Source organism: Eretmochelys imbricata, chromosome 22, assembly GCF_965152235.1.
Source record: "Eretmochelys imbricata isolate rEreImb1 chromosome 22, rEreImb1.hap1, whole genome shotgun sequence".
Classification (NCBI taxonomy): Eukaryota; Metazoa; Chordata; order Testudines; family Cheloniidae; genus Eretmochelys; species Eretmochelys imbricata.
The window spans coordinates 7,876,249-8,020,427 of NC_135593.1; the positions used below are offsets into that span (position 1 = coordinate 7,876,249).

The 144,179-nt window shown below is 43.1% G+C and overlaps 2 protein-coding genes and 1 pseudogene across 5 annotated transcripts; 2 read left to right on the forward strand and 1 right to left on the reverse strand.

Annotated features, from left to right (window-relative positions):
- Positions 1 to 5,129: 5,129 nt before the first annotated feature.
- LOC144278537 (transmembrane protein 45B-like) lies at positions 5,130 to 9,457 on the forward strand. The gene is made up of 5 exons (XM_077839880.1): positions 5,130 to 5,313; positions 5,706 to 5,918; positions 7,143 to 7,327; positions 8,549 to 8,694; positions 9,328 to 9,457. The coding sequence occupies exons 1-5, from the start codon at positions 5,130 to 5,132 to the stop codon at positions 9,455 to 9,457; spliced, it is 858 nt and encodes a 285-aa protein (XP_077696006.1).
- Positions 9,458 to 20,901: 11,444 nt separating this feature from the next.
- Positions 20,902 to 30,319, forward strand: LOC144278378 (transmembrane protein 45B-like; annotated as a pseudogene).
- Positions 30,320 to 46,764: 16,445 nt separating this feature from the next.
- APLP2 (amyloid beta precursor like protein 2) lies at positions 46,765 to 120,528 on the reverse strand. 4 transcript variants are annotated; one of them, XM_077840031.1, is made up of 18 exons: positions 120,392 to 120,528; positions 74,622 to 74,795; positions 73,406 to 73,535; positions 70,643 to 70,755; positions 67,450 to 67,628; positions 66,554 to 66,765; positions 64,582 to 64,749; positions 62,377 to 62,507; positions 61,863 to 61,937; positions 60,406 to 60,564; positions 59,864 to 59,992; positions 57,328 to 57,427; positions 54,494 to 54,667; positions 53,809 to 53,844; positions 50,973 to 51,055; positions 49,959 to 50,033; positions 49,078 to 49,233; positions 46,765 to 48,307 (listed from the first exon to the last, which is right to left on the reverse strand). In XM_077840031.1, exons 1-18 carry the CDS (start codon positions 120,476 to 120,478, stop codon positions 48,206 to 48,208), a joined length of 2,283 nt encoding a protein of 760 aa, XP_077696157.1. In that variant the 5' UTR covers positions 120,479 to 120,528; the 3' UTR covers positions 46,765 to 48,205. The 4 variants fall into 4 exon arrangements, with proteins under 4 accessions (XP_077696157.1, XP_077696159.1, XP_077696158.1 ...); XM_077840033.1 differs by lacking the exon at positions 64,582 to 64,749; XM_077840032.1 differs by lacking the exon at positions 53,809 to 53,844.
- Positions 120,529 to 144,179: the final 23,651 nt, after the last annotated feature.

Here is a 144,179-nt window from a genome sequence, read left to right on the forward strand (position 1 = left end):
GGGCATTAATGTAACTGAGAATTCAGGCCCGAAAAGTTTTGCGAGCTTCCAACTTGTAAGGCTACTGAGTTCTCCCATCCCTTTGAACTGCAACAAACTTGACTAGTCAGAATACTGACCAGGCTATCTTCAGTCATCAAAACCTGAATATGATGTAACCTGAGTAAGCCAGGTTATCACAAGAACAAAAATTTAGTGTTGGGTTTGTTTGTTTTTTAATTTTATGGTGAAATGATAGAAGAACGTTAACTTTCCTTGGGAAATACAGCAGCAAACAGGTGTCAATCATTGTGAAAACTGGTTGACTCAGACCTTTTCTGATCTGGTTTGAAGATGTTTAGGGTGGAGCATCCGGATGGAGAGTCACCTCCCTGCTCTACTCCTCCCCTTATCTGGGACTTCCATCTCACTTCTTCTTACCGCTGCTGCTGCTCACATCTGGAGTGCGAGTGGGAACAGGTGCACCTCACCTCTGCAGCAGGAAGGAAGCAGGCAGTGCAGACAGCACAGGTAAATTCCCCTTCCTCCTCCCTTCCATGGGGAGATGCTGAATGGTCTGTGTGTGAACCTGGCTTTCTGAGTTTTCTAAGGTCTAGGGAGCTGGAAGGAAGGGTGATCTAGATGCAAGGGGGAACAAGCTGGGAATACGTTTCATGCTGTTGGGATGAAGAGATGCTCAGGAGGTCTTTTCAAGTTCCCATGGTTAACCCCTCTTTTTCCCCACCCCACCCCCCAAAAGAGTCACTGTCTGGCTCTTAAACTTAGTGATCTTTAGTGAAAAGGATCTTCCAGCGATTGGTTTTTGGAGGATGTTGGAAGGCTATGCTGAGCTGAAGGTCCCTCCTTCCTCAGGGATCCCCTCCACCAGCCTAACCACTGGGCAAGGTCAGCCAGCAGCTCAACATCCAGAAAGCAGATGCTTCCAGGTGTGTGTGCATGGCAGTCAACCAGCTGAGGAGCTCTCTTTCTCCTCTTGGCAAATTATCCACAAGCAGGCTCTGATTGTTTGCTTTTTCTTTTTATGAATGTATGTGAATTATTTACCATGGCGGTTCTCATTATAAGTGCTGTGATGGGTCACCAAAAATTCACATTGCCGCGTCCCCCGATGGGCTGACTGGAATCCTTCTGAGCAGAGAGCAGGCACTTGTGGAACCAAGAGTCATGGGTACGTGCACATCCAGCTATTCGCAGGGATAACAGCCGTGTCCCCTCCTCCCATGCAAATGAAACCCTGTTCTTGGGAAAGGGGACGTGAACCTTGCCAAATTGGAAAGGGATTTGCAATGCCCTGTGAATGTTCATGACTAAATGGGCCCACTTGAGCTCTAGAGCTTGGCCAAAGGGCTTTGTGGCTTAGGCTGGTATTTATCAACACAGCTGGGGCAGGTTCCAAGACACTGTCAGTATTTCAGGCCCCTTCCACAGATGAAGTTAAGGGCTGCTCAGATCTTAGGGGATTGGTCCAAACTCCTCTCTAGAAATAACTGCTGTTCATATTGTCCCGTCTATCGCTTCTCCTCCCACACAGGCACCTATCTTTCCCATTGGGGGAAGAGGTTGTAAAGCCCTGATTAATTTAAAATGCAACAAAGCACATTTCTCTGCACAGACTGTTGCACCAGTGCCCTGTTATGAAGTAAGCAATAAGCTGAACCCATCTCTGTTAGGTGAACGGGTCCTGGGGTATTTGAGATAGGGGAGAAGGCATATAAAAGAGATCAGGGTTTGGAGCTGAAGAGCTAAAAAACAGAACACGGGGAGACTGAACACAGCAGTCAATGCAACGATGAAATGCTCTTTAGGGTGATAATGCAGGTGTCTTATATGACTATCAGGCAAGTGACCTCAAAATCTCAAAAGCATTGCAGTCTGCCAGAACAGAGAGAAGGGAAACTCAGATAACGATACCTTCTGATCAAAGCCATATTCCCAGTCTATTGGAATGCAGATTAGTTCACTGTAAAATATGAGCCAAGTTTTTGATTCTTTGCAGCTGATCTGGGTTTGTTTCTAAACTACAACTTGCTTAGAATTTAGTCCATTTTCCCCATGGATCTATATCTAAATTACACAGCTGATAAAGCAGGAGATGTGATGAAGTAGGTTTCACAGTTAGTGCCATGGGGCTGGTTGAAAGATACTGTGTTTATTTGTTTTTAGTAATTTGAAAGTGTCTGACCTCGGTGCTAACCATAATAATTCTTAAAAAAAACAAACAAACAAAAAAAAAACCCTGTCTTTCCAACTGGTGTGCCTCTAAACTATTATTTGTCAAAATGGTGAGTTCAGAGTCCAGAAAGGGTTGTATTTATTATAGGTACAGTACCTAAAATTATGCAAAGTGTGTTAATGAACAAATAAGACGTAGTTCCTGCCCCCAAAGAGCTTACATATAATTTTACATATGACACACATTGTGTTTAATAGACTCTCTGCTTTCAGATCCCTCTCTAAAAGTCACTTCCTTTGTCTTAGCTTCTGCCACTTATCTCCCCTCAGGTGCAATCCATTTCCTCTCTGACCCCTAATTATATTTGGGGAAACACAAATGCAAAACAAACACCTACAGTGTACATGTCCTGCAAGAATGAAAATACAGTCTTCTCAAAAAAAGTGACTCTTTTTTTCTCCTCCCCTCTCCAGGTGTTTTCCCCTTCCCCACACTCCTGACCCATTGTCTATAATTATCTGTCTAATTTGGAATGTAAGCTCTTTGAGATGGAGACGTTGTCTTCCTATTACTCTGCAAAGCATCTTGTTCACTTATGGCAATACATAGATTGCTCAGTGCACAGAGTTGTTAAAAGACATGGCCATCTTCAATAACACCGCAATCCTCTGCATGCGAGATAATCTCATTCAGACCAACTACTCTGAGTGGCTTAAAACATTCCTTTCTGTGTCCATTAATTCACACTTACTATTTTACATTTTATTTTGCCATTCTGGCTGCCCATTAAGGTTTTTAAATTCATTTTGTCATTCTTCACAATCCTTCTCCAACCTAAATATTTCACAGCAGCTTTTGCTACCTCCCCATTCACTCCATATGCCAAGTTACTGATAAATGTGTCTACCGGGCTAGATCATCAACAGGCATAAATTAACACAGCTCCATTTGGGTCAAGGGAGCTATGACCATTTATGCCAGCTGGACCACAGAATACAATTAGTTCTAGTATTGATTTCCAAGATACCCTACTATTAACCTCTGTCCGTGATGAGAAATATATGGGTGTTCCTGTGCCGTGTCAATGGGGACTTTTTTAGGTGTTACTTTTTAAACTGAGACCCATCATAACTCATTGTACATAGATGTTCTAAGTAAGAATGAAAGGTAGGCCCTGGTGGCATAAAGGATAATGCTTTTATCTGAGCATATAGGTGTAAAGATGATCCAAAACCAGAATCACTTATTTTAATCAACTCCACTTGGAGAAAATGAGGCCAGAGCCAATCTGTCCTGACTTGGGTTTTGCAAAACACAAACCCAATCTTTTGAGGTTTTGTAAAGCCGTCCTCATCCCTAATCTCCAGTACCTATCCATACCACACCCTATCTTAATTTTGAATTGCACACCTAATTACTCCAAGCATGGGAGGACTTAGAAAATGTGCCAAGGTGTTGTCGATCTAGATTCTGACAGCCCATGTGCTCAGGACTCTACAAACATTCCATAAGGATAATCACTGCCCCAAGGGGTTCACAGTATAAACTGGACACTAACATATGATATAAACAGGAAAGGTTCAATATCATCAGAGTACAGTGTCTGTCTCTCTTTTTGGTAGGTTATTATTAGTCTTAGTGGAAGGAGAGTGATAAAGATCTGATGAAAGAGAGGAAGGTTTGTGTGGCACAAAAGGGGACGTGTTTCCCAGTGCAAGAATGACACAGGAGAATGCATGAAGAAGAATGGAAGGGTACAAAACGGCAAAAGGAAGGTTTAAGTAGCAGGAGGGTACTAAGAGGAAATGAGACTGTCCCAAGAGACTATTTATTTAAAGCACAGCATGAGAATTTTGTAGCAAGCATTTGAATGATAACTCCTTGTGCATTCCTGTGCTCGCTGCACGAGTTTCTTGGACCTCTTGCTAGATTTTGAGTGCCAGTTAATATTCATCAAAGTGTACAGTTTCCCATGGCCAGAAATGCTCATTGGATCTCAACTTCTTCTGTTTTGATTTTTGTTTGTTTTGCTTTATGTCAACTGGTTCCCACCTCTGGCCTTGCTCTGTGAGTCCAACACAGAAAACAATGCCCTCAGACATTAACTGACTCCTTGTTTCTGAAGATTCAATCTCTAAGTCTGGTGTCAATGCATCTCACATGCTTGATGTGAGAATCATGCATGGACGTGCCAATGTAGTCATTGTTACATTTTCCATATGTGCTCTGTGATCCTTGCATTTTTGTACGTGGGATTCTAGGCTGTTCCCCAAAACCTGGGATGTCTGGTCATCTTAACTTTATAGGAATCTCATTTGTTTATCTCGGTTGTTCAGTATTCAAGTTTTAATGAAGCCAAAGTTCTCTGGAGCGATTAAGAAATCACATCCAACCTGGCTGGCTGGACTCGCACCCTATTAATTACTTTGCCTGAAGGGAGTTAATGTTCCTAAAAATCTTACCTACTTGCTTTTTGCCAGCAATAACTTTGCTTCCTTCCCATTTAAAAAGCATCTGGCTGCCTTGCTCTTCTGTAAATATTATCAAGGGAATGGTCTAAATAATTAGTCCTGCCACGAGTGCAGGGGACTGGATTAGATGACCTCTTGAGGTCCCTTCCAGTACTATGATTTCCCATAGCATTAAAAAGCCCCTGCCATGGGCAATCCATTTATTATGCAAATCCTTCCCCCTTCTCCTCCAGTGGTATCGTGGCTCTTTCTGTATTTCTTTTCTAATCACTGTTGATTACCACTCTGTTATAAGGACAGAGATGTGCATTGGGATTTCACAGGAAGCCAAGTGCCTTGGTGTGACAACACTGCAGACTCCAAGACACTGCATCTAGAGAGGCAAGGCTCCTCTGAGTCATCCTGTTGTCAGGGTGATCAATGACAGGGTGACTTTGAACATTGTTATCCTTTCAGGCCCAGGTATCCAGCAAGTTGGCTCAGTGATGTCAAGCTTCAAAGGCAATGCCCTTAGGGGCACTTTCTTCCTGGTCTTTGGGCTCGGGTGGTCTGTGAAATACCCACTAAAATACTTGAGCCGGACGCTGAATGCAGACAGTCAGGCAAGCCGCTGGATCCAAAAACTGGATATCCTCGAAGGGGCAGCCAAAGCTTTCCTTGCTGTAGCAGGTAAGGATGGACTATTAGTCACTACTACTTTCCCAAGTAGCCCAATGGCCCATGAAAAACCTGCCATTCCCATTCTGCAAGTATTCTCTCATCAGAGATTCTGTGGACTTGCCCCGTGGCAGAAAATGGATGATTCTGTTTTCAGATGCCTTAGTGGCCTTCATTTTAGCATTTTATATAGAAGTCTTACAGCATCCTCAAAAACAACCAGGCAAACCCTACACCACCCTACAAGCATGCTTTATGAATTGCATACCAGGAAGTGTCTCCAATAGGTGATCCTAAACAAACTCCATTGGGACTTCTCATTCTCTTCAGCCTGGATGATATTCTGCATCCTATCCTCATTTAGAAGGAAAAAAACATCATCTGTATTTGCCTCTGCTGTCTAGGGATGCTGGCTGAGCAGTTTGTCCCCGATGGCCCCCACATGGGTCTCTACAGTGGGGAGACCCACAGCTGGGAGAAGCTGACTAACTGGCAGTACATGACCATGTACCTCTTTTATGGCCTCTCGGGCATTGTGGATGTTCTCTCCTATTCCCCGCTCAAGCTGTCTCTGGGACTGGATCGCCTCTTGCTGTCTGTGGCTATGTTTACTGAAGGTGAGTAGTAAGTAATGACAAAAGGGCTGAACTATTTGGCTGACTTGAACTTTTCAGATGACAGAAACTTGGTTGAGAGAACATAGCTGGAGATCTAATAAACTGCTTCATGAGTCACTGGATCGCATTTTGATGGGATTGGATATGAAACTGTGGGTGGTGCCCAGGTTCATGTGAAAAGTCTCAGAGCCTCAATTGAAGCTCTCAATGCACGTGCCCCAAGGTTTGAACCTGCAATGAATCCTGGCAAGTTCTGTGAGGTTTTGTGTTCTTGTTGTTGTGAGCATTTTTCCTGGTTCTAATTACATGCGTCCAGCAGGGCAGTGAAACAGTCCCAAGGCCCTTTGTTTTTGGTGGTGCAACATCCCAACTCAGCCATATTGTGCGGACAACAAAGGCAGCCATAGCAATTGTAGATGTCCGCTACGTGACCGCTAAAGAGGGGAACCAAACTTTGCTCTAATAACCAGAAAGGCAGAACCAGCTTTGGAGGCATGGGAAACAGGCGTGCATAGGGCCCTGCCTGCAGTGATGAGTTGGATATTTGGAGGCTATGCATATTTTACAGCCACTAGATGGCAGTGGTGGTTTAGGGAGAGGAAGCTCCTTCCCCTCTCCTATGGCCCTGTGTGATTATGGGGGAGGAGGTTGATTGTGTGTTAGGACCTGATCCTTCTCGTGGTGACTTATGGTGATGTGCAGTGACCGAAATGGAGCTTCTTTTCCTTGGCTTGATCCTTGGCAGGGAAGACATTTCAGTATAAAGCTCATTGTTCTGCTCCGAGACTTGGACTGACTCTTATTGCTGCTTCCTGTTTTGGACAGGGAGTGGGTACTGCAGACGCACCCATCTGATGCCCTATCGGGCAGACACTATAGACTAGGGCAAAAGAAGCTTTAAGCTCTGCCTTGCTGGAGGAAGCAGATAGTCTTGGGGTGCAATTTTTTAAGCTTGGTGCTATGGGGTGTAATGTTTTGTCCTCCTTGCCGCTCCCCATGATTGAAGATTATCAGAGTGGGGAGCTCTCACCTGATTTGTCCCATAAAATTCAAATATCCGTCTTTGCCTAATGGGCAGGTAGTTGCATATGCATAAAGCAGAAAAAAATGTATCTATCTATTGCATTAAATGCAACCCACGCTTCCTATGGTCACTGATGATCCTCTTCACTCACTGTCTTGATACAATTTAATTATTATGTAATGTGGTTTGATTTTTGGCAGGTTTCTTGTTCTGTTTCCATGACTACAGTAATACTGCTCTGGATCAGCACCTCCACTCCTTGCTGCTCATCGCTATATTTGGCGGAGCCTTTTGTGCCCTGATGGAAGTGTTCCTGCGGGATCACACCATCCTGGAGTTCTTCAGAACCAGTTTTTTCATTCTCCAGGGATCCTGGTTCTGGCAGGTCAGTTGTTCTGATCTGATACTTTCAGCTGAACTTTAGGTTTGGAGGGGACAGGGAAAGGAGAGAAGGCAGTGATGTTATTGTTTGTTTTGTGACGGCACCTAGGAGCCCCTGTCATGGAGCAGGACCCCATTCTGTTAGGTGCTGTACCAACACAGAACAAAAAGACAGCCCCAAAGAGCTAACATTACTCATTATAGACCAATGGTTAGTATCCTTTAATTATTGGTGATCTTGTTGGGTGTTTCTTAGTAAATACCATGTAACTATATAGCTGTTCATTCTTCCAGATAATATTTGGTAATGACACATTTGGGCCAAATTCTCTATTACCTTCAGTGGATTTACTCCAGGGGTGAATTTTGCCCATTGGATCTTTAAAAATCACTTAGCTCCTACTTTGGGAAGGAATGTCCATCTGTGTTTGTATTGCTTAGCAGCTCTTGTAGTACAGTTTCGCTTTGTGGGGAAAGGACATGGTAAGACCAATAAAAAATTCTTTAAGGCATTTTAGGTCATTGTCAAAAGGATTTAATCTCTGGATTCTGTAGATTGCCCTGAATATTTCACCACATAAGCCATAGGTTTTATGCTCTTCTCTTGCACTGCAGCTACTATATGGAGAATTGAGTATATATGCAATATTGACCACTGCAAGTATAACAAAATCTTGAATTGGGTGTCCCCGTCCCCCCCCCATGGTCGTAGCATTCACCTGCCTTTAAAACAGTGTTGTGAGGCTTTGCTAATGAGCTCAAACACAGAATCATGTCGTCTGACTCCAAAGCGTTTGTTTTAACCACTCTATATAATATTTCTTGTCTAGGAAACCTCTCTAATCTTCTTGTGTCCAGCACCGTGGACTAGACAAATTCTAGTGCTCAGGAGAAGGGTTTGGGGGAGGGGAGGGGTGGTGAGGTTGAGGTTTGCCCAGCGTCCGTCCTTCTGTTCAGAATTGTAAAGGTGAGCGTATTCATTTCTGGCATCTGAAGAGTTAGAGACTGATGTAACATTAACAAATCCCCCTGTTTAAAAAAGTTTGTCAAGTCAAGAGGTTGTTGCAAGCAGGGAGAACTGGTGCAGGCAGTGGTTTGATAGTGAGCCAAGAGCATTCTGCTTCTAGTCAATGGGTGGATGTTGCCATAATAACCGAGATGTGCTAGAGGGGCTGATACCTGTCTTTCTCTGTAAAATGGTTCCTTATTTTTTTCTTCTAACCAGATTGGGTTTGTGCTGTCCCCACCGCGGGGAGGGCCAGGCTGGGACCAGACTGACCATGGAAACTTCAAATTCCTCACCATGTGCTTCTTCTGGCATTACGCAGCTGCTCTTCTCGTCACAGCAGCCAATTCTGTTTTTTCTTCTTGGTATGTGGTGGGGCAGGGCAGTGGCATGCCAGGACTAGACAACAATTTGTGTCTACTTTACAGTAACTAGTCATTATTTGTCAGTGGCTGATAGTTTGTGCAATAATTAGAACTATTTTTAATAGCACTGCAGTGCTATGCTGATTAACCTGTTCACATTTCGCTGTGTGCACAGAATTCAGATTAGTACCAATGGGAGTGACCTGTACGTATCAAGTGCAGGAGAGAATCAGAACAAATAAGCACCTAAAGCTGCTGCTGTTTGATGGGTAACAACGTGTTTTTACGGTGGGTGCTTCCATAATAACTTAATTGTTGTTGCTTGAAAATATTTAATTGATTCTCTCATCGTTGACACTGGTAGCAGTGGGCTTTTAGGACACAAACAGTCTTCTAGCTGAATATACCAGGTTAACATAACCAGACTAAAAGCATATGCCTAAATTAAATGTTCTTATGGGAGAAATGATGGTGAAGGATCCCATGTTACAAAGAGTTGAACAGTTTTTAATGTAACAAAGATAACAAAAAGCCTAGTGACTTTACACAAATCAGTTACTAATTAGATCAATGTTTCATCATCAGGCCAGTGTGCACATTAATATTTTTATTTTCTTTTTTTTTTTAATGCAGGTACAGAAAGGCATGTCAGGCAAACTTCGGAAATATCGATGTCGAACTCGACTGTGGGTTTTGTTTACGGAAAACCAACCAAAGCCCTGAACCCGTCCTTCTCCCAGAGGATGGGTTGGATGAAAAGTGAGGACTTGGCTGACTTCTCTGCTTTCCTGAGGGTTGTCCACCTTGTTTAAAGCACTTAAGATGAGATTTTTATTTGCCATTTTAAATAAAGTTGAGACTTTACAATGGGGTATCTAAGGTGGGAGGAAAGTGTGCACAATGTTCCATTATGCAATATGTACAGAACTAAGGTGTAAGAATTTTCTCTCCCCGCCCCCCCATCCCTGCAGATGCCCTTTAGAGCTGAAAAGTGTGCTAATTTTTTTTTCCTTTTTAAAATAATACTATAGATACTGGGTGTAGACATTCTAATGTTATGACTACACTGCATGAGCAAGTTGGCATTTGGAATCTCATATCTACGTGGTTGGCTAAGCTACTTGCACCCCCTTCAGCTAATCCAATTTCCGAATCGAATTGAGATTTAGCATTGAACTGTAGAGTTCGAAACCGTAGACTGGCATTTCATGAACTACCCTGAAATGGGTTTGACCAAAACCCCTGGATTACAGCTAGAGTACTGGGAGATATACAGGAAGGTCATCATTCTCTTTCGTCTGTTAATATGGTATATTTCATTGTTTTTTGTGTACAGTATAATTTAATTATATAATTTTCAAGTACATGTGTCTACAAATAAAAGTAGTATTTTAAAAAGGCATGTTTACACACACCTTGAGCTAATGCACCAAGAAGGAAAAAAACTTGTCTTAATTTTTTTTTTCCATCCTAAACATTTCTGAAATTTAGCTCAGCACTCCTCTCCATCCCCTGCCACTCTAAATATCTGGGGAAATTTCCAGGCTGGGAGCTCTTGCTATGGAATAGTCTCATAAAGGAAGTGCCACTCATGCTGGAGGAATCACTGAAAATTGTGCTACAGGGCTCATTCCTGCACAAGCTCGGGTGCATGAACTCAATGTGCTGGGGCTAGGTAGGCCTTTTCTACCTCTGCTTTCCATGATTCTATACACTTCGGAGTGGGAACAGAGAGAAGAGAAAATGAACCAAGCAAGAAGATTCAATTAGGTGGTGCTTATCTGTCAGCCTATCCAGACTGCTAATTAATGTATGGAGCTGGGGGGATTTGTTAGAGGCATGTGACCCTCCTTGTGGCTATGGATACAGGCAGTATTTGCATGTTCCTACTACAAGACCTTTCTGCAGCGTTCAACACAAAGAGCTGTTGACCTGCCTACTATGCATGGCACAAGCCGCTTGAAGTCATACCACAGAAAAGAGTGAAACTACAATGCAAGCTGCGTATGTTTTACTCCCCTTCCCTGAAGGCATGCCTCTCCACCCACCACAACTGGGCAAAGTGATGCAAACAAAGCCCCAGGGTCTCGCTCAGCACGTGAGCAGTTAGCTGAGTTGACCTGCTTCCTTCTCTGGAAGATAATGTATCCCTTCATTCCAACCAGATTGGGTTTCTGCTGTACCCACCTTGGGGTGGGCCAGCCTGGGACAGCACTGACCATGGAAACATCATGTTCATCACCATGTGCTTCAGCTGGCACTATGTGGGTGCTCTCCTCCTCGTTGCCACAAACTACGCCATTGTTTACTGGTATGTGGTGAGGCTAGGCCGGGGAAGAATTGTTGGATGTGTGTATATTACAGAAACTAGCCAGGGTTTGTGACAGTGAGCCACAATAGGTAGAAAGCTCTCTAAATTCCCTTAGACCGGTACAGCGAGAGCGGTTAGCTGAGTTCCGTATCTTCGCTGGATGCAAGGCAACAAAATACGTAGATTTGGACATTATTTGAGGGTAGCTGCTTATTGAAAATCTGAGGGCAATCTGAAAAAGCAAGCCAGAAGATACAAAACTTGCAAGAAGAGCGGGGAATAGCATTGATTTACTGCTGCTGAAAGCATACATCCCAGTTGTTGTCTTCTCTAGGTCATCCAGTTATTTACAAATTGTACAAAACGTCCTGTTAACCTTGAACAGAGATGGACAAATCTGCACCTCGGCAGTTCCACATACAGAAATCACTGATTCTAATGTTATGGTCAAGAAACAGTTCCCTCCTCTTAGCCTTGCTCTCTGTATTTAGTCATTGCTCAAGCCTGTCTCAGAAGATCCCCCATCCCTATTTCAGATCCTTCTGGCCTACATTTACTGCTTCAAGGTAGCTTTGATGTCTTCAAGCACTTCAACTTCTTTTCCCGTCTTTTTTTCAATGGAAATACCAGTGCATTTTCTGTCCTTGAAAATCTTCTCCTTACTCCCGACTATAGCTGAGTGAAAAATTGTTTGTTTATTTTAGTTCAGTTGCTGAGCTGAAAAAAATACTGTTTAGCTTCTAACTGAAAGTGAAGGTTTTTAGTTTTTCTTGCCAAACGGAGAAAACAAAAACAAACAAATTGTTTGGTCAAATGAAATGTTTTGAATGTGAATTCAAATTGCCATTTCATTTTAAAGTCATTTTTTAAAAAATGACAAAATGGTTTATTTAAAAACTGGAGATGCTTTTTCCAGATTTTTTTTTCTAACCAAAACTATTTGCCAGATTTGACCTAAATTCACAGATAATTTTGGTGCCCTGAAAAATGCATTCTTTGGCAAATTTAGTATGCACTGAAATTTTTTTGCCTTTCTCTACTCCTGTTATTGGTGCTGCTGTTTAAGAAGTAGCTGATTTGGGGGCTTTCAGATACATCTGTAGCACCTCTTGCTGCATCTTGACATATTAGGCCACTTGGGTGCCTAAATATGCAATTCAGTGTCTAACTTGAAGCCTCTATGTGTGAAAATTTTGTCCAATATTCAGCATGAATTTAAGCCCCTTTTTTGAGGCTCAGTACTGCAAGGTGCTGAGCTCACTGGCTCCACCCAGTAAAACATTTAAGCACATGCTCAACATTAAGCATGTGAGAGTAATCTGATCAAAATCAATGGAATATTTATGGCCTTAAAGTTGGTCACATGCCTAAATGTTTCATTGGATGCAGCCAGAGTACTCAGCAGTTGGCAGGATCCAATCCCTGGTTAATGAATAATTCATGAACTAGGTGTGCTGTATTGAGGACTGTGCTGGAATTGCAAGCTATCCCTGTCGGAGCATCAGCGGTGAGGGGTGTTCTAGGCCCTGCTTGCAGGGTAGAAGATTCTATAGCAAAGCAGAACAGAAGAGTCAGTTTGAAAAGAGCTCACTTAAAGCAAGGTGGGGTGAGTTGTGCCTCCCTGTGGTAGGGAGCAGCCTGTTTTTCTTTCCTTCTGTTTTTAGATTCTTGCATGTTGTTGTTGTTGTTGTTGTTCTCAATTCTAGGAAATAAAGTAGTGTTATGTTGCAACCTTCCAGGAAGAGTATAACTGGGTTTTTTTAAATCTAATTCTCTGTGTGTGTGCCAAAACATAACACTGAGCCTCTTCTGTCAGAATATGTTTAGACTTGGAAGGATTAGATATTTATCAGTAAAAGTTGATTTCACTACACACATACAAACTGATGGGGGAAAAGCAGTTTCATGAAGGATGACTGAAGTTTACAGAGAGGTAAACTAAGAAAAATACTGCTTGAAAACGGATTAGAGTTTGATTTAAGGATATTTATTTTATATATTTTGACATGTCATGTTAATAGTGTGTTTTTAACGGTGATAAAGCTTTAACATTTTGAATCTCCATGTCTGCTGTTGTTAAATAATTGTCTGGCCTCCCCACCCAGTGTCTGGCATAATATTTCCCACAACTGTGAAAATTTAACTGCTAAAAATAATTTTTAAAAAGCTTAAAACACAATATTTTGTGCAACTGTGAAAATGTAAATAAAAATGCTTAAAATAAACATTGAAATTATTTGTCAGAATTATTTTTTAAAAATCAAATTTGGTTTTTAGTAAGTATTCACTGAGTAGTTTGGAAGATTAATTTTCAGTCTGTGATTTTGTTTCGGCTATTTGCTATTGTATGGTTGGTTGTCTTGGTTGCACAGTTTTGTTTCTGCTCCCTGACTTGATGACTGAAGCTTTTTAAACAAGAGAATAATCAATAACTAGTTGAACAGTAAATAATACATTTAAGGGGATGAATTTTGTGGACAAATACTCATTCCTGTTATAATTTTGGAAGATTTGGAGGGTTGTGAACGCATCACAAATACACAGTGGTTTCCTGAATACTTCACATTGAATAACATGATTCAACAGGAATCACAATTTTTTTATGACAGTATTTATTTGTGAGTCAGGGGGTTTGTTTTATGACTGGCACTACTGAATTGTGACTGTTTTAATATTCACCTCTGTAGATTGTTAGCCATAGAGCCAGCGTCTTTTAGCATCTCCTTACGTTGCCCTCAATTCAGTTCTGAAAAATGGACAGGTATTTGAAATTTTGACACAGCTTCTTTTTTGCTCTTGCCATTGCTCAGCAAGCAAGCAAAAGGGCGCAGCTGGCATTTTACATTAGTGTACTCTAAACTAATAGGTGCTATACGAATAAAAGCACTGAAATGCTTAACATTGCAAATTGTTCTCATTGGGAGCGCACCTGTCACTCAGGCACCAGGAAATGCTAGATTCGTGGGTGTTCAAGGAATCAGTGTTGTATAAATCACTGTTGTAGAATGCAGCGGCTCTCAACCTTTCCAGACGATTGTACCACTTTCAGGAGTCTGATTTGTCTTGCGTCCCCCAAGTTTCGCTTCCCTTAAAATCTACTTGCTTACAAAATCAGACATAAAAATGCAGAAGTGACACATACATTATTAATGAAAAACTGCTGACTTCCTCGTTTTTACCATATAATTATGAAATCAATTGGAATATAAATATTGTACTTACAATTCAGTATAGAGAGCAATATAAACAAGTCATTGTAGGAAATTTTAGTTTGTACTGACTTCGCTAGTGCTTTTTATGTAGCCTTTTGTAAAACTAGGCAAATATCTAGATGAGTTGATGTACCCCCTGGCAAACCTCTTGCATACCCCCAGTTGAGAATCACTAGTATAATGTGCTTCAGTACATTGTTCAGGTAGAAATGCAAAGGTTAGTTTGCACATACAGCAGGCAAGTCACAAAGTGGTTGTGTCCAGCGTAATGTGGACTACATCCCCAAATGACCTGTCAACACTACAGCTGCAGCTGAGTCAAGATCTGATTAAAATACAGTTGTCCAGTGACCCAGCTAGAAAGTGTTTCCAACTTGTCATTTTGATGGGAACTTATCTGTTTTATTAGCAAGGCTAAAGTTGGATCCATTCAAGCCTGGGTAAAGAATGTGTGGTCAAGGTCACATCTACGCAACAAATTTAAAAATTGTGTTTGTAAGCGTGTGCCCTGAGTGGTTATAATTGTGCCATAAATGGGGTCTGAGGAACATTCTTCAGATGAATATCTTCGTCTCTCTCTTTTTGTCACTAATCGGGATGTAGAGAAGGAAATGTGATGAGTGTAACTTATGGATGGTTTCACAACGTAACCTTGTGTGTTTTATAATAAAAATTATTGCACAAAGGTGGGAGCATGTTTTATGGTACCTGGCAAGATGGCTGCCTGATGTTGGATGTCCTTACTCCTCACCCACAAGTTTATTCTAAATTAATATCTTTTGGACAAATTGACAAAAAGTTTCTCTCTCAAAAGCTAAATCTTAACTGACCGGATAAAATATGGGTAATTAAAGAGAGATTCGTGAGTTTAAAAGGGCCAACAAATGATCCAGTCTGGCTCACTGACCTGCAGAGTCTAACTCAAGACATAGCAGCACTGAAAATATCTGACAGAGATTGGAGATGATTTCAAAGGTTATTTTTGTCCTTTCTAGAGAGGCCTTCAGTATTCAATCTCATCTGGCTTATATAGAAAACGAATAACAAACTGCTGTGTAAACTAATGAGTTTAGGGGTGAAATTTATCTCACTGAAAAAGAATGGACAAATATGAAGAGAAGCAGAATAACCTAGAAAATAGATCTCCTACCAGGCACCACTGAAGGGGAAAATATTATTTGTTTGCTTCAGAAATTCCTCCCTGAAGTGCTTAAATTGGGCCTTCAGCTGCCCCCACAGCGTCTGTCAGATCTGGCTGAAAAAGGCGGGAAAATGATAAACCTATGCCCATCATGTCTAAATTGCTAACTGTGAGTCATAATGAGATACTGAATGTTTCTAGGAAAGCCCAGGAAATATAACAAAATTGGCTATAAATTTTATAGCCTTATTTGGTTGGTTAGTTTAGTTGCCTTTATTTATTTATTTACTTTATTTAGTATGGACGGATGTGAAAAAGGGCTGCCTTTTATAGTCCCTCTTACAAGCTGTTTTGTTCTAACATTAGATATGAAATCATTACCCAGATATGTTAATATGAACCTGGCGGGTCTCTGCAGGATTTTACAAAATATCAGCAGAGATGTGGCAGTCTAAAATCAGATCTGATCAAAATAACAGTATAACTTTTTGACTTAAAAGCTCCTCCAACAGTTACATTTAATTCTTGTCCACTGCACTCTATTCCTAGGTGAATGCATTCTCGTTAAACTTCAGGTTCATCAGAGCTTGAGCAAATAATTTTATTCTAAATATACTTTCAGAATATGTGAAATAGAATATTATTTCAAAATGCATAAATTTACCACTATATCTGCCATTATAAACAAATAAAATATCTGGGTACAAAGTAGGGTGACCAGATGTCCCAATTTTATAGGGACAGTCCCGATTTTGGGGTCTTTTTTCTTATATAGGGTCCTATTGCCCCCCGCCCCGTCCTGATTTTTGTAACTGTCAGGTCACCCTAGTACCAAGGCAAAGTATTTACATGATATTTTATTGATTATATGGATCCTTTGAACGTTGATTTTTACTAATAAAAGATAAATTGTATTTATACTGATCAAATAATTTTCATATATTATGCCTATTTTTTTCATTGTATCTAAAATTTGGTTGGCTTACAATTAATGCCATTATACATTACTTTAGAAGGTAAATCTATGATGCTAGGTCTTAAAATGCAGTTCAATATTTCTATGCTGGTAGCATCTAGGAACCTCAGTCATGCACCAGGGCCCCATTGTGCTAGGTTCTGTGAGATGGGGGCACGTTCTGTAGAATCACCTCTGTAAAATCAGGATGGTAAATACCTTACAGGGTAATTAGATTCAAAACATAGAAAATCCATCTAGGCAAAACCTTAAGTTACAAAAAAGACAGACAGACAGGAATATTCATTCTATTCAGCACAGCTATTTTCTCAGCCATTTGAAGAAATCATAATCTAACACATACCTAGCTAGATTACTTACTAAGTTCTAAGACTCCATTCCTGTTCTGTCCCCGGCAAAAGCATCACACAGACAGACACAGACCCTTTGTTTTTCTCCCTCCTCCCAGCTTTTGAAAGTATCTTGTCTCCTCATTGGTCATTTTGGTCAGGTGCTAGCAAGGTTACCTTTAGCTTCTTAACCCTTTACAGGTGAAAGGATTTTTCCTCTGGCCAGGAGGGATTTTAAAGGTGTTTACCCTTCCCTTTATATTTATGACACTGCCCTTAAAATATTTGAAGACTGTTATCAGGTTCCCCCTTCAGTCTTCTTTTCTTAAGACTAAACATGCCCAGATTTTTTTTTAACCTTTCCTCATAGGTCAGGTTTTCTAAACCTTTTATCTTTTTTGTTACTCTCCTCTGGATGCTCTCCAATTTGTCCACATCTTTTCTGAAAGGTGGTACCCAGAACTCTACATAGTACTCGAGCTGAGGTCTTATCAATGCTAAGTAGAGCAGGACAATTACCTCCCATGTCAGACATACGACACTCCTGTTAACACACCTCAGAATTTTAGCCTTTTTTGCAATTGCATCACATTGTTGACGCATATTCAATTTGTGACCCACTGTAACCCCCAGATTCTTTTCAGCAATACAACCACCTAGCCAGTTATTCTCCATTTTGTAGTTGTGCATTTGATTTTTTTCCTTCTAAGTGAAGTACTTTGCAGTTGTCTTTATTGAATTTCATCTCGTTGATTTCAGATCAATTCTCCAATTTGCCAAGATGATTTTGAATTCTGATCCTGTCCTCCAAAATGCTTGCAACACTTCCCAGCGTGGTGTCATCCACAAATTTTATAAAAATTCTCTCCACTCCATTATCCAAGTCCATTAATGAAAATACTGAATAGTACCAGACCCAGGACAGTCCCCTGTGAGACCCCACTAGATACGCCCTCCCAGTCTGACAGCGTACCATTGATAACTATTTTTTGAGCACGGTTTTTCAACCAGTTGTGCACCTACCTTCTAGTAATTTCATCTGAACAACATTTCCTTAGTTTGCTTATAAGAATGTCATATGGAACTGTGTCAAAAACCTTACTAAAAACCAAGATACATCAATATGGTGTATTGAAAACCATGTTAAAATTGTGATCTTTCATTTCATATTCTCAAGCATTTTCCTGGTCCTGCTTGCAGGCAGGGGGCTCTGTACAGAAGCACGAAATCAGAGACCGACAGTTTGCAGCCAGCTATCTTAGATTAAGGTGAGGTGGGTTGTGCCTCTGTTTTAAGGAGCAGCCTGCTTTCTCCATATCTCCCATTGTTTCAAGAGGCTAAAGTGAGATGCAGTACCACTCGGGCTTGGAACATCCGCCCCTCCGTAGATGGAAGGATGGACTGACCAAATTTGATTGGCATTGCGACCTAGCACATGGGGATTGTGACCACCACTCAGATTTGGCCAAGCTGTCCCTCCATAGACAGAATGGAGGTCAGGCCAAACATGAGTGGCACTGAGACCCCATGCATCAGGTTGCAATGCCACTCATTTTGGGGGCCCTCTCTAAAGGGATGGTCTGAGACAAACTGCTCCTCCCCACCAGGCAGCCCTGTATGCAGAAAATGTTCTGCTTCAACTGGGACGGAGGGTTTTGGGGGTCAAAGTAGGTCTGTGCCATGAAACCCAAGACTGTTGGGAGGTCTCTCTCTGTGTTTTGGGTTCTTGTGAGTTGTTCTGAATTCTAAGAAATAAAGTCATGTTACATTGTAACCTTCTAGCAAGAGTATTTTATGTTTTTACCTAACCTATCTCTTCGCCGTGAAGTGTAACAATCAGAACGTCCTGAGTTTGGCAAATTCCATTGTCACTGCTGTGCCCATGTCCAGTGAACATGTGTTTCTGGCTTTGTCTTGATTCTTTAATTGTTTGGTCTTTCCAGAACCAGGCCTACCTGTGGTGTGATTCTCTCATTGTCATCGTTTCTCTTTTAATATAAACAAAACAACCAATCACTTTAAATTGCTACATTCCTGGATACTGAAGACCCTCCATGGTGGTTTCTCATGCCTCATGCTCGTTAATTTTCTTTGCAGCACCACGTTTACGTTTATCTGGAAGCTAAAAAAAAAAAAAAAATTACCACAAAGCAGCATTTCCCAAACACATGAACCCTGAGTGCCATTGGAAAAATGAAATGAATTGCACCTCTCTCTCCCTACACCTCATGGTGTTAAAGGTTTGGGCATAACACTTTATACATCTTCTGTACCCCACCCCACCCCGGGTACTCCTTTATGTCCCACCCCTAGGGGGAGACACCCCACACTTTGGGAAATGTTGTGATAAATAGTGTCACTCTTTGGTGTGGTTTAGGCCAGTGTGGAAGAGCAGTTGGAGGCCTCTGCGAAACTGGCAGCAGAGGACTACCTTTTTTTAAACTGGGAAAGAGGTTAGTAAAATGAGCCCCAAGCAACAGATCCCAACAACTGTGTGGGTTGAGTGGTGTGGGTGAGGTTGGGTGCAGTATGGAGTCTTTTTTTTGCGGTGTTCTTTCACAGCCTCACCTGCATGTGCTTCTGCTGCTGTTGCTCAAATCCAGATCGTTACAGACACGGCGGCACCTTGATCGCTGCAAGAGCTAGGCTAGGAAGTGAGCATCTGGCGCAGAAAGCATAGGAGAAATTTTCCCACCATTAACCTCCAACTCGAAAGGGGAATGTCCGTGTCTATTTAAAGGGCTAGGGCTATCAGCCTAGAAGTACTCACAAGAGCAAGGAGACATATGCTTTCTTTAAGGAGACTGGAGACCTCTCAGAAGCATCAGGGTTTGTGCTGTTGTCAGGATTATTTTTTGCCAGGAAAGGATCTGGAGAAAAGGAGACCCCTACGTAAGTCTGCATGAAGTGGTGGTAATTAGGTACAGTGAACCCAATAATTAAATCTCCCCACTCCCCTAGGAAATTTCAGTCCTTGTTTGTTCCCAACTCAGGATGTTATTTTAGGCTTGTAAAGCTAGTTTGAGTTCACAAACCTTTCCTTCCCCCCACCTTCTACTATTAAAAAACAAATGGGAAAATCCCACCTTTATTCCAAAGCTGATTCAATTTTTCATGGCTTTCTAGCTGACGGAAAACTTGGGCTGTGTGGAAAAGCGGACCGTCCCCACCATCAGCTGCCACTAGTGGGTGCTTTTTAGATAATGTGTCGTTTCCATTAGGATTTTGTCTTTCTCCCCGTTTGCTCTGTTTTCTCATGCATTTGTTGTTTGCATTTCTTTAATGTGGTCCGCAATCTGCTCTTTTCCCACCTTCTCCTTCACTGTATCTTTCTCTCTTAACTCATCCCTTCGCTTCTAGAGTGGATTTGAGATGGAGCTGACCTCTTGAACTCACGCCATTCAAGGTGTGTGTGAAATTAGATGGAACAACTTCACCCATTCCTAGTTTTGATCAAAGGTATTTGATTACAATACTCTTGTCTTTCTGCTTTCCTGTTTTGCTGGCTTTGGGAAGGCTTTAATTATGGACCCTGACTACATTTGAATTTAATTATTTTTAACTAAATTTCATCTGTGCCTACTGCCTTGGATTGGTACATTTTTGTTAAAAGTCAAGCCATGATCACATGTATCAGTTAAAGAACAAGAGTGTGATGGGTTTATGAATGTAGTCTTCCTATCTCTTGCAATTTTGTCATGAATCTTGTGATATTTCATGTTTTTCTTAAGGTTCCAGCTCTTGGAAGTATGTGACTATGGAAGAATCTCAGCTTTCATTTAAAAAACAAAAACAAAATAAGTTTCTAGTCCTTATGGTTGCAGAAAAAAGCATGAAAATGTGAACTGAATGCACCCTAAAGGATTTGGATACCAAAAGGCAAATAAAAATAACCCCAATTTATCACTTCTTTTAAAAAAAAAATCTATTTCTTGTTTAAAATAATCTCCTAATTTTTGGGCAGTCAGACTCATGACTTTCAATAGATTACATAGAGATTTTTTTAAGGATGGGAGGATGTGAATCATTTCACCCTGGAAAAATGTTGGAAGAGGAGTGAGGGGCTGCCAATGTTTTAACAAGATGCCTCATAAAACATTTTACCATTAGGAGCTCAGACGACTATGGCAATGGGCAGCAGTATAAAACCCAAATATAAATAGTCACTTCATGCTTCTAGGGTTCTTACATAAGCTGTTTGCCTCATAGATCCAGGTGTCCTGAGAGTTGTCTCTGTGATGGGAACTTTCCAAGGACACACCCTTCCAGGAACTTTCTTCCTGCTCTTGGGGCTCTGGTGGGCTGTGAAATGCCCGCTGAAATACTTCAATCAGAAGATGAAGCCCTCTGTCCGCACAAACCTGTGCTTCCAGAGACTGGAGCTCCTAGAGGGATGGCCAAAGCTTTCTGGGCTCTGCTGGGTAAGGACAATTATCATCTCGTTTGCAGCTTCTGGGATTACCTCGCTCTCAATGAATAATTCAAACGAATCCATGTGTCATACAGTTTAAAGCCAGAAGAAACCACAGTATCATCTAATCTGACCTCCTGTTTATCACAGTCCACCAACCCACACCCAGCAGCCGCTCACAAATCCAACAATAATTGCTGACAAGAGTTAGTTATTATATAAATCATCCAGACACACACACTTGCTTGGACTCAGACCGGGCTGTCGCTGGCGCATGAGTGATTTCAGCAAGATTCTTCTCTGTGGTTTCCCCCTTTTCCCCGGCATGGGAGGTTGTGTCCAGAGAAGTAACATTTTTAGGGAATGCAGGTGTCCTAAAATTTCTACATCATGCAAGGTTTTGGTCCTGCTGTGCCCTTGATCTTGTGTGACCACTGAATATAAATACTTTAATTTCTGAAAAAAGAAAAGGAGTACTTGTGGCACCTTAGAGACTAACAAATTTAGTCGCTAAGGTGCCACAAGTACTCCTTTTTCTTTTTGCGAATACAGACTAACACGGCTGCTACTCTGAAACCTTTAATTTCTAAGGCTGTAATTCCAGTGATATAGTTTGTCATCCCCACAATAACACCATAGCACATCCTCGCCAACCCAGGCAGGAGTGTTCTTAATTTAACTTGTTTCCTTATCCCTTGTGTGGGGCAGGAAAATGGCAGGATTATGTGGGCTCAAGAAGAGGCAGAGGAGTGAGTCAACTGTGAAGTAGCCAGAAATCAATACTCTTTAATACCCAATGAACAGGGGCATGATCCAAAACAAAACAGAGTGAGTGGGGAGTACAGGTAGGAGACTGGGTGGCTTAGAGATGGTTTAGTGTGAAATCTGTCATCTCTAGAATCCTGAGTCGTGTTCAAACAAGTTTGGTCTCATTCCAGTCTATAGTGAGCTGTTGAGCATATAATAGACAGACTGCCACTTGTGCCAGGTTTTATCTAGCAGATGTATATCTCACCCATCACAATAATATCTGGATTTATTTGGATGGATTTACCCTCACAGCATCAATTTGAAGTAGTTTCCCATTATACAGACAGGGCAGTTGAGGCTCGGAGAGGTTCAGTGACTTGCCCAAGGTCACATAGGAAGTCTGTGGCAGTGCCAGGAGTTGAATTCGTATCTATTATTCATTTGTGTTATGGCAGTGCCTAGAAGCCCCAGTCATGGACCAGAGCCATAGTGTGCTAGACTCTCTGTACAAATTCTCTTTTTTTCCCCCAATCCAATTCCATAGATACATGACCATCCTTTCTGGGCCTTTTGAAAAGGCCCACGGCTGGAGTAGCAAATTATAACTAAGATGCATTCTCGACCCTATGTGTAGAAACCCAAGACTGGAATTGTAGGATTTTGCTGCAGTTTGAGATAGCAGGATGTAGGCAGAGCTGGGGTGGGAGGGAAGCTCACACAGCATCTGGCTGCACTATGCCTGGCTTTTGCCACTGCTATTTGTCTTTCACATTCAGAAGCATCAGCTCAAACAAAACAACAGAGGGGTTTTGGAGGGAAGAAGGAGGGCCAGGGCAAAATCTGGAACTGAAGCCTCCTACCCTTCCAAAAAATGACCACTGAGGAGGAGTGGGAGTAGGATTGGAAAGCGAGTCTGCCCTGCACTCACCTCACAGTGGCAGCTCCTGCCCTGTGGGACTAGGGCCTGCTCCTTGCTGCAGGCATTATGATCTGATGCATGGCATTGCAGTTTGGGGCCCTCTCAAATGGGGGTCCAGGGGCAAAAAGTGCTCCCTTTGCTCCTCCCCCTCCCCTGGGCAGCCCTGCAAACACTGACTGATGATACTAAATAGATTTCTCAATGCATTGTTAAAGTTGCTCTAACCTTGAATACGTTCTCCCTTCCAACATGCCCTCACTTGGAAGAAGGCCCAACTCATTGTTTGCCTCTGTTGTTAAGGAATGCTCGGTGAGATGTTTGCACCTGGTGGCCCTTACCTACATCTCTACGATAAGGAGGCCCACAAATGGGTGATGCTAACCACCTGGCAACACACAACCATGTAGTTGTTCTTCGGGATCTCCGGCATAGTGGATGTGCTCACCTATTTCCAGTTCTGGGTACCCCAGGGGCTGGATCGCTTCATGGCGCTGTTTATTGAAGGTTAGTAACACCGATATAAGGCTAAGCTGTTTGCTATCAAATACCTGTCACAGTGATGGGGAAACAAGTCAATAGAAGGGGATCTTCAAATCCAGTTCACTGAGTGTCTGACTAATTCTTTGTGGGGGGATGGAGGGGGTTTGTGGTAATGGTAAGTTTGCAGATATCACTCAGCTGAAGCTCTGTGTAAGCTTGAAAGCTTGTCTCGCCCACCAGTAGAAGTTGGTCCAATCAAATATATTACCTCATCCACCTTGTCTCTCAGATGCCATATAGGCATGCTTGTAGTATCTGCCTCCTAGCACACTCTGATTGCCATGTGTTGTCAGAGGCATAGGCAAAAGCCTCTCAGGTTCCTACCTTAAGGTAATAATTATACCATAATTATCTGGGGGCAACATCCTATTTAATTGAAGTGTTTCTTAAAAATACTCATCATCGGGGCAAGCACAAGGGAGGGCAAGCAGAAGCATGGGCAGCTAAAATCTTGCATATTTTTAGCTAATGCCTATGGAAAATACCATTATCTCTATTTTACAGGGGAGGGAGACAAAGAGTAGGGGGTGTAAAAATTCTTGCTTCAAAACCACTGTGGGCTAGTGGATTAGGTATGGTTCTGTGGTCAGCAGACCTGTGTTATCAAATTGTTCTTCCAGCTCTGTACAGTGAGGGAGTCCTACTAGCCGGGCAAGGGGGTCTAGAAGAATCGTACCTTAAAAATGTGAGTTTACTCAGTTTACGGAAGAGATCATATTTCACTAATAGCTGCTCTGTAAGAGGGCTGGGTTTCAGGTTTGGCAACTTTTTAGGTCAAAGCAGCATCTGTGACATTTTTCCAACAGAGTGAAGATTCTCTTCCTGTAACATAGTATGTGCCCTTCCTGACTCTTGGATTCGGCAAGGGATTTCCCCAGCCCTGGGAGTGGTTCCAGAGACATGAGAAGAAAGACCCTGATGTGTACTCTTGAAGTTTGGGTCAATGAAACAGATTCAGATAATATGCTTTGTCTACTACATTAACCCCCGCAAATCTGCCATCATTAGCACTTGCCGGATTTTGTTTGGTGTCAACCTTCTAATGCGTAGGTAATGCTTCCCCCTCTGCATTTAACCTTCATTTCAGCTTAGATCTGCCACAACTACTAGCTGTTATTCTCTGTCGTCCTCCTTTGCCCGAGAGCAGGATGCACTGTCTTGGCCAACTCCACAACATCTGTGCGCTCTCTCAAATAAGGCACAGGCTGCTGGCTTGATTTTTTTTCTTCTTCTCCCAATTATGATAAAAGCAATGAATGGCAGACACACAGAAAGAGGCATTGATCAATTACTTTTTCCTGAGGCATAGGCAGGTCATGGTGGATTTCTCCTAAGAGTCTCCAACTATGTCCTTATACTCTAGCATATTTATTACTTTGCACATTAACTAACCATCTAACTAAGAGTAAGCATTGTGTCTTACATAACCTGTACAATATGCAAGCTCAGGCTTCAGTTTACATAACTTTTGATGTCCATGCTATTTTTATATCATCACGTCCCTTTGCTCTGTTTACGCTAACCATACCACTTAATGTAAGTATGCAAAGTACTCTGATCACTGCTTCCCTGAGACCTTTTGCCATTTCTGCTGCACTCTATGTATTCTCAAGGAGGGTAAACACTTAGGTCAGTTTCTTGGTCCAGATGGTTGGATTGCTGGCTGGAGGTTCCTTGAGGTGGAATGCTGTGCTGGTCCATCGCTTTGCAAGGTGGCAGTTAGTAAAGTACTCAGAGTGTGTCTCCACTGGAGTTGAAGGTGTAATTTTCAGCTTGGGTAGACATGTCCATGCTAGCTCTGATCAAGCAAGCATGCTAAAAATAGCAGTGTAGCCATGGCTTCATAGGCAGCAGGATGGGCTAGCTGCCCTGAGTGCATACCTAGGGTCTCGGACAGGATTATAATCAGACGGCTAAGCAGTCCCACTGCCCATGAAGGCACAGCGACACTGCTATTAAAAACATGGGTATGTCTATCTGAGCTGGAAATTACACCTACATCTCCAGTGTAGACATACCCATAGTAGCAGAGGGACGGGTTACCTCTAAAGGAGATTTGTTGGTAGAACTAAGTTAACCTCTGCTCCCGCTTATAATCTTAGGAGTGAGGTGAGGAGGAGGAGGATGCAAACCTCGCCAAGTGCGGTGTTCCCCGAAGCCTGACACTCCAGCCCTGCCAGATCTATCTGGAATGGCACTAACCCAGTGGAGATATTTTGTCATCAAAGTTATGGGTTGGGAGACCCATGGTACTTTGTGTGTGTGGCAGGGAGTCTCTGACACCCCCTCCCAATAAATTAAAATGACCAGGGTCACTGAGGTATGTCTACACTGCAGCAGGAAGCGAGCCTCCCAGCCTGGGTACACGGATTGTGCTAGGGGGGCTTGAGCTAAGGCACTGAGTAGAACAGCATGGATGTTGCCAGCGCAAGCTGGAGCTCGGGCTCTCGAGCTAATAGGAGTCTGTCTCCCTGGGTTGGGAGGCTGGCTCCCAGCTGCACTGTAGACGTTCCCTGAGGGGCTCACTTTCACCTTTTAAGTGCTGTCTTACCAAAGTAGCTGCTCCCAGGTTATGACAGACCCCCCCCCCCCCCCCCCCCCACACACACACACTTTTTTCAGATCTCTTTAAGCTCTGGAATCACAGTCCCCCAAAGCTCCACAGAAGCCATTGGCATGTGATGATCTCTCTTGGCATGTTGTATAATCAGCCCTCAGGGCAGTATCTGAGCACCTCCCACTTGAAATATATCACAATAACAAAGTCCCTAGTGACTCCTCCTCTGGCTCTGAATAGTGCTCTCCCCAAACATCCCCTCCCTCACTCTGCCTTCCAGATTTCCAGTCCCTCTTGCCCCACACCTCATCCTCCCCAATGCCAAGCTCTCTTTTCCCCCTCCCCCCCACCTCAGACACATCTCCTCCCCAAATCTCCCTGAGCCTCTTTGTCCCACGCCCAGCAACTCCAGCCTGGCCAACTCTCTTGTGATTTTATCAAGTGTCTACTCTTTTCTTCTTAAAGCTCCAGGCGTTGGCATCGTGCTATTGCAAGAGACTCCCAGCTTTCATTTAACTACTGCTACTAATTAACTAATTAGTTAAGTTTTTACCTCTTGTGCTTTCAGAAAAAAGTTTTTGAAAACATGAAGGGAGTGAACCCTAAAGGCTCAGAAGACAAGTAAAAAGAATCCCAAGTTTATTACTTTGTCTTAAAAATAGTGATTTAAAAAAAATCTCATGATTTTTCAGGGATGGACTCACCTCTCCCATACCACACTCTACTTCATGAAGGAGGAGGGGGTTGCTGCAGCTAGCTCATTTTCCCCCCCCCCCCCCCAAGCTGGCTGGGATGCCCCTGCTCTCTGCTCAGAGCTAGGGCTGGGAGGTGAACAGCTGATCCAGCACCAGAAAGCAGCCTCCTGCCTGCCCAGTAGGAGGGAATAGAGTGGTCCTAGGAGCAGCAAGTTTCAACTTCAGTGGCCCCCCCTCTGCCTAGCTGATCTGCTAAAGAGCCAGCCAGCGATGAGGGATGGATAAAGCAGCCTCAGATTCCATTCTGCCTCCCTTCCTCCTCCCAGGTGTGGGCTGAAGGTTGGGGGAAGAGTAGGGGGAACAATTTCCTCCTCCCCGATGAAAATTGAGTAAAAATTGCATCCATGCATGCACTAACGGGATGAAACACCATGGATCTTCTGCCACCCAAAACCACAATAATCTGTCTAGTTTTAAAATAGTAATTACAGGTTGGAATCGCCTTTCCTAGAACTGGAACAGACACAGTGATCCTCCCTGGAATGACTCCATTCAAGTTGGTAAATTTTATTCAGGGTAATTAAATAATTCATTGTTTAGAAAATTATCTCACCCACTCCAAAAGTCACACAACTTCCCACACTTCGTGCCAAATCCTGAAGTCCTTCCTCAGTTTTTACTGAGTTCTTATTGGGGGTCAAGGAAAATGGAGTTTTGTTGATATAAGGACTTCAGAATTTGACCCATTATAGTTACAAGAATCACTTCACCCACCAGTGAAACAAATCCGCCTCTGGGCTGAAATAGATTAGCTGTTACATAGTGCAGAACAGGTCCAACTATATGGGCTCTTTCATTGATACTGTGGGGAGAGAGGTAGTTCTCTTTCTTCCCCTCCCACCCCCAGAAATCAAGGAGAAAATCTCAGAAGAGCACCCCTCTGGTGTAACTACATTAATCAGACCTATCTAATTCGAAGATGCTCTACAGACATGTAAAGTAGTCCTGTCCATGAAGAGTTCCAAATCCACAGATCACAGAATTATGACAAGTATACTTCGTTAATTGCAGCCCAAGTTCCAGGGGCCTGTGGTGGCTGATTGGCTAGAAGAGGAACAATGAAGCAGAATTACATAGTTTGAATTTTGGCAGGTTGTGTCTTCTACTTTCATGTCCTGCACCTCTCTGGGCTGGATCAACACATCCACTTTCTACTGCTCATCAGTATATTTAGCACTGCCATCTGCTGTCTGCTGGAAGTGTTCATAGGAGATCACCCCATCCTGGAGCTCTTCAGTGTTAGCATGGTCCTCACCCAGGGATCCTGGTTCTGGCAGGTCATTTGTCCTGACCAAGTACTTTTGGCTTATGTCTATATCAAGCTGTCTATATCAAGCTCTCGGAGATTGCTATCCCTTCCCTCCATTCAGGGTATAAATTTCAGGGAGCATTATCAGGTTTACTTAAATTGCATGACTGTAGTAATTCTTCCTTCTCTAGACCATAGCAGATTTCTCATATATTTACCTTCAGGTTTAGCAGAAAGCAATAATCACATGTGGTATTTGTATTACTGAATAAGTGCTGTTCCAGCTGAGAATGCTCATGCTTATCTGTATGTTGCGGTATTGAATGAATGGGCAGTCAAATAAGCATTTGTGTGGTAATTAGCTATCATAAAAAGATTAATTCTGTGATTGCATTGTCTGATCACCATGTTATTGTCCTGGGGAATATCATGAATGTCTCATAGCATATAATTTTCACCAGGCACTCAGATGCTATAGTGACATGGGCCCAGCGCTCAGGTTGTTGCTGGAACACTGCGGTAACACTCTCTTTTGGGGAGCCAGAATGGTGTACTTCCAATACTTTTGTTCCAGCGCTTTGTTCTGACGCTTCTTATTTTAAGGAGTCAAGCACTGTACGAGTCACATAGCTATCTAGATAAATAGCTACGACTGATTATAAATGTACTTCAGGTCCTGGGAAGACCCCGATCTGTAAAACCGCAAGTGCTTTGAGATAGTCAGTCAGAAAACATTTGGGACATCTGTATAGTTTTTTCTGTTGTTATTAACTGGAAGCAGTAACTGGTGAAGCCAGGGCAGAAATGACAATGGAGTAACAGCAGCTTTCTCAAAAAATAGGTTTAATGTATCAATTTAATTCCTTTTTCTTCTAAATCCCTTTCCTCAGCTCGTGTTTTTATTCCCCTCCCTTCCTTTTTAACTGAGGTGGAGGGCAATGAAACACTGTAAATTATTTTCCCTCCCCCGCCCCCCCCAAGGGAACTGAAAAGCCATTTGTGTAGTGGTTGTGCCTTGGGCACTTGGAATGGGACCATCAGTGATGCCACATCCTGATGCAGAGCTGACACTTAAGTGTTCAAAAGTAGCCACTGATGTGGAGGTGGTTCAATCTCTGACACAAACGCACCCGACACGAACACTTGCCCATGCAAATTTTAAATTCTGTTTTGCTGAAACACTCGTGCATGTGGCTTTGTTCGTGCATGCCAGGAAAATCTTGGTCACAGGACATTTATGGAAAGGGAAGGGCATGGTTGAAGGAAATTAATTTAAAAGCTTGATGGCATATTTGTGAAAATGCCTTTCTGCAGTATCCATCACCTTTAATTGTAATGGGAGGAGGAAGAGGTGGAAGGATGATAGGCATTGGGTGGGCTGACAAGGGTTCTGTATATGAAAGATAATATATCATTTTGTTCTAACCAGATTGGGTTTGTGCTGTACCCACCATGGGGGGGCGCGGGGGGGGCAGGCTGGGACCAGACTGACCGTGATAACATCATGTTTATCACCGTGTGCTGCTTCTGGCACGATGCAGTGGCTTTTCTCTTCACTGTCTATAACTACACCATCATTTACTGGTAGGTGGTGGTGCTGGGCAAGGGTGGCAGAATATTTTGTGTATTATACAGTAACTAGCCAGGGCTTGTGTTACTGACACACAATCGGTACTGAGCGGTTTCAGTTCCATGATACGCTGAGGGGCTTATGTTTTGCTTTGAGTGTTTGCTGCTTTTATAGAAATTCTGAGGCCAATCACACAAGGCAATGAGGAAAACATACTTTATAATTAGAGCAGAGAATACCATTGAATTGCTTAACCCTCTTCACCTTGGCCAATACTTCAATGCATCCCAGGTTCAGTCTTATATGTGTGATTATATGGAATATTGGGAGGGTTGGCCCTAGCTGCACTGAAAAAAAAAAAAAATCTCTGGCGAGGAATTGTGAACTGAAGCAGTTAACCGAAAAGTCACAGCTTTTGGACTATGGTCATTTTGGGACATATGGGGGAAATACTAGCAAAGAGCCCCACGTTTCATATTACATTACGTTTACCTAGACAAATGTGGTGAGAGTCCAAAAACTACTTTAAAATGCAGAAGGGAGTTTTGAGCCCCTAGGTAAATCCTTGGTGAATTTATCCATGGTGGGTGAAATTCAACCCCCTGCAAGAGGGTCAGTGCAAAACGTATACGCCATTTTAAACCCACTTTACCCTTTGAAAGAAGTTTAAAGTAGGACTCACCGTTCGTTGTGCCAGCCCTATACACCGGAAGGGAAGGGAAGTGAATTTCATGCTTTCTGGTGTGCATCAGCATTTGTTTAATTGCACCTGGTCAACATTTGTTTGTTACAGCTGCCTTAAGAGATGCACGAGAAACTCTAGAAGCACAGAGAATGGAATCGAGAAATTTAAGTTAGACACCTGCTCCTACACTGTCCTTTTAGATGGATCAGATGAAGAGTAAGGACAACAAATCCAAGCAACTTTTTTTTTCCTAAAGATCTTGAGGAATTTTAAGTGCAAGATATTTTTCAAGTAAAAAGACAACGTACAGGTGTTCCTGCAAATTGTAAGCATGTTTGAATGCCCTCTCCTTTCCCAAATCATTTACAAATGGATCCTTCCTGATTTCTGGGGACATACTTGGTTTCTGAAAGTAACTGTTTGCTATTGTATGTGTCTGGGGCGGGTATCTAAGTTATTGGCTTTTGCTTCTGCTCTCTGAATTGAAGACTGAAACTTTTAATCAGAAGACAAATAAGTGAATAGCAAATAATCCACTTTTTGGTATGAGTTTTTCAGACATATGATTATTCATGCTAAAATTCATTAAAATGCTCAGGATTTGCAAATATTTTTCACACATACTCTATGGATGTCCAGATACCCCTAAGCAATGAATAGGCAGAAAGGGGCCTTGTAGATAAAATACTAGTTTGGAACTCAAAAGATGTGGGTTCAGTTCCTGACCTTGCCTTCCTGCATGCCTTTGGGCAAGTCTCTCTATGCCTCTCTATTCCCCAGCTGTAAATGTGGATACTTCGTTTCTCCCACCATTTATCTATCTTGCCTTGATTGACAGCTCTTTGGGGCAGGGATTCTGTCCCTAGATGTATGTACAGCACCTAGCACAATGGAGCCCCAATCTCAGTTAGGGCCTGTAGGCGTTACTTTAATATAAATAATAGTAGAAGGCCTATGCCCCACTTAAGTCCCATTTTGAGAGTTTACACGGTGCATAGGCCTTGTGCAGGCCCGGTGCATAGGCCTTGTGCAGGCCCTCTGCACAAGGGTGAATTTCACTCTAAAAGCACAGATACGCTCATCTTCTTTCCAAGACCAATTGTACTCATGGAGGGGCATGTGTGTGATTCAGACCACAGGGAGCTTAATTCAGTAGAGTTTACCTATACAGAGTACAAGACTGGTGTATTAAATATTCATTTATTCAGGAGATGATACAATATGCTTTATAAGGTGGCATTTCAAAGTTCAGCTTGCAGGCATGGGATTCAGGCTTGAGAGCTGTAACTGTTTGTGTCCAAGCTGTCAATGCTACAGCTAAAGTCGAGTCAAGAACCCAGTTATCCGCTGACCCAATTATAATGTAGTTTCAATGCTAAGCAGACGGGATCTTAGTTGTGTTCCTTAACAGGGCTACACTTGGGCCTGTCCAAGGCTAGGGAACATGTATAAACTTTTGGCTACCCAACAAATTAAGAATTGTGTTGTAACCAGCTCCCTTGAGTGGCTATAATTGCTGTAGATCAGGCCTGAGAAATGTTCCTCAGGTGAGTTTATTCTATTTGTTCACTAGTAGGTATGTAGAGATGGGAATTTGTTGGTGTAACTGTCGTGCAAGTGCTGCTTACAGAGGGTTTCTCTGTAAATTTGTGAGTTGCATCATAAAGGATCATTAAAATAAAAGAATGGATGGCCAAAAACTACAATTTAACTCTAGCACGAGCAACTGCTGTTTGAATACTTGGCCATTTATTCAAAATATTTGGGCCAAATTTCAATCTCTTCAGTGGCACAGTTTGTCTGAGTAAGGTAGGCAAGATCTGAAGCCTTATGTATAGCAGTGTTTTGAATTAAGATCTAATCATGTATATTTTACAGTTCTAATTATGGATAATATCTGAAGGCACTAGGGCAGACACATACTACCATGCCTCTGCATTCACTCAAAACATGAGCTGCCCCAAATACTTTTAAACAAAAAGAACATCCTCTGGCAAACCCAAAGAGGTGGATGAACCATCAGGAAAAGCAAACACCTGCAAATTAGGCGGCACCATTAAGTATCTTTCATAAAAACACAATTCATAAAGCAACCTCTGTCTGGTTCTGAGCTGATCCCCAGTATTGCACCAGGAGAAGCACCAGGCTGAGAAGACATACGCAACATAATTAGTATGCTTCAGAATTTGAGGCAGAATCAAGACAAACTGTATTGCAGAGATAAAAATCTTCTGTCTCTGTAACCCCATAACAAATTAGATTTAATACAAACCCAAATGCAAAGAAAGCTTAAAGCGGAATCCATGGCTTAGACAGCAGAAGTAGGAAATGAAATAGATATTCAAAGGCCCAAGGAAGGTGGCAACTTTTTGAAGCTAGAATCCAATGAGCTGGAAGACTGGATCAGAAATTTTAATTTCCACCTACTAGAAAGAGGAAGGGGAGCCTAATGTTTATCTTTATCCACAACATGTTGAAAACTGTGTTAACGGAGAAGCTGATGTCCCAAATCCTGAAGTCAAAAGAGCACACAGAGCATTAAAATCAAAGGCTAACTCAAAAGAAACTTCAAAAGCAAACACTGATATATTTCTAAGATATCAAGACAATGAAAACCTCAGAAAGATACCAAAAATGTTGCTTAAAGGACACCAAGATTTATTGTTTTCTGGACTGAACATGGAAACTAGGATGAAAAGATGAAACATGCATAAACAGGGACTGAACTGATGCTGTGGTATCCAGAATGGCCTAACTTCACAGCGCACATGCTGGCTTTTCACAGACACCAGTGAAATAACTGAAAATAACTTAAATTATTTCAGTTATTTTCCCTACTGTCAAGGTTCCTTCCCCACTCTGAACTCTAGGGTACAGATGTGGGGACCTGCATGGAAAACCCCCTAAGCTTATTTTTACTGGCTTAGGTTAAAACTTCCCCAAAGTACAAACTGTTTTACCTTTTGCCCTTGGACTTTATTGCTGCCACCACCAAGCATCTAACAAATATATAACAGGGAAAGAGCCCGCTTGGAAACGTCTTTCCCCAAAAAATCCTCCCAAACCCTACACCCCCTTTCCTGGGGAAGGCTTGATAAAAATCCTCACCAATTTGCATCGGTGAACATAGACCCAAACCCTTGGATCTTAAGAACAATGAAAAAGCAATCAGGTTCTTAAAAGAAGAATTTTAATTGAAGAAAAGGAAAAGAATCACCTCTGTAAAATCAGGATGGTAAATACCTTACAGGGTAATCAGATTCAAAACATAGAGAATCCCTCTAGGCAAAACCTTAAGTTACAAAAAGACACAAAAACAGGAATATACATTCCCTTCAGCACAGCTTATTTTATCAGTCATTTAAACAAAACAGAATCTAACGCATATCTAGCTAGATTACTTACTAAGTTCTAAGACTCCATTCCTTTTCTGTTCCCGGCAAAAGGATCACACAGACAGGGAGAACCTTTGTTTCTCCCCACCTCCAGCTTTGAAAGTATCTTGTCTCCTCATTGGTCATTGTGGTCAGGTGCCAGCGAGGTTATCCTAGCTTCTTAACCCTTTAGAGGTGAAAGTGTTTTTCCTCTGGCCAGGAGGGATTTAAAGGTGTTCACCCTTCCCTTTATATTTATGACAGCCTAGGTCTCTGCATTGGAGAAAAAGTGTCCAGAGTGGCAAAGGCAGCACTGGTAAATCTCTTCCCATATAAAAGGGACTCTAAGTCCTGGGCTGGTTCTGAAAGCCCTGTAAGGGAACGGGAAGGGCCAGGGAGTTGGCACTAATAGCTACGAAGGATGTGCTGGAGACTTTCTGAAGAACCAGGTTTGTTTGACAGGACTGTTTGCCCTTAGGATGGATCTGGAGTGAAGAGCCTGGGTGGTGAGACATCCCTGGGGAAGTCCATTTAATTAGGCCAGTGATGCCTATGCAGAGTCACCTGATTTCAAAATTCACTCATATGCACATAGCCCTCAGCCAAAGTGTGTGGGGTTTGAGGTCAAGAGATTCTGTAAGAGGGGGGTACATAGAAACATGAAGTTTTAGCTCTACTCCCATGCTCTTCTTCCTAGTACTAACTGCTGTAACTTTGGATATGCTGTTTATCCATATAAGTACTCAAGAGGAGTTCTCAGAGACTGGGGTGAGGGGGCTGACCACCCCACACATACACCCCATTCACACACCGGGTGCTTGCCTTGCCATCTAAACAGTGTAGCTGAGGCAGGCAGCCTCTTCCAGCCTCTCGTGATGGGCACAGGGACTACCCAGGGTCTCTCTGGCTGGTTTTGATCAGATGTATTTATTGGTTATGCTGCCCAGGCCCCTCCCATCCTTTCCCTTTTGGTGGAAAGAAGAATAATTGAAAGGAAAAAAATTGACTTGCCAAAACAATGCTGCCTACAGCAAACCCTGACTTTGGGCCCGTGTTTCCGCCTGGTTAAAAATGTCAACAGAGCAATAAACTGAAGAAAACACAGCTAATGATGTCAATCACATTAGAAAATCAGACACTTGTCATTTGAGTATTGTCTTCTCCCAGAACTGCCCCCTAAAGAGGGGTCAACTTGAATAAAGCTATTTATGATTTGTATTACTGTAGCGTTTAGGAGCCCCAGTTACGGACCAGGACCTCATTGTGCTAGGCGCTGTACAAACACACAACAAAAAGATGGTTCCTTTCTCACCCTAAATGACATGATGGATTTCCTTAGAGGGGACCCTACCTGAGTCCTTATTCTTTGCGCTACCACAGGGAATGGGCATGTTTCCATCCAGTGTTTATCACTTTGCTGATTCCGGTAAGAGTCATGGGAACATCATAAAGGAGAACATTAATTACAGAGCTCACAAGAACATATTCCCATTGTCCTTTCACAATGTCTATAATCCTAGTGATGCTGCCCCGCCTATTCCTAAAGGATTTGTTTTTAAAGGGCAGAATTAACCTTATTCAGGCATTTTCCTTTCTTTTGCTCTGAAGGTTTTATCTGTCAGAAGCCAAACGTTGGAAATCAAGAAATTAAGGCTTCTGAACAGTAGACCTGGATGACCTTTTTTTGATGACTTTTTTTTTTTTTTTTTTTTTTTTTGGACCAAAAAAATCAAGAGCATTTTTGTCAAATTCATTTTGATTAATTTCAAAACGTTTTGATTAACTGGAAACAAACAGAAAACTCTCCAAAATTCTGTTCAAATCTGTTTGAAATGGTTTAGTTGATTCAAAATCAAATGTTTTCAAGATTTTTGATTTGACAAAAAATAGCAAAAAAAACTGGTTTTTGTTCAAATTTCCCTGGATTTTTATTTTCCCCTGGATTCCCAGGGTCAGCTTCAATCAAAAAAAAAAAAAATCAATCCATGATTTGCTCAGCACTACTGTACATGGAGCTATTGAAATGCCTGGTTTTGCCTTTTAGGTCCAGGTTTCCAGTGAGCTGGCGTAGAGCTGAGGAATTTTTGGTGGCCACGCCCTTCCTGATGCTTTAATCCTTATGCTTGGATTGTGGTGGTCTCTGAACTACCCGCTGATGAGACTGAATAAAACCTGCTGCACAAACAGGTGTTACCAGAGTCGGGAGTTTGTTGACGCTGCTGGCAAACTTATTTTCTCCTTTGTGGGTAAGTTTCTTAAATTCTTGCCTGCTGCCAGTAAGCAAATTCATGTTAATCTAACATAATGTTTACTACCAAAAAACATGCCGAGACACAGCAATATACAAAACTGACCCATAACGCCCCATAGTTTACCAGGAGAGGGCACCTGTGTATGTATTAGTATTATAGAGGGACAATTAGTGTCTCCATTCTTCAATGTTGTGGTCAAGGTTCCATTAAATGTCTTATTTACACCTTCCCTTATGACTTGGCATAGCAAAAAATGCGTTGGGCCTCTGTGTTCATAGTGCCTCTCAGGCTATATGCAAAATTGTGTTTCTGAAAGTATGAAGTAAACTGTTTAACCTGTGTGTTAGGTATAATGTTATAAAGGTGCTGTAAAATATTGGATTCAAGGTGTCCAGTATGGCTCTGGATCCCGATATCTTAAAAATGTCTTGTTGCTAACTCTTCAAACTCCCCAAGCATGGCCTGCTTAAAAAAATGCCATACGTCGGGGTACTTTAATTCTATTGATATTTTGTGTGGGCGCATAAAATATAGCGTAATATTTTCAAAAGCATCTAAATGAAAGGAGCACTGAGTTTCGGCTCCTCAGTGCCTAAGTCCTTTCTGAAAATGGGACTTTGGCTGCTAAGTTATTTAGGTCCTGTTGAAAATTTTACCCATAATAATAATAATTCATTTTCAAAGTGAGTAGCCATTTTTGGTGCCTCCGCTTTTGGGTGCCCAACCTAACACATGGCCAGAATTTTCAAGAAGAGGCCCATCGTTCCATAATTACAGTGCAATTTTTAAAAGCTCCTAAAGTGATTTATGGAGCACAAATCTCATTGATAGCAAAAAGAAGTTTCAATGGGATTTGTGTGCACTGCAGGGACATGGTCCGTATTTGGCCTGAGTGAAATATGGTTTTAAATTGACTTTGGCTATGACCAGGAGAAATGGGCCCAAAGCATGTGACCAAAAGAAATGGACTCACGAGAAAGCAGGATTGTGTGTGTTAAACTTTGTAGCGACCCTTTGGAATACCAGTGTTATCTTATTTAAGGTTTGGGAAATAAAAAAACATGGTTAATTGGGCAACCGGTACAGTAAATTATTGATTAGAAATGCTTAGTCCAGTAGCTGGAAAAAATATGGCAAAGTGAGAAAAGGGGAAAACCTTGAAGATAGCAGAGTGCAACCCTAAAACTGCTTCAGCTGACTTTAGCTCAAGTCTAGTAACGACATCATTTGTTCATTATAGTGTATATAAAAACAATTCTTTCTAGGGATTCTTTGTCAGAGCTTTGCCTTACTCCTCTGGAGTCACGCCATGGTGGGAAGGTGTCTCCCAGACCCGATGCAGTTATGAGTATTTGGCCAATGCTTATAACTGTATTGTTACTAGGATATACACTATAAGGGTGTATATGCTTATATTGATATTTTGGATGCAACCAACATTAATAGAGGAATGCTTGTGTGGAAACTGAGTCATGGTAAATCTTAAGAAAATTATTCTCAACATGCATCTAAGTATAATTTTCAGCCACTTCCAAAAATCATCCCATTAAGTGCCTAACTATGGATTCAAAATGCCTCTTAAAGGGGCCTGTTCTTTCAGACGGCTCATTGTTTTCTGAAAACTGCGCCCTATTCATCTCACCTGAAAACAGAGGCACTCAAAATCACTAATCTCTTTTGAAAATTTAGACTATGGATAACATTTTTCAAAAGGGCCCCTACATGATTTGGGAGCCTAAATCCCAATGAAGTTCAATGGAACCTAGGTTCCTACATTCCATATAAATACGAGTATTTAAAACACATGTTTGTTAGCATCCTTTGCCAATGCTGGCGAGTTCTGTCATGGATGCTGGCATGTAAAGTGTCCTAAATATTAGTACTTGCAAGACAGATGGGGAATGACCATATTATAAAGACCTACACCATTCACAGCAAGAAACCTCTTAAGTGGGTGGAGCCTGAGAAAAGTACCGATGCTTTCCTTCCTCCTTTCCAACCCAACCCATGAAGTGCCTTGAAACACTACCTATGGTATATGCATTTGAGCTAATGGATATTAATCCTCTGTCACCCTGTCCTGGCATGGAGTTGCCAAAGCTAGACTATTGCTCTACCCTGAGTTTGCCTCTATCCCTAGGCATGCTGGCTGAGCAGTTTGTCCTCACTGGCCTCCATTTGCATCTGTACCCTGGGAAGGAGCGTATCTGGGTTCCCATGAACACCTGGCAGCATTCGACTATGTACCTCTCCTTCCTATTCCCAGGCAAGGTGGACATGCTCACCTATTTCCATCTCAAGTAGCCCCGGGGGCTGGATCGCTTTCTATTCTCCCAGGCTACGTTTGTTGAAGGTTAGTAACCCAATGTATCACTACGGGGTTTTCACATAGAGGGGAAACAGTCAAACCACATGGCTGCAGGTACAGTAAATAATGTGGTGGTGGTGCTTTTCTTAGCATGTAGGATTGGTTACCCCTTTCCCTACAACTCGAGTAGACTGTCTCTGGGGGGGCACCCATCCCCTCTATGATTTGTTCCATCACACTTGAGCATGTGGCATGCTCATTTACCTTTCCTGAGGAGCAGTTTGCACATGCATGCACTGGGGGGGGAAAAAACACAGCAACACCATTATGGTAGCCCAACCCCCATGCACACTTGGAAACCAGTCCATGGTGATTCACCAGCTCAGTGACATTATTACTTGAACAACAGGGTTTGAATTTTGGCAGACTTCCTCTTCCACTTTCACGTCTGTAACCGCTCCGCCCTGTAGCAGCATGTCCACTTGCTGTTGATCGTTGCCCTGTGCGGTGATGCCCTCAGCCTTTGGCTGGAAGTGTTCATCCCACGCCACCCCTGTCCTGCAGCTCTTCAGCACCCATGCTCTCCTCATGCTGGATCCTGGTTCTGGCAGGTCAATCATTCTGTTCCCGTAACATCATCCTGGTTGTGACCCTGTTGAGCACTCTGGGGGGAGATGGAGGACATGACCGGATAAAAGTATATAAAATAATTAATGTTAGATGAATCCCCCCCCTTGTCAGTCAGTCTTCACAATGGGTAATCCCCATGGCAACAAGAGGCAGGCTCGTCTTAGGAAGAACGCTCCCTGTATTCTCTGCCTCCAGGTCTCCATTTGGAGAAGTGCTTTCCCTGGGTTTTTTTAAGATTTGTCTTGGTTTCTTTGTTGAGGTCAAGGATTTTCTCCTCAAAACTGCTACCCTTATGAAATATTGGTTTTTGGCTCTCAGAGGCGGGTTGGAAAGACAGCACCTGCCCTTGCTTCTCCTCTCAGAAATGCCAACAGTAAAGGGCATTGCTCGTCCCCCACACACTCGCCTGGAGGGATCCTAGGGCAAAGGCCAAGCTCCCAGCTGGCCTCTGGGCAAAGTCCAGGCCCAGAGAGATGAGCAGGCCCTGTGGAAGCTCCCTTCACTTAGACCAGGCCAGAATCAGTGATGTGAAACCAGTGGTTGATCAGACCCCTCCCAGACATTAGCTTCCCTATTCCCACAACTTGGAGAGCTAGGGCCAAAAGGGGGGGAGGCAGTCCCGTGTCCCCACCCTCCAGTACATTATTTATTAGCTTCCAAGGGTTGGGGTTAGTGAGATTTGTACACTTCCCAATATAGGATTTCCACATTTAACTCCACTTACCCTTCACATCCTCTTTGTAACTATTTACGACTAGGTTTGACAGTTGTTGTGTGTTGCAAACAAGGGCTTCTCTCCCCATCCAGCTGCTTCCAGCATTTGATCTGTACAGTGAAATCCTAAAGCTGAATTTGTGCCAACAAAATAACGGTCATGGGTGAGATGCTGATGCCAAACACACAGGTGTGATTGCTTTGCAGACCAAAACCCAGATGCTCATTCGTTTAAACCAGTGGAAGTTAGGAGCCTAAATACCCGTGAGGCTAGGTTAGGTTCTTTTCTCCAGAAAATAACATACCACTTTATTTTAACAGATTTTATTTGTGCTCTACCCACCATGGGAATGGCCGGACGGGGACCAGACGGATGATGGAAACATCATGCTCAGCACCAGGTGCGTCTGCTGGCACTATGTGGCTACTCTCCTCATTGTTAAAAGAAAAGGAGTACTTGTGGCACCTTAGAGACTAACCAATTTATTTGAGCATAAGCTTTCGTGAAAAGGTTATGCTCAAATAAATTGGTTAGTCTCTAAGGTGCCACAAGTCCTCCTTTTCTTTTTGCGAATACAGACTAACACGGCTGTTAATCTGAAACTCCTCATTGTTGTCTTCAATGACGCCATTGTTTTCTGGCATGAGCTGGGCAGTGGGGGCAAAGTGGGAGAATAATGTGGTGTGTACGGATTATACTAACTAGCCATGGTGCTACTCAGTGACCCACAATACACACACACACCCACACCCACACCTAGACAGTGGGCTGGATTCACAAAAGGACTTAGGCCCTGCTGGGATTCACCAAACCTTGCTCACCTGCTCCCACGCCCTGCAGGTGCCCCTGTTTCTGAGCAAGCACCTTGCAGCCCCTCAGCACGGATGGGGAAAGAGAGATTGCTCCTCTGACTCTTCCCTGTGGGGACTGTGCTGGTAAGCACATTCAGACCTCGTCTGCTGGATTGGGCCCCTATCGGTGAGATGACCCAAAACAGAGGAGGAGTTGCTACCTCATAACTTGTAGCCCAGGTGTTTGGGTACTCATGAGGGGTGTGTGAGACACCCCCCCCCCCCGGCTCAAGTTCCCCTACCACCTGCAGGGCAGCAGGGATTTGAACTGGGATCTGCCACCTCTCAGGTCCGGGCCCTAACAAATGTGCTCCTCAACCAAGGCTCCAGGTGGGGTCTGCCAAGCTTGGCTGGCATTAGACTCGCTAGGCCCCAGGGCAGAAAGCCAAAGCCCTGCCACATGGAACTGTAGCCTGGGGCCCCGAGTCTCACCACCCAGGGCTGAAGCTGAAGCCTGAGCACCTTAGCTTTGCAGTTCCCCCTTTAGTTTGGGGCCCCAGGCAATTCCCCTCCTTGTTACCCTCTAACACCGGCCCTGGCGTTTATATGCAGAAAAACGGTTGTGGCACAACTGGGCTGTGGAATTTTTAAGAGCACGTTGGAGGGAGAGGGGCGGAGCTCAGAAAGGAAAAGAGTGAGAGCCCCTGGGCTATGGGGCAGTCTGAGCTGCTGAAGCTGTTCTGCTGGATCCTGGGTCTCCCACCTCCCGCATACATGCTCTAAGCAGCAGGCTAAAGCATCACTCATGGTTTTGTGCTCAGTTTCAGTTATTTCATTATTGCTCAACAGGGGAACAGCTTTGACAGGAGACTGAGGGAGACCCCTGCCTGCCCCAGGGAACTCACCAGGGATGTGGCAGATCCCAGGACAAATCCCTTTTCTCCAGCAGGAAAGGGGAAAGCTTGAAGCAGGATGTCCCACATCCCAGGTAAGTACCCTGACCGCTGCACCCAGTTACAAGGAAGGTCTCCTTCCCCCTCAAGCTTCTTGCTAAAGCTGCATATGTGCCTGATGCCAAGAGAGGGTTTGCAAAAAGAAAAAGAGTATTTGTGGCACGTTAAAGACTAACCAATTTATTTGAGCATGAGCTTTCGTGAGCTACAGCTCACTTCATCGGATGCATACCGTGGAAACTGCAGCAGACTTTATATACACACAGAGATCATAAAACAATACCTCCTCCCACCCCACTGTCCTGCTGGTAATAGCTTATCTAAAGTGATCATCAAGTTGGGCCATTTCCAGCACAAATCCAGGTTTTCTCACCCCCCCCCCCACCCCCATACACACACAAACTCACTCTCCTGCTGGCAATAGCTCATCCAAACTGACCACTCTCCAAGTTTAAATCCAAGTTTAACCAGAATGTCTGGGGGGGGGGGTAGGAAAAAACAAGGGGAAATAGGCTACCTTGCATAATGACTTAGCCACTCCCAGTCTCTATTTAAGCCTAAATTAATAGTATCCAATTTGCAAATGAATTCCAATTCAGCAGTTTCTCGCTAGAGTCTGGATTTGAAGTTTTTTTGTTTTAAGATAGCGACCTTCATGCCTGTGATTGCGTGACCAGAGAGATTGAAGTGTTCTCCGACTGGTTTATGAATGTTATAATTCTTGACATCTGATTTGTGTCCATTTATTCTTTTACGTAGAGACTGTCCAGTTTGACCAATGTAAATGGCAGAGGGGCATTGCTGGCACATGATGGCATATATGACATTGGTGGATGTGCAGGTGAACGAGCCTCTGATAGTGTGGCTGATGTTATTGGGCCCTGTGATGGTGTCCCCTGAATAGATATGTGGGCACAGTTGGCAACGGGCTTTGTGTGTGTGTTTTTTGGAGGGGGGTGAGAGAACCTGGATTTGTGCAGGAAATGGCCCACCTTGATTATCATGCACATTGTGTAGAGAGTTGTCACTTTGGATGGGCTATTACCAGCAGGAGAGTGAGTTTGTGTGTGGGGGGGTGGAGGGTGAGAAAACCTGGATTTGTGCTGGAAATGGCCCAACTTGATGATCACTTTAGATAAGCTATTACCAGCAGGACAGTGGGGTGGGAGGAGGTATTGTTTTATGATCTCTGTGTGTATATAAAGTCTGCTGCAGTTTCCACGGTATGCATCCGATGAAGTGAGCTGTAGCTCACGAAAGCTCATGCTCAAATAAATTGGTTAGTCTCTAAGGTGCCACAAGTACTCCTTTTCTTTTTGCGAATACAGACTAACACGGCTGTTACTCTGAAAAGAGAGGGTTTGCAGCCTAGAATAGCGAAGGGCTTGCCTTGCAGCAGCCCAATTTCAGATAGGGGTGGGGCTTAGTGCACACCCTTAGCTGGCACCTGCCATTGGCTAGCTTAGGTGAGGTACAATCTGGTGTGCTGGCTTTTGTGAATCCCCACCTGAGGTGCGGTCTTCCCATTCAGTGGGCAGGGACCTTAAGCACTGAACTCAGGCTTTGTGCATCCCAGTCATTTAACATCATGATACTGAAGTTGGTTTGTGAATCTAGCCCGGAGGGGTCTAGCCTTGCTTTGCTACATGCCCATTGGTTTCAGGCACTGTTACACACCTGTGTCCAAAGAGGAATAAAACCTTAAAGCAGGTGCTTTAGATGCTTAATGCAAACAGTTAAAGAGGAAGATGTACACAAATGGATCAAATGCTTCCTATTGGCTGATGTTCTAGGATTGCAGAAATCCTTTAAATAAGAGTGGAGAACAGCCCTGACTCGCTTAACACTACCAGCAATATATAAATGCATCCCAGTTGCAAAACCACCAGTTAAACCAATCAAGTGGCAGGGGAGCACCATGCCAGCCCAAATCCACTGGAAAGGTTAATCTAGTTTGGGAGGTATTGTGCAGTGACATACATACCTTTCCAGCTCATGCATCAGGACAGAATATTACATTTTCCTGTACAAATGCGGTAAGATTCCAAGACGTGTGTGAATGTGTAGGAGGGAATGTCCCTTGTTCACCTAGTACACAAGCTGTGCTAATTGTGCCTTAATATTCATTTTACAGCTGTATTGAGTGGACACATGTTCCTATGCATCCCTCCTCCACAGATCAGAGGAGCGTATGAACAAGAAGCTCAGATGGTTCTTCTTCTTCTGAAAGACTAAACAGGGATTTGCTGCAGTTCTGCTCTGCAATGCGACTCTATAAAAAGCATGCTAGGGCTCTGTCATCTCTTGAATTTCCACACCAACTATGCTCACTTCACAGGTAAGTTAGATCTAGCTGGCAGCTGTTCATTTTTAGGCTGAGAGCTGAGACTATTATAAATAATTCTCTGTAGCTAAGGGCCCTCAGTCATTTTAGGCACCGTTCACACATGCAATAAGACAGCGCCCATTCCAAAGAATTTACAACGTAGCAGAAACCAGAAGTGGAGTTAGGAGCAGAATAAAGCAAAGTGGTCTGGCAGGGCAGTAACTACACCTATGGCTAGTTTCTCCCCCACCCCAAAATCCACAAGTAACATGCAAAAGGGTGAAGAGAAATCAGTCTGGGTAGGTATTTAATATGCTTGTGTTATATTAAAGCATGCTGAGGTCTTCCCTTCTTAAGCATCACTAGGGAGAAAGATTCTGCAGCTCCTGTTCTGCCTGATTGATTGGCCCCTGTGCAACTCTGGTTATCTGAGTGGAACTTTAATGATTCTGTTGAAGGTGCATGAGAAGGGCTAGATTCCAGCCCCCTCTTCCATACCCTTGTTAGGTTAAGGGGAAGTATAAGGCAGCACATTTATTAGTCACTAAAGTGAGCAGATTGGCCTCTGGCATGTACAGGGAACAGTTCATTCAACTACATAAAAACTAGAGCTAGTCAGAACATTGTTTGTTCACCCAGAAAAAACCAAACCATGTTGTAGGAAAGGGTTGAGATGAATTTTTCAACTTGAGCTTTAAATCGTGAAAAATTTGGTTCAAAATGACTTTGAAATTTAAAATTTCAGCTAATTATAGCAAAAAATTAAAGTGGTCAAAGTTAAACAATTTTTTGACTCGAAGTGAATTTGGGGGATTTTCGGTTGACAAAAATTTGAATTTTCATCCTAATTTGGGTCAAGAAAATGGATATGAAAGTCACAGGATTGGAAAACCCTTTCCTACCCAACTCTAGTGTTAAAAAAAAAAAATCTCCAACTTCATACATTGCAGAGAACCACATTTTGAGTGCTCAGAGACCATGCTGAATATGGTATAAATGCCAAGGTAAAGTACTTTGATACTCCCAAGGGAAAGCTCCTTCAATTGTCTATTAGATGTAGTCTTACAAAAAAAAGTTACTTCTAAATACCCAATTCTTGATTGTGCTGTGATAGGTGGCTCTTGGATATGTTCTGATTCTGCTATATTTGATTAGCACAGCAAGGTCAGGATGGATGCCATCTTCTACTTTGCTGCGTCTCATGGTGTTGGCTAGGAGTGAGCATATAACACCCAAGACCGGTGTTAGGACAAAAGTTCTCTTCCAGGTGTAGTCCTTGCTCCTACAGTCGAGAGTGCAAAGTTGTTGTTCTGGCTTTTGTGCAGTCTAGTTCAAGATGATGGAGCTTTCACAACTGCACTTGGGAGATAAGGAAATTTAAGCCATAGCCTAAACAGAAATCAGTTAGGATAATTTATGCTTGGGTCAGGTGTGGATGGCTTACCAATGATCTTAATAAAAAAAGTTTAAATACAGTATTAGCTTTGACAGTGCACTGAAACTAAATCATAAGCAATTCATTTTGAGTATGAGACAGACATAAGACCTGGATTCAAGTCTGATGCATAATATTTTATGACCTGTTGGAGGTGAAGCCTAAGCCCTAACTCTAGATCCAGATGTCAACACCCATCATTTGGGGGTGTTTCAGACCATTATAGTGAAGGTCCAGCTGTCAAACAAGGTTTGGATGAGGAGCTACAATGTTATTTAAGTGAAACTCACCATTTAAATGAGTTGTGACAAGCCAAGAGGAGGAGTTTTAGGACAGCAGCTGCTCTTTCCTATAGACTGAATAATTTATTCACAACATGGCACTTCTGAGTGACTAGCCTCTCTTTAAGGGGGTGTCATATTAGCCCCTGTATTTTAACCTTTGCATCATCTCTTCTCCCTCACCCTGACCCCCCACTGAAACCTATTGAAGCTGGTGTGCTCTGAGTCCAAGAAAGATTAACTCTTAAAATCCTATCTTGGAACCAGATGTGGGAATGGCAATGACTCCACAAGCTATTTTAGCATGATGCAGGAGAGGTAGAGTTCATGCATGGAGGTCACAATTCAGAGAGGTAAGGGTGAGAGCAGCAACATACAAAACTCAAGGAAAGCTGAGAGCCCTGTAGGCCATTCATTTAAACACATTTTGGAAGGGAGAGGCATGCAGAAAATGCCTGTCACATTCTTAAAACAGAGGGTGACTGCTATATAGATTTAAAGGCACTTTTACTTTGCGTTGTTTGTGGCATTCTGAAGACATTTAAAAGGTGCTAAGTCAAAGGTTTGACACTAAGACAGGAGGTTTAATGGCTTGTCAGTCTTTGTATCCCAGAATGAATTCAGAGAGTGGAGGCTCCAGCTCCCTTCACTTCCACGCCATAGCCTTCCTACAATAGCTCTTGTATGCAATATAACCTGCTGGCATGCATTTAAACCAAACATTAGAACTAAGCTCTCCTGGGGCAGAGGTAAGAGCTAGATCATTGTACTATAAAAATCCCTGATTGTATCTGTCATTGCCAGTTAGAGGGGTGGGTGGAGAGCTGGCAGCCAGAATGGCTTGGCCAGCTTGCTTTAGAAGACTTATCTTTTCCATAACTGCTGTTTGAGATATGGAATAGACATGAGCAACACATTAGTGAGCGTGCTTGCCCCATGCACCGCTGCTGGAAGTTTTTCCCCTTAGCAGTGTCTCTAGGGGACCAGTTCTAGCACCCTCTGGAGTGGTGCCATTGGTTCCCCCCCACCCCTGTTACTTCTTGCTGGAAATTGACAGTGGGGAAGGAGGCTGAACCCCCATGGATTCCAGGTGCACACACCCCTAATATGGAATGGACATAAGCAAGCCCTCCAAGAAGAACACTGTAGTCCTGACACTTCTAAGGGAGCATGCCAGCATCAGCCTGTACCCAGGGAATGAATTTGGCATCAGAACTAGCTAACTTGGAATGCATTTTGGAAACAATCTGAACATGAACAGAAGCCATGGCTCAGACACTGGAGTACCTGGTTTGTTAGACAGCTGCAGCCTGAAGAGAGACAGCTATAAAGTAGTCCTCACGGTTGGTTTACATCACTATTGTCCCCTTCTCTTCACAAAGATTAGCAGAGCTGAGTGCACTATGAATGTTCCTTGTGCTGGTGCAGGGAGAATACTTCCCCCTCAGTAACAGTGAGCAGCAGTCCTTTCATTCAAGGACTAACTATGAACTGGAGTTGTAGGTGTGTAAAAAAGGGAAAAACTCCCCTGGGCTTTGACAAGGGCAAGGAGGGAAGAGACAAGATCCCGAACACCCATGAATAAAGAAAGAAATCGATCTGGAAGTTAAAGTGTTTATTGATGTGTTTAAACTTTGTACATTCCCCACAGACCACATTAAGGAGTTTGCAGGTTAAGTTAAATCTGTGCATAGTGGGAAGAGACACGGAAGGGGGGGCAGGGGGGTAAAACAAAGTCACAGGAAAATAGAAAAAATACACCACAGGTTACCAGAACCTCCAGATTTAAAAAAGCCATGAGCATGAACATCAACTATACAAGCATTACAAAGACATGATGGTGAATGGAACACCGTGCGCGCCCCCCCGCCCACCGCCCCTGCTCTCCTCAGGGTCTGTGCATCCAGTTTTCTGTAAAATAGGCAGTATCCATTTCCTATCTCTCTCCCACATCCCCAACTTGAAGTAAAATCCCATGTTATTCAGCTCCCCAAATGCTTGATTATTGCAAGGCTTGGGCATTCTGAGCATGCACACAACTCCAGAACAGCCCAGCCTCATTAGGAAGAGATGCAGAGCTCCAAAACCTCCATTTGGAGACTACTTACCATGTGGTAGGGGGAGGGTAGACTGGAGAAAGTTACAAAGTAGTAGCAACAGGGCACAGCTAATGCCAGATGGGCACTGAAGGAGACTGGTTAGAGGATCAGAAGGCGGGATTTAAATTCAATATCAAAGACTTCCAACTGTAGAGCAAGACTGAATTGAGAAGATCAGGGGAATGTGCAGACTCCAGAACAACCATGTTCTAACATTCCACTAGAATGGCTATAAACAAAGATGCTAGAAGCCTTTTAACTCCTTGCCTCCAGGGAGTCTAGATTCCTAGAAACCACACCACTATGCTGCAGAAGTGCACAGATCACTGGCAGGCAGCAGGGGATTTTTATAAAGCTGTTCGTTAATCTTTTTGAATTGCACCCTTAGTTATGTTCTCACAGCTCCTAACCCTATTTAATCTCTTTGCAACTTCTGGCAAAATTCACTTAAAAAAAAGAATACTGCTTTATATATAAAAGCCAAAATGACCAAAGAGCCACAAGTGTCTTCTTTATACAATGTGGCTGGTACAAATGACCTTCAATATACAAGTGGTCTATCAGAAATAAAAATCAACATTTCCCATTTATATATATAGCGCTTGTATCAGACGACAACACAACAGAACTGGGATTTTCAGATTAATTTTTTAAAAAAGAAAAACTACATCTCAGTCAAATATCTGCAATAGATCCATTTGTCCCATTTAAGAAGATTTATATATCATATATTGTTATATTATCATTTCTTCACCCATTTAAAAGAATGGAAATTGCATCTCTACAGTAGTAATTATAGTCTTAATGATCCAGGAGTTCTGAATGTAAGATGAAGTCCCCTTGAAGCAACTGTTGGTCAGGAGTCGATCCAAAACACTGGACCATTTTGGCCCTCCCTGCCCTGCCCCTTTGCCGGTCAGGGCTGCTGCATTTTCAGATCCTTTAAATCTGCATCTGCTCCAGGTATTTGTAAGTTGGGTTCTCATAGCCATGGTTCTGCATCTTGTTCAGATGCCGCTCCTCTGGGGTAAGCATTGGGTCAACCTTAAAAAGAGACCAGACAGTTACCAAACTCAATGGAGTCCCCACAGCAATTTGCAGGTCTAACTTCTTCGCAACTATGGTTGTTGGGAAGGTGCTAGAACTACAGGTGGCAAGATACAACAAATACCATCAGCCACTGGAGGCAGCTTGTTGTTTATTCCCTGGCAAGTGGTGAAAAATTCAGAAGCTGTCTGGCTCCCAAGGCCTTCTCTTGCCTGCCCTCTGCCCCACATATCAGACTGAGCAGTGGATAGAGAAGAATGTTTCTTTAGGACACTTAAACAGCATGGTACAAATATGAATGTGAAACAGATCATGTCTCTTTACATGCTGGAGGAAGAGGTAAAGCAGCCCAGCTGCACTAAGTCACCATTACAGCTAGGATAAAAATCAAGTTGCTGCTGCCTCCCAGCTCCATGCACTTTAATAGCTGCTACATTATGTGGAGGGTGAATTACTATCCATCAGACCTGCTTATTCCCTTGCTCAAGATTTAGGCTTGAAAGCTCATTTAATGCCAAATCCCATCTTCAGACAGACACGGATGCCTAGCTCAATTCTTTGTGATTAGTGAAGACCACTGTTAAGTGGTAGATCCCAGCATGAGACACTAATGAAAAAATACCTGCATGCTAATACATAAGCCAGAACCCTGTAGGAGCTGAGATGCTTAAATCTGAGGATACTGCACAAAGGGGTGTCAGCATCATAAACTAACTCAATGCTAACAATTACCCTGCTCAGTTAGTATAGCAGAAGCTGTGTCTCACCTCCACAATCCCATGGCTGATGGTCCCATACTGCCTCTTCCTTAGCATCACCAAGCTGATTACTATAACTGTGGCTATGGCAACTGCAATCACCAAGAGACCGATGAGGGCACTGCTGCTCAAACTGAAGTCCTCACGAAGGGAGCTATCATTATCCTGCAGAGAAGGGGGGGAGGGGGTGAGAAGGAGAAGGAGATACTTAAATGCAACCCTAGGAGGTAGCCACCAATAAGGTCTTAAACCATCTGTGATATGAAGACATGAGCGATTATGCTTGGCACCCTGAATATTTAAGGAGGACTTGTGGCACCTTAGAGACTAATCAATTTATTTGAGCATAAGCTTTCGTGAGCTACAACTCACTTCATCGGATGCATGCTGTTGAAACTCACTTCATCAGATGCGTACTGTGGAAACTGTTTCCACAGTATGCATCCAATGAAGTGAGCTGTAACTCATGAAAGCTTATGCTCAAATAAATTGGTTAGTCTCTAAGGTGCCACAAGTCCTCCTTTTCTTTTTGCGAATACAGACTAACACGGCTGTTACTCTGAAACCTGAATATTTAACCTCTCCCTGCCTTGCAAAAAGGGAATCTAACAAATGGTTTCCCACAAGATGCTGACCCATGCTGCTTACGGGTCCCACAAGGCATTTTTAAGCAAGTCAGTGTCATTCTCTATTGGTAGCTACGTAGAACTGTAGTTCTAGGGAAGAAATCAGAGCAATGCCACTCCCTGCAAGGTATCAGCAGGGTTCTGCCATTCCCAAAACTTTAGAGACATCTCAGAGTAAGTGGACACACAGAAACACCAGACGCTGAAATTGATTTTAGGATTCACTAACTGCTAAGTCCCTTTTTTGGGTGGCCACATACATACCGGCTCATCCACCAGTCCACCGACTCGCTCTGCATTGAAAATCATTTCCTTCACATCAAGGGTTTCATCAATTACCTGAAAACAGTCACGAAGGCATTTTATACAAGGAGCCAGGAACAACAGGCATAGGATCTCATGGCTGGAGAAGAGACCTTTCCTGCACAATGCAGCAGAGTGCTTTGGCTGGGTCAACAGCCACTCAACTCTGCTAGATGCCCACCACCTTCTCACAAGAAGGGGATAGCCATCAGCCATTTACAGCCACTGTGCCAGCATCACAACATGCAGGAATAATTAAACTGAGGCCAAGCTGAGACTATCTCAAGGACCTTGGTTCAACTGCAGACATTTGCTTTGGGCACTTCAGCTGTGTTACATAAATCGATCCTCTTGGCTTTAAAATGAATTTAGAAGTCAAACCCCAGTGTTGATTTTACCCAAGAAGGAGGGCAAGGTGGCTGCAACTAGAATTCAACTCATTCATGCCACTGAAGATCGAACCAATACCAACAGTAAACAGTGTATGCACCGTGTCACTGGCTTTCAGTTTCAGTGGCCAGCAAAGCTTGTTAAACCACTGAAAAACATCGCCAAAACCATCAGCTGCTTAGTAGATGTGGTCTTATTGTAGAGGTGGAGCAGAACAGCACTCAGTACATTTGATGTGGTCTGAAGACAGGCAGCTGCCTAACAAAGGTGGGTTTTCAGCAGGTTTCATTGTCTATCAAAGAGCTCTGCTTTCTATCTAGGGAAGCCATTTTTAAACCAGACACTTCAACAAGTCATTCTACAACTGGGGGCTCTGGATCTCCCCCTTCCCTTGTCCTCCCACACTTGCAGCACTAAACAGTATTAGGAAATTATGTTAGTCAGAAAAAACCAACTCCCCTGCACCATATGGATAATGAAAACACTGACATTCCATGAGCAGGAAAAAGGCATGGAAATAAGCCACTAATGTTCTTTAGTCTCCAAGTCAGGCTGTGCTTTAGAAAATACAGGCAGAGGGCTTACCACATTCTCATCCACTTTGTTCTTGCTGTTAATCACTTTCTCTTCAGCCCCAATCAGTCCATCCAGATCAGCCATGCCAGAACCTACACCAAAAAGGTTAAGTGTTACATTAGATGTAGGCAGACACCATTCATCAGACCTTAGCAGCAACTAGGAAAGATTGCCTACTCTCCGGAGTGCTGTCACTGCGAGTGAGATTCAGAGCGCAGGCTGCCAAGTACTAGCCCCTCTTCATGCTATGCTTCAGGAGGGGGAGCTGGTGCTAAGCTACAGTGAAACGATTTGGGCGTTTCCTGGTTGATGAAGACAAATGCAGTGGGTGTGACTGGAGAGGAGAGGATGCACACAAAGGTGTTGAGTGTAAATCCACAACTATTCTGCTACAAAAACCCTGTTATGGCAACAAATAAAGGGAGCGGAGAAGAACATTGCTGGATCACCATGACTCCAGGAAGGTAGAACATACCCTCCTCTCCATTAACAGTGCACAGGGAGCACTTTACACAACAGCACGGTCAGCACCATCTCTGTCAAGATCAAGCACATCAGCAAGTGCCTCAGGAACAGGAGTTGCAAGGTCACCCAGCACAGCTCTGTAATGAGCTGTTGTCCCACCACTGGCACAGGCCCAAAAGCAATCAATCCCAGAGAAAGGTGGGAGAAAATAAGCTAGTCCTTGAATCAGAGTCTCACTCATCCATGACTGGGCTGAAATCTAGTGTGGGCTGCAAAGGAGAACATCAACTAACAACAGGCTGCTCTGCATAAACAGTTTGATCTGGAGCTTTTATAAATAGATCAGAACAGAAAAGGCTGATGCAACACAACTTAGGTCTACAGCTAACAACTTGGGAGATGGTGAGCATCAAATATCAGGGTATGCAAAACAAGTGTCCTTCACAACACCTATGACAAAGCAAAGGGGACAATGGGGCTGCAATCCAAACTCAGCTGAGCCTCCAGCTTCAGAGTGGGGCATTTGGGGAAAATATTACATACAGCACTTAATACAGTACTTCTAAATGATTGAACACACCTCTGGGCACTTGCTGAGCTTGCAGCCTGGCTAATGCATTATATTAGCTGCTGATGGAGTTGTTGCAAGTTCTCTGATGAGGGGGAGGAAAGGAGAGTTGGCTCCAGGGCAAGCCTTCACCATGACAGCTTTTATTGCCTGAAAATGCCAAGGAAACGAATGTCTCACTCCAGCTCCGCCAGGAAGGAGCTGCTGGGGTTTTATTGCATCCCCTTCCCCATATGCTTCTTTGGAGACATTTAGTTTCTAGGCACAACCACAGCTGCCTGTCACTTTCCAGGGCTGCACAGGTGGGTCACTTTACTGTGAAAGTGAATAGTTCAGAGTTTCTGGAGATATTAACCGAAAGTGTTTCTAGAGAACCATCTTGTCAACCCTGGCCTGTGGCTGTTTGCCCAGTTCTAAGGAGCCAACATAGCTGTCTCTAAGCTGGGAATTCAGCTGCTGTGACAAGTATTGCCATTTGGTATAGTGCTGTGCACTGTTCAATAGCCCAAGCTTCTTGGAGCTCAGAGATACAGCTGATTAGATTATATACATCCCTGGAAAACAGCAGCTTTTTATGGAATATCCTGAAAGAGGGAGAATGTAGGGCCTGATCCTCTGCCCCTGAAGTCAGTGGGAGCTTCGCTATTTACTTAAACGGGAAAAGATCAGCCTGTTCCTCACTTCTTGAATTCAATGTGAAAGTACAGTGTCCACATTCAGTCAGCTGCCAATTGTTCCAGACCACGAATGGAGCTCACTTCAGTTGCAGTTAAACAAATATTCAAAAGTGAAACGAGTTGCAGGCTATCCAACCTCTGGACTACAACAGTGACTTGTGTCGTTATTAAACGGTTATAAAAAAAAGTTCTCACCTTGGGAAATTTTGGAGCAAATTTAGAATCAAAAGCAGGTTGAAGCAAATGGGATCCCTTCCAGCATGCTACATGAGCACGACTAAATAGCAAGGGTCTTCATACACAAACGTTACTACAAGACTTGCCTTCTCCTAGAGAAGGCACACTCAGACTAGTAGACAAGCTAGGTCTGATTCTACAGTATTTAACAAAGGATTTGACAAATTAAAGCAATTTGTTTACTGTCAGTTCTCCACCTCCCAGTCAATCCCCCTTCAGCCAGAGTCCTTTGCTGCATGAATTAAGCAAGAGCTAGCAATGTTGGTATACCTAAAAGCAGAAATAGATGAACACTGAGAACTAGCACAGTACAAAGACATTCTAGATGTTAAAAAGGGAAGATGCAAAGGATACTATAAAGCAGAGTGAATGAATGAATGAATCATTTGCCTGCATGATACTAGGTCCCACTAGATACATGCCCTGTTGGGTACTGTCTGAGTGCCAGAGCGAATCCTCACCCTCTCTCCAGAGTTGCTCACTCCTGTGTTAGTGCGGTCACCAGGTAGGAGGAACAGACACTACAGTACATGAAACTGTATTTGGATTTACCTTCCATGCTGTCAAATTTCTTTGAACCAGTGCTAAACATCTCTCAAAATAAGATGGTGAGAACTGCTACACAATTCCCAAGGGGACTGCTGAACCTAAATTGCTTTTGGGGGCAAACTAATTATGCATTCCTAGAATTCCTGTGATAGACTGGAAAAAGGTCACTGATGCAATCAAACTAACCTGTTTCTTTAGCAAAACAGGGCATGGCTAAGTCAGCCCTGGTCATCTACACAGAGCAGGAAGGTGAAAAGAAGGTGAGATTGAGAAACTAAAAATGAAGCTACCAAACACTTTAAAGGTAGGGGAGTGATGGGAGACACTGAGGGAGCAGCTTAGAACCAACCTTTCTTCATTGGATGGTACAAATCCGGCTGAGGATCTAGCAGGAGGGAAAACAAAAACAAAAATAGCAGAAAAAGGAGATTAAGAGAGAAAGGGAAAAAGGCTTCTGCGTGATTTCTGACTGACCCTGGATAAAGCTTTTATTTTACAGCTTTGTTATAGCTTAGTCTGTTCAGGCATTTTAAAAAAATATATTAAAAAGCCACACAAATGCCAGCTGTCAACACCCTTTGATTAAAAAGACTCCCCCACAGCAGTTTTTGGTAACAAAGTTCAATGTTACACTGGAGCATTTTGGTTAGAGAAAGAATTCCAGAATCAAGCAGCACCAAAAAAAAAAAAAAATTAGCATACCCTGCAAAGGGAAATTAATAAAATTCCGGAAATGGCCAACAGCATCAAAATCAAGGACAAACTAAGATAGCTATTAGGGACTGCAGATTACTAGCTGCACTGGCTCTGTCCCAAACCAGTAGAGCATCTTCTGATGAGATGGACAGCTTAGGTTTTATATCATACAGGCAGCTCTGACAGTAGTGCTCTCATGGGAAATTCTGCAGCAAATGCTTCAGCCCTGAAAGTCCACAGAGGGATAGAGCACACTGTATTGCATGGGCTTTGATGTCCATTTCAGCTGAATGTGTTCAGGTTCCCTAAAACAAATGCACACTTTTGGCTCTACGTACCTTCGTTTCCAGGCAAGGCTGGGAAGGTCTTCACCTGGAATGGACGGAAGGGTTTGCCCTCCTGGAGGGGTATCTCTTCACTTTCCTCAGAGCTGACTCGGACATCTACCTGGGACTCTGAGATGGAGGATGTGAACTGGTCCATGTCAGTACGCTGCTCCTGAAGCAGTTCATCTGTAACGGTGAACAAGCAGCCAGGGAGAAGAGTAAGAGGAGGAAGAAATTGTTTCCTATACTGAACGCAGTTGCTAGAACTCCTCATTGCTTCAAGAACAACAATTTTTGCTCCTCAGAATGCAGTTGTGCCATCTGGTTGTCTTTTATAGGGACAGGGACACAGACACTAGTTTGAAGAGGCTGCAACATGAACGTCTGCAGGGGGAAACTAATGCTTCGTAGCCTCTCTCAAAGAATGTTCAAATCATCATCTTCTGTATGGCCAGGGTTTTAGAAAGGCAATAACTTACTCCTTGCCCTATAGAAAACTCCTGCTATTTTGGTAATGTGCTGTGTAACAGCAGCATGCAGCTGGTCCTTGAAGCTACAATACACCAGAACTAGGATTATAGCTCAGCCAGCTAATGATTTGTTCTTTAGACCATGCCAATTTGTGTCCCTTTGTTTCAACACCTTGCACTGTTTAAGGATTAGAATTTTCCTACAATGTCTATCTAAATTCTCATATTGGTACCCATCAGTATAGTAGCCGAGCGCTTACGGAAGAGTGGTAGACTTTGAATAAAAGGGATCAAATATAGACAGACTGAGTCGGCTGGGGGAGAAAGTGGGGTGCATGATCCTTTAAATGTAGTTGGTGTGGGGCAGCGGGGGAAGCTGGTCTTCCTGTGGGTTGTCAGACTTAAGACCTGTGTTAAGTCTGAAGGAGGATCTCCATCCTGGGCCGTCAATAAAGACACTGGCTAGAGGAGGTGGTACAATCTGAACCAAGAGACATTTGTGACAAGGAGTGTATGGTGGGGGTGAATGAGACAGTCTGACATTCCAATTATAGGGCAGGGATCTGCTTGTACTCACTGATCTCCTTTTTACCCCAGGGCAGGGAAGAAAGGAGGCTTGAGAGTTACTGTGAAATTGTTGTAGCCTTTTATAGCTTCACAGTTTAAAGCCAAAAGGGACCTTTACAACAGCTAGTCTCCTATATAGCACAGGCCAGAGAATTTTTACCATTCAATGCTGGCATCAGCCAAATCATTTGTAGTTGAACTAGAGCCTAGAATCGGAACTGGAAGGGACCTCGAAAGCTCATCTAGTCCAGACCCCTGCACTCTTGGCAGGACTAAGTATTATCTAGACCATCCCTGACAGGTGTTTGTCCAACCTGCTCTTAAAAATCCCCAGTGATGGAGATTCCACCACCACCTCCCTAGACAATTTATTCCAGTGCTTAACCACCCTGACAGGAAGTTTTTCCTAATGCCCAATCTAAACCACCCTTGCTGCCATTTAAGTCCATTGCTTCTTGTCCTAGCCTCAGAGGTTAACAATAATTTCTCTGTCCTCCTTGTAACAACCTTTTATGTACTTGAAAAAGTATGTCCCCTCTCAGTCTTCTTCAGACTAAAAACAAACCCAGTTTTTTCAATCTTCCCTCATAGGTCATGTCTTCTAGACCTTTCATCATTTTTGTTGCTCTTCTCCGGACTTTCTCCAATTTGTCCACATCTTTCCTGGAATGTGGTGCCCAACCGGACACAATACTCCAGTTGAGGCCTAATCAGTGCAGAGTAGGGCAGAAGAATTACTTGTAGTGTCTTGCTTACAATACTCCTGCTAATACATCCCAGAATGATGTTCGCTTTTTTTGCAACAGCGTTACACTGTTGACTCATTTAGCTTGTGATCCACTCTGACACCCAGATCCCCTTTCTGCAGTACTCCTTCCTAGGCGGTCATTTCCCACTTTGTATGTGTGCAACTGATTGTTCCTTCCCAAGTAGAGTACTTCGCATTTGTCCTTATTCAATTGCATCCTATTTACTTCAGACTATTTCTCCAGATCATTTTGAATTTTAATCCTACCCTCCAAAGCACTTGTAACCCCTCCATCTTGGTATCGTCCGCAAACTTTATAAGTGTACTCTCTATGCCATTATCTAAATCATTGAAGATATTGAACAGAACAGGACCCAGAACTGATCCCTGCGGGACCCTACTTGTTATGCCCTTCCAACATGACTGTGAACCACTGATAGCTATTCTCTCTCTGGGAACGATTTTCCGAACAGTTATGTACCCACCTTATAGTAGCTCTAGATTCTATTTCCGAGTTTGCTTATGAGGAGGTCATGTGAGACCGTATGAAAAGCCTTACTGAAGTCAAGATATACCACATCTACCGCTTCCCCCCCATACGTCCACAAAGCTTTTTACCCTGTCAAAGAAAGCTATCAGGTTGGTTTGACAGGATTTGTTTTTGACAAATCCATGCTGACTGTTACTTATCACCTTATCTCCTAGGTGTTTGCAAATTGATTGCTTAATTATTTGCTCCATTATCTTTCTGGGTACAGAAGGTAAGCTGACTCGTCTGTAATTCCCCGGGTTCTCCTTATTTCCCTTTGTATAGGTGGGCACTTTATTTACCCTTTTCCAGTCTTCTGGAATGTCTCCCATCTTCCATGACTTTTCAAAGATAATTGCTAATGGCTCAGATATGTCCTCAGTCAGCTCCTTGAGTATTCTAGGATGCATTTCATCAGGCCTTGGTGATTTGAATCTCAGACAATCTCACTTTGCCCTGAGAAATGTGGCCTTGGTGGGGTTTTTTTTGGAGCTGTCCTAGTTTATCAGCACCAGCATAGAGAAGTACTAACCGATCTCATCCTGGATTTCTTCAGCCACGTACGGTACCTTGTAGAGCAGAGACAGGCTTTGATTCATCCTCTCCTCAATCACATGGAGATGTGTCATCACCTGACAACACAAAAGGGCCAATTTAAGAACCACAGAAGGTAATGCATCTGTAGTATCATCATCTTACAGAAACAGGACCACAGAGTTTGCCATAAGATCAGACAGTTCACTGGTACATCAAGTCAGATAACCCAACTGTGGCACTGGCTTATATCATGCTCCACAGGAAGGCAGCCTCCACATAAAGCAACAAGCCATTTGCACATTGCAGCAGGGGCCAGGGAGGAATCCTACTTCCTACAGCAATCAGTTTTTTCTCAGAAGCATACAAATTGATGCTGACAGACATTAACTATGGTCAATATTAAATACTGTTTCATGTAACTGCAGACAAGTAGTAAACTGAAAATCCTGCCTCCCTTTGGCAGTGGAGATCTCTAGGTGTGCCAAGGTGTACAGGGCAGGGCCCCTGGTCTAACAGACTGCACGTGAGTGAAGACCCAAAGGATGGCAAGAATGTTTACAAGCCAAACAAAAAGCATGGTTTTGGCAATACAATGCTGAGTCTACACACAACTTCTGGGCAGAACAGGGTCTTAGTCACGCTGCTGCTTTACAAGCCACAAAACTACCATGGTGTATACTTTGTTCTAGTGGAATTCTGGGCTCCCCCCATCACCCACATAATAGATCTATCTATTAGTAAGTGTAAGTTCGGAGACAGCACATGTTGCTCAGTAAGCCCAATTTTCAAACAAGGACATCTAAATTAGGACACAGGGCATTTTATGCACTTCTCAACCCAATACACCACATGCCTATATGCAGCAGTTCGCTGCCCTCATTTGAAAATTGGGTCACATTGTACATAGCCTCAATTCACCCATTAGGCTCATGTTAAATTTAACGTTAACTCCACACTTCACCCACAGAGGGTGCTACATGATCAGGGATCACGTGGACTAGAGAGACCATTAATATGGATGGCCAAATGTTGAAGAAAATTAATGAGTTGAATGGACCTGCTTTTATAGTCAGAAGTGACTCTGACCTTTAAAAGCTGGGATGAAAGCAATTTAATTTTACATGTGGCCACCTGTCAATCAAGCAAATCGACTGAGAAGCTGAAAGTGCATTGAAAAGTAAAGCGAATTCAAATTGAATTGTACTACCACATTCCTCGCATGTCAATTTGTTGACACTGAAGCTTCAGAATGAATTAAGGGCTGTTTAGGTCTTAGCTTAAGCTTACAGTTCACATACCCCACTGTGGGGTTTTGGCAGCACAAGAACAAAGGAGTCGGGGGGAGGGGGGTGTATTTGATATACGGGGCTGTCTCCGACGAGAGTACTGGATATTCTTCATTAGGAGACAGCTCCCAGTCACTGAGCGTTGTATTTACTACAGGACCCTGTCTAATGTGTGTAAACCAACGGACAGGGAACAGTTTGATGCAGAAAGTTCTAAAGACAAAAGTTCAGAGTCCATCACCAGCACCTCAAGTCAACCTGAAGTTTGTGAAACCAGATACCCAAAGAACTCCTGCAAATGGAAACAGGATACTTCGATTAACTTCTGAATACTAACAGTAGTGCTGTGCACTGCAGTGGGGGAGATCTAGGGATAAGCCCCTGTCCTAGTCTCACTCCCAAAGCCCACAATTCTCTCTGAAATTTTGCCTTGCATTATTACAGGTAAAGCCTCAGGTTACTATTCGAGACACTAATGAAAGATACTGGTTTCTTTATTTTGTGCCTTTGACAGCATACTGCGTCACCAGTATCACCATCTCCCCAATGCAGCCTGTTCCCTTTCATTTGTGTGGGCGTTTCACACAGCATCGGGGGAAAGAAGCCTTTTTTAGAAAGAGGAACAGCAGCATGGTCCAGTGGCTAGGGCACAGGACTGGGGCTCACGAAGCCTGGATTCCATTTTCAGTTCTATCGCTGACCTTTGGCAAGTCAGTTTCTCTCTGTGCTTGTTTCCCCCTCCCACACGTGTCTCATCTAAGCTTGTGTAAGCCTTTTGGAGCAGGGACAGTCTTTTACTATATGCACTTACAGGATCTAGCACAATAGGGTTCTGATCTTGGTTGGGCCTTCAGTGTTACTCTAAGAAATTTTAGAATGTAAAACCACAGAAGTTAACTAAGGGCTTAAGGGCAGATATTGCATCTGAAACTACTTAATGATTGAACTGGCCAGATATTATGCATAATGCATGGCTAAACTGTAGACTATTCCAGGGTACTATCTGAACAGTAAGTATTTAACATTCGGGTAGGTGCTAAGGAGAGCGTCTTTAGCAACAACCAGCATGCATTCAAAATGGGAAATGAGAGTTCCTCTTCAGTACACAAAGATGTCAAGCTCCTAAGGTACTCCGTCATTTAGCATGGAGGTGGGATAGATTCCGGGAAAGGCTTTTCTAGAGACTGTCTCCATGAACCACTCCTGGAGTAACAATGTTCCCTTGACAGAAACATTCTTTTGTACCTGAGATTTCATCTGTGCAGCCTTTTCTGGGTCAACTGCCAGGACATGCTGATAATGGCGGACAGTGTGCAGACGGTCCTTGTTCTCGGCACGGACATAACGCTTCAAGGCTTGGAGGATGCGGTGGGGCTGCAGAATTTAAGAAGAGTTAAAATTCAATTGGTGGCACAAAGAACAGGATCCCATTCAACAATTACACTAAATATATATATATATCTAAAATTGTCTACTCCGTTTTAGTACTGACAGAACATCTAATCTCCTTTTACAGTACATGTATTGGATACAAACAGCTATGCCTGAAGTATGAAGGTAGAGAGAACTAAGTACAGTTTTCTAGACAATAAGCAGAGCACTTAATGAGTTCAGATGCTCTGCTGATAGGTCTTTGGTACCAGTTACCATGATTTGGCACAGCTTTCTAAGAGTCTGCTTTCACAGCATGCTAACCCATGCCCCCACAAGGCTCATTCCAGTCTTCCCCACCTCAGCCCATGTGGTCACCGTTCATGCCACTCTCAAATGCTCCAACACAAACTCACTCGTGGTGGGTCAGCTTGTAGGGCAGCCAAGTAGTTCTCCAAGGCAATCCGACGGCGGTCATTCAACATAGCTTCCACTCGAGCCAGGTGAGTCTCCACAAGCTGCTGCTTCTCACTGGCTGCCTCTTTCTCTAGAGATTTAACCATTGCCTGGAAGTGCTGGAAAGGAGAGAAACAGAACTTATGTAAGTTTGCTACAGCACTGGAGCAACAGAGAGGAATGAACCTAGCTAGAACACCTACTCTTGCTAATCTAATTCCTTAGAGTGTACCGAGATGGTCGCATCCCACACTCCCTGCCCAAGGCATCTAACAGTAAGGAAAGAAGGACACAGAAGACTGATTTTGACTTCAAATGTGCCGTTTAAAATGATAGTCCAATATGCCTTTCAAATGTACTTCACAACAATTTAAACTGTTTGTGGAGAAGGCAGGGGGTCTTGCAGCTAGAGCAACTGGTTTGGAATCAGATGATCCAGATCATATTTCAGCTCTAGTACGGACTTGATTTAAGAATCCGCCTATTGCTTATTTGTATAAAATGGGGATAATACCATCTCCTTCCCTCGCAGGGCTATTAATTTAATTTTATGAAAGGCACTAGATCTAGCATCTGTTCACCTATAGGTGCTCAAAGTATTAGAGAGTGAGCTCCCTGGCAGTAGTAAACCATTGTCAACGCTATGTATATTACCACCACGATGGACCAGAGTAGAAACACCATGTTAAGTTTCGGTATGTGCCATTAAAAACCATGAAAAACTATTTCCCAAACTAGGAATAAAATTGGTAGAGAGAAGATATAGGCTTCAGAGAGGATTTACAAAACCATGTGAACAGACCACACTAGAGAAAGAGGCCTTAGCCTACTGTAAGAGAAAATGTAACAGCTGTCCTTAGCCTAGTGTGAGTTTACAACAGCCAACTGTCAGAAGATTCTATACCCATCACAAACCCTAGGTCTCCACTGAGATTTCATTCCTGCAAAGCAGGAGTTCAGCAGTTTGCAAGGAAGCCATTTATTTTCAGCCTCATGGGTTTTCACTAGATCTGCACAAATAGGAAGCCTGTGTCCACAGAGAACATCAGAGCCAGACTGAATAGGGCTGTGGGTTCATTTGCAAGCACAGCTGAGCAAAACAAATGCAGGAGGTTTAGAGTTCCCTTTTGGCAGGGCTGCTGACATGCCTGATGGTCCTGCTACTTTCCTGCTAGTAGAGGTGGGGAAACTGGTAGTACGTAGCACCATTTCCAGTTTTCAGACCAAAAGATGCAATTGAGTCAAGTCTCCCTCTACTAGGCGTTCATCCAAGTAAGGGACGGACTGCTTTTCACTCACAGTGCTTTGGCTTTGAACACTGACAAGCTATCTAGCTTACTCAGGCGAGGATAGATGTCAAGCACTGAACCTCTGGGAACAGAATCAGCTCCCCCTTTTAAGGTGTCTCAACTCTTACCTGAATGAGAGTTTGCCTCTCTGCCTTAGGAAGATTCTTGGCTTGATATTCTGCTTCCTCCCATTCCTTTTTCACCTAAGCAGGCAAGAGCAGCACAGTTCAGCAAGGCACAGAAACTTATTTCATGTACATATTTCTGGACTAGCTCATTTTTACATGCACACATGGTGAGATGAATACCTAGCAATGCTGTACTAGAATCAGAGGCCTAACAAGACAGCTGTATCAGAACACCCATAATCACCAACAGCTGTTTCTAACCAACCCAGGGTCTAATCTTAGCATTTAACCCCAAAAGGGCAGCCAGTTTGTTACTCCTGCTGACTTCTGTCCCAACACCTAGGAGGTATACTAAAAACAAAACAAAACCCGCAAACCACAAAGCTGCATGGTCATGTTACAAAAGCAACACAGAAGGTAATTGTAAAGGGAAGCGTGGCTAGCCACTGATCTGTATAGTAGAAGACAGGCAGCAATCGTGCAGCTCAGATGAATGAGAGGTTGAGACACTCACCCGGTCCATGCGGTTGTGGTGTCGCACTTCCAGCTGCTCCTTTGCTTTCTGGAAGCGGGCATGCTCGTTATCATCAGCTGGGGTTTCAAAGTACACATCCACATCATCAGTGGGTACAGGAGGAGGGGGAACTGGAAAGAGAAAGTGAGTGGCTCAGACAATTTCTACAGTCCTGGGTTAGCCTATTGTGATAATGGTTGCAAGGGGTGGGGAAGGAGAGGCACCTTCACATCTGCAGACTTCACCCTCTGTCAAACTGTGTTGAACCACTACCTACCAGGACTTCATTTTGGTATAATTAAATTGCCAATTTGCTGCACAACAACATCAGTAAGTTACAACATTCCGAACACACACAGTAATGCACTGGGGCCACCAGCATCTGTCCAGCCTTTACATTAATTCTGAGGCAAGTGTTACGCAGCAACGGAGCTACGGTAGGACTGCAGAACACAGAACTTTCTCTTCCTTGCCATGCCAGTTTGTCTCTGCCTGAATAGGACATTTTCTGCATTAGCTGCTCACTGACAAACAGGCTCAACACAGCATCAGCAAACTCCATGATCACAACAGGGAATCCCCCACAGAATATTAAAGGAGCAACCCATTCCCATGGAGCAAGGGCTTTTACACCTCAATCCTACTTGCCCTATCAGATGCACCAAGCAGGACTCACAGGCAATGGAATGAGACAAGACAGCAACAGGAGGAGGTTCAGCAAGACGACCTCAACTTGTCCAATCAATTGGAAAGCAAGGAAGTCTCCCATCTTCTTGAAGCATTCAAATTTGGCAAGAGGAGCAATTACATGGAGAATCCGGATATGAAGTCATACACCACAAAGGACCATACCAAGCATGGCAGCTACTGCATATTCAGTCACACTCAACCTTGGATATTAGATCTTGCAGGGTGAAATGGGGGTGTGGAGAGGGTGAATGACAGGAATACTGGGTTAGCCCTTATTTTTAAATGGGACCAAATATCTCAAATCAAATTAGCCTGCCTTAAAATACAGGCAGGCAGGACCTCTGCTTAACATCGAATGTGAGACTGCAAACCTCGAACAGCACAGGCCTCATTTCATCCTGCACTTGAGCATCAGCATTGGATAGGTGATTTAGTCCCAGTGTGCACCTGAACGCAGAATCTCCCAGTCCAATAGGGAAAATTATTAGGTGAAACATTGGCAAGACTGTAAAACAGGCATTATTTCTGCATGTAAGTGTCATGGCCAGATACATGTTGTATCCTGGGCTTGCTCATAGCATCTCGAAATGGAGACCTCAATTTCCATTCCCAAATCCCTCTGGGACAGGACAAACTTTTGTACAAAAAAGCTCCTGACAGCCGCAGCTTTTATGTCACCACTTCAGTCAGATCAGCCCAATCTAATGCACTTGCATGAAGCTCATTTTGTAAACAGGATTATGGCTGTATAGACGGACTGCCAAGCCCCAGATAAAACAAAAAGCCTTTCAAAGGGCTTTTACAGCAGCTGAAGTGGAAGTGCTGGAGGAGTTCAACAATAAGATTAATAAGGAGGTTAAAATGTTTTTGGTAGTTTTATCATCTGCCATAAAAGCCAGCAGAAACTGATGCCAACAACCTCAAGCTATCAAATGCAAAGGATTAAATCATGTTTCATATTTCTAGTGGAGCAGAAGGTGGGAACCAGAATTCTGCATTACTTTAGTGAGGATTTTCCAAAGTGCACCAGTAAGAAAAACTTCCTACCAGAAGAATTTTGACTAAGTTCACATTGCCAGAGTGATTGGTTGAACAGATACACGATACTCTGACTAGGGAAGGCAGCTGGGTGAATGAACAAATGGAGTAATTTTATAACAAGAATAGAGATTAAAAACATTTCCCAGTCCCTGCTACAAATCTAGAAGAGGATAATTGAGCCCTGTGTTCATTAAGTTTGCAGGCCAAGTGTGGGCTTAGGTTGGAGAGATACTTTGCATGTTGAGAAGCCAGTTTTCCCTAGCTGTAGGAAGGAACTTAAACCTAAAAATCTAGAGAAGCACAGAGACAAGAGGAGATTGCTGCTAAAGGACAGACAGAACTGCTGCAAACACCAGAACCAACAGGACGGGCTACACATGTATCCTCACTTGACCTAGACAAGGAGGAGGAAACACCAAATGCCAGACAGGACAGTGGCTTGCTGCAAAAGGGCCAGTGGCAGGCAGGACTTACTCATCTTTTTACACACAGCCATACAATATTCCTCTGACTCAAAATTGTTCCTGTTGCCTCCGCAGCCTCCATATATAAAGCGAATGCATTTTCTCTTGTATAGGTCGAAGTACCAACGAGGCATCACAGCCCGGCAGGGACCTGTCATCGCCTCCTGGGAGCAGACAGCTGTGTGGAGACGGGTTAGAACATCAGCTAGTGAGGAGTACAGGCTTTGCTAAGCGATTTACAAGTCACTGCTGGCTTGAGGTGAGAAATCCTGCTGCGGCATTGCTCCTCGCCTCACTCCACAACATGCTCGTTAGGGGCACTTTCGAAAGTGCCCCTCAGAGCAGGCTACCGGACCAGTGCTGCAACTGCTTTAGAGCACGAGCAATGCACAGTCTGGAACACTGGAGCAGTTGGCCCAACATGGAGCCTTCATCTGCAAGAGCTATTCTCTTTGAACCAAATAGGTGGAGCAGAGCACTGAATTGGGATAAATTTCAGAGGTTGTGGGGCTACACCCCATGTGCCCTAAGGACAGAGCTGCCACTGTTTAAAATGCTTAAGATACGACGGAAAGAAAGCCTTTCAGTGCTGCGTGAGGTATTTGACAAGGAAGACATATTCCATTGCAGTTTATTTGGATAGAAGCTTGAATTCAGAGCTGCACAGGTATAAAAACAAGTGGAAAATGCAGGCTATGCACATGGAACATGTCACTGGAGGCTAGCAGCAGCTGGATTTTAGAGTTTTAAAAAGCCTGGAGACTAAAGCAGGAGAATTCAAGACAACTATTACAGCTACAGCATTTTATACAGACATGGACATCTCTGCAGTAAGCAGTCAGCACAAGTGGCTCTGTTTAGCTGCAGGATTGCAGCTCTGCTGTATAGGTGAGGAACAATTTAACCATTCTGAAGAGGACTGGACTACCATTACAGCAGGCAACCTTGTTTCTTAGAAGCACTGTAGAGGGAAATAAATTGGGCATCCCTGGAAGAGACACCTTTCAGAAGCTAGCCAGCTACACAGCTCACCCTGTTCCAAGCCTATTTTAACATCAGCAGATCTCCGATAATCCCACATATACAATCAGAGTACTGTTTCAGTGAAATCATCTGCAGCACACTGGCACATTACCAGCAAGAGTTTTACCCACAAGACACGAACTGGTAGCAGGGACTCAGTCATCAGTAGTTAATTGAATTTCACTCTTGCCCCCTCCCTCTGCAGATAGACACTCAAAATATAAGAATTTACAGCATGGAATCAACAGTTGGCAGATGCTCTGCTGCAATAGCACCTGCTCCTGACAAGAGCTACAGCAAATATTTAGATAAAGAGGTGTGCTTGGTTGGACTGGGTTGTTTCTCAAGGAAGAGAAGGATTTCATGCAGCGGCTGGGTTGCTTAAAATAGAGCAGGAAAGGAAGCATCTACTGGAAACATCTTGTTTAAAGGTACAAGGGGCCAGATTCTGAGCTGGTGTAAATCAGTGTAGCTCCATTATACTCAAAGTTTACACCAGGTGAGACCCTGGCCCAACAGTCTGAGTTTTCTGGAATCCATGTTAGAGAAAAGACAAATCAGAGTTGGCTACTCAAACTTAGGGAGATATTCCAGTCAGCCGAGTGCCCCAAGCTGGTCTATAGCCTCTCCTAAAATTAGGCTATGCAAGTACTGTTTCCTGACTCCACACTGCACCTGGGTGGAGGTACTTGTTTATGTGCCAGCCACTGGGCTTTCTGCCAACAAGACTACTAACAACTGGCAACGTATGTGCCATGCTCTAGAGAGTTAGTGTCACCTTCAACATATCAAAGAAAAGCTGATGCTTGTGTTTCATCATAGATTTGGCAATTAAGGCCTCTGCAGTGGAATCTGTTGGATGGATCGAAAGCACTATCACCGATGCAGTGGTTACAAGATCAACTGGACAGCCAGCCTGAGGGAGCCAGGAGTCAGGTACACTGTGGAGTATGACTTACCTTTCATATCACTGATTATTTCCTTTTCAGACAGAGACCTGTCATTGCTGGACTCAGTAGGGGTCTCTTCATTGTAATCATCTACTTTATAGTTATCGTAATAGTAATCCCGGTCTTCCACCACTTCCTCTTCTTCCTCATCCTCTTCCTCCTCATCCTCTTCCACAGCTGTTCCTGTGAAGTCTTCCACATCTGGCTCTGTCGGGAACTCACTAGAGGGATACAATTAAAAGGGAAAGTTTATGCTAATCACTTTGCAGCCAGCCTTTGATGTATAAGAATAAGGATTCTCTTTTCATCTTAGAAGCACAAGAGACAGGAGTATAAACATACTGACTGGTGATCACGCAATCAGCAGCAGGTACAGGAGTTCTCTCATTACAGCTATACGGAGTACATGGAGTACAGCCATAGCTTCTTTAAGCCTCTAGCTCAAAGGGGTTTTAAAAAAACGTTATCCCCAATTTCCCTTACTTACCTAAACTAAAGGCTACAGCATTTGGAGCCAAGCATCTGGTAGAGCAGCCAGCCATTTTTGAGTGGCTATGGATGGAGGTGCTCCACTCATTTCGGAGAAGTGCTGTGAATTCGTTTTTCCGCCTGTGCACTGCAAGACCTCTCCACTTCCATCATACTTCTCTTCCTCTGAATCCAGGAGCAGAACAAGTATTCTTTGCCATCCCCACCCATGAGGGAATCGCCACTGGTAACAACGAGGCAGTGGCCTCATCATTACTTGCATTACTGTAGCACCTAGTGGCCCTAGTCACAGACCGGAACCCATTGTGCTAGGCGCTGTACAAACAGAAAAAAGGTTTGTCCCTGCCCCAAGGGACTTACAATCTACGTAAAAAAAGACATTAACCCAGACTCTACGGAGTGATCAGAAGCTCTACCTTTTATAAAGGTCGTAGTCATCTTCATCCTCATCATCGTCCTCTTCCTCTTTGGAAAGAGCTTCATCCACAATTTTTGTCTGAGGGCAGCATACATACTCTGTGCCATGGAACTGGTCCACCCCACAGGGAAGCAGCATGCCATAACTGTGCAGGATCATCCCCTCTGTCAAACAAGCCTGAGAGGGAAGCCAGGGGTGAAGTTAAAAAGTCGTATCTTAAAGCAGCACATTAAATTGCTCCCCCCTCATGCTGCAGGTTTAAATAGCCTTTGCCACTCAGGCAGTGCCAGTGGTAATTCCAATGGCATAAGCTGTATTGGAGACAGGTCACGGGCATTTTTATTTTGTTGGCATCTAATATTCCTTGCTGTTGATAATCCAAAGCACTTATAATAATTGGGCCTACAAATTTACCCTAATTGTAAGCTCAGTTGTGGAAACAGTGAGTACAAACATTTATGAAGTGTTCTAATCACTTAAATGCTGATGGGGAAAAGGTGCAAAGGAGGACAAAGACCTACATAAAGGCTTCCTGATACAATTCAAGGACTGTTTATCAGGCATGATCTTAACAAGAGAAGTGTGGGACCAGAAATCAATGAATCAAAATTCAGTATGTTGGAATTTAGGCAGCATTGTTGGACAATACAATGAAGTGATAGGTTACTAAGCCCTTTTGGGGGTCCTCAGAAAGACTGGGGGGGAAGAACGCTGGCTACCACAACACTGCTGACTGGAGAAAAGGAAGGAGCAAGCTTCACCATCATGGCTGCCACCCCCAGTGTCTCCTGGGACCCCAGGATCCAGCATGACACCTTTGTACCTTCATCATTCTGAGCCACAGAGATGTCCCAACTAGACAAGGCCAGAAAGAGACCTCACCGCCACCACCTCCACAATCCCAAATACCATCTGGGAAGTCAGACACTGAGCCCCCTTGGCTCAACCTTATGTCCTTTTCCTTCCCCACTTCATTTCTTCGCTTTCCTCTCCCCCCGCTTTTGTTTTCTGTCTAATAAGAGCCTGGTTTAGCTGGCCAATACTGTATATTACTGCTCTAAGTCTGACCAGAGATGTAACTAAAAGCAGTCCCCTAAGCAGCCTGATGCTGGTTCAAGTTTGCCAGGTCTCAGAGTGGCTAATAAGACCAGCCAATGCCTGTTTATTTCTGACAATAAAGTGTTCAATTATAGGTAATTAACCAGGCTCTAGGGTAAACGAGACAGACTCGCTGTTGTGGCTTTTTTGTTTTGCAGAGTCCAGGTCAACTAACTCAGGCTTGCGCTATGGGCTAGAAACAGCAGAGCAAATGTTCCCACTTGGACTGGAGCCCAGGCTCAGACCCACCTCTCACTGGGTTTCAGAGCCCAGGCTCCAGCTTAAGCAGGGACATCTACACTATTTTTAGCCCCATGGTGCAAGCTCAAGTCAGTTGACCTGGGCCCTGAGACTTGCTGCCGTGTTCGTTTTTGTAGTTTAGATGTACCCTTAGTGGCAAAGAACAGAAAGTTTCACGTCAGGAAGGCAACACTTCAGAGCTAGAGCCGCATTTTCCCCTCCTTTTTTGCTGACTATTTCATTACTCATTCTAAAAAGAAGTTAAAGGCATAAAAATTGACTACTGTATATACACGTTCATAAGCCAAATATTTTTGGTAAAAAAGCGATGCATCAAAGAGCAGGGTCGGCTTATAAATGGGTCTACACCAAAATTTGATGATTTTAAAACTATGAAATCATTGAATTGAATACTTAACACACTGTTGTTTTGTTTACCTGGAGCATCTGCAGGCATGGAGCCAGTCACTTTCCACAGCTCCCATTGGCTGGGAATGGCAAACCACAGCCACTGGGAGCTGAGGGGCCATGCCTGCAAACACTCCAGGTAAACAAAACGTCCCGACCTGCCAGCAGCTTACCCGACAGGCCAGGAGCAGAAGTTTGCCAACTCCTGAAATATAGGGTCGGCTTATGAAAGGGTCATACAGTTTTTACTATTTTTACCTATCCATCTGGGGGAGTTGGCTTATAAATGAATAGGCTAATGAACGAGTATATACGGTAATTTATTTTAACATGCTCTGGCTGGAAATTGGACAATTCAGTACAAAGCCAAATATGAACAGCACGCAGATGCTTTAATTGCATGTTTATTTGAAACTGCGTATGCATATGGTTTTATGGCCTGACCAATGAGTGAAATAACAAAAAGCTTTATTGGGTACATTGGAGCTCTTTTGTATTTCCCTTTGCTTTCCAGAGTATAGAAAAAAAGAACAACCCAAACTTGTAAACTGGATGATGCTGTCAACTCCATGTTGAAGGCAAATGATTGAACTCGCTGGAAACAACCACTTAGAAGTTGGCACGATGGCCCTTAATTAATAGGTGGTCTACTGGTTCAGATTTCTTAAAATAGCTTTGCTTCCTGAAAGCTTTGAAAAAAAGGGAATAATCTTTACTGCTCCAAAGCTGATACATTTCAATCTTCACTAAAACCAAGTGGTTTAGTCTCATACAAGTACATGCTCTATATTGTAAATCTAGATATTTCCATCCAATCACCACCAGCTGAGTGTGCATGGAATTTACGTAATTCTTGCCAAATCAAATCAGCCAAAGAGAAAGATGGGGCTCTATTCATTCTGGCAAAGTGGGACATGCTTGTAAAATGGAGACTCATACAGGAGCTAGTCTGTCTCTCACTACTCTAAAATGGGCACTCAATTCCATGCTCCAACCACCATAATGTAAAATTTGACCTTCCATTTAGGGAAATGGAGTGCTACATCTATGAAATAATGTCTCACCGTCACTCTGATCCTCATCCCTGGGAGGAAGGATAGTTCAGTAGTTAGGGTGCTAAACTGGGAGACCAGAGTTCAATTCCCAGCTCTGTCACAGACTAGGATTGTGAACTTGGGCAAGTGACTTAGGGTAAAAACCTTCAAGTGACTTGACATGTAGGAGCCTATGTCTCATTGAAAGCCAAGGAGACTTAAGAGTCTCGAGTTCTGAAATATTTAACGGAGTGCCTACGTTCCAGATCCATACAGTGAGGATAATAGCACTTTCCTACTTCCCAGGAGCTGCTGAGAGGAGAACACTAATTGTTCAGATGTAACAATAAAGGAGACCCTATAAGTACATCTCGTATCTGGATCCAATGACAGTCATGTTAATCCCATTACCTCTTTGGCCACAGTGTGCCAGTGCTGATGGCTTTCACACACATCCATCCGTTCCTTGTGGAAGAATCTGCACTTCTCTGGAACCAGCAGGACATCACTTACAAACTCACCCACTGGAAAACAAATGTTTCTATCAAACAACAGTTCTTGTCCCGTCAGATACATGTTTGACCTTCAAACTCAAGAGATGACTAGCACTAAAATCTTCAACAGTGAACTTCATTATTGACCCCATTAAGAATCTATGTTGCTATACAAATCTTAATGACCCAGTTCAGACTAACAGCTAAGAGACCTGCTCTAAGACAAAGCTTCTAGTTCTATTCTTGGCGCTCAGAACAAAAAGTAGGAGAAGCTGAACAATGAAATACGCGAGCCAAAACCTGCAGGTTACGCTGAATGCACGTTTATAAAGCATGTCAATGAACAGCTGCTCATGGAATCTGCGGAGTAGACTGAACAAGTTTCTCACAAAGAAAGGATTGCATATATGATGGTCTTTAAACCATTTTAATCAATTAGTGTCACATGGCAGAAGCTATTCCTGGTTGCCAAAAGCTTCAGAAGCCTGGCTATTTGCAGCCAGGAGCATTTTCCATGATTACAGGGTTCCCTAGCCATTTTCTGCTTATGCCAGAGGAGATGACAGCGAACTCACTTCACTGTGTCAGCTCTGTTGAGGCAGTTTCAGAGTTTAGATTAAAATCTATGTGCTCGGTACCAAGCATTTGAAACTAGGTTCAGGGCAACTCAGCCACAGCTATAACGATTTTCCGATTTGGATACTCCAGCCAAAATGCTAAGAGCAGGAAAATAAAAGCCGTGAAGTCCACACAACCCGGTAAAGCTCAGGGCAAACTGATTATGTTGTGTTCTGATGTACACCTAACCACCAAATCTGTATTGGTGTTTTTGGCAAAAACCTTAGCTACAGACTTCCAACTTGGAACAGTTTGCCCTGTGGTATTTTTTGTAACTTCTGCATTAGCAAGGATTATAGAAAGTTAAACCTAAATCACCACTACAGTTTGAGTTAATCATCATATGCCAGACTAGATCCAGCATAACCACTTCCTAGATCATTAGGCAGAAAGTTCACCTTGGCAGACCTTATGACTGGGAAGGTTTAACATTCTAGGCTCCAGGTGAGATTCTAGTCAGTCTAACAAATTTAGATGCATCTTCCAGTAATTTTACCCAAACATGCCCAAATCTCCTAGTCTGCTTAGAAAAAAACCCCTTAAAACCCAGGTGTTTGGGAGCAACAAACCCATGAGAAATAAAATGAACACCCACACACGAGACTTACAGTCTAACAAAAATGGCTGCATTAGCTCATGTCGGACATTTACATGATGGTCAAAAACTTAACAGTATGCTCTGATTAGTTTAAAAACTGAACTCAAGTCCACCAGTTCCAAGGGGAAGAGTCTTTCAACTTGATCTAGACAGTTGAAATATTTAGCCAAGTAACCTTGAACGTGTCCTTTGCAAAAGGAATCTCGATGGCTGGGTATGCACAAATTCGCAGCAATCCCATACCACTCATCAGCACCGACTTCCTAATGGGGGTAGTGGGGTATTTCCTCCTGATTTTGCCCCAGGCCTCACCCCCACTCCACCCCTTACAAGGCCCCACCCCTGCCCTGCCCCTTTCCACCTCTGCTCCCCATTCCTCCTGCATACCACAAAAGAGCTCATCACAGAGGGTGGGAGCTAAGCACCCACCATTTTTTCCCTGTAGGTGCTCCAGGGGAGTACCCATGGAGTCAGTACCTATGCTACCTCATGATACCAACAACTTCAGAACCCTAAGAAAACATTTCTTCTGCACAGGGATGTGTGCAAGTCAAAACACTCAATCTGAAAACAGGTGCCAAGTAATGAAGGCCACATCCATTCTTCAGTTTCTCAAACAACTAGAGAGTTGCTGGTCTCCATCTCCTGCCACCCCTTATAAGTTTAAAGTTCTCCCCTCTACTGAAGGATGGGCACAGTTTAAGAACAGAACATATCCAGTCTACATTATGGAATATTTGCCCCAGTGCTTGTAAATCTCCACTAGATTAAGTCTTGCAGCATGACCATGGATAGCCTGAGTCAGCTGGCTTAGGCTCACTGGGCTCAGGCTGCAGGGTTAAAAATTGCTGGGCAGACATTAGGGCCTGAGCTGGAGTCCAGGCTCCGAGACCCTCTCCCCTCATGGGGTTCCAGAGACCAGGCTCCAGCCTGAGCTCAAATATCTACACAGCAATTCTAGATAAAGAGGAACCATTTGAAACCGCTAGATATAAATAGCCTAAAAAAATAAAGATGTCTTGCCAAGACCAAAGCAGGGAATATGAACACACCTGAGTGTTTGAGTCTCCAAGGAAACAAAATATTAAAAGCTTCACAGAAATAGTATCCGAATATAAGCGCCCAGCATTTGTGATACTCTAATACAATAGCCTTTGGGTTTTATGCCCATGGCAGAGACAAGGGAGGGGAGGGGGATTTCTTTTCCATGCCAGGCACTATTATCACAACACAGGAGTCATCCAGTTGTTGATCTGGTGAAAAAAGTGTGTAGAATTTCACCTTATAAGAAATAATTTTTAGAGAAACCTCAACACAAAAGTAGGGATCTGATGCGAAAGGTCAGTTTAGAAGGCTGGTTTCCTCTCTGAGCAAATCAGGTCAGAGACCTCTGATCCCTAAGGGAAAAAATGTTTGAACGAGTTACTTCCCTCATTAGAGGCCTGCTCCACATTAAGTACTTACCCAGACACTTGTAGGGCACAACAATGTGGGTGTGGCCCTTGCACTGCTTCTTGCCTTTCTTACACCAGTTGTCAATGCTGACTGGTTGGTTGGCCTCTACCACATTTGTAATCTGAAGCTCTGGATAGATCTGTTCAAAAAACCCATATGCTAAAAACACAGACCAAGATACATACATGCTAAAACACTGGCAAAAACACAAAGGGGCATAATAAAAAGGACTCTTTATAAGGAATCGGGGGGGAGGGGGGGGAAGGGAGAAGAGACATGAAGCAAACTGGTTCTCTAAGCTAAAACAAGCTCATTCAGTTTAATTGGGTTAAGGAAACAAAGGTGTAGAACGTATTAATATGACTGCTATGTCTTGAAGTTCTCCACAAGTCTAGACACTTAGCTTATATATTTAGTTAGTGCTACGTAAATGAGATGCAGTACTAGTTGTATCAGGTTTGTTAAATAGTCATGAAAGTTTGCCAGCCCAGCCACAGTCTGTTCTACTCCCTGCATCATGCTTCCCAAAAGAAATAAAAGTAAAATTTAAAAAAATTATGAGTTATTTGCTGGTCACTTAATCTCAGATGAAGTGGATAAATAGATTTTGCAAGGCTGAGTTTCTAGAGCATACTGGAGAGGGAATGGGAGTGTCTAAAAAAGAATAAAAAGCTTTCAAACACTAACAACGTTTTCATAAAGACTTTTCCTGATATTTAGCAGCTTTGTGTCAGCTTGAATGTAATGCCAAGGATAACAAGACTGAACTTCAAATATTTAGAGTCGATATGAAACGCTGTCTTGGAATCGTGAGAGTGGTGACATTATTTTGCACATATTATTCCAATTCAAGTGTACATATTGGTTTTTGGTCATAAAGCTTAAGGCAAGAATGGTCAAAGGAGCCCAGTGGAATTAGGCACCCAAGTCCCATTGAATTTTAATGAGACTTAACTACCTAGCTCACTTCAGCTCCTTTGGAAATCCCAGCCTAAATCAATACTCGGATAGTCTCTGAGGAAAGGATCTCAGAATTTTTTTTTGGTCTTCAACTATACACTGAAGTTCAAATTATGGAAACAGAGTGCCATGCAGTGGTACAATAAGTCTTCTGAGCTTTCACCCAGCAAACATACTAGGTGGGGAATTCAAGTGATGGTTTACCAGAAGAAATGCGTAATCTGGAAAGCAGTTAAAGCTCCGCTCCAGAGCGGACTCTCCTCACCTCCTCACAGTATTGTAGAATTTCTTCCTTTCTTCCAAAGCAGCTCTTGGTCCCAGAAGTATCAGGCTCCCATTTCCCAGTCTGGATATTCACATGCATATTTAGCTTCCCACAGAACATTGCAATCTGAGGCTCAGCCACAGCAAACCCTGTTCCAGCATTTGCTGCAAGTGCCTGTGAAGAGAGAGATGAAGATACGTTTATTCATATGAAGCAGTCAGTTTCACGTGCTTCAGAGAACTAGAATTGTTTTAGTCATCTTTAAAAGGGGTAAAAGTTTTCTTCTCTAAAGCCTAGCCACCCTTCTTCTATCATTTCACAGCATTAGATACTTTACTAAAGACCAGTACAGTACAAGTCATTTGTAGACTCCAGAACAAACTTTGGGGCACAGGACTTCTGGGGAGATTCAAGAGCTCACCTCCAAACACCAACACATAGGAAAAGTGACATTAACAGTTAACATGGGAAAGTCCTCAGCTAGAAGTACCCAACAAGAGTCCTTGAAACCCACCCAACAGCAACACCATTCCTGTGTATCCCAACAGAAAGACCACCCACTGGCTCAGGCCTGCTCTGAGTTTTAAACAGAATGTTTCTCAAGATGGATGTTGCTGAGAAATGGAATGGGCGTTGGGGGGGGGGGAGGAGTTGTGACTCTGAATCAGTGTTTTTTTTTGAAGCTGAAGAGAGTCAGCCCCCATAAGTACATGGTACAAGAGCCAAATAGCTGCTAAATTGAACTCTGCAAAGCCTGCCATCCCCTCCCTCCTTTAGTGCACTCCTATGGATATTTGTATTGGCACAACCTTGATGCCAATTCCATTGTCCACTCCATCCACCACCAATTGAGATTGGAGTCATACGATACGAAACTTGCAGCACATATCAGTACAAACCCATCTTCTGGGCACACAGCAAGTGTATCAATGAAATGAAAGCTCAGGCTGCTTCTTCTGAAATCTTGCTCACTGCCCAAGAGGAGGGGATTAGGCAGACTCATCATGCAACTGAGTTTTGATCAGGCCAAAGTTATATTGGAAATTCAACATCCTGCATATTTTTTTAATAGTCCTTGTAAAGTGATGAAGCTAAAGCAGGTGGACCACAAAATCCACTCCCAATTCTCAAGCAATTCAAGCATTCAACATGGAGATTTATAAGTGTTTCCAGTCAAGAGGACTAGCAGCAATTAGAGAAGCAGCATTATTGCCTCAGGGCTCCTTTTCCGTAGCCGACACTGTGGCTTTAGGCCACTAACCTTCCCTGCATGTTTAACCTTCCAAGCATACACATACACACTGTACTGTTCACATTCCATTGCCTGCAGGTCCCTATTAACCTGTGTCAACAAGAGTAAATTTAAAGCAGGCAATTGAACGATCAAGTGAAGAATTCAACTGGATCATGCTGCAGGCACCCACCAATTGCTATATATTAAATTAGAGAAACTAGCCTGCATGACTAGTCTCCCTCACACACACCGCCCTTCTGAATCACTACCAGAGAAGATATTGCAACACACCTTGAGGCAAGAATTGTATAGCACCAAGCATACTGTTGGCATTTAGGAGATAAGGTCAACTCAATATTTACACATTTCTTGAGAGTTAGGCTGCTCTCAAGTAGACAGATAAGGGACTGGCTGCTATTTACTCAAATCACTTAGCCCACTGGGGTATATCTTCACTGCACAGTTAACCCAGACTTTTTTTTCCCAACTAACCACAACCCCACATCCATGCAAATAACCCTGACTTGGTTTGGAGGTGCTTTAAGCCCACACTAGCTTATACAGCTGGGATACAGGTTAAAACTGGGGCTCTGATTTAACTGTCTGGAACCTGACCACTTACCAGCTAGGATGCAAGCCAGAGAAAGAAAACATTCGAGTTCTGATAGTCCTATGTTCTTCCTATAATCCCCCCCAGAGGACAGTCAAATTATTCCACAACTGATAGGGAAAGAACCCTGGAGCGTCTCCAGGCACATCTACACTGTAAACTATTGCCAACACAAGGTACATTACTATAAAAAACTGCCACAGGTACCATATTGCTTGTGCACGTGCATACGTCGCTCCTTGCGTCAGCGCTGTGTGTATTCAGTAGGAGTGAATCTTTTGACGGACAGTGCAGTGCACCCTGGGTACCATGCAACTCCCCACCATCCAATGCATAGTCTTTTGGGAAGTTCTGGCATTGCATAATAGGGAAGAAATGAATCATGCAGGCGTGACTGAGACTGCGGGGTCAAGTTCCCATCATGCCATTTTCTCCAGCCCATAACACCATCTCTAACCCAAAATTTTCCACACATTTTCAAAATCCCACAAACCCACTCAGAACCGGTCACTGTCCCCCATCTCTGACAGAAGCAGGGAGCCTGCAGAGCTCTGCACCATTGTCATGAGTGTGGCATGTCTGACCCTCCGGTACTCGCAGATGCACAAGAAAAGCTGCAAGGAACATGGTTTCCTGGAGGTCAGATTGCTGTGAGACATAGCAAGGAACAGTTCAGGATTGTTGGTGGCGTTCATGGAGCAGCTGCAAACGGTGGAGCACCGCTTCTGGGTGGGAGAAGCCAGCAGTGAGTGGTGGGAGTTGCACTGTAATGGAGGCTTGAGATGATGAGCAGTGGCTGCCAAACTTTTGGGTGTGCCAGGCCACATCCCTTGATCTGTATGCTGAGCTCATCCCAGCGCTCCAGCACATGGACATCAGAGTAAGAGTTGCACTGACAGCAGAGAAACGATCGCATTGTGGAAACTTGCAACACTATTGCTACCGGCCAGACAGAAGTCATTTTGGAGTTGAAAAATCCACTGTGGTGTGCTACTGTCATGCAAGTGTGCAGGGCCATTCATCAGTGCCTGCTCTGCAGGACTGTCTCGGCAATGGGCAAGGTGTTAGGAATGGATTTGCAGCAATGGGTTCCCAAACGGCAGCGGGGAGAGACTGTTGGCATGCACATCCCTATTTTGACACCACGCCACTTTACCAGAGTACATCAACAGAAAAGACTATTTTAGTATGGTTATTCAAGCGATGGGGGATCACTGGGGATGCTTCAGCATCAATGTTGGCTGGTCAGGGAAGGTGGGTGACGCTCAACTTTAAGAGCGTAGGACTGTTCATAAAGCTACAAACAAATATTCTTTCTGACTGGCAGATTACCACTGGCAATGTTGAAATGCCAAGAGTGATCCTGGGGGAGCCAGCCTACCTCTTGCTCATAAGCAGTACTGTACACCATTCACCTCAACAGCAGCAAGGAAAGATTTAGCTACCGGTTCAGCAGGTGCAGAAGGACAGTTGAATGTGCTTTTGGTAGATTGAAGGGGCACTGCTGTTTACTCACAAGACTGGATCTCAGTGAAAAAATATCACAATGGCTATAGCTGCCTGCTGTGCCCTGCACAGTATCTGTGATGCACGGGGGGAGAAAAGTCAATGGGATAGAAGGAGGTGGAGGAGCAGCTGTCTGCTGAGTTGTAACCGTCAGATACAAGTGCTATCAGAAGAGCTCAGTGTGGAGCTATACAGCTCAGAAGCTTTGAAAGAGCACTTTATCAGTGAGCCACAGTAATGCCTTGTGGTATGCTGTGCTCCTGCAATTTGGGGGCCTGATACAAATTGTGTGGTGCTTGGTGAACATCTATGAATGTAACACTAACAAGGCACCTATTAATTTTGTTGTGCCTGCCACACATTTATGTTCATTACACTGTGTCACTGATCTTACGAGTTTATCAAAGCGTATAATCAAGCAAGCGGGTGCTTTCAATATCACTAACCATGCTGCAGCACTGGATCAACTGTTGGCCTCCCGGTATGTCTGCCACAGTTCCTTTACTTTCACACGGCACTGCAGCTGATCCCTGTTGTACCCCCTCTCCTGCATCCCCCTTGCCATCTGCTCATAGATGACCATGTTTCTACAGCTGGTCTATAGTTGGGCTTGCACAGCCTCTTCTCCTCACAGGCCCAGGAGATCTGTGTACTCCAAGCCAGAGCGTGCCTGGATTGTGTAGCTAGGATGATTGGCTGGGCAGTTGTGCACAACAATGGAGAGCTACTAGGCGTGCTCCCCAAGCTGGACAATCAGAAAAAGGCATTAAAAGACTTTGCAAGGCTTTAAGAAGGAGGGAGCCTTCTGGTCCCCATTACCCCCAGGCAGCAGAGTTCCTAATCGCAACCAGAGCAGTCAGTGTCAAGCATTGTGGGACAACTGCAGGAGGACTGTTAGGGTCAACATAGTTAATAGCTTCCTCATTCATGCTGTGTCAACTTCAAGAGATCAATCATGGCTCAACACTCTTGGGAAGGTGGTGGTGTTGTGTCAGCATAATGGAGAGCTTACATCAGTGAATACAAGTTTAAGTGTAGACACATGCACAGCTAGGTCAATGCAAGGCAGCTTATTCAACCTAACTTTGTAGTGTAGACCAGTCCTCAGCACAAAAACCTATGGGGATATACCCCCCAAACAGACACAGGCGAATGCAGAAACACTGAAGACACAGTAATTGAGGTAGGCCTTTGCAGTGGGGCTGCTCGCACCTGAGCTAGGCTAAATTGGGTGCCAATCACTCAGATTAATTTAGCAGCATAGCACAGACAAGGGTCTGGGGGACTCATGTCTGTGGACTCCATGTTTCCAAGTCCGTGCTTCAGCAACTACACAACAGGCTAACATGGAAGCCAAGTTTTGGCTAAGATCTTTTCAGAAGACCAGATGACTGGCGATGGGAGGGAAGACCGCACCAGGTTCCACTCCATACAAACCCTGTTAATATCCATATTCCAGGAACAGAACACTGCTAACACAAAAACCATTTCAGATCTTGCTATAGCTCAACATTAGCCCTGTTCAACAATCTCTAAAAACTGTTTTAATTTACACACTGGCAACAGATAAGCTTCCATTCTATCAACAAATCAAGCTGGCACAAATGAACTGCTATTCAGAGCAGATCTTATTTGCCGTCTCACAAGAGACCCCACACATCCAAAATTTAACTAAATATGTAGAAGGGAAAGAGCTCAAAATTATAGCTTAGCCACTGTCTCAAAAGAAAGGAGAAGGTTTAAATGACTTGGTTGTGTTTCTTTCATGGAAGGCAGAGATGGAGCAAGGCCCCAAGAATGACCCCTCCCGGGACCATCCTGTACACTTAGGGTATGTCTACACTGCAATAAAACACTCACAGCTGGCCTGTGTCAGGCAACTCAGGCTCTCTGGGATCAGGCTGTGGGGCTATAAAACTGTAGGGTAGATGACTGTGCCTGTTAGTTACCTTATGGGCCTGTGCTGTGGCAGATGGCAAATAAGATCTGCTCTATATAATTCATTGGTTTGTTCCAGCTTCTTTTGTTGACAGAACAGATGCTTGTCAGTTTCCTGAGACTGGATGTCTAAATTGCAATTTTAAAACCCCAAAGCCCAAGCCCTGTATGCTTTGAGTCAGCTGACATGGGTCAGCCATAGGTGTTTTGTTGCAGCGTTGATACCCCTAGAGGTGTAAGGGAAGGCAGTAGTTGAGAAGCTTCAATTGCTATTCTATTCTGGGGTCACAATTCCAGAGCACTAAGTAACCACCCTAGAAAATGCAACCTCCTCCAGAGGGACAGGGGCCTAGCAATACCTGCCAAGCACTCCACAGGGCAGTTACACCGATTGGTTGACAGGGCCAGTAGCCGGGGCGGATTAGCCAATTGGGGCCCCCAGAAAAATGGGTGCTTCACCCCCAGCACACAAGCACTAGGTGGGGTGGGGCACACAGCAGCACCTGGACCCTGGCTGTGACCTTGGACTGGGGGAGCTGTCTGGCTCCCTGCCACAGCCTCAAGGCTGGAGGAGCTCTCACTCCCCACTGCAGCCCTGGGGGACTGAGCTTCTCTGGTCTTGAAAGCTCAGTGGTGGTGGGGGGGGCAGAGCCTCACAAAACTTGGCTCCGCCTCTGGCCAGTAGCATATATGCTATTAGGTACTGAACAGCAGATTTTTCCTCACATCCCAATGGGGAGTAGGTAGGTAAGAACCACAAGCCTAGGAGTTATGACTTCGCCAAATGACACATAGGCAGGATAGAAGTTGGCCCAGGAAAGTCAGCCTTCTCAGGGAGCAAAGCTCCAGTCTAGCTCGCTTATCAGGTTACTGCTAAATGATGCATGACCACAAGAGCTCTGCTTTTCTACTGCACTCGTCGCTGCAATACCTGAGCATCTGTCTTTCCAGGAAAACGCACAGCACTTAGCCTTCAATTGGTTGGACCCAAGATCAACTCCTCTTCCATGTTTCAGAGTGGCAGTCTGTATCAGCAAAAACAACAAGGAGCCCTCGTGGCACCTTAGAGACTAAGGAATTTATTTGGGCATAAGCTTTCATGGGCTAAAACCCACTTCATCAGATGCATGGAGTGGAAAATACAGTAGAGAGGTATAAATACACAGCATATGAAAAGATGGGAGTTGCCTTACCAAGGGGGGGGGTCAGTGCTAACGAGCCAATTAAATTAAGCTGGAAGTGAGCTATTCTCAACAGTTGACAAGAAGGGAGAGGAAAAAATCCAGTTGTAGTGCTAATGAGTTCAGTGTAATCTAGGTTATCCCAGAAGGGACCCCCACCGTGGGTACCAGAGTGGATGTTTCATCTGATCATATGGAGCATTTGAACACAATGGCCAAAACACCATACATCACTCAAAAAACGGAATATCAGAGTGCTGAGTCCAAAGACCAGCATGGGAATTTCTGCTACTACTAAGCAAACTCTGGAAAGTCCTGGCCTTCCTTACTGTGGTAGCATCCTCTTCCATTTAAACCAGGGCACTTCTACACTTCGATTTAGCCTTTCCTCTGGGCTCCTTTATTGTACAAAATACATGATCAGACAAAACAAAGCATGAACTAATCCTCCCTCCCATCTACCTCACAGGTATGATCTCTGTTTTAGAGAGGTGACGGCTGGCATTTTCAAGACAAGCATAAAGGGACTTAGGTACCCAAATCCCATTGAACTGACAAAAACCACAGCTGTAATGACTTACTACATCCCAACTACATATCCAGGAAAACACTCAGGAACACCAAGACGAACAAATGATCACAAAAGGAGGTAATGGCTTATTATCCTATGGGAATACACCAATTAGGTTCCCCTGCTGACAAGACCATTGTTGACCAGTGAAGGAGGAATTCAATAATGAGATATAAAGTGAAGAGAGTGTCCCTTATCCATATAAAGAGAGAAGTTTGATACAAGCTCTAAGCTTCTTTTGGGCTGAAAAGGGAGATGTGGCAGAAGTCCAAGGCAGCTGTATGACTGTTCCTATACCTCTCTCTTCTCCCACTCTCTAGCACTATTGTTGCTATGCATTTGTATGAACCGAGAGGCTTGGATACAGAATTCTGTAAGTGTGAATCCCCTATCTGCTCAGGCAAAGGTCAATCTGCTCATGGGGCTAGCCTGTCAGACCCCATCAGTTCCACAGTGGCGTACTGTAGGATAAACCAATTAGCAGGGGAAAATACTGTTTAGTCAACTTACGACATGACTGGTTCCTCTCGCACACAGTTCTGGCAAAAGTACAAAAATCTAAAATAAAACCAGCAAATCTACTCCATGCCCCTGACGTATCATGTTTACCACAAGCAACCAATGATTTATTGGACCCCGCTTACAGTTAAGACTCACAGCTTATGTCTGAGACACCATACTATGCAACAAGATGCACTGCCTTCTGGTTTATAAGCGCATGACGCGACCCCACCTGCTCCCATCCTGGCTCAAATGATTTCTTTAGTGCACAAGACTTACTGTGTTGCAGGAACTGAAATTTATGTTTGGCTTTCCATAGGTGCCTAATTAAAGCTCGTTATTTGGTGACCATGCTAGCCAATGGATCCAACAATTCACAAAAAGATGAACAATAGCAGAACAGAAATTAGAGATGGGGTGTGTCTGGAATTTTAACCATAGTGCTAACACCATAGCACCAGAATAGAATGTAGTATTTAAGTTGTGCATGGACTAGATACGTTTGACGGAACTGGAAGTCACATGGATCAGTATCAGGATACTGTATTTGAAAGAGGTTTCCTCAGAACAAGTATAGCAAATGCGAGTAGGCACCTGTATGTGAGGGGATGCCCTGATACCACCTTGATAGGCAGAAAGATGTAGGAGACTAAATCCATCCACACTAATTTCTGTATGCAAATACACCTTGTTCAAATACAGATATCTACAAATCAAGACCACCCTGTCTTCGAACCCTGATGCTATGCATTTATATTTGCTATCTTTCCAGATTACCACCTTGGTACTATGGCAAAGATCTTTCCTCCTCAGATTGTTTAAATAGCTTGCTTATCAGTGGAGTGCTGTTACCATAGTTACTTGGAATATTCTAAACCTTAATTCACAGCCAAATACACTAGTCACTTGCTCAAGATGCTGATTGCATCACTTTTAACTACATGGAAGGTTTTCATGGATTGCACAGTTGCTCCAACAAGTTAATGAACTTGTATGGTACACAAGAAGTTGTCTTCAGTCTTCAATCCCAAGCAGAATCTCTGTGGATAAGATTTAGAGATGAGAGTCAACCAACCAACCACCCTCCACTCCCAGCAATCGCAGAAGTTTAACTAATTTTCACATTTGTATCTTGTCCTACTTCTGATGAGAGAACACAGTATGACTGAAGTAGAGGCCGCACATTTGAAAGCACTCTGTTGACAAAACTGAGCAAAAATAAAAAAAAAAACCAAACACACACACAAAAGAACCATCTCCACACTGTTATTTGGCCTCAGGTAGTTTTATAACAATATACTAGAGCCTGCCAGCACTGAGCTCTCCATTTCATGGAAAGTTTTGAAGATTGGTCTGAAGGGAGTTCAACTAGGTTATAAGGCCAGGTAGCTTCTGTAGCCCATAGGATTATTTTGTTAGCTATTATATCCTACTAATCCAGCCAGCTATATCAAATAATGTTTCTCTTTCTGAATTAATCCATTTCGTACAAGATTCTTATATTTTATCAGTATTAATTCCTATAAAATTAGGATGTGTTGAAGCATAGGATACATATGTGCTTCCTAATAATTATACATAGAGTAAGTTTTGCTGAAATGCAAGAAGCCTACTGGCCTGTATCCAGTAAGATCCACTGAATAGCTAGACGTATAATCAGTTAAGAGTAAACCAGCATAAAAGCTGGCAACCTTTGGCACAGATAGGAATGGTCCCTGAACTTTGGGCAACCAAAGGGAGGAACTACACACAACACTGAATAGGTTTATCTGGCGTCTGCAACCGGTTGCAACCGCAGGGTATACCACAATCCTGGCAGTTGCCAAGAGAGCCTAGGTTGGCAGTTTTTGGAGTGAGATAATATGTAGAGAGTAAGTGTCACAATCCACTAACCTATACAATAAGGGTACCCATACATTTCTTACGGTTTGGAAATAAGATTTGGGTGTAGTAGGTTGGGATCTGAATTCCACAGCATCAGGATCCTATAAAACACCTTGTAAGGATATCTGAGGGAGCTTTAGATTTTTTTTTTTTTTGTTCTCCTATTTTCTGTCATGCTATCAGCTCAGCTTGTGTAGTATAGTACAACTACTCACCATTCCTAGCTATTGGGGAAGCAAGAACCATCGTGTTATCGGGCAAGCCAGGAGTAAGGCTGGTCCTTCACCTCTTATTACTAGGTCCTCAAGAAAGGCTGTGAGTATGTCAGGTTAAGGTACTTATAATATAAATGTTACCACCAGGAGTTTTGGAATTTTTACTGTTTTGCAGTCATAAGTTTCATAGCATTTATTTGTCTTTTGTTAATCTCAATGAAGCTTTTATCAATTTGGTATTGTCTTCAGTGTGTTTCTGCCAAGCACCCCAAGAGTTCTCGCCCAATACAGAAAGCTTGAGTTCTCAGACCCTGCAGTCTGAAAATGGACAAGAACCTATAAAACTTAGGTATGCGATCAGTGGTGAGCCATACAACTAACCCATAAAATTCAGGTCAACACTTCCTGGGATCTATTTTACAAAAGAGGAGCTTGTGGGAGGGAGCGAGCTGAGGGGAGTAACTTCTTCCCTAGCCATACGCTTTGGCACTTGTGTAGGAGAATTACCAGTTCCACGTTGCATAGTGGACAGCAAGTTGAAGGCACGCATTTTTCTCATAGGTTTTGTTCTCCTCTGTTAAACAGCAACATCCATTTTTATTAGTGGTGGTCCCGACTGGGTAGACCTTTTAGGTGCATTTGAATTGACTCTGGGACAGGGAAGTAGTACAGATATTCAGCTGTGGGACTCCAGCCACAGAGAGGATCATTACAAAGTAGGCGGCCAACCTTCAAAATGAAGAAGCAACCAGGCACACTGGAGATGGGCCAGTCTTGCATATCCATTGTAAAAAAAGCCATTAAATGCTATTCTCCCATTCGGAAGATAGGATAAACATCCATAACAGGATTCTTAACCCCAGGTTATTTGGGGGTGTTTGTGTAATAGCTATGAAGGCATCCTCAGCTTGCTCTCTAGGTTATTAGATGACTTTGATTTCCCTCCCTCCTCCCCTTTCTGTGTAATTTTGTAACCTAGTTTTAGAAAGGTTTCTAGTGCACTTTCCAAGGTTGTAAGTGTTTAATCCATAAACTTATTTTTTCCCTCTAAAAAAAAACATCTCCGGTCAGAGGATTTGGGTTCAATTAGCTAACTAAGTTCCTCGACCTGCCTATGAGTTAAGCTTGGGAAACCGGTAGAGCAATCGTGTATAGGAGTGCCCAACCAACCTCCAGGTGGAATGGTCTTAATTGTTATAGGCATAGAAAAGCTTCTGAGAGTAGAGCCATCTGTTGTTCTTTGGGCCCTTTCCATTTCTGCCAACACTTGTGATGTACTGGCCAGAAATTAACAAGGCATTCACACTCTCACTCACAGGGACAAGCAATTTAAATACCTATATTGCTTTTTAGTGAAAAACTCATCTTCATTACCGTTGAGCTGCTTTCTGTAATGCTGCTGTACAACGGTCAAACTTGCTTAGGTTCCAGAAACCTGAAGGCCTACTTTCCAACAGCTTCTGTTTTAGCCCTAAAATAGAAGGCCCTTGGAATTGTACTTTGGATTTAGAGCGGTATTAGAACTCCCCCTTACCTAGTAAAGCATACATAGATAGGTGGGATGGAGCAGACATCAATTCAGGTGATGCGAGCTCTTCCGAAGGATTGGAGCGAGACCCTTGAACTTGATCTTTTCAAAATAATTGTTGACATTCTCCACGTCATTTCCAAGCCTTATCAATTACTAAATGTGTCAGCAGACGCCACTTCCTCTTCCTCGGCTATACAGTACTGTAGCAAGACTGACCAGGTAGTTGTTACTGCATATGCAGCATGGCTCTAAGTAGAGCTTTTTGCTGTTCAGCTTCAAAAGAGTCTGTCATACCCTTCCCTCTGAGCATCCTGTTCTTTAAAGGGACAATTATAATCGATCTTCAAATAGCATTATTTAATAAAATTAAATTGAGGCTTATAATATACCACTGAGACCTAAATGGTGATTTCAAGCTGGCGTGGCCAGATTTCACCGTTAATATTCACAGGCAGCATGCCGGCAGGAAGGGAAAGATTTTACAGATTGAAGTTAGCCTTGCCAACAGTGCTTAGCTACAGGAAGTAATTTTGATTGACAGAGCCAGAAAATGGTGGGAGAAGCAACGGCTTAGGGAGAGAACTCCAGGTGGGCCTGATGCCCATTTCAGTGAGCTCTAACTTGTGGATTTTTTTTTTTTTTTTAAAATACCCTCACTGGATCAATTCCAGCCTCTAACAGCAAATGCAACACCAGAGCTCCAATATGCACCACTGCACCTGGTGCAGACAACTACCAAGTCCTTTCTCCAACTGTACCATGTACAAAATGGGGCACGAAGTTCCAATTCCAGACACCACTCAAGGACTGAAATATCTAGTAATGTGTTCCACTGCAGAGTCTAGCAGACCTGACAGGACTCCCCCTGAAAGCTTTTCCTTTACACATTTCAGCCTATTCTGTATGTAGTGTCCCCACTGGTTTGAAGTCACTTGCCGAGGTAGTAGTAATTCAACATCAGACTGGACTGATCCTACTAGCTAAATAATGCCGTAGGGTGCCATTTGCACTAGCATTTGCACAGATATCATGTGCATTTAAGGGAAGTAAACAGGAAGTGCACACATTTATTTTGGTACAGAATCTATTTTCCTGGCGCTTGGTAGATATTGAGTTTCATGGCAATAAAGCAGAGTTGGTTAGCTGTCCAACCTGGGACTAGCGAGATTCTAAACTCATCATGGATATCACTTCTGTGGTAACACTGCCTCTGTTGGTAGCGTGCAACAGGCCCCAAAGCATGTTCTTTAAAGGGCTATTACATAATGCTATTATGGTCAACCCTTTAGCGTACTAGTAAAAAAGTCAATTTATATACACATACTTAGGCCACTGAAATCCTTCATTCTCCAGACACCTCCAGATTTCTGAGGAAGTGAGGGGTGGACAGAGTCCAAGTGTAATTAGAATAATACACTCGTTTTGATAAACCTGATAAAATCCTACACCTGCAAAATTGCAGTTTGGATCCCAAACAAGGGGACTCAGCATGTGGAATGCAAACCTCTGTTCTTGCCAGTTCTGAAGGAGCTCTCAGCCATTTCAGAAACTACGGTCTGGTCTACACTTAATTTAGGTTGACACAGCTCTGTCCATCAGGGGTGTAAAAAAAAATCCATACCTGGGACTGACACAGCTATGCCAACCTAGTCTCCAGCGTAACAGCAGCTATTGTCATTTGGGGAGATGGCGTTCAGACGGAAAACCCCTTTTGTCAGTGTGGTTTAGGCAGCATGTAAAACACAGGATTATGCTGACATAGCTACAGCAACATAGCTATGCTGGTATCGTTTCTGTAGTGTAAACATACCCTCAATTCAGATAATTGTGTCAGGGGGAACTACAAACCGGTTTCTGTCTCAATTCTTCAGCAGGCTTCAACTTTTTGTTTTGAGGAAGTGGGGAAAGCAGAGGAATTATCTTTTACTTCGCAAACGTATAAACCTATGAGCGGTCCAAGGGATTTTTTTAATCACAGTAGAAGTGTGGCTGAGTTTCCCCTTTGTGAAAGGAAAGTCATTATGCCTTGTTTGTTGAAATAGGAACTGCGAGTTCCTCTACCAGCAGCAAGATTTCTGCAGAAAGTCAAATTCAACTCCATTCTGACTTTTCAAAGATTAATGTTACAGGTGGGTGTCCAATCATCCTCATCTGATAGATTAGTCAGCAGGTCCCAGACTACAGTCCCACAAAACCAGAGCAAAAAGGAGCTCTTGGATTTTTTTGACTTGAACAAGATCTATTGATGCAGCATACTGCTTTCAAAGAGTTTATCTGGAGCATTTGTTCTTGAAAACTGTTGGCTCTTGATTACACTTTTCAAACAGCACTTGGATTCAAATTCAGCATCAAGGTACTAAAGTTACATCAAGTGTAACATTCTGTATTTGCAGTGTGCCCCAACTGGAAGTCAGACCCATTGTCAGGTCTATTATATAGTGGACAAGATCTGCATGCATAGGCTCTCATTCGGGTAAATTAAGTTTATTTTACAATTACTACTTGAACCAGTAAGTTGGAAAATGGTTTAATTTCTAATTAATTTTTAATGTAACAGTAAGTTGCCGTACTTTCAGACTGTTTAGCATTTGAATGAATAAGGTGACAAATTTAGTTTTATGAAGATTTTAGTACCAAGAAAAACTGATTTCACAATAGAAACCTCCAATTTGGTATACCAGAGTAGTCCACTCCTCCATCCAGCCCAATATTAGGCCTTTAGGTGGCCAATAACCAACACTTCAAAAGGGAAGAAACACCTCCACACAGCTGATTTTGCAGTTCTGTACATGGAGGAAAGATTCTTTCCTAGTTGACAGATGATCAGCTGACACCCCGAGGCAAAAGATCCCATTACTTCATATCTTAGAACTGAACTACACTATTGTTCAAATTTATCCACCCCTTTTAAACGTACAGCGAGTAGGAAAACTAAAGTACAGCTTTGTTTGTTTCAAGTTTACCTATTAACTGAGCAACACCCTCTCTCATTAGATGAACACAGATTTTGCCATATTGGATCAGACCACTGGAGATTTTTCTAGTCGAAGGAAGTTGCTCTAAAAACTCCAGCCTCTAACATTTGTATACTACTAAGGAAAGCCCTGGTCATAAATTAGGACTAGGGCCATACCAAATTCAAAGCCATGAAAAACGTGTCACAGACCATGAAACCCAGTCTCTCTCCTCCCCTTGTGAAATCTGGTCTTTTGTGTGCTTTTACCCTATACTATACAGATTTCACAGGGGAGACCAGCATTTCTCAAACTGTGTATTCTAACCCAAAAGGGAGTTGGGCGGGGGGGAAAGGGTTGCAAAGTTATTTTAGGGAGTCACAGCATTGCCACCCTTACTTCTGTATTGCCTTCAGAGCTGGGCGGACGGAGAGCGGTGGCTGCTGGCCAGGTGCCCAGCTCTGAAGACAGTGACTCGCTAGCAGCAGCATAGAAGCGTGGCAATACCATGCCATGCCATCCTTACTTCTGCGTTGCTGCCTTCAGAACTGGATGGCCAGAGAGTAGCGGTTGCTGACTGGGGGCCCAGTTCTGCAGGCAGCAGCACAGAAGTAAGGGTGCATCACTGGCCACAGCCGTGCAGAAGTAAGGGTAGCAATACTGCACCCCCACCTCACACCCCTCCCTTTTTGGGTCAGGATCCCTACAACTACACCACCATGAAATTTCAGATTTAAATAGCTAAAATCATAAAGTTTACAATTTTAAAAAATCCTATGATCATGAAACTGATCAAAATGGACCAAAAATTGGTAGGGCCCTAATAATGAGGGCTTGAGTGGCCACAGATCATATACAGACTAACGGCTACTGAGGGTACTCAGCACCTCAGAGGGAAGTGTATAGCCCTGGCTTGTGTGGTCAACAGACTGGGTTTCCTACAGGGAATGGCAGCATTGAGGCACCAGAACCAATTACTGTTACGGTGATACAAAACAGCATCAGATATTAAGAGTCTGGAAATTTCAGCTTGCGTGTGGTACATCTTCATTTAGCTTCAGGGTATTGGAATCCATCACTGTAGTTTCTCTTTAATTAAGCTAGAGCATAACCCAAAGGCAGTAACACTGCTGATAAGTCAGAGTGTACACGCAATGGAGCTTGACTCATACTTCAGAGTATGCAGCACAATGTGGTAACTTCTCCACCACGTTGGTGCATAGACCTGGTGTAATAATTGGGCCTACAAATTGTTTTACAGGTAAGCACACAAGGTAAAAGTAAGTGAACGTTTATAAAGTGTCACAATAAACTTCAAGGTAAGTGTTGACAGAAAAACTGCAAAAGGGAGACAGTGAATTAGTACAAACAAAAACAACTACAGATATAAGTCAAGGACTATATCAATAACTAATTTCATGCCTGGTAAACAGGACAGTGAGAGAAGAAAGACTGTCAGAAACTAGGTCTAATTGGTGGACAAAATAGTGAGAGAACGAGCTATTCCACCCATCACTCCCTTAGAGAAAGGCTGGGGAGAAAAAATTAGCTACTGGAGCAAGCTTCAGTATCATGACTGCGACCTCCATCATTCCCCTGGGACCTTCTTCATCCTAATCATGAAAAGTGTCCTGATCAGACCAGGCCAGAGAGAGGAAGCTGGAGGACATCACCCACCTCTGCTGACTCCAGCTAAATCCCAACCACCACCTGGGACGTGAGATTGTCTAGCCTCTATGTATTCTTTTCCTTCCCCCATCTTATTTCTTTCCTCTCTCCCATTTTTTCCTTCTAAGAGTTCGGCTCGGCCAGACAAGACTACTTATTATGCAACACTGCTGTCAGCCTGTTACTTGAGAAGCAGTTAAAAGCAATGCCTTAAAACAGCTAGAGGCTGGTACAAGTTTGCCAGGTCTCAGAGTGACTGATTAGTCTGTGTTGGGCCTGTGTTTTCCCCAGCAATGATGTTGCAAGTGAAAGTCAGCATCAGAGAAGTGGCATTTTCTATCTTTACTGTTTTTTTCTTCCTTGTGTTTGTCTGATGTTTTAGAAGGAAAAATTTTCTTGTTTGACATCCTTTTGGATGGTACCAGACATGGTGATAACTGTCCTTTCTAGGGAAAAGAGAAGTTAGTTGAGAGGGGCTGGAGCTGTTTCATCTTTTAGAAAACTTTTCTCCAGCCAAAGGAAAGTGAACAAGGACTGCTGTTAAAGTGAAAGCCTTATAGAATACTTAACATTTTAAATGCTTTGTTTTTACTTCTTTTCTGCATCTTTAATAAGAGATCAGGATTTGTAGTGGTGTTTGCGCCATGGTACTCAACAGGCTGAGCTCTGTTTACCACTGTGATGCTCTCTACCCTGTTGCCAGCTCAGGACAGGGCTGCAGGTTAATTCACTCATATGCCAATAGAGATCAAAAGGAATGTCAAAAGGTATTGTAGCATAATCAGACCAGTTCATTAGTGCGTTAGTTTCGTTCAAAGGAAATGTTAGTGGCATTGTCTTCACTTATCTATAACCTATTGATTGCTATTGCATTACCTTATGTATATCCCTGTAATTAGTTAACCCTAGATCAAAAGGGTGTGTTAGTGTTAAGATGAGAACATACTTGATGTGTGAGCTTCATGAAAACTAAGGAAGGGTGGTTGTTTGCTACTATATTATCTTTTATATTGTGTATATCCCTGTAGTTAAATTGCCCAAACGCAATTGGAGGCTTGGAAAAGTAAAAAAAGAAGAGCGCTAACTTCAAAGCAAGGGCCATTGTGTTTGACAATGGAAATTCACTGGCCCATGTGGGTGAAGTCTGTTCAGACTGTTGTCTGGAGAAGCAACTAAAGTAATGATTCAAAGGAAGATCCTTTATCTGATTGTTTGGACTGTTACAAGGAAGGTACCAAATGTAAAGTGGAGATCACCAGAAACATCTGGGCTCCTGAAAAGACTTTTGGGAAAACAGACTACTACATCTCTGCTATAATTTTGAACCTACAAACTCTGACTCACCTGTTAATCTTTACCTGCTTTAACCCCTCAATAACTCGTTTATTTTTCTTAGCTAATAGTTCTCTAGTAAACTAACTGAAGGTTTGTCAGCATTGTCTTTGGTGTGAGATCCAAAGTACCAACTGATCTGGATAAGTGACTGATCCTTTGGGATTGAAGAAACCTGATGTGGTGTGAATTTTGGTTTTAATATCCTTTTATTTATCACAAAGCTCAGTTTGTCTGGGTGGCAAGATAGGCTGGAGGGTCTAAAGGGCAGTCTGTGACTCCATGGTAAGACTGGTATAGTGATCCAGGAGTTAACATTTGTTACTCACTTGGTGAAATCTAATAAAAATATGCCACCAGTTTGGGGTGCCTGCCCTTGTTCTCTGACAGTCTGCCTTGAGATTGGCTCACAATCTTTCCCCAGCAGCATGACAACACCCCAAACCTTGTTTAAAATGAACACTGGATAGTGACTGGGTTATGTTAACATCTTTGACTATTGGGGCCTATTTATTCAATCAAAATACAACAGACCTTATATTAAGTAAGCCACAAATCCCACATTTATAGTAGTTTTTTTAAATTGTATTTCCTATTCTAGTCTAGAGTCTAACAAGGGAGTTGTCACAACTGCAGCCCTTCCTATGGTGATGTAATATCCATTAATTGGGAGGATACAAGATGAACTCACTTAAATGCACTGGGGAATTCCAGCAATTCCTTTGAAGCAAAGATGAAATTCACTGCTCAGCAGAATTGAAAACATTGCTTTCTTAACAAAAAAATTTAAGGCTCATGTATTCATCTCTTATACCAAATATTTTACCCCCTTCCTTTGTAGCACCAATATATCAACGGTTTGTACATGGATTCATCTGGTTTTTGGCACAGTTACAACTGGCATGTTTCTGCCACCCATATGGCTGGAGCGCATGTGAGTGATTCCCTGCTCTCCAGGAGGATGGTCCTTGATAAGATTATGAACAAAACTGGACAGATGCCTCTATTGGGTACAGCTTCAACTGTTTCAGTCCGATTTGAGGCTTTAATCTGAAGCTTTTAGAAAAAAACAGAACACCAGGGTTGATGATTAGGATTGAACCCTTCCAGAGCACAATGTATACAGCAGGGTCCAAAAGAGCCCTGGAGCATTCAACATGGCTGCAAAATGCAATTGCATTTAATGTCACCTGTGAAATGATTGTTTAGGGCAGGCTAGCATTCAGTAAGCCAACTTTGTAATGGGAAATCTGGAGAAAGCAGAGGGCTTTTATACTTGACTGTATGAATATAATACTTGAATTTCACCAATTTTAGTGGGATTTATAACTTCTTGTTAACAGAGAACTTGTTTTGTGCTTCCAATTGTGTTTCGTGCTTTGTTTTTCCTAGTTGCTCTTCCTGCCTTTATTTAGCAGGCTTCGTGGCTGGAACCAAGGAAGACCAATGCCTGAAGCAGCAGGCAGTAAATCTACCGGCTAGCAGCTCATCCTAGCTTTATTGCTTTATTTTTTTTGAATTGCTGATAATTATAATAATGCACATGGGCAGGGGTCCAAGACAGGAAGAATTACTGTCTGCAGGCAGATCTGGTGTGAGCTGATAATACTGGCCTGTGTTTGCTTGTGAATTTAGATGGTAGCAAAGTAGTCTTTGGCTTACTTTAACTTGCTGGAAGAGGTGGAGATTTTCATCTGCTTGTCCCTTTATTGACTTTTGTGATGGGGAATACAGTACAAACAGCTAATTGGAGCTGAATGCAGGAGCTGCAGTTGAAACTAAAATTCCCTCTCAGCTTTATCATCAATATACAGGCTTGATACCGTGTTTGAAGACACTAACTTGCTTTATATTTTCATATGCTGCAGTTATAGTGCATAATATATGAGGAGTACTCAGGACTTGCTACATTATTTGCTGCTTCTGCATCCTGCTTTGCCTTTCTAGAGAGGCAGAGATTTGTCAGCCTGTGACCTTTCACTCTAGTTTAGAGGGGTAATTGGGGGCTTTGGAAAACTATTTCCCCACCTACTCGATTTATTGAGCATAATAAACTAAAGCATTTATGAGTCATTGGGCAGATGAACTGCAAAGGGCAGATAAGCAAACTGGTACTGTAAGTGGCCAAGTAAGTTGGTCTCAGCCAGTGGCGACTGAGCCACACCCATGGTTGAGCATAGCCTTCGCTGCATGCTGAAGGCTGCACAACAAAGTTCCTTCAGCATCCTCGACAATTCCCCTAGAGAGGCAGAGTCTAGATTCCCGGAACAAATATTGCCCAACTCAGAACTGCTGTCTGTAACTCGATTCAGTGGCAAAAATTGCAGGCTTTCAGAGCTGAAGAGTAACCAGGAGGACAGTGAAGATTACATCAGATCTACCCTAAAGGACACAGTGTGAAGTGTGCTGTGTGGAGAGGTAGCAAACGCTACTCCAACTCTGGGAGATCCTATACAACTTACTGATAAGGCCACCATCTTCCTCACACTCACAACTGCTGAAGTTTTCTTCATATCGTACTGCCACAATACAAGCAAGCAGTGAACCATCTCCCTTTTTAAATAACCTTACTGGCTTGTGCTGCTGAAGTGCTTTTTACCTACAAGAAAAAAAAGTCATATGCAGCATGTACATAAAGAGGACCTATTTTACTGCTGAACTACAGTAAAAATTCAAGTGACCTGCCCAAGGTCACAACCAATGGCTCAGCCTGGATTAGTCCCCAGCCCCTCATCTCACCAATCTGTGTAATTAGTCTATTATTGCTTTCCCACAGGAATTATCTGTTAGAGAAGCCAACCATGTGGTCTTATTCTGACTGGTGCACTTGGAGAGAATGGGTTACATTTGTTTTATAAACCAAAGCCCTATTAAAGCAGAAATCAGAGACTACTCCAAGGAAAGGGTGTGTGTGTGTGTTCAAACCTTTTAGCAGTATCCCTTTTCTTCTGCAACACTGCAGAAGGAGATGGAGATTGCAGAATTATCATCATCACTTTATGTATAATTTTATCTTGAAAAGGAAAGTGATCTAGAGCAGTTTTAGATCTTTGGACATCCATCTTACTCAGTGACTACAGATGCCCCACAAAATCTAGAAGGTCCCTGGCGCACAACTGACTTAATGCCATCTTATTACATTTAGCAAGTGTGTTCTGGGGTAAAGCAGCTTCTGAAAGGTGAAGCCATTTGCTTTTCCATTACTAACCAAGCTGAAAGTTAAGATGACTTACGATTTCCTTAGGGTACAGGCTTCACTGATAGCAGCACAAATCTGGGAATAGCATTAATGGCTGCTAAACCACCTGCTGAAGCTCTCTTATGGATTAACTGATGATTCACTAGCTTAAAATGTCTCTGCTAGATAAGGCTGCATTGAATGTGTTCACTGGTGCATAACTTACCCTCCCTCTTCTAAAATGAGAGCTCTCTACCACCTCAGGAACAGATATAAAATAAACCATAATGTATAAATCTTATTCCAAAGCAAAAAACTACTCCCCAAAACCACACACCAATACAAACCTCAAAAGATAATTTGTGGGAAAGTCTTCACACCTTTTACTAGTAAATGTAACTTGGATATCAATGTAAACCAACAAGAGACTTTGGTAACACACAGATTTGTTCAAGTCATCTGGTAAAACTGAAAGGGGATACCTGTTTTACCAATGCTAACGTAATTAGTGCCCCTCTGAACAGTCAGCCCAAAATAATGTTTATTTTGAAGAGCTAATGAGCATGTTAGGTGCTTTACAGGAAATACAAAGGCAACAACATGTCCATGCTTCAACATGCTAAAAGCATAACTGATGGTCTTGACAGACAAGTGAGGGGATAATATGTGACAGAAAGCGTAGTGGCTGGTAGGATAGGGTTTACCAATGTATGAACTTGTGGTTACTCAGTTTAGCCACATTCCTTATCAGTTCAAGTATTGTGGGTTGGGTGGTGCTGCACATGAGTTTTTAATCTCTAAAAAGATCTGAAGGCGGCAAGCATGAAACTGAGGTGCTTTTTAGGGTGTGTTCTGTCTTGCTGCCCTTGATGCTTGGAAGAAAGTACAGAGGTTTACAGGAGAAGGAAGGAAGGCAGGACCAAGTTCAGCACACTGATTCCAACCATTTGGAAGTTCAAGCTAACCTCCTAGGAAGAACTTATTCGGTACTTAGGCTGGATAGCTGTGTGTGCATACTGCAATTGTTTCAGAACTTGTCAGTATGGGTTTGACACCCTGAAGTTCTGCAACTAGTTTAAGATGGAAGGCCAGGTGAAGCATCAGTTTTCCTCCAGTGTGCACAGATGCTTCGGTATGTTAGAATGTATTAAAGCTGTTTGCTTCCAGGTCATGTTGACCCCTTCCCTCCTCCAAACCCTCTCCCAACATTGACAGTGTTCTCAGACAGGTTTTTAAACAAGCTAATCCTTGCAATAAACATTCAAATCCTTTGGAAGTGTAAACCCCTTGAAATACCCAAATCTAAAGCATCAGAATGTGGAGGTATCAAACAGGCAGCAATAGGTTTTTAAAGCATCAGCTTTTCATACTATGCTAATGACATTCTCCTGATGTAGAAAGGCCCACTGCTTAAGAACAGGGATACTTTATTCTTTGCTCTCAGCCCTTAGGCTCTGCCAAGTGTATGCTTGATCCAGACTAAAATTAAACATGTTACCCCCCCCCCCAAAAAAAAGACTGAAAAAGCAAGGCTGTCTTCTAGTCTCCAAACTGCTGCTGTCTTTATACTGCAATCTTGAAAATGCTATTAAAAGCATAGGTTAATTGTATAAATTACAGGCCTATGAAAATAGCCAGCAGCTGGTAGATGTCACTGAGAGGGACAGTCTTTTATAGTGCTTATTCTCTACCGAGTTTGGAGATGGTGCTAATTAGAATTAAATCTAAATGCAGAACCCCACCCCTGCTATTTATTCCAGCCAGTGTCTAATCTTGATGTAAACTGTCATTTTAGACAGCACCTCATGTTGTTTACACAGAAAACCCTTTGACTTCAGGCACCTTGAGTAGATGCTATCATGATAAGAGCTTTAGAAATGCATGCATCTGCTATTTCTAGGTTGCCATAATAAAGGATTCAGTGTGATTCATGCCTGAATTTATTAAGCCACAGCAAGTAACGATTTTTATTTCTCATTGTGAAACAGGGCTTGGGGGAAAACCCACTTGACCTATTCCAGTGACAAATCAGGAGAAAGAGAGACTTTCCTCTTGTAAGTTGAGGATCGGGGGGGCCAGCAGCTTCATTCAAAGCTACTGTTTCAATAAAAAAGGTTCCTAGCACTTCGGTTGCTATGGTGACATTACAAATATGACCTCACTCAGTGCAGCCTTCCTAAATCCTCAGACAACTCCAGTGCCTTTGTTGCTGCTCAAAGTTTTAGCAATCTGCAACAGAGTAAAAACAGCTATTTTCAACACACTAGGCTGCAGTGAAGCAGGCATGTAATTTCCCTCCACCATCATTCAGAAGACCTATGAGCAAGAGCAAGGATTCAAGGGTGAAGATGGTCTTATAGGGCTGGGGAGTAACAATTTTATTCTCCTACCAAGCAGAAACCACAGGCTGAGGAGCAGAAAGACTAACACTCCTTATTTAAGTATTCAGAAAGTATGGTGTGGGAGAATTGGGACAATGTTTGTCATCCTTTCCAGTAAACACAGTGGTGCAATGTTTGACATTTCTGATGTCTAGAAGACAGAATTTAGCGTGAAAGAAAAAATCGTCAGCAGAGTCGAAGTACAGCACCGGAAATGGAATCCAAGCACTTCCTCCCTTCCCTCAGACAGGTTCTAACCAGCGCCTTTCTGCTGGCCAGGGTGCCCTTTCCCATCCATCTTTTGGATCAGCCTCTAGGTGTCTGGTAAGATTTTCAAGCCCAGATTTAAACCAGTTTCTGAAATGCTTCTGCATGCTCGGAGACCCCTAAAGGTGCCCTAGGAATGTCAATTCCGCCATCGTCACAGACAACTGGACACATTCCTCTTAATCAGATAAGCATTAGCATTGCAATAGGAGGCACTCTGGTATCTCAGGCACTGGAGACAAACATGATGCTTCCACCACATGTAATGAATGGCTAGAGGAGTGAGACCAACAGGTTCACACAGATGTGAAGCACTACCACTAGAGCTGTTTCAGGTGTGCTTAGAAACGTATAAATCACAAGACTATTTGCTTTTCCCCCTGAATGGAGACAGCTACTAAATCTCATCTTGGTGCAAAAATTCCCCGCTTCAGTTTGACTTGCACAGCTCAGGAGAGGCAGACGAACGCTGAACTAAGGCTTGCTTTCTAATTGAACACTGAGTGGTGATCTGCGATTATGTTGTCAACACTCAGTAAGAATGACATCTTGTACTTGGCCAGTGCTATGTCAATATGAAAGGGGCACATACCTTTTGTGCAAGTGTGCAAGACCCACTGTCTGTTGAGCCACCTGGGAGACAGTCCAGTGTTTGTTGCCAATATTGCCTCCGCATCACTGGAGAACTGAATTCCTAAAGAACTGTAATTGCCTTGGGCTTTAAAAGTTATTTAGCACAGCAACGCTATTTAGTGGTGTGCCAGTTATTAAACTAAGATCAGCAGGCGGTGATCCATTAATTTTTTTAGTGAGTAAATAGCTCCAAGTCAGATTATTCCCTATCAGAGTGAGTGTGTATACACACACATGAAAGTTACTTATATTTCCATCTAATTTGGATGTGTTCATTAACATTTTTCCAGAGTTGTGAAATCTAATTGGCTGCCTTTCATTTGCCAGTCCTACTGCACAATAATGTGCTTCTTATGGCAAATAAGTGTGCGCACGGAGCATAGGAGGAGAGAAAAGCGACAGTAAGGCTTCTTTTGACACAGGTTAGCATTATTCTGTAAAGATTAAATATAGAATCAGTAATGTAGGGCTGGAAGGAACCTCAGGAGGTCAACTGGTCCAGCCCCTCACACTGAGGCAGGACCACCTATACCTGTACCATTGCAAACAGTTGTTTGTCTAACTTGTTCTTAGAAGTCTCCAATTACAGGGAAATTCCACAACCTCCCCTAGTAATCTATCCTAGTATTTAACTATCCAGTTTAGTATGTTGACTGGAACTTGCCAGTGAAAAATAGGTATGTTCAGACCTAGTTAAACTAGTCTTAAAACCATTACCTTCTCGGACTGTAAGCTCTCTGAGGCAAGGATTTCATCTTTGCATGTGTACATACAATGTCTAGTTTGGAGCTTCTGGCCTTGCTGTAATATAAAACACTGAGTAATCTACGAATTGAAGGGAGAACTAAATCATAAGGACCTACTAGTTAGTCGCTAAATGTAAACAGATAAGACTATGTAGCCAAACATCACAATAACTGAAGTCTCTCCCACCCTCTCCATTTTCGTTGAGGGAAAAAAAACAAACAAACCAACCCACAAAAACTTACAATTTAGGTAGCTCAAACTTTCACTAAGCAATGGGGACTAATTTAGCAACAGCTTACTTCTGAAACACTAATTTGTCTGTATTTTTGTTCAGTTATTAAATTGCCATGTTGTGGTTAGACCAGCATTCTGAAATTTTTGTTGATTGCTGTGAAGAGTTTCTCTAAAAGGAACTGCAGATCTCTATTTAGAACAGTTTAATGCTATTAGAAAATTAAGTAATTTATAGCATTTAAGTAAAGGGGATTGGATCCTAGCCAGTTTAACTGGTTTTACTAGGTCCAAAAAGTCAAATTACCTGAACTGACTTTAGCAAGTGCTCTTGTAATTATTGCAGCACTACTGAAGTGTAAATCTGATCTAAGTAAATTATTCAACTTTTGCACTTTGTACATGCACATCTGCTTTTTAAATGCACCGGGGTTTAATAGCTCAAGTGTATTGAACTAGGTTGGACTGTGGTGTTGCCAAGTGAAATCAAAAACTAAATGACAGGTTTCAGAGTAACACCCGTGTTAGTCTGTATTTGCAAAAAGAAAAGGAGGATTTGTGGCACCTTAGAGACTAACCAATTTGAGCATAAGCTTTCGTGAGCTACAGCTCACTTCATGCATCCGATGAAGTGAGCTGTAGCTCACGAAAGCTTATGCTCAAATAAATGGGTTAGTCTCTAAGGTGCCACAAGTCCTCCTTTTCTTTTTGCAAAAACTAAATGGGAGAATTGCCTTTAATCTTTGTCAATGAGCTTTCTAGCAGTTTTCAACTCTTGCATTCAACTTCTTGTTTCAAGAGGAAGGAAACCAATATATGTACAGATACACAATAGCCTTGAGGTTCCTTTGAAGGATTTCCCCCCAGGTTCTAACTCAGTCTTTACTACTAGGTTAGTGGTTAGTTACTTCAGCTCCTTATGGCTGGTAGTCCAAGTCTTTGGTAAAGGGATTCTAATAAACACAAAGCTTTGTAAAGCCCTTAAAGCTTTAGAGTTGGACTATTATTGGTCTGAAGTTTTACTATAAAGCAGGAAGTCAGCTAGTTTTTGCAAAAAGTGGTTGAAGTAATGCAAGCATGAACACTTTCCAAGACTGTATGCAACTAGCTTGTTTCAGGCTAATCCAGAGTGACCTCTAGAACCCGGTCCAAAGTATCTAAACCCCAAAGAACTTTTATCCCTAGACAGAACTTCCTTTTGAAGTTGCTTAGCTGATTTTAAACCCAAGGCTCAGGTACCAGCAAGCCACAGAAACACAAGTCTCAACATGAAGATACTGGTGGAGTTTATTAACTCTTTTGAATGAGAGGATTGTGGGTAACTGCCTCCAATAGTTTTGTGGAATCAATCCTAAAAAAGGCCAACATAGGGTTTTGTTTTCCTGTATAGATTTTTCTGGGTGCTCAGATGCTTCTTGCTAGAGGTAATGTGGGTATGAGGTTGCTGAGAAAACAATTGGGGCACTTCTTGTAAGAAGTGTGCACTTGAATGAGCTTGCCTTGATCAAGAAGCAGTAAAACAAGCTGGGTCCTGGACAACTGAACAAGCTTGAACTTCCTTGCATTTAAAAAAACTCAGACCCCAGAAGTGTTGACTTAACACACAAATCCCATCAATACTGTGCCGATTTGAATCAATACTAGAATCAATCAATCCTCAATAGGTCATTTCAACCTGTGGGTAGGAAACCGGTGAGCAATATCAGAGATTTTTTTCCTAAGTCAAAGTATGGAAACATTGCATAAGTCAATTTCTAATTATGGCTCCAGGGGAGGCTTTTTTGATTAGCTGCCTCTAGACATGGTCCACTGAGGCCTTTTATGTTTCAGACACATTTATGAATGTGTCTGTGTCTCAGCCATAGAGATTAATCTCACTGAAATCAAGTGCAATACTGCAGTGGATTAGCCCCATGAAACATAATATGCTTTTCACAGGCAACCGATCTGCCACTCAAGATGATTCCACACAAATTACAGCAGCCCACAAGATAGAAATCACCACACTGGTGCCCTGCATGCTTCAATAACCTTCTATTTAAGCAGGCAAAAGCAAGGTCCTATGCCCAACATTTAAGGCCCTTAGCAGACCATAGTTCAGCTACTTTTGAGTACCTCCATTCATGGCCCCAACCTGATATGATCAATAGGGACACAGATTTACCTTTGACTGAACTATATGGGATTGGAGGCAGGGAATGTTCAGAGGGCCCAAGATTATAGAAATCCATAACATGTTAGACTGAGTCCATACCAAACTATCCTAAGATCACCATGTAAACATGCTGACCTCCCCACACAAAGGAGACTCAAATTACAAAGTAGCATGGAGATGGAGAGGAAAGTAAACTAATCAAGTAACAGCTGCTGAATAGGCAGAAGAGAATAGGGTCCTTCAGAGGTTAACCTACACTGCAATTCTAGACAGGATCTCAAGTCTAGATACCAGTGTTGCACTCAACAGAAGTATCTGTACACATAAGTTTTCTATAAATCAGCTACCTTCATGTAGGAGTTGCTTAAAAAACACCCAAAAAAACAAATAAAACCCATGAGACAATTCTGACCCAGATCTCCTACATACTGAATTGCTGACAGTTTTGAGGTTACACAGCCCCCTATCCATCTCCACCCCCACAACTTGTGTTGAGGCGGGAAGCTCCTTCAAGTAGTCAGAATAAGATCTCTAGTCAATGGGAATAGTCAAGCAGCCTGAAGATCAATACCTATAGTCTGGAACCACAAGTCCAAATCACGGCAAGATCAATTCAGCCCTTCATCTTTCCCTCCTTTTTACTTTATATAGGTGTTTTGGAGGTGACCTTAGTGTACATACATAGCACATAATCCTCCACTTCAAAGTATCTGCTTAGAATAGGAGTTGGTCCCAATGGACCCTGAACAAGAGCTTTTCCTCCCACAATTGTTGTGTGGTGTGCTCTGCATCAGTTGATCATATTTCAGTGGTGTTTGAAGTCATTTAGGATTCTTTAGGATGAAAGATGCTGTGTCCATGCACTTGTTTTCCTATAACTGAAGTTTTCCAGTAGACTGAATATACTGTAGTCGTCCAGTCTCTATGTTCTGTGATTTGCCTCTTAAAAAGAGTCTTAATAAATGCTATTTTTATCCTCTGCCTCACATATGAGGATGTACTCCGCAATGAGAGAAGTACATTATTGGAGGGATGCCAGTCTAACCTTATTAATGACAAATATTTTCCCAAAGCACAGAAATCCTCATCTCATTCCAAAGCAACTATCACAAGGCAAACCTCTGAAAAAGCCTGAAATACTCCAATACAGTAAAAGCACGAAGTGCTTAGAACACTGAGCTACCAGCCCACTAGAGAAGTTTTCAACACTCACCAAAAGTGAAGGGCCCAAATTCAGGAGTTTGGGGGGCGGGGGAGAGGAAGGCAGTGTTCAGGAGGAGTATCAGCCCATAGGCAAATCAATACCTACAAGTTAAAGTTGTAGCTATGAATGTTATTAAACAAGGCCTGCCTAAGTGCATACAGTCGATGGGTGTTCAAACTTTAGCTATAAACAGCTGCATGCATTAAACTTGTCTCACAGTTAAATATACAGTTAGCTCCAGCTGGCAGCTATGTCCTCACTGTTATGCGATCAAACAAGATTTAATAATCACAAGTCTACCATTACACCCAATAGCAGAAAAGCATGAATAAAATAAGCCACTTTTTTTAAAAATGGGAGTTAAACTCCAAGAGATTCCTCAAAATTAGTTACAGGCAAGGTGAAAAATCCAGCTGCAGTCAGGACACCAGGCCTACTAAACAGTAAAAGCCACTAAGTAGCTTTGTATCAACTGGTCTTCCGCTACCTCTGTTTACTGAAATAAATGCAATCCAAGGACCAAAGATTTAGGGGTTGTTTTCACAACGTCTCTCTAAAGGAAGTGATTTAGTTGCTGTTTGCATTCTCTCTGCTAACCAAAATCATGTTCTCCAAATCTGTATTCCAGTGCCCTTGAGGTCAATTATACTAACACTGCAAGCAATATACATGAACAATTTGTACTGTGTGGACATGCATTAGTGTCCTGTACTCCTTATTTGAAATGAGCAAGTGAATTAACAGGATGCAACTGCCATATGGAAGGTATGGGGTGGGGGTTTGAGCTGCTCGGGGCCTATTCTGTTTCTCTTAACCTGAGAAAATGTTCTGAGGCAAGACAGATGTTTAAGGGAACTTTGTCAAGATATAAAGAATCTAAAGTTAATGCACACAAGGAAATAGCACTAATGAAACCAAGCACTGCAGATAGCGGCTGCTCAGAAGAATCCAAGTGTGAAGTTATTACTTACTGCCTGGAGTATATTCTGAACTATGGAGTACAATCGGCTATGTATAATGGAAGAGCTAGATAAATGCTAGGCGAGAGCATGTAGCCAAAGGCTGGAGATCTTAAGCAAACTAGGCTGAGATTTAGAAAGCTAGAACTCTGTAGGGTCAGATATGGGTCTCTGAGCTAGAGCTATGCAGGATGCAATACTGCATCAGGGCTATGCTCCAGCACCACATCCACCTTCTGCCTTGGCTATTTGTAGATTGCATGCGTGAAGGTGGCTGTCACCCTAAGCAGAAGAGTCGCTTACTGACTAGCTTTGGTACTGAGCAAGGACTGATGCCATTTGAACAAAGCAACAGGGATCAAGGGGGAGGGAAGAGAGGACATCAAGTCACACTAGCAGCAGCTAAAAGGTTAGAGTAACTTACCTCTAGGTACAGATCAGCAGTAGGAGAGGGTCATTCATCCACATAGCCACTAAGGTACAAACACAAAGCCCGTAATTTTCAGGGCTTGAAAAGCTGAACACCTAAGACAGAGGTTAACTCAAAAGCTGGGGCTCTGGTAAGAAGCTCTACTGCTAATTCCAAGCAGGGTGCTGTTGCTGGATCACACTCAGGACACCCATCTGTCATATGCTATGGCAAGGAGATGATATACATGCAAAGGACTCCTCCAAAACTCCTTCATTGCTGGAAAAGAGAAGCAGTCATATATACATCCCATTCATTGCTTCTTGTTACTACCACTTGCCTCTTACTTCCATTGTAACAGCTGAGTTTGATACTCTATGCCCTTCCCCTCAAATCCATCCTGAAGCATCTGCACCCCCCACCCCCAAGTGAAATGGATGAGGTTTTGGCCAGCTTTGCCGGTGTCTGTGGGGTTCAGATTTGAAATAATGAAATGGACCAGAGTCTTAGTCCCTCTTGCTACCCTATCCATCTAGAGGGTTGCACATTTTGTTCTGAAGGCAGCAAGGATCTTGGTCACATTGATCTCTTCTAGGAGCAGGTTCCACAGTGCTGGGTCATCTTTGAGAAAACAGCCTCCATGACTTGCTAGTGGTTGACAGTTCCATTACTGGAGGATAGAACTCCATTTGCAGACTTGGAAAGACAGCATTGGGAATACATGTGCGAGATCATCTTCACAATGAGGGCTAGGAACTCATTACTTTTAAAATAAAAGCTTAAGCCATCAGTTTCCCAGAACTGAAGTCCCTCTAATCTCAAGGGAATGTTTTCTACTCACCACTATTGACACAAAATGCAGCTTGTTAGCAGCCTGTTCAGACTAAGATGGCCCTTAATTATTCCAGTTATTTACATGGGGGGGGGGGGAGGAGAAGAAGAGGGTGTCCATTCCAGAGCCAATTCTTTATGAATCATACCCTTAATGCAGCACTAGTAACCAGCTAGCCATCAACCTCCAGTTATAGTCAGTTAAATTAATCTGCACAAATTAATGTGCCAAAAAAGTACTCCTAAAGTGATCTTTTCCCATTCACATTGGTGCTACTAAGTCCAGATAAAAAGCTTATTCTTTAATTCAGATCTGGCAACAAAGCATGCCGAGTCCAAAACCAAAACAGAATTTGGTGATTAAGGGCTTTCCTAGTTGCTGCCATACATCAAAGCAGAGACTAGCTTCTGTTGCGAAATATACAGTTCAAATCCGCTTGAAATCTCCAATGAATGCATAATGTTTATTGTAAAAGATAGTATCGTTAAGGTTTCTCTTTTTGCTGCTGTCACTGTATAGCGTGACGTGACAATTAGTGGGATTCATCCACTAGAGCACTGAAACAGAAATGGTACAAAGCTTTGACAGGGAGCTCGATCTAAACAATAATGCAAGAGAATATAAGGAAGAGCCTAAAGACTATTTTAAAAGGCACAAATTTGGCTTCTTTGATTTAGGCATCAAGGTTCTGAATTTAATGTAGGACAGATCTTAAAATGTTTTACATCTAACTCACTTCAATGTAAGAGTAGGTATTTTCTGAATGGTGTAGCAAAAATTGTTACAGAACATAGTTTTATAGGTTTCATGCTCTAGCTATACTCATGAGCAAGTAACAAGTTAAATACCAGCAATGGAGTAGCTATCTAGGTATTAGTGTGCTCAGTAAGCAACTTCTTGAATATCAGATCTTGCTCTATTGTACAATACAGTAACTGAAGGAAAAAGTAGGCCCAATCATAAGTCAGAAACAGAAAACTACAGAAACAGTAGTCGTCACTTTTTTTGGTGGGAGGGAAAGAGGGGGAAGAGATAGTCTGACTTAATCAGAGGTTTTGTATAAAAACTTCCTTGTACGGTTGCCCCTTTTCACCTATCCTGCCTAAGCTACAGGCCAGTGACCTTACTGTACTGGACAAGATGGCCAGTTGCTTCCAAATAAAGACTCCTACAATTGCCATGGTGGAAATCAGCCGCAGTGGAAATCAACTGCTTCAAGAATAAAGAAGATGAACTATGACTCCAGCCTTGTCAGAAAGTGTAACCAAGGCAGCAGAGTCACAAAATGTTGCCCCCTCAAAGTTGGTAGCATGGGAGGGACTTACATGTGTCGCTGTAACTGAGCCAATGCCTAGGGCAAACCAACACTGAAGACTGGTTGGGTCCCATCCACACTATACATTTTAACTGTACCGTAAGTGTGTTAGGCCTTGTCGACACCATCAGGTTTCTGCGCAGTAAAGCAGCTTTCTGCGTTGTAACTCCCGAGGTGTACGCACTAAGCCAAGCCACTTAGTGTGCAGAAACTGCACAGTCGCGGTGCTGTTTTAAAAAAAAAACACCACCACCCACCCTGACAAGAGGGGTACAGCTTTCCGTGCTGGGGCTACAGCGCCGCGTTGCCAGTAGACACACCCTGGTCGATTACAGCGCTGCGACTGGCCTCCAGGAGGTGTCCCACAATGCAACTTCTCACCTCTCTGGTCATTGGTTTGAACTCTACTGCCCTGCCCTCAGGTGACTGACCATGAGCCCCACCCCTTAAATTCCTTGGGAATTTTGAAGTCCCCTTCCTGTTCGCTCTGCAGTGGTCTCAGTGCATCTTTTCAGGTGACCATGACTGCTCAATGCACCAGGGGATCCCCCGCTTGGAGCAATGCCGAGCTGCTGGACCTCATCAGCATTTAGGGAGAGGAGGCTGTCCAGTCCCAGCTGCGCTTCAGCCATAGGAATCGTGATACCTACGGACAGATTTCATGATGCATGACAAAGAGGTCATGACTGGGACACACTGTAGTGGAGGGTCAAAGTGAAGGAGCTGCGGAATGCCTACCACAAGGCGTGGGAGGCAAACCCCCGCTCCGGTGCTGTGCCCAGAAGCTGCCGATTCTACAAAGAGCTGGATGGGATACTTAGTGGTGACCCCACCTCTGATGCGGATACTTCGGTTGCTTGCATGCCAGCTGAGAGTGGACGGAGCCAGGGGGAGAAAATCTTGGACGAGGATATGGAGGGAGAAGGGGACCCAGAGGCAGAGGACGACCTGGAGGTCAGAGATGCATGCAGCCAGGAGCTCTTCTCTATCCCGGAGGAGGCGGCTAGCTAGTCACAGCTGTCAGAGCTTGGCGAAGTGCAAACAGGAGAGGCCGCCTCTGGTAAGTGGCTTTGATTTTGGGAATCGCTGAAGCAAGTTGTTGGGGGCAGGAAGGTTGCAGAAAGCAGGTGTGTGTCTCTATGATGCTCGTACCATCACATGCTTAGTTTGAGCAGCAGAACAGAGCATGGATTGACTCCCTCACTTCACAGGAATCTGCCTCAGATCTCCAAGAAACTCAGATATATTGAGCAAATCAGCTGCCACCGGTTCTTTGGCAGAGCTGCTTTGTTGCTTGCCCCATTAAGGGTAATTTTCCCACATCACTCTGTTGTCACAGGGGGGGAGGAGATGGGACGGACCATGCGGCACACAGGGGAGCTGCATAAGGACCAGGTGGAAGCTGAAGTCTTAGAGAAGACCTTCTCTTGATTCCCTGCTCACCCTCAGCAGTGAGATATCTTCCATAATGAACAAAGCCTATGGAAAATGTGGGGACAGGAATGATTATAAGGCCCCCCCTCATACAGTGCTGGCTCTCCTTAAGAGGGCATGTGTCCAGTACGGTCCTGGAACACTGATTTCCCGTGCCCCTATGATTACTGACCATTTTGGGAGTCTTGTGGCTCTTGTGCTCGCCTGGGGTCAACCAGTTAGTGATAAGTATGTGAATAGTGGCTGTGTTTTAAATCACTGAATCAGTGGTCTCTGTGTTGCAAACAATACTGCTTCTGTAAAATGTTGCATTTTGGCTTCACAGGTATGACCTTGGGAGCCCAGCCTCCCCCTTTGTTATCGCTGGCTGAACAGTGGTGCAGAATTAGAAAGTGGTCATACAGAATTAAGGATGACTTTCTACGTCACGTCATGATGCACTCCGTGGCCAAAAAACAAGAATTGAAGGAGTAGTGGGACAGCAAGAAAACAGACCCAAAAGGAGAACGTGGCACACCAGAACGGAGCCATGGAGTGGCTGTTAAACATTATGGAGTGCCAAGCGGACAGGCTCCAGGTGTTACTAGCACTGCCAACTGAGCAGCTCCGCGCCCACACTCCCCTGCAGCTGCTGTCACAAAACTGAAAAGGAGGACTTGTGGCACCTTAGAGACTAACCAATTTATTTGAGCATAAGCTTTCGTGAGCTACAGCTCACTTCAACTCTTTCCCATGCACCCCCCAGACACTGCCAGCACACTCTTAACAACCTCCTGGCTCCAGTCTGTACCTGCTGCATTCCACTCCTTCCCCGTCACACTCCAGCACTGCAGACTCCTAGTACCCACTGCACTCAACACCCGTCCCTTTGCAGTTTAGCCCTGCTGAAGTACAGTACCCACTGCACTGTACTCCAAAGGAGAAAGTTGGATAGGATACCTGGACATACACAATCTTTAACTGTCCCAGGACCCCACCTCCTCCTAGGACCCTCCCTTCCCCCATCCACCTCAGTGCTGATGTGTTTTGTTTGTCTCCCTCCTCCCATTATTGGTTTAACAAGAATGGTTTGGTTTGAAAACAAATCTTTATTCCATTAACTGAAAGCAAAAAACCCTGCAAAGCACCAGGCAATTTTCTTCAACCTTCACAGTGCGTCATCTGCACCAATCGCAATCACCTCCTAGCATTACAAGCACTGCACTCCCAAGCATAGAAACAAATATTAGCGGCTTTCAGCTTCAAATTGCTCTATCAAAGGATCCCTGTTCCTTATGGCCCTGCACTGTGCCCCCCTAATAGCCCTGGTCTCTGGCTGTTCAAATTCAGCCTCCAGGCACTGAGCCTCAGCGGTCCAGCCCCGAGTGAAGCTTTCACCCTTCCCCTCACAAATATTCTTGAGCGTACAGCATGCGGCTATAAGCATAGGAAGATTGCCACCCACCAGGTCCAGCCTCCCATGTAGGCAGCACCAGCAGGCTTTCTAAACAGCCAAAAGCACAGTCATTCTGCACTTGCTCAGCCTGTTGTTGCACCACTCCTTGATGTGGTCAAGGTGCCCTGTGTATGGCTTCATAAGCCACAGAATTAAGGAGTAGGCAGGATCCCCCAGGATCACAATGGGCATTTTGACTTCCCCTATGGTGATCTTCTAGACTGGGAAGAAAATCCCTGCTTGCAGCTTCCTGAACAGGCCAGTGTTCCAAAAGTTGTGTGTCTCATGCACCTTTCCAGACCAGCCCGAGAAGCATACAGAAATACCCCTTCCGATTAACATACTGGGTGGTTAGGTGGTCTGGTGCCAGAATTGGAATATGCATGCCATCTATTGCCCCCCGCAGTTAGGGAAGCCCATTAGTGCAAAGCCATCCACAACGTCATGCATGTTGTACAGAGTCAGTGTCTTTCGGAGCAGGATGCGATTAATGGCCCTGCACGCTTCCATCAACTTGAGTCCAACAATTGACTTTTCCACTCTGAACCGGTTAGCAACAGATTGGTAGCAGTCTGGAGCTGTCAGCTTCTACAGTGTAATCGCCAAGCGCTTCTCCAACAGCAGAGCAGCTCTCATGCTCGTGTCCTTGCGCCACAGGGCTGGCGTGAGCTCATCACACAGTCCCCTGTATGTGGGTTTCCTCATCCAGAAGTTCTGCAGCCACTGCTCATGATCCCAGACGTGCATCATGATGTGATCCCACCACTCAGTGGGTGTTTCCTGAGCCCAGAAGCAGTGTTCCACTGTGGTCAGCACCTCCGTGAATGTCACAAGCAATCTCATGTCATAGTTACTACACGTGGCGAGATCAATGTTGAACTACTCTTGCCTTTGTAGTTTAAGGAATAACTCCACTGCCACTTGTGATGTGTTAGTAAGAATGAGCAAAATATTGGTCAACAGTGTGGGATCCATTCCTGGAGACCAAAGAGGCAGAGCAGAGTGTGCAGTACATAAACTGTTGAAAGATGGTGCCTAATGCTGATGGAAGCATAGGGATTGCTAGGATTGCATCATGGGGCATTGCGACAGGACCCAGGATGCCCCACGGCTCCCTCTGCCTTCCTGTAACTCTTAGCAGCAGAAGAGATTATCTGTGGGATAGCTGCTTAGAGTACACCGCTCCGAATACTGCTGCAAGTGTCGCAAGTGTGAACACACTATTGTGCAGGCAGTTGACAGTGTGAACACACAACAGTGGTTTCCCTTCAGCACTCTGAGCGGCGCTATCACTGCCAGTGTAGACATACCCGTAGCATTGTAACTGGGCATAGATGAATCCTAAAGCTCCCGTCAGCAAGGATCTATCAGAATCCCAACTTCTTTACTCCAGAGGTCAGTAGGAATAAGTAAGTTTGTATCAGACTATAAAATGAAAACTCAAAGTGAAGGTGTCTCATAAGTGTCCACTTATTCACAAGGCAGGCTAAGATTGTGTCATGGTTATTTTTAGTAAAAGACATGGATAGGTCACGGGCAATGAACAAAAATTCACAGAAGGCATGACCTGTCTGTGACATTTGCTGCTGCAGCTCCATGGTTCCCCCTCCGCCCACAGCAGCTGGGAGCTGGAGGGGCAGCTATTTCCCCCAAAGAGAAAACGGGACATCCCCAGCCACTCACCCGAGGCACTCCCCTCCCCACCCCTCCACGAGAGGCTGTTGCCAGAACCCTGCCACAGCCCTGCTGGCTGCCAGCTCCAAAGTCCCGCAGCCCCTGGGGCTGAAGCAGAAAATGTCTGAGATTTCTGCAAGTCACACATTCTGTGACTTCCATGACATAAATGTAGCTTTATTCATAAGAAATGAGCACTTTTATGACTGAGGAAGCTGATCACGTGAACGCCCCCCCCCCCAATTTTTTTTTTTATTGCTATTGTGGTATTGCATTTTATTTACTCAGATTGTTTTCTTCAGTTCCTTATTTCCAGCCATTAACACACAGGGCAGGGAGTTGTATTGAACTGCCTTTCTACACTCACTTTTCAAACTAGAACCAAACAAGGAAGAGACCATCTGACCACAAATTATGAAATGTAGAGTTACCAAATATTTTGTACACTTATCTCCTGTTTTATGCTCAGTTCATACACTGCTCAATTATCTACTCCAGAACTGCCCTCCACAAGCTAAAGCATTTACCAAACAAAATCTTATCACATCACTTGTTTAACACTGAATCACTAACATGCTGCAACAGCAGTTTGGAGATAATTTCCTATCCAGTCTTTGAACCTTTGCAAGTTACACTAGTTGTTCAAACAAGTTTAGTTTGCTTTCATTTTTCATCTATATATTACATTTTGCAGCAGTCTCTAAAACTAAGACTACAAATGTGAATATTTCTTTTTTCCTGTTCCCACCCAAAAGATGCTCTCTCAAAACTTTCTGGCTTCTAATAGAAAAGCATTTTATAAGGAAAAATTTTATTCAAATTGTAAGGCAGTTATACTCTGTCAACACACCCAGTTCCTGGTAGCTGAACAAAAAAAATTCTAAGTAGTCTATTTTTGCTACTTTGCCAGCAGAGATCAGTATCTGATCTCACTCCTGGGATGGGCAAAAGAAATTCATCTTCAGGTACTAGGCTTGGCTTCGGTCTTACACATGTAAGCAGAGTCAGGATGAGCTCCACCCTGACATCTGGTAGTGAGGTGTGGCAAGTTGTGGAAAAGAACTTCAGGGGCTGATCTCATTTGCACAGGCACACCCACCCCGCCTCGAATGAGGCCATAACTGCCCAAATGGTCACTTCGGCTGCTGTGGGATCCCCAGTGTCTCTGTTATTGGGGTGGGAAGAATAAATTGTTGTTATTACTCTGATTATGGGAACTGTGCTTTGAACTGTACTTGGCCTTTTGTTATGATTGAGGGACTCACCATCAACTAAGTAGCACTCGCTAGGCAAGGGACATGGGTTCCAAAACTCTGAATTGAGAGAGGCTTGAGACAGGTATTAGTACCTGGTGGTGTGGGCCCCTTTGTGAGGGCCTGAAACACCAACTGCACCTCTGTCTCTCTCCACTGTGGAATGTCAGAGCTAATTTTGGGTCTATTAACAGTCTTGTTACAGGTACTGTGCTGAATTCACTTTGGCCTTATGGTGCACCAGCACTAAGGCTCCCACTACTATGAGCTGAAATCACTGAGAGCTGAAATCACTGAGCACTGTGTCAAGTAGTGGGGAGCCGGAAGATCTAGAGTGCAGTGGTGCTGTTTGTGGATAGGCTGGTGGAGTGTTTGTGAGACGGTGAGGTGAGCTGTGCAGAGCAGAGCTGTTCGTGAGACGGCGGAGTTTTCGTGAGACGGCGAGCTGTGCAGAGCGGAGCCGGTCGTGAGACGGCGGAGCAGAACAGAGCCCTGTGGGGCAGTCAGCTTCAGGACACGTAAGGTGCCCCTTACCTCTTTCCCCCACACACAGGCACATTTTACCCAGAATGGGGAGTAACACTCTGCAGATGAACTTTTGAACTCTGGGGCTGGACTTTTTGGACTTCGGGTGATTTGTGGATTGCTGGACTCAAGAGACGTTTGGGTTCTGGGACTCAAGAACCAGAGGGAAAGGATGTGGCCCAATTTGCTGGGGTGGGTCTTTGCTCATGGTTTGGTTAATGAATACTAGTTGCGGTGTTTCCCCAATTTAATGCTGATGTCATTTACCTCATGTTATTAAAGTTTCTCTGCTACACCGAGAGACTGTGCTTGCTTGCGAGAGGGGAAGTATTGCCTCTTTGAGGCGCCCAGGGGTGTGTAAGATTTTCCCAGGTCACTGGGTGGGGGCTCGAGCCAGTTTTGCATTTGCTTTGATGAGAGGGAACCCCTGTGTACTGCACCCCACCCTTGCTGCTATCAACTTGGCCTGGCAGAAGGGTTACACACGCAATACCTAGGAGTAGGTTCAACTACAAGAGAAGTTTCAAGGTCACTTGCCTTCCTCAAGGCACTCAAGTTAGAGTCACACAATGCTGTTGGATTTCCTTTATCACCATCAGAGGTGAAAAGGGAAATATGTTGCCCCAGTGTTCAGGTGCTGTATTGCATAACATTTTAACATTTGCACCTAAATATAAACAAGCAGCATACAGATGAGTAAACCAGAAGGAGAGAACTCCTGTTTGAGTTACTTCAGTTTAAACAAAAATATTATACCACTGACAGCATGAAAATTGATTGCAAGTAAATGTGCTCTTGACAGGCAAAGGGTGCAACTATGCCTTTTTACACAGAAAGCATACACAGGTCCACGTCTCCAAATGGGTGTTTATTTTTCCTCCAACTGAACAGATCTAAAAGGTCCAATGTAATGCTTCAAACTGAGGTGCTGGTAAGCAGCTTAGCTGTATGAAGAAAAGGAGTACTTGTGGCACCTTAGAGACTAACCAATTTATTTGAGCATAAGCTTTCGTAGAGCTGTAGCTCATGAAAGCTTATGCTCAAATAAATTGGTTAGTCTCTAAGGTGCCACAAGTCCTCCTTTTCATTTTGCGAATACAGACTAATATGGCTGCTACTCTGAAACCTGTTAGTTGCATGAGTTTCTGATCTTGTGGATACCTGATGACATAAAACTCTAGAGTACTTTTTGTTGCTACCAAAGTTAGTTTAGCTTCATTTACAGAACCATTAGTATTTTGGTCACCCATCTAAAGTCAAAACTTAACACCTTCTTTTGGAATGCAATTCTGAAGATTTGAATTCTTTGAACTCAAACATTAGCTCAACTAGCTAAGCTGCCATTTTATATCAACTACAGGAGTCAGACAATGTGAAGTTAAAATGACTCCAGCCTAGTTTCTTCCAAAAAAAAGATTGATTTTCACCATGTACCTGTGTGAGGTTGGACTACAGCTGAAGCACTTGAATAGTTAAGTATATAAACCATATTCAATCAATAGCGAAACAGCCTATTATGCAGTCCCATGGCAGACACTATTAAGTCTCACAACAGGAATTAGTCATTTAGTGCCAGATCCTACAAACAAACACTCACTGCATAAGTGATATTTACACATGTAACTGCTTGGAGGATATCAAGCACTTAGGTTTCATGTTACATGTTATACTTGCATGGAGAAGTAAATTAAAAAGGTTAAATTTTTAAAGCTTGTAGGGGTGGCAATGTGGGATCAACTGAAATTTTAAAAAAGGGCAAAATACCAGAAAACTGTCTAACAGATCCAGATTCTCTTGGAAGTCATGAAAACCCTTTCACTTAAGACAGAGGCACAGTAGATATCCCCCTACAAAACAATTCAAGGAGAGAATGACTGAGCTTAAAGTCTTTTCCACCTCTAACAGCTTGATTAGACTCAAGAAGTATTTTTAAAATTTGTTAGTTTTAAAGTCCATTAAGACACTTTGAGTTCACCTCTACCTTTGTGAGAAAGTACAAATCTCTTTTTAAAAACACCCCTTATATCCTAGTTTAGACAAGCCCTAATTCAATGAACATCATTCAGGTCCCTTGCACTGTAGGAAGAACTGCAAGTGTCCAGTCCCACTACAAGCCTGCTTTAGTCCATTATTAACGGGACATTCCGAACTGACACCCTCTTGCTTCTTCCCCCCTTACTATTTGATAACCAAAGCAATCACTGTCAGTGAAAATAATTTCTCATTTTCAGTTTTACTTCATCAATTTTTACTTTTGGTTATTTTCCCAGATTATTTGGGACTATGCCACAACTAGATATCAAGTTCGCAGTATCCCTTGAAGATAATCCAATTATAACATTCATGCTTTGCCTATGATCAATTTGTCACTACTGGCTGATAAATGAGTCATCACATACATACATGGAAATTCAACAATATGTATTTCAGAAGGAAACAACTCAGGATCCTTATATATAAAGTCTGCTGCAGTTTCCACGGTATGCATCCGATGAAGTGAGCTGTAGCTCACGAAAGCTCATGCTCAAATAAATGGGTTAGTCTCTAAGGTGCCACAAGTACTCCTTTTCGCGAATACAGACTAACACGGCTGTTACTCTAGAACTAGATGTGAAATTTTACCAGAATCATTTATAGAACACTACAGGCGTATAAAGCATCCCAACTACAAGCTATATCTCATTATAGATTAAATGCCATGATTTCTTCTAGAGAGTATTAATTGAAATCTTTAGTAAAAGTTAGTTTTCCCTCACAAAAGAAGAATAAAGGTGAACAGGCCAAAGACTACTTTAATGTTCAGAGAGTTTAGCAGTTCGTGAGGAGGATAGTTTAAAATGTTTCAGTCTAGCATTAGAGTTAATGGCTCAGTTTTTATAGAATTGATGTGAAACTGGAAAGTGTTATGCTCCTTTTGCATTTTCAAGTTACATGTATCTAGGATCAAAGTCTGAACCTTTAATAAAACATTTGTTGAAGATGCTGCAGGCAAAATAAGTTCTGCCTGTAAGATATTTCGCCCATAAACCTTACAGAACTCTGCATATAGATTACATTAGACAGGTTTACAAAAGTAAAAGATTAAGACACCAAACTTTCCTTGGACTACTGGGTGTTGAGCGTGACAGAGGCAACATACAGCAATAGACGCTTTGGCCCTATTACGTATGTTTAGAAGCAAGGAATTAAGCATTACTATTACAATCTGTATTTTTAAAAAGTGAATAAATCCATATCCTACAAAATTACACAACAATCAATGATCAAATGTGTGAAGACACTGATTCAGAATTCTTTACACAACGCACACTGAAAGTAAGGTTTCAAAACTACACCTTAAATTCCAGGAAAGCTGAAAACATTCTCCAAAGAATGGGGTTTACCTCTCTCCAGCATTTTAACTTGCAATAAGAGTAACAGCACCTCCCTGCAGTATCTTATGCATGTTTTCTATTGGTCTTTCTTCCTTATATGTAAAATACATATCAGAGGGACCTTATGTTTAAGACCTGGCAAAGTCTTTAGATATGCTCATATTGTTTGCATATGGAGATTGATAAAATGCAGCATGAAACAACTACAAAACTAGCTTGCTTTCAGTTCCCAAAATTTAACAGACCCATGGTTACAACTGTTATTTCACAGAACTGAAATTTCTTGTAATTAATGTGGGGGTGGTAATTTTGAGTCAAAAGAACAAGTCACTGAGGCTGGCAGCAATGGTACAAGACAGCTATATTTGAAAATGCAGAAGCGTACCAAAAAATAATGACATTGACTAAACAATTTTGCCTCAAGGTGATCTGGTTTATACCTCACCCAAAATCCTAGTAGTTGTTCAAGACTGCTTATCTAGGGGCCATACCATCCACAATAGCTATCTAAAAAGGCCATTAAAAATAAACCTATATTTTTCAAATCTTATTACATTTGTATTACTTCAGACTCAATTACATAAAAGGTCAAGTGAATAAAGCAGAAACTTCATGTCTTTAAAGAGCTTGAGAAGAGAAATGAAGGAGTTGATAGTTGAAATAAAGATTAAGTTAGAATGGTTTTTAAGCTTGACGTCCAGTGTCTTTTTGAAGCTCTCCAAGCAAACTTTGCAAACAAGAGGCAGGAAGCATGTGAGTTCAAGTAATTTAAGGTTCCAGAGTAGCAGCCGTGTTACTCTGTATCCGCAAAAAGAAAAGGAGGACTTGTGGCACCTTAGAGACTAACAAATTTGTTAGTCTCTAAGGTGCCACAAGTCCTCCTTTTCTTTTTTCAAGTAATTTAAGTCATCTGGAAACACATCACTATGCAAGAGAAACCATTAGATAGTTGCCACCACCAATGGATCAGCATTTCTGTTGTGTGTTCATATTCCAATTTATTTGGAAGGGACCTTGCACAAGCTGGACCTTTCATCAACACATGATAGGGCGCAGGGGAGAACGTTTGACTGTCACCAGTTGACAGGTCTTTGCAGAATGCACCGTCCAGTATGAAGTTGCATATACAGATACTTCCCAACAAAACACACACTGAAATAAGGAAAGAAAATAATTTGTTTGCAGATTATTGGACATACAACAGACAGGGAATGGCATCTGAGATATTGAAGTGACAGAAAATTCAACTAATGGGAACATGCCAAAGCACCTAAACTAAGAAGCACACACACTATCATGCATTTTCCTACTGCAAGTAACCAATTTTAAACTTAAATTATACACTATCAAAACCATGATGTTCTGCAAATTCTAGAAATGACCTGGCACCCATACTACAGCATTGAGAACAATATAAAAATGCAGACTGGTGTTGAATTCACCACCAGGGTCTCAAAAACAGTTTTAATTCTCGTCTACACTAACATTTCACAGCTCCAATTCTCCACAGGTAATCACAACAGTAGAAGCGGGAGCATCAATTGGATTCCAACTGAGTTGTTTAACCCTGCTCAGAGTACATTTAAATAACAGTGGTAAAAATGCACAAGCTGTAGCCTCCACCATTCATACCCCCTAATTCCATATCCTAATTTTTCTAGTGTAAATAAGGCCTTGAAATAAAATTGAAGCTATTTTTGCTTTCCAACAAAGCAGTTGGCATTTACCACATGTAGTGCAAGCTCATAAACAAATCTTTCACCAGGGATGCATATAAGCAGCTGAGCTAGCCTAGGATATGACGGAGGAAGTGGCCTACAAAGTTGGCAGAGGTTTTAACAGGTGCAGGATACAGGATATTAATCCAACTATCAGAGAAATACTAAAGGTTCTTCACTGGCAAGTCAGTGCCAAGTAATCTCATCTGGGCTTTAGTTGAAATTCCTCAGGCCAGTCTTAGTTATCTCCCTGGCAAAACAACACCAAGGCAGATTTTTCGATCATGTCCTGTCATCAGACTACCACCTTGTCACATCAGAGCTGTAGTAATTTTTAACAGAGAACTGTAACTTGTGCAAAATAAATGGTGAAATGCCATTCTTTAAGTGATAGCTGTGCAGGAAGGGGAAAAAAAATCACTGACGACATTAGTTCTGCAGAACATCTGTGAGGAACATTTAACGCAATCTTATTGTCAGTTGGTAATTACAGAAAGCTCAGGGCTTCAGATTTTTGTACAGTGCTCCTGTGGCCCTTTTGCTTAATCAAGGCTGCTACAGTCTTACAGTAAACTACGTGTGTCAAATCAGGCCATTCAGAAATATCCATAACATGTCTGTCCCTCTCTAAAACACTATCAATGCAAGATGGATGTAGCAATTTAATGTATGTATTACTAAATTAGAACCTTTGTGATGATCAGCATGTGCTTAACTACCTATTTTGAAAGTTCACCCTGGTAGACAGATTATGTCGAAAACAGAGTCCTAAACTACCATGAGATCTTAGTTAGATTAGAGAAGTTTGGTGTTTAAGGAAAAGGAAGGAAGCCTTAAAAAAAACCCAACACTTTGTATTCTACTCAATTTGGGGGGGGAAAAAAAAAGACATTTAAATATTTCCTAGTCATCAGATGCAAACCCACTGCACTTGCATAAAGCTTTAATCTGAAAGACAATGCAATGGATAGTTGAAAATTTTAGATTTATTCAGAATCTATTAAGAGGATAATGAAGCCTTGACCAAATGGATGCATTTAACTGAGGCTTTTCCCTATGAAGTTGCCCTCTAATAGTCTAAGCTTCTAGACCAATCTGAGAACCTCACATTACTTGTTACAGTGCCAAGAATGCAGAGGTCAGTTCTCATGGGGGGGGGAGGAGGAGGTGGAGTAGAGGAAAAAGGTACCACAGAGGGATTCAGCTAGTTAACCCTGAAATCTGTAACTAGACAGGAAAAGACATTCCCAGCCTAATGCTGCAGCACGATTGTTGAAACAAACTGAAAATAAGAATTTGTTTCCTTAGCACAGGTTTACATCAATACCCGTCCAACTCAAGATCACAGCATCAATTCTTTTGATGCAGCAACAAGCAGCTTTATATACTCCAGAAATCCTAAATTGTCTTCACAGGAAAAGGGAAATTCCGGCCACACTTATGCTTTCAAATCAGAAATTTCTGTTGCTGCTTTAGTAACAGCATGGTAAGATGGCGAAATGTCCTCTTATTCTACAGAGCCGAGACCACCTTTGCTGAACAATCTCCGACCTAAAGCTGCCGGACAATGAATATTTCATTGCTTTCTTTTACAAAAGTGCTGCCCTTGGATAGCATTAATCCTTTTTGTACATGTAAGAAATAAAAGGACACGGGTAACACCTTTTCCTTAAGCTCAATTTGCAGACCACCGAATTAGGAAGGCAATTACACCCAGTTGATACTGGACAGCTGTAACAAATGGGCAAACACAAGCCAAACATGCCTGCTGGTATGCCAGCATTTCTATGCTATGGCCTGAGACACTAAAAACGTAACACAATCCAGGCGAACAAAATTATCAGAAGCAAATCAGGTTGCGAAACTGGAAATGGCAAGTTCAGCTCCTATGTATGAGGAACATGACACCAGCTGCCCCCCCATCCCACCCCCAGAGGACTTTTATCACCAACAGGGCGATGGGTTAACTTCCTTTCCCAGTCTCGTTTTACCCTGAGCTGTTATCCCGGAGCTGGGCATTGGTGGGTGGGGGCAAAGTCACCCAAAGCTCTAGATATGAAGTCAAGAGGGAAAACATGCTGAGAAACCAGTGACAGCGTTTGGATCCCAGAGAGCAACCGCCCCCCCTCCCCCGGGGTCGGAAAGTGGGGGGCTCTCCCCTCCCCCGCCACCCTGGGAAAGGGCCTCCCCTCCCTCCCGGGGTCGGAAAGTGGGGGGCTCTCCCCCACCCGCCGCCGCCGCCGCCCTGGGAAAGGCCCCCCCTCCCCCGGGGTCGGAAAGTGGGGGGCTCTCCCCCACCCGCCGCCGCCGCCGCCCTGGGAAAGGCCCCCCCTCCCCCGGGGTCGGAAAGTGGGGGGCTCTCCCCCACCCGCCGCCGCCGCGGGAAAGGCCCCCCCCTCCCCCGGGGTCGGAAAGTGGGGGACTCTCCCCCACCCGCCGCCGCCGCCGCCCTGGGAAAGGCCCCCCCCTCCCCCGGGGTCGGAAAGTGGGGGGCTCTCCCCCACCCGCCGCCGCCGCCGCCCTGGGAAAGGCCCCCCCCTCCCCCGGGGTCGGAAAGTGGGGGGCTCTCCCCCACCCGCCGCCGCCGCCGCCCTGGGAAAGGCCCCCCCTCCCCCGGGGTCGGAAAGTGGGGGGCTCTCCCCCCCCGCCACCCTGGGAAAGGCCCCCCCCTCCCCCGGGGTCGGAAAGTGGGGGGCTCTCCCCCCCCCGCCGCCATGGGACAGCCCCCGGGGTCAGAACAGGCAACCTGAGGGGAGCAGGCGGTGGGCTGGTAAATCCCCCTTCCCACCCCGCCCTCGGTGCCTTTCACGCGGCCTCTGCGGCGGCCGGGCTCCGCCACTGCGCCAAGGCGGGAGGGGGCTCTGCGGCGGGAGCACCCCCGGCCCACCCACGCAGAAATCCCCCAGCGCGCCGGGCCGCACCTCGATGTAGCCGGCCAGCGTGGCCGCGGGGCCCGTGAGCGCCAGCAGCAGGAGCAGCCGCAGCCCCAGGCCTGCGCCCGCCGCCATCCCGCTCGTCTCCGCCGCCGCCCAGCAGCTTCTGCGGCCTCAGCGCCCGGAGTCCGGCGACAGCGGGGAGCCGCCTCACAAAGCCACGCCCACGCTCACGCCCACGCCAATCACGGAGAGAGGAGCCGGGAAACCACGCCTCTGTCCCCGCTCCGGCCAATCACAGCGACGTAGCGACGACACGGCCACGCCCCAGCTGCAGCCGCGACCAGAGAAAGACCCTGCGAGGGAGGGAGCCACGCCCATCACTCCGAGTCGCCGCCAATCAGACCGGGGAGCGCCCCACCCTCCGTGCAGCACCACGCCCCCAAGCGCCAGCCAATCACGGGGAGTGGCCCCAGGCTGCCGGCCCCACCAGCTGCCACCATGCACTGCTACCCAGGCGTGGGCTGGGCTTGGCGCGGGGACTCGGGAGATGGGAGAAGGGCTCCGCTAGTCTCTGACTTCCAGGCCCAAGCACGATGTCCGGTGAGCAACCGCTTTCCTAAGCCCTGCAAGAAATTGCCACCTGTGGTACTGCATTACTCAAGAGCATCAGAGGGGCAGAGTTAAGGCTGGATGGGCAGCCTTCCTGGCCTCAGAATGCTTTTGCAACCTTAGTTTTCTGTTTTCAACGTTTTTGGTTTGGACTTCCTCAGGTTTTTTAAAAATGAAGAACAAAAAGATATAACAAAAAGCATAAAAAGGAACCTCTCTCTAGAAGAGACAGAAGGAAGCTACAGTGGTTTGCAAATAAAACAACCAAAGAGCAATCCCACAATCCATTTATTCATTAGTAAATTTCATAAAATGGAACAATTGGTGTGCCTTATTGCAATGCTCCTGTAAGGAAGGAGAGGGCCACAAAATCCACTCAGACCCTTTTGGACCATGTTATTTATTTTTAGAGACTAAATGTTGCATAACTCTGAAATGTTTGCTACAACACTGCTCTATACAGTTTTACATTAACAGCAGGTTTGGAATGCTACACTCTGCAATTACAGATTCAAATCCCAGCATGGTGAAATCAGCTCTCCATGTTTTTGAGAGACAAAAATTGAATAGTAATAGTAACAGGATTGCAGTAAAGCCCTACTCCAAATCCGAGCTCCGTCGTGTTAGGTGCTGTGTAAACAAAATGAAAGCACTAAGCTCCAAATCCTCAAAAGTATTTAGGCAGCAAACGCCCATTGAAATCAATGAGAGTTAGGTGCCTAAATATCACTGAGGATCTGGGTCTAACTGTGAGTGGAAAAGATGACAATATAATAAACTGCTTTGGGGGTCTGTTTGTTTTTTTGTTTTTAAGGGAATAATATCTACATTAAAGATCTCAGAGCAATTTTTGTAAAATAATATGTTTGCCCCTCAGATGTCACCTATCCCCACTTTTGTGTAGTATGCTGCAGACCCGTTTTTTTTTTTTTTTTGCACTTCACCCAGGAAATGGTATGATTGCAAATGACAAAAGAGCACACTGTCAACTCAAAAATAATCAGTGTAAACAGACATATTTCTCTACCTGTGCCACTTAATACAGATGATTAAAACTGAACAAATTTTAAAAATCCTATTTACTTGTCACATTTGTAGCACTTTTTTAATTTTTGCTTTTCTCAGTTTAAAAAAAAGGTCAGTCAAATCAGTTGTATTGCTGTTGATCGTTTCACTTTTAGAGCTTCTGTGGTGTTATGTTTGAGTTGCAACATTTCAGGAAATGTTTAAAATCAGTTGTAGCAAATTGGAGTTGATGTGATTCCGCTATGTATATAATTTGTAAAACACTTGAGTCCTTCAGAAAGAAAAACACTGTATAGAATAGATGTAAGCCATTTATTATTTATTTATTATTTGTTGTTTGGCTTTCACAATGATGGAGAAGATAGTTAAACAAAATGTAGTGGGTGAAATCCTAGTCTCACTGAAGTCAATGGTTAGTCATTAATTTCAATGGGGCTAAGATTTCACCCCCAAAATCTAAAAGATGCCACTACCTAAAGCAGAAATATTTTCTGTAATGTAATTAAAAAATAGATGTAATTTAATATACATCAGAATAACTTCAGAAGCAATTTCTACTTTTGAAAGAACAAACATTATTTAAAACATGTATAAAAACCCATCAGAATTATTTCATGGAATAAATTAGGAAACATCTGCTATAATTTACACATTTTATTCTCCATAATTTTCATAGCCAGATGTGCAAGAGTGCTTACATCAAAAAACAAAGCAAACAGAAAAATCCTGAGATTTTTGGACAATTAGATAAAATTACAAACTGTTTATATTCTTTAACTTTTACATTCTTTACATACAATCACAAGTGATTTTTTTTTCTGAAATGGATGCAAGGAAGATTGCTGAAGTGTTGTAAATGGGGACAATCTGTAATACAGATCAATAAGCAGCCCAGTTTTAATTAAAATGGCCAGCTGGTCCACTAGTCACTTATTACAGTCTCATTTTTTTTACAGTACTTGAAAACCTTTAAATCTCTTTTACTGCAGTCCTCTGGCATCTGTAATCTTCTTTTAAACTTACCCAAACCCAGCTGGAATATTAATTGACTCCTTTAAAATAATACATTTTAATGTATATACATTTTAATGTACAATATGGGTGTATTTGATTCAATTGAATATATTTTGAGTTCCATTTTTCCCTTTTACAAAGTTAACATTCAGATATTTTTCATTCTCCCCAGCTCCACAAGAACACATTGTTTATATATCATTGGGTACAGCCTCTCATAGCAAAGCTATCTTGAAGTGCTATATAAATTAACAAACTAGTAATACTTAGCGTTCATATTTATATAACACTTTATGAGCATTAATTAATCCTCACCACTCCCCTTTGAGGTAAGTAATTTTGCAGATGATGAAAAGAAGGCAAGGAGAAATTCAGGTGTCAGTTTTCAAGTGTCCACTACTTTTGGGTCCCCAACTTGGGATCTGATAGAGCTTGATTTTCAGAGCTGCTGCAGAGATTTAAGTCAACTGGAGTGTGGGTACTCAGCACCTTTGAAAATCACCCTGCAGGTGTTTCCAGTTGGGCATCCAAAGGCTGAGGGGCCTAAAATTTGTGGACCCTTCTGAAAATTTAGGCTTAAGGGACTTGTGCAGGTCACATGGAGTCAGTATCAGAGATGAGAACAGAACTCAGGTATTCCTACTTCCCAGGCCCATACTCTGTCCATTGGATCATCCACACTGCTGCTACAAAATTATAGCAGTGTAGCAGCTGTACACGTAAAGACGGCAGCATCTGTTCATCCAGTTGTAACTCACCCACAGTCTTATACATCTTGAATATGGTTATTGAGAGAGGGACTCTTAGCTAGGACAGTGAGGTTATCCTACCCTTCCGGAAAGCACCTTAGTTCTATAATTTCCACCAGGAAGGTCACCAGAGGGGAGCAAAGGGACTGTATTTTAGCGTCTTACCTCTTCCAGTACAGCATCCTCCTACCACTGAGCTGCAGAGTTAGCAGGAGGTATCAGGTGAAGTCCTGGTGTGGGACTTGAACTCTCAATCCCCTAGCTCAGAAACCAAAGTAGCCAGATGGCCATATTATCACATTTACACAGGGAAACAAAAGATAAGTCACATTTTGGGGCTTCTGACCCATGACATATTTCCCATTGAAACAGAGATACAACAAAAACAAAATGTGCTGTAACAGGCAAATCTTGCTTTTCCCAGGCAGGCACAGAGGACTCCAGAAGCAACAAAACTAGTGCAGTTCTGCTGCACAGGGACTAGATTTAAGGGCCAACATGTGTAGGACCTTTTTACATGTCCAGGACACGAGTAGTTCAGGGAAGGAGCAGCCGAGGGCCAACACATCTGCTACTACAACGATCCATCAGCCACTGCCTCTTGTGGAATGGGCGGGTATAAATGGGGAGGTCTAGAAAGGGCCATAATAGTGTTTTCCATTTGACTACCTGTCCAGCGCCCGGTGCAGAGGATTACTTTCCCTTCAGCAGCTGCAGAATCTCTTTGCACCAAGCCTAGCTAGAAGGGGGAGAATATTAGCCCAAAATGCATTAAAAAGTATAGCATGGTGGTTTGACAGTAGGTATGATAAACTGATATTTCAGTATCACAAGACCAGATATCCATCTGGCAGCCTAATTAAAAAGGAATGGAGTGTAACAGTTTGCAAATGACATGTGGTGCAAAAAGCTGTGTTTGGAACTCCTAGGAGAGAAGGAATTTTTTAAAATAAAGCTTTTGCTTAAAAACCCACCCAGTTGAAGTAGTTTGGGGACAGAGTTTCCAAATCGCTTGTGATAAAATTAATAGATGCTCTCTATAAAAATAGTCTGATGACATTATCATCTTCTGGGGTTACTTTGCTAAAGCTCAGTTAGGTGCAGATTTCGATGATTGCCTTCGCTGAGTTTATCAAGAAATGTAAGTGTGAAGAGGATGATTATTTATAGCTCAGTATTACAGTTCTCTTGGCAAGCCCAGAATTCAAGGAGGGACAGTTGCTATTACCATGACCCACCCATGCAAAATGTCTCCTTTATAAAGTCAAAGTTGTGAAACGGGCGGGGAAGTGGGTAAAAACAGGAAGTGAAAGGGAGTTCTGTGAAAAGTAGATGAGTGAGGCGGCATGAGATTCCGGCCAACTGTTTGTTGTATTGACAACCATATGACTGTATGGTAAGAACAAGGGTCTGAGAGGCAAGACACTTAAGTTCTAATTCTTGGCCCTGTCACTGTGACCTTGAGATAATCACTCAAATTCTACTTCATTTTGCCCCTGAGTAATATGGAGGTAATATCTGTCTACCTCAAAGGAGTGAGTGAAGCTTTAATTAATGTTTCCAAACCTCCGATGAAAGGTTCTCTGTAAGTGAAAATATTAATTATTATATATGTTATTGCCTACAGTTTCTACAGAGTTCTTAACTCTACTTTGTTTTAGTCTAGTCATGATAGTAGCAGAAACTCTCTGTAGATCAGAGGTGAGATTCTGTGCTGTACATAGGGGTACACCACAGAACTCATAGCCCATGGACCGGTGGGGGAAAGCCACCTTTGTGCCCTGCTATTCCGGATTGTTCCAGGGGTCAGAGTGATCTCTATTGTAACACAGACAGCCCTGGGGGCTGGGCTGCCTATAGTACCTATGGACAGTACTGCCACCCAGAACCAAAGCACTGCTATATGTAGGGTGACCAGATAGCAACTATGAAAAAACTGGGCAGGGGGTGGAGGGTTATAGGCGCTGTGTGGTGGGGCAGTGCCCCACCCCCAGGCCAGATTGGGCAACAGCAGGCCAGAGTGGCTTCATGGACAGCCAGCTAATCAGGTAGGGCCTGTGGGGAGCCAATCAGGGCTGAGCAAGAGGCAGCCAATTAGGGCCAGGCTAGGCCCTATATAAAGGCTGCCCAGGCAAGCAGCAGGTAGTTTCTACTAGGTCTTTAGAGGGTGAAGATCTGTCTTCTGTGTGAGGAGAGTAAATGGGAACTCCAACCTGTTACTTGCCAGGCTGCAGGCCCTGAGCAAAGGGCTTAGCTGGTGCAAGGGGGCTGAAGGGGGAATGGCCCAGGGAGAGAGATGGACAAAGGGAGAGAAGGAGGGTAGGCAGGAATGCTGCTGCCAAAGGGTCCCTGGTTTGGGACCCAGAGAAGTGGGTGGACCTAGGTCCCTCCCTTGCACTTACACCTGGATGTTAGGAGGTGCCATTACAGACTGCACCAGACCCCTGCCAAAAGGGGTTAGATTTTGGGGTGTGGTTGGCCATTGTGGCTGGGGTGAAGGGGAAAAACTGCTGATAACACCCCCCCCTTCCTCCTTGGAAAGGGGTGAGTGTGGACTAGGGGGCACTGCTGCAGAGCAGTGTCCTGAAGAGGACCCTGCAAGAAGGGAGCAATGCAGGTCCAGATGCTAACAAAGGGCAAGAGATGGATGGGACACCACCAGTGGAGGCTGCTCTACATGGACTGAGCTAATTCCAAGAATCCACAACAGGAGGTGCTGTGGTGGTGAGTCCCAACCCCATCACATGCCTATATAAGAAAAAGTTCCAAAAAACAGGACTGTATCTTTAAAAAAGGACATCTGGTCACCCCAGCTATGTGCTGTGGCCCAACCCTGATATACCTCTCCTATCCCCAGCACAGTCATCTACACCAGGCCTTTGTGGAGGGGGAGGGAAGAGAGAGCCAGGGTTGGAAAACAACCTGCTATTGTATTGATTAGTTTCTGTGCCAGGGGAATTTTCTCCAATTGGATCCAGGCCTTTCAGAATCCACTTTTTTGCTGCTCTGGGCATTTTACTCAGTGTACTTGTGTCAGAGCAGCCGCTCTCACCCTGTGTCTTTAGTTAGCTTCTATTTTAAAGGAAAAATCTTTGTTTGTGTTTCTTCTGTAAATAAGGTTCTAGTGGAACCATCTCTGTTGTTTACAACTTGTGAGTCTGCACAGCTGTTTAAAAGGAAAGAGGCTACTCCTGGCTGAAAAGATCTTCCTTAACAATTGACTTAACATGCCTTGGGGGCAGAACAGAAGAGGTTGAGGGGCCTGTGGTTTGTTCCAGTAGAGGCACTTGCAGCAGCAAGCTGTGCCAAGAGCATTTGTCAGAATCAGACTCATCCTTGCAGAATGAGTCTGAGAATCGGAAAGCCCTTGAATATTCCCTCTGCTCTCCTCAACTCTGCAATTGAAAGGTTGTAATTGAACTAGCCTTCAAATAGTAGTATTATATGGGGATTTTAATTAAAATCTTGATGGAAGATTTAAATGGGATTATGTCATTTGTAATAGTGGTGAATGATAGCTCCATGCAAGCTAGAAATTGCAGAGGTAGAACTGAGCCAAATCTGATTTTTAGGAGCTAAAATACCACCCAAACAAGGAAAATTAGCAGGTGTAAAGATGCTTGCAGCTGTCAGTCCTCTAAGCAGCTTTGCAAAGACACCATGTAAAAATACTTTCTTCCAACAAAGGCAACTACAGTAGATGTTAGAATGAGTGAAAAGCCTTTTTGCCTTTCACCTTTGGTCCCATCCAGGCTTCAAACTCTGTTAACAGAGTTCATGACGCTCAGCTGATCCAATTACAAGAAACATGGCCAAGCTGTGTTCAAACACAGCAGCTTTTTTCAAAAGGCAACTACCAATCAAATGCATGCATCTGGGCACACCTATTCTGCTGCTTGTGTTTGTGTGTGTTTCTGGAAAATCTGGGCAGCTATCCCATAATGCCTCAGCAGGGGATAAAGTGTTTTGAGGACATGAAAGCAGAGCAGCACCAGAAGCATGTGGGGTAATGCACTCTGGGAGGAAGGACTGGCCAAACTGGTTATACAGGCACACAGTGGGGGTCCTACCATGTGGCAATTATAACCTTACACCTTGCTTTCAGAGGAAACCATGTGCCACCCAAACCATCTGACAAGGCTCAAATACACTTAGGTCCAGATTTTTAAAGGTATGTAGCTGCTGTGCTCAGCATTGCAATGCCATGCCTAAATCTCATTTTCAGAAGGGATTTAGGCACTTAGAAGCCAAAATTCCATTGACAGTAGATGGAATTTAGATTAAGTGTCTAAATTACTGTTGAAAATGAGATTTAGGCTACTAATCAATTAGGCATTGCAATGCTGAGTGAAGCAACATCTAAATACTTTTAAAATCTGGGCCTTAGCTACCACAATTTATTAACTGTGTTGTACATGGGCAGCAGCTGTACCTAGGGTCAACCAGATTACAAGGTTGGTGAAGAGATGTGGTGTAGACATAGCCTTTACAAGTCAGCTAAGCCCAAGTGCTCAAAGGTATTTAGGCACCTATCTTCCATTCCTAAATCACTGGGAGTTAGGTGCCTAAATGTCTTTGCGGATCTGGGCCCTACAGCTTGATCCAAAGTCTAGCTACACAATAGCCTTTGGGTGGGTAGTTAACTGAAAAACAGTAGACTCCAGTAGAAAGTCACCACTCATACTTGACAGTGATCACTTGAATTTGGCAATGGAACTTGCTCAGAAAAGGTCTAAGGCTCATACTGAGTCAGAACGCAAACTTGCCCTTGAGGCGATTACTTTCTAAGTCATGAAGACAATACATGGGATAAAAGGTGCAAAGACTTCATTGGTAAGGACAGCAATGAAGTAAGCTTTGCTGAGGAAGTGGGTTTTAAATCACAGTTGAAGGAGAGGGCTCCTGGTGTATGGGGAACAAGGGGCTGCTCCAAGCACTGAGGGGCAGTATGAAGGATGAGGCCTTAAACTATGAAAAATGGCATAATTCTACTAGAGTACAAAGGACAAGAACTCTTACGAAGCCTAGGGAATGAGGGAGGAAACTCTAATAAATACATATTGTAAGTGGGGTGGAGCTGTGCTTGGAAGACAAGGATGAAGACATGAAAGATGATGCTGCTGAGAAGAGGGAAGCCAATGCAGCGGTCTGAGGGGGGAAGTAATGTGGTAGAATGGAGAGAGTGCTGTATTTGTCGGTAGTGACAACTCCTTCTGTCCCTCCACACATGCCTATTGTAACAGCCCTTTTCCGTGCCAGGAATCTGGGACCAGCCAGCCCTGGGTTTAGTATCAAAACCCAGCTGGGAAAGGGTCAGGTACAAAGGGCTGAGAGCACAGTTGAAAGGTACTGTGCAGGAGGGAGATGGGCTCCTGCAGCAGACTCCAAAGGAGGGGGATTGATGGGAAGGGTATATCTTCCTATTAGTCCTAAGAGAGGCAAGAGGGAAAAGCCTCCGGGAGATGTAGCCCAGGATGGGCAGAGGAACTGCTTCGTTTTAATGTCTTGCCTGTTTTGTACTGGTGTTAATAAACGGTGCCCTGTGGGGAGGGCCTGAAAGAGACTTGGATGTGGCACTGAGTTTTTCCCCTGAGCTGGTGGTGCAGGCTAGTGGGCTGCAAATCTTTAAGGGGCATGGAGTCTATCTTGAGTTATCTCCAGGATCCCTAGCATTTGAGTTCTACTGCTCTGTATTCTGCACATAAACATGTACCATTAATCTGGCTTTCACATAACGATGTTAAGCAGGTATTTTAATTAAACAATTTTTTAACATAAGCCACAATGTAAATCTTGTCTGTTATAGTGATGGATTCTAGTCAGATCCTATCTCATATAGTAGAACACTCTTATAAAGAGACCATGTTGTTCTGATCCTTTCATAAGTAGACTCCAGAATAAACTAAAGCAAGTTGAGAAGTTTGCGTCTTGGATTAGCTGAAGCATCGCCACATTGGCCCTGGCAAACGGAAGCTGGATTGTGTCTCATGCTTAAGCATCCTTTAATTAGCAGGAGCCTGGCAAACATTTCAATATGAAGAAAGGTGTTGCCCTTTTCAATAGTATGGATATACTTATTTAACATCCTGGAAATGTGGAAGGACTAGGGTTCTTCAATCATCTCCTAATTGCAGAATAAGAACAGGGACCCTGGAGACCTTGATGAGACAGTGTACTTGTTTAGGGAAGGAGGCATCCCAAGACAAAGAGGTGACTGAAAAGATAAAAGGATTCCCCACTTGGACTAAATCACACTGCTCTATGGTACCGGACCCAGGGATGGAGATGGCCCCTGCACATGACTTGAGTGAAGACGATTCCATGCTTGGAGGCCCAGAACTCCCTGCTGCAAAAGTAGTAAAGAAAGCCTGAAAGGAATTGTGCTTTCTGGGCACTGGGAGGATCAAAGTGCAGGATGAATCTTGACATGCTTTCAAAAAGCTATACAAAGTACTCTTCCTGGCATGCAGGGGACATAGCCTGACCTAGAAATGGTGCCTCTGGGATCAGTCTGCACTGCAGGTTGTATTAGCCTCCCATCCTCCCTTGTTGATCAGAGCATGGAGGAGCAGATTATGCCTGCCTGCTGTGCGGATGCACTGTGAACATATGAATGGCCACACTGGGTCAGATCAATGGTCCATCTAGCCCAATATCCTGTCTTCCGATAGTGGCTGTACTGGATACTTCAGAGGGAATGAGCAGAACAGGGCAATTATTGGGTGAGCCATCTGCTGTTATCCAGTCCCAGCTTCTGGCAGTTGGAGGTTTAGAGACATCCAGAGTATGGGGCTGCATCCCTGCCCATTCTGACTTAGAGCCACTGATGGACCTATCCTCCATGAACTTATCTAATTTTTTGAACCCAGTTATTCTTCTTGCCTTCACAACATCCCTTGGCAATGAATTCCACAGGATGACTGTGTTGTGTGACGCAATACTTCCTTTTGTTTAGGGTTTTTTTAAACCTGCCTATTAACTTCATTGGGTGACTCCGGTTCGCCTTGCGTGAAAGGGCAACACTTCCCTATTAATTTTTTTTTCTCCACACCATTCATAACTTCATAGGTCTCTCTCATATGTCCCTGCTTAACTGTCTTTTTTAGAAGCTGAAGAGTCCCAGGCTTCTTTATCTCTCCTCCGATGGAAGCTGTTCCATACCCCAAATCACTTTCGTTACCCTCCTCCAATTCCAACATATCTTTTCTGAGATGTGGGTGACCAGAACTGCACACAGTATTCCAGGTGTTGGTGTACCATGGATTTATATAGCAGCATTGTGATATTTTCGGTTTTATTATCTATCCCTTTCCTAATGGTTCCTAACATTCCATTAACTTTTTAAACTGCAGCCGCATGATAAGCGGCTGTGGCTGTTATCCGAGAACTAACAACAATGACTGTTGGACCCTTTCTCTCTTCTAGTTCACCTGTGAAGAGCAGGCATCATTAGCCCCTAGACTACTTGGAACAAACTGTCTAGATATCAGAAGGGTCAACTGAACTGTTTGTCTTCCCAAGCTAGATAAATTGAATAGCAAGAAGTTTATTGTATCCCAGTCTTCCCTATGAGACTTTAAAAACCAAGTCCAGTCTATTTTCTATGGATATTAAAGATCTCATGGACACTTCCACAGAAAGCATTTCCTATGGTGTCCTTGGACATAATTGCTCATCCTCTTTGCACTTCTGCCTGTCAGTTTCCACCCAAAAGAAGATGGTATTTCACTAGTGATGAATGCCATTACTGTATTCGGCATGAAAGGGCTAAATTCAGACTTGGTATAAGCAGGAGTAACTCCACAGAAGTCTGTGAAATTGCACCTATTTATCCCAGATCAGAATTTGGCCCAAATATTCTATATAAATGTAAAATATTACAGTTGGATTGTTAATGACTTGACACATGATGGGAAGGTGAGCACTGATGTAGAAGTTATTTTATGGGAGAGATTTGAACTTTATTAATGTACATTTATTTGCCTTCTGCAGTAAAATAAACCTGAAACTGAAAATAAAAAATGGCTTGGACTACTTAGAAGCAAAGGCAGTGATCTGATTCATAATAGAGTTCAGTTTTCACTCGTAGATTAAAACTGAAATCACCTAAACAAATGACATGGCAAATAAGCAACATGGAATGTGAAAAACCTCAACTTGTCCTGTTGGTAAAGATGTCAGATCATCTGCAGCACAATAAAAACTAAGTGGTTTTTCTCCCCCCACCCTACCTTTTTTTTTTTTGGTGGGGGAGGGGAAATCAGGTGTGATTCAGGGCATATTCAGTCAGCCATTATGGAACTAACTTACACTAACAAGCTCTTTTACAGCACCCTGAGGTTGCCCTTTCATTCTTCATCATTTGTTGGTGTGGTTACTCGGTTCATAAGCAGCAGGTTGTGTTAAGTGGTAATATGACACATAAGAACAAGTAAAGTCCAGCAGACATAACATCATGATACTGTAAAGCTTTTCTGTTAACAGGTCTTGTTCTCTGCATCAGTTGCACCTATACCTGATATTTAGGGCTAATTTTTCTCTCATTCTGTTTTTATACCAATGTACCTCCATCAATGGAATTATTCCTGATTTACCGTGGTTTGAGATCTGAATCAGTGACTACATCTCTGACTGTCCCATTCTGATGGTCATCAAGCTGTTTATCCTGTTAAAATCATTAAATTGGCAGCCTTGATGGGAGTATGGAGCTTCCTAATTCAAATTCATTCATACTGTAGCCATATTAATACTTCTCACAATTCCTCTCATGGGGAATCTGCACTGTTACGTGATTTGCACAAGGTATACTGTGAGTTAGTGGGAGTGCAAAGAACAGAACCCACAAGTCCTGGCTTTCAGTCCTTTATGCTAGCAATGGTATCACATTTCTGGCAGGAGCCAAGCAGTTTTGTACTGCGTTAGGCCCCAGTCTTGCAACTGGATCACTAGCATAGAACCCCTGTTAATATAGTCACGTCCTAGAAAATATGAATCTCCTGTGTGGGTTTCTTCCACCTGTTGTACAGTGGCTTTCCAAATGACAACCTAAAAGTAGCTACACTTTAGCATTCTTTAAGCCCTAAAGGCTGAAAAGAAGAACAAATGCTCTTAGTAATCACATGAAATGCAGGTGTTCTGAGTTTCAGTTGAATATGACACCCAGTGAGAAGGTGCTTCATGCTGAAGAAGTAAGGCTGGCCAGGAGAGACTGAGACAGCTGACCAGGAAATGGACCCTGGCATCTCCATCAGAAGAAGTGGTTCTCCTGCAGCTTACATCCACAAACTTAGAGCCTTAAAGGGAAATCAGATGACTTCATTTCTTTCCTGAAGTATTCTGATGTCGCAGAAGAGGGGTCACCCCCATGGAGGCCTCTGCTTCTCCAAAGCCCAAGCCGCTTCTCCGATAGCTTGCTTATTATTGCACCTACCTTGACATGAACTGAATTTAAAATGTATCTAGTTTAGGTGGCTAGGTTCTTTGCTGAAGTGTTTTACGATTTCCTATTACCGTGTTCCTCTGTGTATGAGATACAGCAGCCCTATGCCTCCAACATCCTCAATTCACTTGAGACTGGGGGCCCTGTTTTCTGAGCAGTAAAGGAATACCATTGCACAAAGACAAGCTATAGTGGAAGCTGGCATTTTTAACACAGATATCAATAACACCTGCAGTTTTAAAACAGACTTACAAGGATTATTCTGATTCTAAATTTTCCTCACTTGTCTCAGTCATTAGTTTGAATCCTTACAGACTACGCTGAGATGTAGTATCTGGTAAGTTACACAAAGGAAGTCTTAAGTAGAGCCCTAGGGGGGTTTGGTTTTCCCTTTAAAATGCAAATAGCTGGTAGTTAATTCCCCATTTGGGATCTAACAGCTGAATTTAAAATATATTTCAGAAAGCCCTGTAGTGTGGATGAAGAAACATGGTTACATGAGTACAGATACTTCTAGTTAATTATCTTTATTCAGCGAGATTTTAAGCACCTTCACCAACAGGTGGCAGTATATTGAAACACAGTTACTCATAACTCATTGCTTTAGTCCAAATTCTGCCCCAACATCCACCTTGGTGAAACCTCACTGACGTGTAGACATACACATGACAGCTGTATGAAGGTGAAATTTGACCCTGTTGTCTGCTCTGTAAAAATTATACATCAGCACATTTAAATATATTAGTGCAATAATCTCCCTCTCATTAAAGACAGGTTTCAGAGTAACAGCCCTGTTAGTCTGTATTTGGAAAAAGAAAAGGAGTACTTGGGGCACCTTAGAGACTAACCGATTTATTTGAGCATAAGCTTTCGTGAGCTACAGCTCAAATAACTGGTTAGTTTCTAAGGTGCCACAAGTATTCCTCTCGTTAAAAGAAGTCATACTTAAATATTCTGCTTTTTTTGAGAACTTAAAAATTCAGCATGTATAGCCTGAAAATAAAACCAGCTACCAGAGTTGTTTGCCTCCTTTACCTACTATACACACACTCAATCTCAGCTTCAAAGATGACAGGCTCTCCAAAACAGGTATCTATCCAACAATGAAGTGACAGTGAGATTTCCTTAATTTTTTCTGAAGGGAAATTTGCCATCTTATTCTTCCATTTCACTTTCAGTAATTGCTAGCTTTTCAAGTATAAAACATAAGAGAACTCAATACTAATAAGCCAGAAAACACTTATGCCCTTGAACCAGATTATGTTTAAAAAAAAATCTGCACCCTTGTAAAGACACTTTGGGTCCAGCTCTCTGTGTGCTAAATGACACTGTCTTCTACTGAAGTCATTGGGCCTTCAGAATGTTCACATGATCAGTCTCTAAGTAGTTAAATTAGAGTCCTTGTATCTGCTATTTGTTCCATCTCCTGGAAAATATATTTGATTCTCACATTTTAATACAACCCCTTTCAAAAAGATACGTTTGTACACATACACACAACAGTTTTAATCCCATTCATGCCTCCAAAAATGGATTTATTTGGCATAAGGTGAATGAAATTTTTTTCTAAAAAGGAATGACCAAGCTAAATGTCCATTGCAGTCTAATATTAACAAATAATATCGAGTGACGAAAGTATACAGTATTTGGATAGCCCCAAGATGGTGCTTTATAGACAGGGCACAGATCCTGAGCTGTGGCTGGAGAACATTTGCACAGCTCAGGAAAGACATCAGGCTGCTCTGCAGCATAAACCAGAGGCGTCTATAGGCTATTTTAATCATGGTGGCTGCTGCCAATGGGCAAGGGGCCACTGTGGCAGCTGGGGTTTGCCAGGATGCCATTGCCATGTCCCCACACTGGCATCTGAGGGTGGTGGGTGGTAGTATGAGCTACTGTAGTAACACTCCACCCAACGATTTCACTGTACTGGAGGGTAGCAAGGGAAGCCAGTTTTAAGACTAATTTGTATAAGACCCTGACTCAAAAACACCCTAAAGCAAGGCAGGATCTGGGCCAAAGTTGCCGCTCGTATCTAAGGCCCTCATCTGGCAATGGGTTCTGCTAGCATGGACCCTTGTGCACATGCAGAGCGCCGTTCACTTCAATGGGAAAAACGTTAAATCCCATAACGGATCCCTTGGCAGAGTCACAGACTAAATAATACCTGCAGATCCCAAAACCTGAACAATTAGTTAATAGTGAAAAGAAAAGGAGTACTTGTGGCACCTTAGAGACTACCCAACTTATCTGAGCATAAGCTTTCGTGAGCTACAGCTCACGAAAGCTTATGCTCAGATAAATTGGTTAGTCTCTAAGATGCCACAAGTACTCCTTTTCTTTTTGCGAATACAGACTAACACGGCTGTTACTCTGAAACCTGTCACTTAATAGCAAAAGTATTCCCCAAAGAGGTACTTACATTCTATTTGTTTAGTATCTAAGCTATTGAGGTTCTCTCCTCTCTTTAGTGCTAGAAACTGGCTTGAATCAAAGCATTAAATCTTAAAGCCCCAACTCTGAGGTATTTGAAATCCACACTTGGATCTAAAATTTATAGTTTGAGTGCATTTCTAGTTTCTATGTGTTTAACTCCCACTGACAATGAGCTGGAAGATCTTGCTCTCTTCCAGCCAATTCTCTCGTATCTGATTTTTGCAGTGAAGCCTGAAGTAGGTTTGTCTAATGCATCAAGCATCCCCTATTCCCAGTCAGACTGTTCCTGCCAGGAGTGGGAATAATTGACATGGAACGCAGGCTGAATGGGTCTGAGTCAGGGCATATACATGCTAAGATCTGTGGATGCTGTCCCCCTAATTCTTGCTGAGGGCCCCCCAGAGCATCCTCTCTGCAGGTTTCTGGGGTTCCAGAACCAGGACATGACACTTGCACCTCTTCTGGCTGTGGCTTTTCAGGCATATGCTTACAGAGAAGGTTTCAGCTCATAATGGTGAATTTGAGAAGTCATAATAAGTAAGTAAATCCATTTATCCATTAGCTGAATATCAGTGACCTCAAAGCAGAATTTTTGGAAGCCTTCTTGATCCATCGCTAACTTTGAGCACTCAGCAGCTGACTTCCCAGTGATCTGCCACAAACCATCCATCCATCTCCTCACAGGTCGTCCCTTGGCTATGTCTACACTAGCACTTTTGTCGGCATAACTTATATCGTTCAGGGGTGTGGAGAAAAAACCCACCCCTGAGGGAATAAGTTACGCCCACAGAAGCGCTGGTGTGGACAACACTATGTCAGTAGGAGACAATCTCTTGCCAACACAGCTACCGCCACTTGTTGGGGGTGGTTTGATAATGTCGACGTCTGCAAAGAATGGCTACATGGGAGATCTTACAGCGGCGCAGCTGCATCACTACAGCTGAGCTTCTTTAAGGTCACTAGTGTAGACATGGCATAATGACCAAGTTAGTTTATTTTTTGTATAAATGGTTTCTCTTTCATTCAAGCTTGTTCCAGTCTGAAATTTCTTCTTTAAATACAGATGAAGAAATCAGACGTGCACGCTAAATTGTCCTATTTACTGTGTCTCAAATATTTGCCTATGGGTTTTCAATAATTATATGATTCACTGGTTGGTAATGTATAGTCACAGCACCTCACCTTCTGTGTGGTAGAGGGCTCTTTTATTGCAGATCAATCAAGCAGCCAGATGTTGAAAAATCTGATAAAAGAGCATGAAGCTATTATAATTTCAAGGTGAATAAAGCCATTTAGTGTATGTTAAAGGACTGCTGTAAAGTTGTTTAGGCCTAAATTATGCTGTTGATATGCTTTTACCATGGTGGAGTTTTTTTATTTCAATGAAAAGAGCATTTTGTTGAGGTATTAAATTTCCCTGCAGTGTATGCAAGCTAGACATGGTAGCACAAAGTGCCAGAGAATCGGAAAATTAACTAGAAACAAAACCAAAACTCATGCTTATTTTTATTTTTCAAAGCTAAGTAAAATGTAAACATCAAAACAAAACCCCAAAGGGTGAAAAGTAAATCAAATTCTTAAAAAAAAAAAAAAAAATCAGTTTTAATAATCATGAATTATTAGTAACAATGGTAAAAGCATTTTAAATATATATATATGTATATAGCCGAGTGAAAGTGGAACCTGGGCTCTAACCCACCCACCGCTGCCACACCAGCTAGCCTGGATTGAAGGCACCACCAAACTCAAGTGAGAGGTTTGCGTATATAGATGGGAGGGATGCTTATGGGCAACATCCTGGCTAAGTTTGCATTGAAAACACATTCTCTGTGATATTTTTCCAATATGATCCAATACAATGTGACCATCAGGCCCAATTTTAATTCTTGTGTAGGACGGAAGCTCAACATTTCTTGTTTGTTTAAATGGAATTAGAACCTAAAGAGTGCACTGCTTGCCATGTTACACAGTATATATAGGACTACAGGAAAATAAAAATTGTTTTTCAAAATCTGGCTAGGTAATACAGCTATTAAGACTATATTTTGTCTCCGCCTTTCAGATATATAACACTGTAGGTTAACAAACCAATAAGCCAAACAAACAAAAACACAGGGCCAGTTTGCCATGTTCCCTTCTCAGGAACAATTGTATACATCAAGCAAAGAATAAGAATTACCAAAACATTCTCTAGTTCAGGATTTCTACCCTAGACCTGCAGTCTTGGGTTCAAAGTCCATTTGCTCCTGGAGCAGCTTCTTTTATGGCACTATCCACAGAGCACCTATATTAGAATAATCTGTTACTAAATCCTCATTTGCCCCTAAACCCTGCCATAAGCTTTTTATTTTACAAGCTTTCCAAAGCAATGAATTGTATAGCTGCAGTGCAGAGACAATGCAGGCAAATGAATCAGTCAGGGCCTTTTAAAAAGTAGATATCAGAATATTTTGACTACTTACAATGCATTTCTTTTATTATTAGTTATGAAATATTTACCTTCCACCTGACAAGTCAGTGGCACAGAGAAATAAAAAAAAATCAATCAGCAAAATTGCAGCCAGGCAGAGAAATGGCTTTTGTTTAGAATCTCCAGATTGCCTCATCCTTATTCCCAACCCAGGGACTGAACTGACATTACTAAATATAACATAATTCACTTCCCAAAAATTTCTTTAAGAGTTAATGGTGTGTGCCTCCTGTCCTTCCAAAACATTGAATACACCAATACTTAAACCACTGGAAACCAGGAAATACAGAGTCACAGTACACAGCCTTAACTCTGTCCCTGGAGCTGGCGAGATCCACTGAGGGTATGTTTCAGTCAGGGCTGCCCTACAATAGGCAGAAATAGGTAAGTGTGCCATTTTATATGGAGTGTTGTGTCCCACAGAACTGTACTTTCTCATTCATCTGCATGCACCCCAAACTCTTGACCACAGGACTCCGAATGTCCAAAAAAACCCAGTCCTGCACCTGTTGTGGCATACCAATATTCAAGATAAATTCATTATACACATCAGATAGATTTTAAACACTTAAAAGAGCACATAGTATCAGGGGATGACTATTGGGAAGCAAAAGATCAAGTGACCCCAAATTTGCACCCCAAACTCAACACCAGCACCTGTTCTAACACACCAGTTTTCAAGATAATGTCCCAATGCATGTGGATTATAGAGCACTTTGAAATGCCAGATATTAAACCAGCAGCTTTGGGTTCAGGGCAAAACTTCCAGGAGCCATGCTGAATACAGACAGAGAGCACCTAATCTGTGTGACACATATTCTCAGAAGCTACCTAGGAAAGGACTCAAGTTCATAGTATATAGGTGCTGCTTAGGTTCAATGGACACAGTATATCCCATACAGACACTCACTTACTCTGACATCAGGCTGCCTGCAAACCCTCTGACTTGCAAGAAAACCAGTAGGAGAACACTTCAATCTCTCTGGTCACTCAATAACAGACCTACAAGTGGCAATTCTTCAACAAAAAAACTTCAAAACCAGACTCCAACGTGAAGCTGCAGAACTGGAATTAATTTGCAAACTGGATACCATCAGATTAGGCCTGAATAGAGACTGGGAGTGGTTGGGTCATTACAAAACCTAAACTTAATTTCCCCAATACTGATTTCTCCCTACTGTTACTCACACCTTCCTGTCAACTGTCTGTAAGGGGCCATTCTCTTACCATTTCAAAAGTTATTTTTCCTCCCTTGCTATCCTGCTGTTAACTGATTTTATCTTGTTCGACTGACCTCACACTTGGTAAAGCAACCCCCATCCTTTCATGTATTTATACCTGCTCCTGTATTTTCACTCCATACATCTGATGAAGTGGGTTCTAGCCCATGAAAGCTTGTGCCCAAATAAATTTGTTAGTCTCAAAGGTGCCACAAGGATTCCTCGTTGTTTTTGCTGATACAGACTAACACGGTTACCACCCTGAAACTTCTCTGGCCTGTTAACTTGACTCAAGACCCATAGTAGATCCAACTTTTAATCTGAATATTTTTTTTAATATTGGGTTCCAGATATTAGCTGAAATCCATCCCAAACAGGTGGCATAAGTTTGGGGAGGGTTAGAGCCATAGTTTAAGCTTCAGCTGTGCCCAAAAGAAGTTGTAAGAACCAAAAAATGTTGATGTCATATGATTTTAGGGGGAGTGCTATCTCTCAAGAACCCCTTGCTCAAATTACCTCAAATTAAGACCACTAACCCTACCCCAGATCTGCGTGAGGAACAGCAATTTTTAAAACAATCTGACTAGGCATGTGGATTTTTGAGCACTTAGAAAAACTGGTTGTTCAACAGTAAGTGAGTCTTAACCTTGAATTCAGTGTTGCTATTGCCCAACTATACGTAAGAAAAGTCTAAGCAATACAGTATTAGGAATAAGAAAAGGAGTACTTGTGGCACCTTAGAGACAAACCAATTTATTTTAGCATGAGCTTTCGTGAGCTACAGCTCACTTCATCAGATACATACCGTGGAAACTGCAGCAGACTTTATATATACACAGAGAATATGAAACAATACCTCCTCCCACCCCACTGTCCTGCTGGTAATAGCTTATCTAAAGTAATCGTCAGGTTAGGCCATTTCCAGCACAAATCCAGGTTTTCTCACCCTCCACCCCCCCACACAAATTCACTCTCCTGCTGGTGATAGCCCATCCAAAGTGACAACTCTTTACACAATGTGCATGATAATGAAGTTAGGCCATTTCCTGCACAAATCCAGGTTCTCTCACTCCCTCACCCCCCTCCAAAAATGTAATTAGGAACTTATTGGAGGATTAATTGTTATGCATGATCCAAAGTGTAAAGCATCTGGATTCATTTGACAGAAACTATAAAATGGGTTAGGGTGATGGTTCCTTCCAGTATGCCCAAAAATGTGAATCACCCTGTTACTCCCCCTGCTTCAGCAAGAGAGGACACGTTTTCTGGTGTGGGTGTCAAGCTCCCCGCCACCCCCAGTCTATCTGTCAGCCACCCAGACAATCTTCTCGAATCTCTGCCAGCCCTTACTTTACTTTACAGGCTAATAATAGGTGCAACCCAATCCCTGAGCCCCTCTGAAAGCTCCTGTAATTACCAGGTTTACTGTTCCTAAGAGAACAGTGTACACACAGCTTGATTGGTACAATTCAAAATCAGGTCCTTTATAACATAACAGCATAGAGATATATTTACAGAGAAATAATCATAAGTTTACGATCAAAGATTCAGCTATAAGAGATACTAAAGATAATGGAAACAGAAATGGCTACATAGAAAACAAAAAGTATAACATGCTCCTTAGAGTTTAAACTTAACTGTAACAGGCTACAATCCTTGTCTAAAGTAGTTTCTCACCTAAAACAATCTCCCAGTGTTCTCAATCTACATGCCCAGGAACTACCGTTCATGGATGCATAAAGTGCTGTCCTTTTTCCTCCCTCAGTGTTGGACAACAGGGTGCTTTCCCAATTCCCTGTCCTCCAGTTATAGTCTAATAAACTTCTGAAGTGCACCTCTAGACAAAGCTCTTTTCTTCACCTCTGCTGCGGTTCTTTTCCTGTTGACTTCCCATCTCCCTGCATGTAAATGGGGTTCCAATGCTTAATCTACATATGAACCTAGGCAGACGTGAATCTACTTCCCTTTGTCTGGCAAAACCTGTTTGTCCATCCAGCTTTCAGTACATATACACAGCTCCTTAAATTTCATCCATACATATATCTTGCAATGATTATGAGGATCAATCTGACATAAGCTTTGATTAGATACCGTATGTGATTTTCTTTATGGATAGATACTATGAAAATGGTGTGGTAGATGTAGTGACTTTGTCAGGACTGTTAGGAGTTGCTGACATAGAGCAGTGAACCCTTTGCCAACTGGCACCAATAGGCCTTTGTGTCATAGTTAGAGATAGGGGCAATCAGCTCCATTGAGATGTCAAAAATATTCATAAAATCCATGATCCAATATTCATAAAATCCATGTTCTGTGCTGCAGGATACATAAGCACTTTCAGCTGGAACTGCACCACATTGTTGGTTGTAAGTTTGAACATCCGTGAACTATAAACTCAGGCTTGTATAAGTAAATCCTAATAAGAACAGCCATACTGGGTCAGACCAGTGGTCCAGCTAGCACAGTATCCTGTCTTCCGACAGTGGCCGGTGCGAGATGCTTTAGAGGGAATAAACAGAACAGGGCAATTATTGAGTGATCCATCCCCTGTCATCCAGTCCCAGCTTCTGGCAGTGAGAGGCTTACGGACACCCAGAGCATAGGATTGCGTTCCTGACCGTCTTGGCTAACAGCCATTGATGGACCTATCCTCCATGCACTTATCTAATAAATCCTGAATTGTTCCAGTGATTGCAAACTGGGATTACAAAAGTTCAAAGCAACAATTTACAATTCCATAATTGTGGAGAAATGCTGAGCTCTAGCACACTTGAGGTTGCAAGAAGGGATAATTACTTGCATTCTAAATCTGCGTCCTTGAAGACAACATCTGACCTTAGGGTCTCCAGCCTCCAGTGCAAGACTGGCCTGAACTCTGGGCATGCCTACATCATATAGCACTTGGATGCATCTGAGTGACATGAAATGAACTCTGATGACAACAGAATGTCCACATTTTCTAAAAATATAATTATTGATAAACTAATCCAAAAAGCAAAGAAAAAAAGGGAAGGATGAGATCAGGAACCAGATTAACACATTTTAATCTTTAGTATAATTAGCTGCTAGGGTCTGAATTTGAAACGTTCCTCTGCCATCAAACATTGCTTCGAACAAGGGTCCACCAGCCCTGTCTATCCTGGGCTGCTCTTTGCATCTCCTCTGTGTTAAATCCCATACATTCTTCCTCTCCAAGTAGTGTTCGAAGGAGGGAGTCTTTCAGTCAGACACTTCTGCATGTTCTTCTGGTTGCACACCTGTCATGGCAAACACTTTTGCTTCATTCTTAACACATGCCCCAAATATTCCCATCTTCTTTCCTGGACATCTTCAGAGACACGGGGTTGCTGAACTCAGACGGATCTTGGCATTTGTTATAAATTCATTCCATTTAATACCGACTATTTTTTTTAAGGCATTTGCTTTGGAAAACATTTCGGTGTCTGTCTGTACGTAGGGTGGAATATATTCATTTCCCAAACTCAGTTTTGTTGCAAAATATCTCATTCCCTTAAACTACTCACCAAGATCAGATTCTCTTCTACTAAGACAAGTATCTTTTAGAGGATATAGCCAAACACGTTTAAGTGCAAAGAATAAATCAGTAAAAGTGTTTTGACAATAATCCATAAGGTGGCCTAAATCAGTAGGGCTCTGTGCGAATGCAGGTGTTTGCCGCTGTTGAGTTCATTGCAGGATCAGTTAATTCACACAGGAAGCTGCAGTCTGGATACTGTGAGATGTAGATGACATATGCGGTGCTGCCAACTTTTGCAATAATTAGTTTGTTTTTTTAAAACCCCAGCACCTAGGTTGAGAATCTCAGCTTTCATTTAAAAATAATACATTTCGAGCCCTCATCAATGTGGAGAAAATCATGAAAACTTGATCCCTAAAGCCTCAGAAGCCAAAAGGTAAATAAAGGGAACCCCATTTTTATTTTTTGTCTCATGATCTTTAAATCAACCTCATGATATTTAGGGGCCTGACTCATGATGTTTGAATGCTTGGTGATGGCAGTCACACCCGTGGTCAAATTCTGAGATCTTTTACACGGACAACCATTGCCTCAAAATGGGACTTTTGTGTGAATAAAGCCTTGTCTACAGTGTTTTTTTAGCCATCAATGTAGCTACACTGGTGCATGGTTTACACTGGTCTGAAGCTGGGATGTGTTGCAGCAGTACAAATTATATCTATACTAGGGGTTTGCACCAGTGCAAACGCACGGATACAACTATATTAAGGTCTGACCTGGTGAGGTGCCAAGCATCTGCAGCTCCCACTCAAGTTAATGGGCATTAAAGGTGCTATGCTTCTCAGAGGATCAGCTCCTTGGTGGCTAAAAACTAGAGCTGGCCAAAAAATTTCCACGGGAAATCATCAATTCTTGAAAAGAAGAGGAAAAGGAAAAGAAATTCTAAAGCACCACTCCAAAATGAAACATTTCACTTTGAATCAACATTTCAGTTTCCAGTATAAAAATATTACATTTCAATTGAGAAATGTCATATTTTTCATTTCTGAATTGAAATGTTTCAGAACTTATCATTCTGCAAATTTTTTCAATATTTCTACTTGTTTGATTCAGGATGAAAACAAATGTCAAAATGTGGGAGTTTTCCCTACTGTTATTCTGGGAAGAACTTAAAAATTGACATTTCTCATTGACAAGACTGTTCACAATCATGGAAATATCAAAATAGTCAGAGGGACTTCTAAAAAGTTGGCAGAAAATTAATTTAACAGATATTCTTATAGAATAAATCTAAATACTACAATGATGGACACACTAAAAGTACTTCAATATAGTAAATTTTTAACTAAGGTAGTATAATACTAAGGTTTTCCTTGTTAATTCAACTTGTTT

Coding starts and splice junctions, on each gene's coding strand:
- LOC144278537 (XM_077839880.1), top strand. CDS start 5,130: ATGTCAAGCTTCAAAGGCAATGCCCTTAGGGGCACTTTCTTCCTGGTC. Junction 7,328..8,548: donor AGGGATCCTGGTTCTGGCAG/GTCAGTTGTTCT, acceptor TCTTCTAACCAG/ATTGGGTTTGTGCTGTCCCC. Junction 8,695..9,327: donor AATTCTGTTTTTTCTTCTTG/GTATGTGGTGGG, acceptor TTTTTAATGCAG/GTACAGAAAGGCATGTCAGG.
- APLP2 (XM_077840031.1), bottom strand. CDS start 120,478: ATGGCGGCGGGCGCAGGCCTGGGGCTGCGGCTGCTCCTGCTGCTGGCG. Junction 61,938..62,376: donor ACCACAACCGCATGGACCGG/GTGAGTGTCTCA, acceptor TTGCCTGCTTAG/GTGAAAAAGGAATGGGAGGA. Junction 60,565..61,862: donor AGAGGCAAACTCTCATTCAG/GTAAGAGTTGAG, acceptor TCTCCTTTCCAG/CACTTCCAGGCAATGGTTAA.